A 144,179-nucleotide genomic window follows, 5' to 3' on the forward strand; every position below is an offset into this window, starting at 1 on the left:
CAGTCAAGGGCGTAGCTGCCGTTAGACACTTTAGGCACGTACCTATACACATATTTTTTTCACAAATATTTTTTTATATACAAAAAATAAAAACAACATTATCTGTAGATACATGTGAACTCGGTAAAACTCTTTATTTATCAAATGACATTTGTACACTAGTCTATCATCCTTAGTGAATTGAGTATTGGATAGAATGTCATTATATTCCACCTTATATAAACTAAAAACTTGATCTTTGGTTCAGATCATTTCATTTCTATCAACAAATACTTGAATTAGCCTCATCATGCTCAAAACCCTGCCTTTTTTATATACATGATTTATTTTTTATTAATTGTTGTTGACTTTCAACTAGCTTTCCAGTTGGTCCTTATCCGACCTACAATAAAATCCTTGTCGAAGTTAGGCGTTCCTTTGGTTGTGCGTAATGTATAATTACGCAGTCACGTCTGGTCAGAATGGGAACGTTAAATCCGATGCCTCTTAGTGTAGAGAGAATGCCACGCTCTCCACACGTTCAGCAACTTGCAACAACTCTTTGAGGGGTTCGTAGGTGGTCTACTGAAAGGCAAAATCTATGTTCCTATCCAAGAAAACCACATTTTCTATGCATTGCATTTCTAAAATTCCAGACCTTCATCCTCGACGATCAGGACCTAGCTACCTGTAGTATTTATTGTAAATTTGTTTTTGTCCTGAACAATCATGAACTATTTGCCATTTTGAGCAATCAATCAATCAATCAATCAATCAATCAATCAATCAATCAATCAATCAATCAATCAATCAATCAACTAACTTTCAGCAACTTCGAGTACTCTCAAATCTACCCTAGACCTGCTGGGTGCATTCAGCGGCCCCAGATCCCCCTGCCGTAATTTTTACCCACTGTTTATTGGACATGTAGTTACGCTTCTCACAGTCTTGGCGCCCAGAGTACCACCCACCTTTGGCGAGTCACTGACAAACTTTGTGTATCATTCCTAAATTTGTGACACCAGTAAGCCATTTATCGGTTCCCTGATAACTTGCCAATGGTAATACAAGTGTGGTATACCGATAGGAGGGCTCTATCAAGGGGACTTCTTATAGAAAACAAATATAAGCGATGAAAATAAAAAAATGATAAGCGGGATACGGGAATCTGACAAAACAATAAGCGGGATCCGGGATTAGACCCCCCCCCCCCCAATGAGACCCCCCATAAACGCTTACATAGTATAGCTTATTTCCAATGGGGTCCCTTGTTTGAAAATATATAAAAATAATATTTCAAATTATATGTTAAGATTTGACTTTCACCAAAAAAAAAAAAAGAAAGATCAATTGTTTCTTACAAAACATATAAAAAATCTCCAGTTTCTATATTTCTTGCTATTATTTTTTAATTGTTCTTTAACTGCAGTCTTAAAAGCAGATATATTTGATATATTTTTTATGTTGGCTGGTAGATTGTTCCAGTCTTGTATAGCATTATAAACAAAGCTGTTTTTGTTACAGGTTTTAACATTTGGTACAAAATAATTATTATGTGCAGCACTTCTGGTATTATGATTATTCAAGTCAAAATGTTCACAAAAATACTCTGGAGCATGTCCATGATATATATTGAATACATGGTTTAATCTAAGTTGACTAACTCTATCTTTTACACATAGCGAATTAACTTTATCTAAAATATCACATGCAATTCTAGTCCTTGGACCCAGACCTATGATGAACCCATCACCTTATTCTGTACAACTTGCAATTGTTTTGTCATCCCTTTGCCCAGACTACTATACCACGAAGAGAAAATATAATCGAAATGGCATTGTATCAGAGCAGATGTGAGAGTCATCCTTTGATCTAGTATCCAAACATTTGGCATTTCTATATACAAATCTTAATCTTGCATTAACTTTTCTTATGACATTGGAAACTATTTGTTCACAATTTAAAAAATTATCAATGTGAACTCCTAAACATTTGACACAATTTGTCGATTTGATAAGGTGATCATTACATTTGACCTGAAAATTAATATTTTGTCTAATCTTTTTTGGAGGTCCAAAAAGCATACATTCAGTTTTTCCTAGATGTAAAGACAGTTTAAAGTTGTATGGTGATCAATTCGGTATCAGTCTAAAGAGATTTCGTTAGGACTTATTTCGAAGAGTTTGTTTATAAATTTTGTAATTCTTGTATTTCTCTTTGAAGAAATAAATATTTTAATCAAACTGAAGGAAACAAAAACACTTTCCAAAAAGCTTGTCTAACTTTAGCATCTAATGATCTATTAAACTTCAGCTTTGCCCTGTATAAACAGTGAGCTACGAAGGGCCATATACCGTAAACACATTCTTTATACACAATATACCAAGCAACGAAATTTAAAAACACGGGAGAAATCCAGAAAACAGAAAAAATTGGTTACAAAGCTTAAAAAGAAATCTATGAAAACTTATTTTTTTATAACGTTGCTCTGGTGGATCCAAAAATGATAATTTCTGGTAAAACCTTTTTCCTTGAAAAGTGCTATTCTGGAGAACAAAAGTTTTACTAGAAAATATTCTAATCAGTGTTGACTCTAAACAGGTACCACAACATTTTAACTTTTTTGTTCTCTACTGCTGTCAATAAAATCGGGAATGCTGTGATAAATATAGATTCCACCACTGCAATAAGTGTGTTACGATATTTCTCCACTCGAGACAGTTACATTTTAATATTTAAAGCGCGAGGCTTGCCGAGCTTTTTAAATACTTAAAATGTAACTGTTGAGAGTGGAGAAATATCGTAATACACGAGTTATAGTGATGGAATCTGTTTCTCTAATGATTTTTATCCTTCCTTTTCAAAGATTTGCTGAAAGTTGTATTCTTTATATGTGACGTCATCAGGCATGGTCGCCTTATTTCATGACGTCACAATAGGAAGTTCAGAAGAAACCAAGAAAATTTAACGTCATAATTAAATTTCGACCAATCATTTGCCGAGAACAGTTATTTTACTAGTGAGGAGAACATTTTTTTCACAATCGGTTGGGAAATGTGAAAATAGGGAAAAAATTAGAGAAATGACACTTCTAATAAACGTATTTACACTTTTGGTATTTAGCTATATTTTGCCTCCGAATGACCTTAGATCTACTCCGAATCACCTTTTGACGTCAGGCAACAATCACTTTTTAATTGTGACGACAAATGTTTTGAATTATGATGTCAAAGTTTACGGGAACCTGTGTGATTTTACGTAATGGCGGACAAATTTGCATACAAGTGTAAATACGTCTATCACCCCGCTAGCATTGTGGAAATAAAAAATCACAGTGATGAGAACATCCACTCTAATTTTCAGAAAATAACACCAGACAAATTTGAGTAAATTCTCAATAAAATCAATACAAAATAGGCTACTGGTGGTGATGGTATACCGACGAAAGTTGTCAAATGTAGTAAAGCTGTTGTTTCATCTCAACTGACATCATATATCAATAGATACAGGTGATTTCCAGACAGATTGAAAGAGCCTCAAGTTCCACCACTGCACAAGAAAAACAGTCAATTAGACAAATCAAGTTACAGACCAGTCAGTGTCCTGCCTGTCCTTCGAAAATTTTGGAGAAAGGTTTTAAGCTACAACTTGGTGATTACTTTGAAATTTCTTTAAATCCATATCTTTGTGCTTTCCGTCGTGACCATGGATGTGAAACCACACTACTAAGACAGGCTTAAGATTGGCGTTCTACACTTGATAACAACCTTTACTATTGCTACTGTTTTGCTGGACCTTTCGAAGGCTTTTGACTGACTTCCACAGGAAATTTTGCTTGACAAATAGTCGGCATATGGCGTTTCGGCTCATTCAGTTTCTCTTCTAAAATTGTACTTATCATATAGAAAGCAACAGATTAAATTAAACTCCGTTTTTAGTAGCAACTGTCACATTTCCGGAAGAAAATGGTGGGTTTGACCAGGGTTTATAGCTAGCTGTAATTATGTTCCTGAATTTATTGTAAATCAGATTTTGATATATTTTTTGATTTGGAATTGGGGATTCTAGTAACAAAACATGAAAAATAACATTGGATAAACTGTATGCGTCCAAAGCGCTTTTCTGGAATTACCTTCATCATGAACCCTTTAAAACATGTTTGAAGTGGGAAAAAAAGAGAAGAAAGCTAAGGATGTTCAAGTAACGAAAAAGTGATACCCACGTATCAAAAAGGATCATCACGTAATTTATATAAAAAATCTGCATTTATTAACATCGTTCACATCGTTTTGTTTGATACCAGAGTGGCATTCGTTCGGAATGTCTTAAAATAGTTATATATACGATTCTTTTGTAGAACTTGATCGTCTTTACAATCACCGAGGACACTTGTTATTTTGTAGCAGAACTATTTAATCACACCCTTAGAGCATCTTACCAATAATAAGAAATTAAAAAGAGAAAATTGGGATCAGCAGTACTTAAACGAATGAATTACGAAATCAGAAAAAAAACAGGTTGGGTTCAAACTCATTTGTATTGAAGGGGTTTCCATCAATGGAACAACAACATTCAACCGCCGTCAATCGAAATTTCCCTTCTAAATTTAGCACTTTTTACAATTGTGTCAAAGGTGGCAATTGAAAAGGTTGGATTAAACGACTGCAGACAGCGTACCCTGGGTCTAAACACAGTGGGTCTAAATGACAATATAATGGGACAGGGGAACATATCTAAAACTTCTTCTATTGATATCATGAATATTGTTGATAAAAGACAACGTAATAATAGATCTCATGGCAAATGTATCAGTCGAAATCAACGAATTAAACATCGTATAAATTATAGACTTTATGATCTATCTATATTTAAAAACAATGGTAGGCATCAATGTTAACTGGGTCAAATATGTATTAGTAAATTATTTGATATTTTCAAGGAGTGTGACATGATCTCGTTCTTCAACCCACTCTATGAACATTCGCGTATAATTACAGCCTTTTGCCACCGTGGTCTGTTCCCGCGTATCGATATCCCTGAAGATCATAAACGGCATTTTCCGAAAATTAAATATAATTATTAACAGATGTATTGATTTCATCAACTTATCGAGTATATTTAATGACTCTACCATTCAAAACTTTATACCTCCCTATTTCGATAACAAAGACTTGAGACTGTGAATTGTCGAATTTTAGATATGATCCCTAGGGCCAGCTATTACGGGGGACCTCAATATCGTTCAAGACCGAGAGGTTAAATACTTTTTGAAAAAAAGATCATAATATAATCCTCCATTTAAAATATATTGGAAACAGTGTCGTCAGGTCACAAAAGACGCTCTTTCATCGTATTGTAAAAAATGGTGTAAACGGGAAAAATCTGATAACAAATGTTTTTATCCTTATTTAAATAAATGTATGAATGTTGTGGATATTCGAATATCACATTTTGAAAATAATTTAGAAATCAATAAAAGAGTACATAATACGCCTATTTCTAGAATAAGAAACAAACATCAAGTACTCACAAAGCGGTTTGTTTTTGTACCGGCCGACTAAGCAGCCAATAATGTGGTGGTGGTATGCCGTAAATACTATACAAACGTTTCTAAGAATGACATTTTAAATTCTTCTACATTCAAGTCCGTGCGCTCCACAGAGAGTCATATAGTAAACAATCATAACAACATCACAGCTTAATGCATCTTCTGAACATTTGAAGGTCCCTACTATGTAATGGTTACCTAAACTACACATAATAAAGTAAAATATCGTTTCATTTCGGCCTCTAGTAAGTATTCTACAACTTATCTTTCAGTGCTTTTAACTAGTTCCTTAACTTTAGTAATAAAGCATATGAAAATAGTGGATTTAACTATTTTTGGAATATCAATCTTTTTTTGGATGTTTAAGATAAATTAAGTGCTTTTGATGGTCCTTTTGATGGTCCTTTCGTCTTCTATAATGAGAAAGGTAAATATGGTAGCCGTACTCCTAACAACAAAATTATTATATTTAAATTTACCTGTGTACGTTGTTTTATTTAAAGCCATTTTGTCCCAGGTAAGAGTTGTCTTTTTGACACTCTTCTTAAATCTTTTTTATAACTACCTGTAACGTCTATGTTATATAGGCACCTACGTTTTAATATTGTATTTATATTGTGTCATAGATCAAACTTATTCGTTCAGTGTATGTTTACTTGTTTTTGTTTAAATGTCTTTTTGATCGAGTTAAGCCATTTCAATTGATATTTTATAGTGTGTCTTTTTATGTTGTAATGTTACTCTACTGTCTCAGGGTAGGGTGAAGGTTGGCGCCTGTTAAAACTTTTAAACCCGCTGCATTTTTACACACTTGTCCTAAGTCAGGAGCCTGTTGTTCGTGCAGTGGCTGTCGTTTGTTGGTGTGGTTCATAGGTGTTTCTCGTTTCTCGTTTTTTATATAGATTAGAGCAGTTGGTTTTCCTGTTTAAATTGTTTTACACTAGTCATTTTAATTTAAATTTGGGGCCCTTTATAGCTTGCTGTTCGGTGTGAGCCAAGGCTCCGTGTTGAAGGCCGTACTTTGACCTATAATTGTTAACTTTTTATACATTGTGACTTGGATGGAGAGTTGTTTCATTTGCACTCATACCACATCTTCTTATTTATATAGATATACTTACTGGAGGTGTGATGAGATGATTGAAGCTGTTCATTTTCTCCTTGATAATATTTATGTACGTTTCGGCAATACAGTTTATCGACAGGTTGTAGGTATTCGTATGGGCACCAATTGCACCCCTTTAATAGCAGACTTGTTTTTGTACTGTTATGAATCCAAGTTTATGACCAAACTGTGTAAAGAGCCGTCTAAATCGTATTTAATTGACAAAGTCAACAACACTTACCGTTATCTTGATGATGTTTTTTCGTTAAAAAATCAAGAATTTTCTAAATATACTGCCAAAATTTTCCCAAAGGAACTTACTTTAAATAAACCAAATATAAACTGTAATAACTGTCCTTTCCTATATTTAGATTTTTCAGTTTAACACGGGGAACTATACACTAAAATTTACGACAAAAGGGACAATTTTTCGTTCCCTATTGTTAATTTTCCCTTTTTGGACGGTGATGTTCCTTTCGCACCATCTTACGGTGTTTATTAATCACAACTCGATCGCTATGCCCGTGTCGGTTGTGACGTTTTGAGTATATTTCAATGAACATAATCTATGTATTACTGGTAAATTATTAAGTCAGGAATTTCGTTACCACAAATTACTAAAAACCTTTAATAAATTGTTCCATTGATGTAAAGGTTTGGTTTGGAAGTTTGGTTGTACCTGTAGTAAACTTTTTTCAAACGGGATAGCACATCCTTATTTTTACGGAGATGTTGTTTACCGAGCCCGGAAATTTAGATACGATCCGGGTAAACTGATGGATCCTTTAAATAAACTTATTCTAAAAGGTTACCAATTCAACACTTTAATTAGATCTTTGAATATTGTTTTTATTGGTATTAACATTGATTTTGTTATCAGTAAATTAAAATCAAACAAAATATTATTTTCATATACATATACACATTAATGGCTCTACAATTTGTCGATACCTGTATCTTGGCATTGCAAAAGGTCATGTTTTTTTTTTCTGACTGTCAATGACGTCTTTACACTAAATCCATTAGTGTACTGATTGATATTTTAGTCTTAGATGCATGATTTTTTTATTAGTTGTTATTGGCTTTGAACTTGCTGTCAGTAACTACGAGTACTCTCAGATCTGTACTTAATGTCTTTTTGTTGTGGTGTGTGGGAACCCTGCCACGCAGTGGCGGATCCCCCCCAAAAAAAGGGGTGTGTGGGGGGGGGGGCGGTCCGTTGGATCCCCCCTTTTTTTTTACGATCAATGCTTTTGAATGGGGACATATGGTAGGAACCCCCTTTTAAAAATGGCTGGATCCGCCCTGCTGCCACGTCCACTCTGTGTTTATGTTATATTTGTATTTCTGCTTTGCATCCATCTGATGAGTTAATCCCTTTTCAACTGATTTTTATAGTTTGTTCTTATGTTGTACTGTTACACCACTATCCCAGGTTAGGGCGGGGGGGGGGGGGGGGGGGGGTTAGCGCCTTCAAACTAATTTATCCCGGCCACATTCTGTATGTCCCTGTCCCTAGTAAGGAGCATGTAAATCAGTGGTTGTCGTCTGTTGCTGTATTTGTTTTTCGTTCATTATTTTGTACATAAATCAGGCCGTTAGTTTTCTCGTTTGAATTGTTTTACATTTGTCAGTTCGGGGCCTTTTATAGCTGACTATGCGGTATGGGTTTAACTCATGGGTGAAGGCCGTATGGTGACCTATAGTTGTTATAATTTCTGTGTCATTTGGTCTCTTGTGGAGAGTTGTTTCTTTGGCAATCATACCACACCTTCTTATTTATATATTTGTGTGTCCACTTTGGCATTGCTGTATCATCATAGTCCATTTGTTTTCCAATTGTATAACATGCAGTATTTTTGATATTTGTGTAGGACTCTGAACCGCGATGGTCCACGCTGAAGTGCGTTGGTTAACACGCTGAAGTGCGATGTTGACATTGTGACGCAAACTTGTTGTTAGCTACGCTGAAGTTCGTTGGTGGGTACGCTGAAGTGCGATGGTCTGAAGTTAGAACACCATTTAATGTGGCGGTGTAGTGGTTAGCGTGCTAGCCTCGAGCTCGCATTCCGGACGATCGAGTTTTATTTTTGGTCAGGTCAAACCAAAGACTTTAATTTTTAATTTGCTAATTATTCGCTTAACACACAGCAGTATGGAGTCTGAAAATAGACTGGATGGCTCAGATTAGGTATAATGAATTCTAGTTGGAGGACATGTCTTTATATTGAGTGTTCAAGTGCGATAAAAAAAATGGGTTCAGCACGGCGGTCTATAGTACTAACACAACAGGATCTATCTAATTTAATCAAATATACTAGTAACTTGTTCAAGTCATGTCATAGCTAAGAAATTGCTCACAACACTCATTCATTTTTCTGATACCAAGAAATAAAAAAAACACTAAGTACATTTATGCTTGACTTATAGTGAGACGTGGCGCGTGTTCTGCCAAAAGCTTGAGAATTTGCTGCTTCTGCTCTGAGCCGCAGAAGTACACCAAGTAGATATTTTAATTCATGCACAAGACCTTAATGTCAAACCGTGTCAAAAGCGTCCGATAACAACACGGATAATCATTTTTTTCATGTAAAAAAAATGAGTGGTCTCTGACTATTTTTGATGATATTTAGCATATACTAGTATACACATTGACAAGTATATACGCTTTACGGCTTTCATAGAAAGGGTACAGGATATTTGGCGTATTCATTATAGCTATAAATTTAGCACTGGATTATCCGTATGTTCGAAAACCCATTTAAGCGAAAACTATTGGAGTTGAGTTATACTCACCATATTAATACCTCAGGACAATATTTTGTATCACTTTTAAAATTGTTTCAATTAAGTTAGGTTTTAATATAATAGAGCAAAGTATGCCCATTTTAGTATAGCTTTTAAACGAATATGTCATATTATTATTGTGTTGTTGTTTGTCTGTTTGTCTTTTTCTTTTTTACCCATGACGTTGTCAGTTTATTTTCGACTTATGAGTTTGAATGTTCCTTTGGTATCTTTCGCCTCTTTTTCACCTTAATTGATTCGTGTATAAACGAAGTCACCGCTTCGTTCTTATTTAGTTGGGATAAATAGGAAAACAGTCTACTCTTTTTCATCACAACATTAACTCTCAATCTCAAATCGACTACATTTCATCAACCCAAAGTGGACTTTAAGATCAATATAAAATACATGAAATGGATCCGGTCAACACATCCAGCCACACTTGTGTCAGTGCAAATATAAAAATCAATCTTAATAAGCAATCTGCCATCTCAAATAAAAAAAAGAGACCATTCGGGATTATTTTGGCCTAACCCGTTGCAGAAGATTTATACTGTAAGCACAACAAAATTAGACTAAGAGTGTGTGTTTTCTTACAAAGCAGGATTCATCTCACGAATAAAAAAAGAAAATTATAATAGTGTTTGCGGTATACATTTTGTAGTTCCAAACACTGGTTAGCCCATCTGCAGACCAAGATCATCTGTTAGCCGCCGCATTTTTGCGCCTGTCCCAAGTCAGGAGCCTCTTGCCTTTGTTAGTCTTGTATTATTTTTAATTTTAGTTTCTTGTGCACAATTTGGAGTTTAGTGTGGCGTTCATTATCACTGAACTAGTATATATATTTGTTTAGGGGCCAGCTGAAGGACGCCTCCGGGTGCGGGAATTTCTCGCTGCATTGAAGACCTGTTGGTGACCTTCTGCTGTTGTCTGTTCTGTGGTCGGGTTGTTGTCTCTTTGACACATTCCCCATTTCCATTCTCAATTTTATTGTTCCCTTTAATTTGCTGAAAACTGTTCGGGACTGGAATCGTTCGTTTCTTTCTGTTTCCTTTCCTTTGTACTCATGAAACCTTCATCTGCAAAATCCTGCGAATCCATTTTGCGTTGTATTTGAAAACGTCACAATATCCAAACGTCATGCCAAACCATCTCACTTCAGCGAAAGAACTATCGCACTTCGGCGTAGACCATCGCACTTCAGCGTGACCATCGCACTTCAGCGTCCCAATCGCACCTCCGAGTCCTACATATGAAAAATCAAAAATACTTTTCAAGCTCGTGTTAAGCAGCATTAAGTTGCTGACAGAACGTAAATCTGCAGATCGGTCTTTTCTGAACTAGCTTGACTGCCAATTATTGATTAAGTTTGGGTTTTCATTGCTTTGATTTACGACAGGTTCTGTTTGGAATACAGTTTTTAAAGTACGTGGATATCCGTGATTCTGAAACGTTTTTACTTTTAATTCCAGTTCTTATACCATTATTGTCAAGTTATAAAAAAAAAATATAAAAGTTGAAGTGCCCGAAAAACATAAAACATACAGCCATATATAAAAAACACAGATCTAGGGCCGTAAAGAAAAAGAAGATGTACGCGTGCGTGCTTTTCGTGAATGATTTCGAATTTCCAAAGTTACGAAAAGCATAATTTCTGTTTCTAAAGGATTGAAAAACATTGATCATTGACTGTTTCGAACATGGACTTAAGACATTCAACTCATGACCAATAAGTTTGTGAATTTTATCAATCAGACTTGATGTTCCACCTGCACAGAGCCTTGTCAACTTTTTATGATTATTAGCAAAACAATTTATTTACTGAAATATTAAACAATCGCCAGAAGAGAGATAGGACTGACCCATGCAGAACACTATTCGGCATAGGATGATAAAAATCTTTGACAAAAACGGTTTGTTGTCTTTCCATTCTCAATTTTATTTTATATAAGTAGGATTCACAACATTGATGTACATTATCTTTATTTCCATGATATTTTAATTCATGCACAAGACCTTAATGTCAAACCGTGTCAAAAGCGTCCGATAACAACACGGATAGCCATTTTATTCTGTATGTACAAAAAAATGAGTGGTCTCTGACTATTTTTGATGATATTTAGCATATACTAGTATACACATTGACAAGTATATACGCTTTACGGCTTTCATAGAAAGGGTACAGGATATTTTACGTATTCATTATAGCTATAAATTTAGCACTGGATTATCCGTATGTTCGAAAACCTATTTAAGCGAAAATTATTGGAGTTGAGTTATACTCACCATATTAATACCTCAGGACAATATTTTGTATCACTTTTAAAATTGTTTCAATTAAGTTAGGTTTTAATATAATAGAGCAAAGTATGCCCATTTTTAGTATTGCTTTTAAACGAATATGTCATATTATTATTGTGTTGTTGTTTGTCTGTTTGTCTTTTTCTTTTTTACCCATGACGTTGTCAGTTTATTTTCGACTTATGAGTTTGAATGTTCCTTTGGTATCTTTCGCCTCTTTTTCACCTTAATTAATTCGTGTATAAACGAAGTCACCGCTTCGTTCTTATTTAGTTGGGATAAATAGGAAAACAGTCTACTCTTTTTCATCACAACATTAACTCTCAATCTCAAATCGACTACATTTCATCAACCCAAAGTGGCCAATCTGAAACCTCAACAACCTCCATAATTAAAGGACCTGACTGTGATATATTTGACTCGAAAAACTAAGTGAAACGTTTTGCACCAGTATCTATTTGTACCAAAAGATAACAATTATGAAAATACATTTCTGGAATTAGGTACTGTCAGAACTAAAGCCATTGATCCATTGATCTTACATGATAACCTGCACACTGAATTAAAACCACTATCAGAAATTGAAATTTTTGACGCAATAGGAAAACTAAACACATCCAAAGCTATAAGGATGAATTTAGCATCTCCTCAGAACATCTCAAAACTGCTAGAAACATTCTTACACCAATTTTCACCTCCATCTTTTATCAATTCATAGATAAAATACAAATACACCTTTTTTTATAAACCGGAATTACCAACCAGTATTAAAAAAATTGAAAGACACAACCTTAGTAGAAAGTTACAGAGGAATAACAGTGACACCAACAATCACAAAACTGTTTGAATATGTAGTATTACCACGTACGCCTCACCAAAATTGTCATTCAGGCAGGAAGTTTACATTAACAACGTATTGAAAATCCGCATAGGAATGAAAATTGGCAATATATACACTGGCACACCCACATGAGCAGATGATATATCACTACTGGCTGATGATGCAGAAGAACTACAAATTATGCTAAACACTGTTCTACGAAATGCAAAATAGGACAGAGTCACAATTCATCCAACAAAAACAAATGCTGTCATCCTAACCAAAGGCAAAACTGTTAGGAAAAACCTACAGTGGAATCTCGGCACTACTTGTATAACACCAACCAACCAAACTAAACATTTAGGAATAACAAGAGTTGAAGTTAAATAAAATGTAATAAATGGGGAGGACAAACTGTCCCTAGCTCGCAAAACAATCTACTCATTAATTAACAGTGGACTTCATAGATCAAAGGGTTTAAATCCGATATCCTCTTACCAAATATATCGAAGCTATGTAATACTTAAACTTCTTTTTGGACATGAAATACTACCAATAATTAAACAAATATATATTGACCTTCTTAGAAAGTTCCACAAAAACTGCCTACGAAAATTCCAATCACTGTCTAAAAGAACAGTGTTCTGTGCCGTGTATCTACTAATAGGTGCACTACCCATAGAAGCAGAGCTACACAAACGTCAACTGAGCTTTCTGTATAATCTCCTTAACAACGAAAATGAAAGCATACAACAACTCAATCGACGCCAGATCTCCATCAACATCTACAATAGTTATCAAAGGTACCAGGCTTATAATTTGATTCGCCAGACGCTCAGATCAAAATAGTTAGAAAGCCAAACAAGTATAAAGTTGAAGAGCGTTGAGGACCCAATATTCCAAATAAGCTGTGCCAAATACGGCTAAGGTAATCTATGCCTGGGATAAGAAAATCCTTAGTATTTCGAATAATTCATATTTTTGCAAACTGTTAATTTATAAAAATGACCATATAATTGATATTCATGTCAACACCGAAGTGCTGACTACTGAGCTAGTGATACCCTCGGGGACGAAACGTCCACCAGCAGTGGCATCGACCCAGTGGTGTAAATGGTTATCAAAGGTACCAGGCTTATAATTTGATACGCCAGATACGCGTTTCGTCTACATAAGACTCATCAGTGACGCTCAGATCAAAATAGTTAGAAAGCCAAACAAGTATAAAGTTGAAGAGCGTTGAGGGCCTAATATCTACAACCCAGGAAGTTTCTACCACATAGTATTCAAAACTTTAGATCTATATGACCTACCAAATCTAGAATTTTTACTTAATAATCAACTGAACAAATAACAGCGGAAGATAGCAAACTTAAGTAATAATAAGGAAACTGCCACATGCCCATTATGTGGTCTAGAAGAAACGGATACCATACACATGCTCACAAGCTGCATACTGTTACATGATGTCAGAAAAACACATCCCTAAAGATTGAAAGATATCATTATTGGACCAAGACAATGGAATGAAATATTTGTAGACAAACAGTCAATAACACAACTGATACATGTGATAGTTGATCCAAGCTTTTACAGTCAGATATTAAAATCCTTGCCAAATGTAACACATAGACCAAAATCAACAAGTGAAATGTGCTCTGAAATACATAACAAAAGATAAAGATTAAAAACGGAACTGAATATTACTAATCGGATCTGGATAAAAGAGATGAATCTTGCTAGCTTTGAACATTAGATATTTGTAAGACACTGTGCTACTCTATAACAATTTTAGCCTACCTGTAGTATAACCCAAGGAAATGGATATATATACGATAGTGTTGTGTATATATTTGATGGCACTTTGTCTTGTACATGGGGGTTGGAACGTTTGAACATTTTACATTTTAAACTATCCGAATTATATAATAACTGAAACCTTTTAATACAAGTAAATTGTGTTTACTTGGTGTTCTTGATTTGAAGGACATATGAATACGAATACGAATACGAAGAATACGAAGAAGAAGAAGAAGAAGAAGAAGAAGAATTATAATTTTGTACTCAGACTTGCTCATCATTGACGCTCGAATAAAAGCAGTTTAAAGGTCAAATCAAGTACGAAGTTGAAGAGCAGTCAGGACCAAAAATTTTGAAAGATTTACCAAATACAGGTAAGATAATATTTTTCTGGGGTAGAAACAGTTAGCATTTCGAACAATTCAAAGTTTTGTAAACAGTTCAGTATAACCGTGACCATATCAATGACATTTCATGTCAATAAAGAAGTGTTGACTGCTGGACTAGTGATGCTATCCGGAAGAAAATCTCCATCAGCAGCATGATGCCTATACTTTCATTTTTGTTAAATCAGTCATTTACTTTTCATTTCTATAAGCCGATGTATTTGTGTTCACGCTTATGCCAAACACATTATATACACACGTATAGATAACATATTCTGGAAACACAAAAAGTAATATGATTAATAAATTTAAATCATTGAGGGGTTAAACATAAAAAAAAACACTAAAAACTATTTAGATAACAATATATAATAAGTGAATGAGACAAAGAGAATTTTCTTTATTCTACCCCTTTAATAAAACAATTAAAATCTATGTTTAGATACTAGGAATAAATATAAGTTTAGTCAAACAAATATACACCCAGTACATACATGTGTATACAAGGTAACATAATGCAATAAGCAAATGATAAATACAAAAGCATATTAGGCAAAATTAATGGCAGTATTATCGCCTATGGAGGAAAGACACTATCCTTGTCCTTCTAATTATAGTACAAGGTAACACAATGTGATACATACAAAATTGAAACAGCCGTAATGATTAAATTGTACACATTTGTATCAGATTCATTTTCAAACGTTAGTCTCGCCAAGCAGGTTAAGTTTGATTTTCTCCAGTAAATTCATGTCTGTAATATCTTTCTTCTTGCACACAGCCTCATAGTCTTGACCAACTGGTTTCCATTGTGATGTTGGTTTCAAGGCATTTGCTATTTTCTGAAACAAATAAGAAAACACTGGTGATATTCAATTACAAGTAAAATGTACAAGTATGTCTCTCTTTTATTAGTTACACAGTGTGCAATTGTCCTAATTTATGAATTTTATTGACCCGATAAATTCCGTATTAGGACAACTGCGCACTGTGTAACGAGTTAATCCTGATTTTTTTTATCACACCACTTATTTTTCTATTAAGTCAATGGTATAAGGGAGATAATTCGAATTGACTTATATTTTTTATTTATTAAGTCAATGGTATAAGGGAGATAATTCGAATTGACTTAATTTTTTTTTATTCAGTCAATAGTATAAGGGAGATAACTCGAATTGACTTAATAAAAAAATGCACTGAAATTTATTAGGTCAATATCAAATTGCGAGAAATTACTCTAAATCAGGATAAATGTCTTTACGAGGAAAGTCCTTGAATTTATATTTCACTTATCTTTATATAAATACCCCTAGTGTATTAACAAACATAAAACAAATGTCTTATTACTTGAGAATGTTTTTGTAGAAGGAATGGGGTATGATATGCCCAAGGTGTAAGGCATGAAATGAGTTATCAATGAAAATACCCAATCCAGTACTGAAATCAGTCAATTCGGTAGAAGTCTATTTCTACTTAATGGCACTGAAAGATTTGATTAAAAAATGTTATAAATTTGTCGAACGATCATTTCTACTAAAATGATTTTATCAACTATCACCTACTGCTGAACCGATGAGATCGAGAAGACAAAACATTAAACGTTACAGCTAAACATCAATAGTTAAAACAATATGAATACTGATTTGTTTACCTTTGTTGCTCTTAGAGCAAAAACATCAATTCTTTTTATGGCCAACGTGGCTGAATGAATTTTATTTCATAGCTTATAAGTACATATATTTTTACTACAACCAAAGTGAAATTGGTCAAAGAGAATGATACCAATTATGTTCAAGCTGATAAAACGTAGGAAACATATCATTTTCCTATAAGCACATATAACTAAGACTAATACCTAAAGGAGTTTACATTATTCACAATGTCTGTACGTACAGTATTTTTATGAATGATATAAACAGAAACAGAAAACAAATCTTCAAGGACAAATATGACGTATATCATTAATTTGTTCTATTAGAAGGCGCTATAGTAAAAGGAAGACTTACTGTGTTTTAGATTTTTACATTTTTAAGTAGGGATAAATCAAAATATGACTTAATACCCCCAACCTCACAAAAAAGAATATTATAATAAATGAATATATAATTTAACCAATACATATAAGGAAAATCTAAAAATCGATGCGTTTTCAATTTGAAGTAAGTGTGTATTTTTTTTTTAAAGTAGAACAGTAATTGTTTCATTTACTAGCACTTGGTCGATACTGCTGTCGATGAGCTGTTAGTTCCTGAGCCTATCATAAAATCGGTAGTCAGTGCTTCGGTGCTTCGGTACTGACATGCTTTATAAAATATTCTTATTCAAAATCCTAGTTCATCAATTAAGAAATAATTACGAGACTAAGGTTCCAACGCATTCATACAAAGTTGACCTGAAATTAATCTGGCTATTCTGTTTAGGTCCTTTTCGGTCATATAGCTCCTAATGGTACAGCGTATTTGCGCATCTATTTCTTTCAAATGGCTAGATTTAAGCGATCGTGATAAAGGTAATTCCAGAAAAGCGCTTAGGACGAAAACGTGTACGAATGTTTATTGCATTTAATTAGTAATATTCAATATGCATAACATGTTTGTACATTACCTTATAAATTGAGTCTCCCTCAGCCTTAATGATGGCAACCAATGCAAAAATGAAAATAGGTACTATAGGCAGGATAGACAGCATCGTTCCAATGGTGGCAGCCGCTGTGGGGTACTTGTAGCTGCCGTATGTAGGTGGCTGGTATCCAATTAGTGTGGACATAATCAGTACCTGTCAACACATCATATATCATAAAGTGTATTAATCCCATTCAATGCATTGTATAGAAACTTGTCTAATTGTTAGAGAGTTTATATTGTCATCTGAGTATCTCTTTTTATGTTGTAATTTGCTGTCCAATTGACGGTTTATTCGTGGTTTATTCATATAATCTTTCTTTTATATTGAATTTCTTATTTTTTTTGTGGTGTGGGTTTCATTATGCAGCAATCTACTTTGGGTATGGTTAGTTTCGGTACCGCTTATTCTGTTAAGATGTTTGAGTTGAATGGTCTAGCAAGTTTGGTTTAAAACTTTCGGTGTCCCACAAAACTGATGAAGGTTATATATAATAACTTCAATGTTACATGACCTATCATACTTACAAACATTATTAGAGGTGTAACGAACATAATACAGACTCTAAAAAATATCGGAACTCCTCTTCCTAACATTAGATTGACATCTTTAGAAAATCTTTCCATACCTGTAATGTTGTTTATAATGATCATGTCATCAACACTTACTAAGTCTATTAAAGGGTATGTCTTACAGTAATGACATCTACTGTTAAAATCAAAATCTCATATCAAAATCACTTTAAAGGCCTAGCCCACAATAGCTTATTAGAATAGATGCCGTCAATCTTTCACAGTCTCTGGTTGATTAGCACTATAATAATGAGTCAATTCCACTGCTGTTGGGGGTTTCCTCCTCGAATTTGTCACCAGCCCAGTATTCAACACTTCTGGTGTGTCGACATGCATTTTCATTGATATAATAATAATTACAAATTTGCTGTTTACAAAACTAAGAATATTTCGAAATATTAAGGAATTGTTACACTAGGAATAGATTACCTTAGCTGTAATTTCAAAAGCTCTCAGAATTTTGGGTCCTGAATGCTCTTCAATTTCGTACTTTATTCGGCCTTTTTTACTTTTTCGATTCGAGCGTCACTGATGAGACTTTTGGGCGAGAAAAGTCAGCGGCTCGTCTGCCGTACAACATTTTGCTCCTGGTATCTATGATGAGTTTATTTAGAAATCTAGATTTAACCAAAGTAGGAAAACAAATACGCAATAAGCAGATTTGATAAGGTGTTCTTATGACTATCGATTTGAATTCAGAAACTGCTGTTGTCGTCCATTGTAATGATGTAACTAAGTTAAGCGGTTTATTGACTGGTTTTATCGGTCGATATTCCATATATTCTACAGTTAGAGACATCAAACACTCATTAACTAGTTAAATAGATATAAAAAGATGTGGTATGAGTGCCAATGAGACAACTCTCCATCCAAGTCAAAATTTATAAAAGTAAACCATTATAGGTCAAAGCCTATTCCATGTCGGGAGAACTGTTCATGCATTATATATTACATAGAAATTTGATGTAAATAGCAATTATTGGTATTGTCTAATGAACTAATTCCCAACTGTTCAAGCTATTTACAGATTGACAAATTGTATTGACAATACTTTCCAATTAAAGACAATACCTGGACCTTTGGTGTCTTCTTAATGGTTCTCATACTTTTATTTTGTTCTTGAATTTCTATCTCAAAACCTATACTCTTCATCTTTTTCCTACGCATAGTTCTTAATTGCATTTCCCTTAAGTAATTAATTGAACTTAACAAAGTTAACTCTTCTTTAACGTTCAAATGTAGTTCAGGACCAGTTATCTGTAACTGAAAAACTTACATGATAAAAATAATATATCTTTCAGTCATGAAAAGAACACATAGCAATCAACAGAATATACACTATTATTGCAATAGTCACGGACAATTGACTATATAAACTTACCATAAATCCAGCCTATCATAATACATTCAAGAAAACCCATTATAGGAAGTGACAGGGCAGCAACATACCAGTCAACTAATTGAAACATGTATATGCCACCCTGTAAAGATATTAAAAATATTTATTATACTTCATGTTAAAATGCCAGATTTTGATTGATTAATACGAGGGTGATACTTTAATCTATCCTATTGCTAAATATTCTATTGCCCTTCACGGAAAGGATTGATCAATAGTGCTCTTTTATTAAGTACGGGTGATTTTTATGTACAAGAGTTCATAGTTTATTACTTTGAATTTGAAATTTAATAGACAGTAATAACAGAAATGCAGTATAATAAATGAAATAACACATAGATGAGAGGGGGATAGAGCAGATTGTTACCCCTCGAAAAAACATTGTCGACCTTAGCTGTTACCTTTACAAACACCGAGAAATGTAACTCTTCAATGTTTGGCATCTCGTCTGTAAGGACTTTACTGATAACATAATTACAAATACATCGAGAAGGACATTTATGCACATAAATTGAAACGACCTGTTTAAAAACTATAAATACATTTAACTTGGATAATCGTTTTGTAAAATAAAAACATAAATTTTTATACTTAACAAACAAAACTTTAAAATCGTGATATTTACATAAACACGTTATTTTCATAACGAAAGTTTCCCTTACATTGAACAGTTTGACGTGGATCGTGGAACACTTGGAATTAGGTGTCTGGAACGAGCTTTAGATTTTGCAGGTATATGATGTTTCCAACGTTTTGTTATAATACTCAGACAAAATTAACATTTTTTTTAAATAATAGTGTTACCAACTTCTAATCTAATGATCTCGATAACAAATTAAAATAAGACAATATTGATTTTCATGTAAATTTCAAATAACAGTTTTTTTTAGTTGTTTATAGTTCCGTTATATTGACAAAATTGGGTGAGCCAACAGACATAATAGGTCAGTGTGACAATAATTAGAACCAACCAGCCATATTGACAAAGACTCCGATAAAAAAAGTTTTTGACGTTGATAGTGCAGACCGTATATAGTATATACTTTACCGATAAAGTACAAATTAAGAAAAACAAAAACGGGTTAACAAAATGGAAACAACACTGTGAAAACGCGAATCGCACATTTAGACCCACCTTAACCCGGTACGCGCAAAGTAAAAAAAAAATGATAGCGGGATACATAAATACCGAGTTACGTCAAAAGCAATACGACCAAAAGAAATAAAATAGCATGAAGACAAAAAGGAAGACTGTAATATAAATAAAAAGATATAAATATAACTATATATTTATTTTTTTATTTTAAATATGTGGTTTCAATATTAGCATTTTTATTGTTAAAAAGTCAATTATGTAGTACATTTTTATAAATAAAACGTCAATTATGTAGTATATTTTTATGGTTCTTTTTCATATTCAATGTTGAAGGCATCAAACGCAACTAGGACTAGGTAGAAGTATATATTAGAAAATGGAGGATTTCGGAAAATCAGCGACAGTCTTTGAGCAAATGTTGCTTATTATTATTGGAACTATAGATTATATGATGATAACAAAGTTATACAGATTGATTTTACCGAACATGCAGAGTAATACAGTAATCCTTGGATTCAATAAGACAAGCTGTGACTCTCCCCTGTACTGGGGAATCAGATTAAGTATGGTCGCTTTTTCCGACTGGAAGTAAAACCCTTGCCAATGTAGGGGGTCCGTTTGGTTTTGCGGGATGTATATTTACGCAGCCATGTTCGAATACTTTAAATCCGAAGCCTTGTTTAGAAAAAGCGACACGCTCTATGCACATTAAGAACCATTGCAGCAACTCTTTGAGGGGTCCACAAGTTGCCAGTTGCAAGGCTAGATTTCAGTCCCTATATAATGTACCGCCATTTTTCAGTGGAAGTTAACATTCTCGCCGTTCATCCCTATCGACTCCTATTACAGGACCTACCTATAGTATTTACTGATCTCTATTGTTAATTTGTTCCCGTCCTGAATTTGCATGAAACATTTGCCACTGGACGTTAAGCAAACAACTATCAATAAATCAAACCGAATATCTGTATTTTTCAAAAAATATATTAGATGGCATATCATTTACTTGTGTACAAAAGATTAAACCTAGAACAAAGCTTCCAAAGCACCAAGCAACAGTGAAGAGCTCACTTCTACGTCGTAATCTATGGAAACTATCTGTAAAAACTCCTATCACGGCTTCTACTGTTACAAACTAAAGCAAAATTAAATTCATTTCAATATATGTTAATTCTTCTGGCGACCCGTTTTGGGTCATAACGTTTGTAAACATTTGCTTCTGAGAAGTTTAGATCGAATGTTTCTCTGAGTTTGTATCGAGAAAAACCTGTACCAATACTACAATCCCTTCTTTCGTATCAAAATAGCGAGAGAAAAAAGGACAATCTCCATTAGATAGTTGATATACTGTAAATATTTAGCTCTATAAAGCATTGATCGATCATACCTGATTTGAAATACCAAAAAACATGTTACAATACTACAAAATGAAAACAACACTTTATAAATTTCATACGACCGACGCGCTTTCATCAGGAATGCTCAAAGTCGAATACTTAAAAGCCAAATTAAGGACGGAAACAGTTCAAGAGCTATATGAAAACCTCTTTTTTCTTGTCGTAGATAAGTGCAATATACGTACGATTCTCTGCTAATTTTGACCTGTTTTATGTTCTTATGTTCTTATGTTATAGTTTTTGCTCATCATCGTTTGAAACTTTGATTTCGGATGTTTGATATTAAACATTACTGATGAGAGTAATCTCCACAAAAAGGAATACGTACATCAATTGTATGCACATGTAGGCGTGTTCTCATTTCGCATTGGATTCTAATTTCAAATGTTTATATTTGAGCGTTCCTGTTTTAGGGAAATCAAGTAACGCGCTTCTGATTCACAAAAAAAAACAACACTAATGAGAGTAATCTCCACAAAAAGGAATACGTATACCAAACGTATGCAAATGTAGGCGTGTTCTCATTTTGCATTGGATTCTAATTTCAAATGTTTATATTTGAGCGTTCCTGATTTAGGGAAATCAAGTAACGCGCTTCTGATTCACAAAAAAAAAAACAACACTAATGAGAGTAATCTCCACAAACAGGAATACGTATACCAAACGTATGCAAATGTAGGTGTGTTCTCATTTTGCATTGGATTCTAATTTCAAAGGTTTATATTTGAGCGTTTCTGATTTAGGGAAATCCAGTAACGCGCTTCTGATTCACAAAATATACTTTGTCTTTTTATCTATAGCGTGTTCTGCTGTCAAATAGGTTGTATTGTTTGTAATAGAAAATCAAAACGTTTGGTTTCTTTACTGGGTACATATATTTTATCTTATGTTTTTATTTAATTGATAAAAAAGACATGCTCATCAACATTGCTCATCCTACACTTTATGTTATGAAACGAATGTAATTCTTTCATTGGCTTATAAAAGAAAGGACAATACATGGCGGAACGATGGTGCTATCAGACAAAAACTCAAATGTAAAGATTGTGTACTCACATGGCTATCAAGACCAACACATAGAATCATAACAAAAAATATACAGGACCAAAAATTTTCCCCAGGAAGTTTTGATAAAGCCTCGGGGTACACTATGAATGCTAGTCCTGGGCCTGAAATAAAACACATTAAAAAAGTGTAAAGTACAATGTTTGTTTTTTTTTATTTGTTTGATATTAATATTAATACGAACAACAAATGTGTAATATCATTGAAGTCCAAGGCTGTATCATAAACAGACAATTCACTTATGATAAACAATATTTGTATTAAAAAAAAACAATTGAGTAATAGCCTTGGGTCGATACCACTGACGGTGGACTGTTATTACCATAAGGTATAATCACCTCAGTACTATTGTTAAATATTATTACAATCAAACATAATGGAATATGGAACATCGAAATACTTCTTGGATTTTTTCATAAAAAAAGAATAGCCAAATTCATCTAAGGTCAACATTTTCTGAGCAAGTTTTAGTTTCTAAGAAATTGATTAGTTTTTCAACAGGGAATTTTAGAAATGTATGTTATAAATCATGTCAGTACTGAACCATTGACTACTAAAAGCTGGGATATTAAATTTAATCGTTTTACCTGATAACATTATTGTCAAACTTATTGAAGCTCGCTTGTGTAATAAGTATTCCACTGCCTGGTCCTAGCGAGTAACACACCGGTAGCGCGGCTTCAATCCAGATCTGAAGTATTCAAATTAAAAAAAATAATCAGTCAAATGTAAACTAAATAAATACTTTAGTATTAGTACATAATAAATGTAAAACAACAAATGCATTACTTTTGTTTTTTTTTTTTAACTTACACCAATATTTCTTAAATTTCTTAAATTAATATAAAAGATCTTGGTGTATCCTTCATCAATAAAATAAACTTAGTACCCTTTCCTTACAATTTTATTGTATTGATTGGGTCTTTTGTAAAAAAAACGGGAATTATGAAGACATTGAAGACAAAATGTGTTCTTATTTCATTTCTCCTTAAATACTGAACAGGAAGTTTTATCTAGCACTTATTGTATAGTTTTATTGTTGATATTCACCCCATATGTACCAAGTGTTAAATTAGTTTTATTGATATTAAAGAAATTTCTTGGTATTCCTAAACGGAAGATTTTATACACACAGAAGAAGAAGTATACTTAACAACAAAATTATTTTCATTTACCTGTGTATAATATGACGCAGGTTTTTTCAAGAGTGATGATTTTCTAAAAATTGTTTAACATTTCACAATGGTATCATACTTTAACTTTGTTTAAACCTGTTTATTTACTTTTGACCTTAATTATTTATCCCTTATAATTTTTATTAACTATGTATATGCATTCAGGTATCACAGATCTAATTTATTCGTTCATTGTGTGTTAATTTACGTTCTTTGATTGAGTTAAGACTTCCAATTGATATTTTATAGTGTGTCTTTCTATGTTGTGTTGTTATACTATTGTTTCAGAAAAGGGAGAAGGTTTGGTACCATTAAAACGTTGAATCCCGCTGCAAATGTTTGCATCTGTCCTAAGTCAGGAATCTGATGTACAGTAGTTTTCGTCTGTTTATGTTGTTCATACGTGTTTCTCGTTTCTCGTTTTTATATAGATTAGACCGTTGGTTTTCCCGTTTAAATGGTTTTACACTAGTACTTTTTGGGGCCCTTTATAGCATGCTGTTCGGTGTGAGCCAATGCTCCGTGTTGAAGGCCGTACCTTGACCTACAATGGTTTACTTTTATTAATTGTTACTTGGATGGAGAGTTGTCTCATTGGCACTCATACCACATCTTCCTATATCTATCTACTCCTTTTATTTACAAATTCGTTATTTCTGCAATTGAATTGGTATATGTGTACACACTTTAATCTCTCAAGGAGCAATACACATGTATACCCGCGGTATATATCAGATGGAACAGATTACACATGTATTCTTGCAAGTATATTTCTAATGAAATATAATACATGCGTATATGATTACAAGTATGGCTCTCGTAACATAATACACCCGTATACCTGTAATAGAACCCTCAGGTATGCTTGCAAAAATCTCTGACGGAACCGAATACAAATGTATACATGCTATAATATCTCTAATGGAGCATACACATATTTTCTCTACGAGTAAAATGATAAATGTCTATATCTAAACATACCTGAGCATTCAACAACTTGCTAAAGTCTGGTCGTAGATACTGAATAACACCATTTATTGAACCGTCTAAAGTCAATCCTCTGATCAGTATAATTGTCAGTAATATATAGGGCAGTGTAGCTGTAACGTATACAACCTGTCAGAAATGAAACCAACAAGTTATAAATTTCATGCGTCCGAAGTGCTGTTCTGGATTTACCTTCATCAGGAACGCTCATAGCCGAATATTTAAAAGCTAAGGATGTATAAGAACCGAAACAGTTGAACAGCTATCATCAAAAGGAATTACTAATTGAAATGTTACGTTTTTTTAGTCCTTGCAACTGGATGGTAAATCCTATCTAGTCTTGACAATATGAATAAAGAATCTTATATCAGTATCTAGTAAAAGTTTATCGGTTATCTGGTACCCTTATAATCGCTAATGGACTCGTTATGCAATATTGTGACATATCTTGTTTATATAGCGGCATGAACCGTTTCTTGAATCTTGAATGTGAACTCTTTGGAAGCTCTTTACTCTCAAAGTCATTTAATCTCTGTTGACAATCGACCAGGTGCTGTATTCATTGAACTCACATCATTCACTATCAGAATTTCACGCATACATTTTACACATTCAAATTTCCACATATATGACACTCGTTCAAATTAATGCTGACGTTCTTTTTTTTTTTATTTTCATTGCAAATGACTTAAACATTTCACATTTACATTTACATTGTTTAGCCCCAGGCATAGATTGCCATACCAATATTTGTCGCAGCTGTTTTGAATTTTTGGGTTTTTGTATCTGATTTGGCTTTCCAATTGTTGTGATTCGCGCGCAACTGATGATTCTGATGTAGATGAAGCGCGCTTCTGATGTGCCAGATTATAGGTCTGGTATATTTAATGAGTTTTTTAAATTTTAGGATTTGAGGTATGATGAAACTGGTACCAACCTTTCCAACAGATTTGACTCCCTTGAATATGCAAAGGCCGATCAGTACCTACCCACCAAATGAACATAGTATCATTCGCCAGTTTAGGTGTCCAATCTCATGAATACCAGACGACATCTGTAGCACATTATTCCTGAAATATCATTCATAATACTTATTTTAAATTACAAAATTTGAAACTACAGATAATTCAAGATGACCACCAAAATTAAAATGGTTTTACACAGGATTTCATGGATACTAATTGAAACATCGTCTTATTTTATACATTTGTAACCAGTGTAGATACAATTTCTCTTAGCATTGTCTATGATGAGTTTATTCTCTTATAAGCCTTACTTATAAAATCAGTCATTCGTCCCAGACTAACAAAACAAAATTTTATATGCATAGCAAATTCCATAGAATAAAGAAATTTCTAATCTAATCGGAAGTATATAACCAAGTTGACAAAAAAACAGGTGATCGTTTATAATTTACAAACTGTTACTTCCCTACAATTCTGCAATTATGAAACATATCTAAACTTAAGATCTTTTAAAAAATGACCTTAACAATTGCTCTTATCTTTTAAATTTTGCGTTCATAGTGTTATTTACTGGCGTATAGCGCCATTTCATATTAGAGCAAACATGACATTTACCCCCACCCGCTCGGAATAAAGATAACTTTAAGACTGTGTCAATACAAACCACATGGATAAACAAATCTTACTGCCAAAATTCCTCTTGAGCTGTTATCCAAGACACATTTTGGTAGGTCAATGTCAGTGATGAATTGATGTTGAGGCGATGAGTTGCATTGTCTGTTTCATTTGTATCAATGTAGGAAAATGTGTTCGGGTTTCCTTGACGGCCAATGAAACTACTATCTAATGCACAGTTCGGACTATTCCATTCATTATTGCATGTTGTCCAAGGTAAAGGACTGATAAATGAGTTTCCGATATAGTACAACCCCCATCCTAGAATTAGCGTATAATACACATTCCACATCAAAGTTGGTACCATGAATCCAAATCCAAGACCTGATGAAACATGTGGTAGTCATTGTATTTTACGATTTTTACTTTAATATGAAATGCCTTATAGATATAGTTAAGCAATTATATTATCCGTACAAAGAATAACATGTCTTGTCATGTCATGTTTTGAAACATGAAACAGGAAAGTGAGCGATCGATATTGAAAACGATGGGATAAATAATTACTGTTATTCGAAATGTGTACCCGTATATTAAGCTATTATTTACATGTATGAAAATACTTATCTAAATCAAATACTGTATTATAACTCATCAAAGATACCAGGCTTATAATTTTGTATGCTAGAAAAGTGTTTTGTCTACTAGACGCATCAGTAAGGATCGAATCAAAACAGTTAAAATGCCAAATAAAGTACGAAGTTGAAGAGCATTGTGGGCTATGAATACATAAAGTAATGCCACTTTGTTAAACCTTTTATTTGAACAAAACAAACATTTATATTCATACATATATATATATATATATATATATATATGTGTGTATGTGTGTGTGTGTGTATAATGTAGAAACCCTGAAACATTGGCCAGTTTATCATGCATACATACAAATTATTAAACATACTTGGACAAATAGTACATTTACATGCAAACTTGAAACCTAGTAAACTAATCCTCATACATGCATACGGATTTTCAAATATTGTACAAATTTACGGTACAATCATACCAACCTTTAAACATTGGACAAATGTCCCATACATGCAGAAGTCCTTTACCACTGAATTGTCCCATTGCTGTCTCAACAAAAAATAGTGGTATACCACAAAATATGAGGAAAAACAAAAATGGAATCAGAAAGGCTCCTGAAATATAATACATTATACATATAACTGAAGGTACAAACGTCAATTGTAATTGTAAACCTTTGTTATGAAGTATTAATACAAATAGATTTATTTTATCAATTAAGTGACACACTGACTCAATACAACTGATTCTACTCAAGATCTTACCTCCTTCCTTTCTCATATAGATGTAAAGGACACACAAAAGGTTACCTTTTCCTAAGGATAACCAATAAATAACAAACAATACCAAAGATCGTAACTCTTTCTGTTCTCATCAACTCCAGAGGTTACATAATCCCCAGGGTAACCTATAATTAACAAACAGCACTCATTGTGTCAAACTTCCGTTTCTTATAAACTTTCTTTATCCAACCATGACACCGATTGCCAATAAGTGCTCCAGATTTTACCTCCATACCTACATTTTCCATATAGATGTTTTGTCAGATTTTTTTCTTTTCTGACCGGGTAACATATAATCGACAAACTGTGCTCTTATTTTGTTTTCAAGTTCTTACCTCCTCCATTTCTCATACAGATGTAAGGAAAAAGCCCAAAGTTACTTAATCCTTCCATTGAATAAGAGTACTCTAGATCTTATTCCTTCTCCATTTCTAATACAGATGTTAGAAAAACGCCAGAGGTTTCCTAATCCTACCATGTACAAACAGTTCTCTAGATCTTACTTCTCCATTTCTCATACAGATGTAAGGAAAACGCCAGAGGTTCCCTAATCCTATCATGGACAAACAGTACTCTAGATCTTACCTCCTCCATTTCTCATGCAGATGTAAGGAAAACGCCAGAGGTTTCCTAATCCTACCAAGTAACCAATAATCGACAAACAATACTCAAGTTTATTGTTCCATTTTCCCCTTTCAGAAGTTCTTTGCGTGCTGTCTTTGCTTTCATTTTTCATTTTCACTAAATGATAAAAAACAAGAATGTGTCCATAGTACACGGATGCTCCACTCGCACTATCATTTTCTATGTTCAGTGGACCCTAAAAATGGGGTAAAAACTCTAATTTGGCATTAAAATTTGAAAGACCATATCATAGGGAACATGTGTACTAAGTTTCAAGTTGAATGGACTTCATCTTAATCAGAAACTACCTTGACCAAAAACTTTAACATGAAGCGGGACAGACGGACGGACGGACGAACGGATGAACAGACGCACAGACCGAAAAACATAATGCCCCTATGTGGGGCATAAAAATAAGAAAGTTATTGAAATACAAAAAAAAATACTTCTTAACATTTTCAATCATTCAGAATCAAAAATGTTTTCAAATAATTAACTATTTTCCTTTTTGACATAATATACAGAAGACATTTTAGATGCATTCATCCCTGGATTTCATATCTGTTCTTTCGAGGCACCTACTGATTGAATTGTCCTGAAAAAGTCACACAATCTGAAAACCCGTATGACATTGGAACTTTCTTTTAAGATTTTAACATAATGTATCAAATTGTTATTGTTTTCCTTTAGAAAAAAACTGGACTTAACAAAGTCTGAAATGAATGTGACACATCTGATAACATTTAAACTCACAACTCCTCCATTACAGATCATTGTATTTCTTTTTTTCGTTAGTTTAAAATTGTGGGTTCTGCTTCCAGATCATTTTAGTTTGAAATTGTGGGTTCTGCTTACAGATCTTTTTAGTATGAATTTGGAGGTTCTGCTCAGTTTTGTTCTAGTATTGAGTTGTGGGTTTTGCACATAGTTTGTTTCAGGTGTAAATTTGTGGGTTTTGCTCAGTATTATGTTCTAGTATGAATTTCTAGGTTTTGGTCAGTTTTTCTAGTATATGTTTGTGGGTCGTGCTCACATGTTTGTTCTTGTTTTAATTTGTTGACTCTGCTTTTTTAGTATTAATATGTGGGTTCGGTTCCCTACTTTGTCTTAAATGAATTTGTGTTTTCTGCTCACAGTTTTTATAGTAAACATTTGTGGGTTCTGCACACAGGTTTGTTCTAGTATTAATTTTTGGGTTCGGTTCACAGTTTTTTAGTATGAATTTGTGGGTTCGGTTCACAGTTTTTAGTATGAATTTGTGGGTTCTGCTCACATATGATTTTAGTATGAATTTGTTGGTTTTGCTCACAGATCCTTTAAGTATGAATTTATAGGTTCTTGCTCAGTTTTCTTCCAGTACGAATTTGGGAGTTCTGTTTACAGTTTTCCTAGTACTTGGGTTCTGCTTACAGTTTTTGTAGTTTGATTTTATGGATTCTGTATACAGAATTTTATGTATGAATTTGTGGTTTCTGCTCACATTTTTGTTATAGTTAAAGTAATTCGATTGTTCTGCTCTATTTTGTCAAGTATGTATTTGTGGCTTCTGATTCTTCACTAGAATAAATTTGTGGGTTCTGCTGAGTTTTGTCATAGTTTGAATTTGTGGGTTTTACTCACAGATTTTGCTAGTATACATATGTGGGTTCGGCTAAAAGTTAGGTTATAATATGAATGCCTTGGTTCGGCTAAGTTTTTTTTTTCTAGAATGAATTTGTGAGTTCAGCTAGTTTTGTTCTAGTATGAAATTGTGCGTTCTGCTTATAAGTTTTTCTCTAAAATGAATATGGGGGTTATGCTCACAATTATGTTCTTATATGAATTTATTGGTTTTGCTCAGTTATGTTCTAGAAAAATTTTGTGAATTTTTTATAGTACCAAATTGTAGTTCTGCTCACAGTTTTTGTAGTATGAACTAATGGGTTCTGATCAAAGTTTTTGGTAGTATGAACTAATGGGTTCTGGTCACATTTTTTTGTAGTATGAACTAATGGGTTCTGGTCACAGTTTTTTGTAGTATGAACTAATGGGTTCTGCTTACAGTTTTTGTAGTATGAACTAATGGGTTCTGGTCACAGTTTTTTGTAGTATGAACTAATGGGTCTGCTCACAGTTTTTTTGTAGGGTGAACTAATTGGTTCTGCTTACAGTTTTTGAAGTATGAACTAATGGGTTCTGCTCGAAGTTTTCTAAATTGATTTCATACGTTACTAAACAACTTATATTTACGTTAACTGAATAAAAAAGTTTTTTTTTTTATTTTTTTTTATGACGTTCTTCAGTTACAAAGACCACTACGGGATTATTTCCAGCTGACATGTTCAAATGCAAACAAAATCAAGACTCGTTAGGTTTCTTCCTTATCATGAGACTAACTTTCAAACTCAAATGGTTGATATGTTTATAAAAAACATCTTTATTGATATCTTGATTGTAAACCTATCTGGTAAACTTATCTTCACTAAGCGTAAGTTCATTCATCACTTTTAATTAGAACCTGACGATAGCAATAAAACGAACATAATTTATAGCTGAATATACGGTATGGGTTCTGCTTATCGTTGAAGGCCGGTGACCTACATACATTTATCTCATGACATGCATGCTCCATTTACTACTTTTTATTTAATAATTCATATTTGATAGGATCTTTAAAAATTAATTTCGTCGAATATATTTTATACTTTATTTAACATCTTATTTTGATTCATATATACGGCGGTTGCATTCCACTGACAGGTATTTTCCGATACGCATAAAAGATCTTGAAGGATGATAGTTGCTCCTTTGAAATGTTGAAATGCAGTACTTGTATTTGGCTTTTTTTCTAAATAAACATTTAACAAGCTTTGAACGGTTCTAATAGTAGACGATGTCATAAAATGACGGAAATGGACTAAAAAGAAGTACAAGGACCTCAGATCAAAACACCCTAGGTCTTAATTATATATGGTTAATGAGTTATATCACCATATGCATAATTTTAATTATAAGAGGGAGAAAACTCCAATTTATTTAATAGTTACAAATGCATATTCCTTATATCAAATGCATAAGGGGAAATAACTCTCATATGGAGTCTCCGGATGGCTTCGGTCAAAATCATTCTTCAAATCCTGAGGATATAACGAGCAACTTTTTACGGTTGCGACGGAGATGCACACACATAAAAAACAGTGTTTGGGGAGATAACTCTTAAAATAAAAAGTGTTCGGTTAAACAGGGTCAGTCTTAAAAGCGCAATAACTGTTCGATATCATATAAAAAATATCTAAGCGACATACTGCGAAACAAAAATTTATCGCAAGAACCAAATTTGGCGGAAAGAAAAAAAAAGAATAATAATCAGAACAAATACAATAGGTCTTTCCACAGAAAAGGGGAAAGACCTGATAATACAATTGGCTACGAGACAAATTTCACCAGGGACCAAAGAACTAGGATGAAAGCAACTATATGTCACCACACGGTCTTTAAACAACCGGCAAAACCCATACTGTGTAATGAAGGTTCTAGCATGACCAAATGTTAAAAAAAATCAAGAAACAAAACCAGCAGCCTTATGGATGCGAAATACAATAAACGAGAAATAATTGTGGCACACATCAACCAACGACAACCATGTGTGCCTGTTGTTTGTTTTTTTTATTCAGAGAGAGAATAAAAACTTCAATGTTTGAATAAAATCACAAGAGTACTTATAACATTTTTGAAACTGCGACATCTATATGTATTTATATATGTATATTAGTGATATTTATGAATCACCTCGTCGCTATATCCGTATGTATTATTTTTTTTATATGATACACACTTATCAGTCTTCTTCGACATTGAAAAGGCCTATGACACTACTTGGAAGTATGGTATTTTAAAAGATCTTTTGATATGGGGTTGAAAGGCAAATTTCATTTCAAATTTTCTCTTTAACAAGCAATTTAATGTTAGAGTTAACTCAACCATGTCTGATCTTTATGATCAGAAGATGGGTGTTCCTCAGGGGAGTATTTTGTCTGTTACATTGTTCAGTTTAAAAAATAAAAGTCTTGTTGAAGTTTTAAAAAGCAATATGGACGGTTCTTTGTACGTTGATGATTTCTAAATCTGTTACAGAGGCCAAAATATGAGTAATATAGAACGTCGATTACAATTATGTCTTGGTAGAATTGAAAAATGGGCCTCTGAAAATGGTTTTAAATTTTCTGCTTCAAACACCGTCGGGATGCATTTCTGCAACAAACGGAAATTGCATCTTCATCCTGAACTTTACTTATACGGAAACCAGACTAAAATGGTTGATGACACCAAATTTCTTGGTTTAATTTTTGATAGAAAGTTAACCTATCTTCCCCATATCAAAATGTTAAAATTAAAGTGTCTAAAACCTTTAGAGATTTTAACAGTTTTGGCTAGCACTGACTGTGGTGCTGAACGCAACATTTTATTAAATTCATATAGATCACTCGTTCGGTCTAAACTAGATTATGGGTCAATAGTGTATGGCTCCGCTAGGAATTCATACACAGAAATTCTAGATGCTGTGCATAACCAAGGTCTTCGTCTGTGTCTTGGTGCCTTTAAAACTTCGCCGGTTGATAGTTCATATGTAGAAGACGACGAGCCTTTGCTCTCTCAAAGACGTTTGAAGCTTGGTCCTCAGTATGCTGTCAAGCTAAAGGCATTTCAAGACAACCCTGCCTACAACTGTGTTTTCAATCTTATTTATGACGATATTTTTGAAAAGCATGAAAATAAGATTCCTCCATTAGGAATTCGTTTAAAACCACATTTAAATACTTTTGATTTGAAAGCTGTTGCTCCAGCTCAAACTTGTAAATGCCCCCCTTGGAAACTTCCAAAACCAAAAATGACATTTGATCTCCGTAAAAACAAACAGGCTGAAACAAATCCTCTTTTAATTCAGCAACATAATGCTGAAATAAAATCCAACAGATCTGATTTTTCAACAGTTTATACTGATGGATCGAAGGATGGAGACAGCGTGTCGTCTGCTGCTGTCTTTGGTGACAGAGCTGCAACTCTCTGATTACCTTCTGCTGCATCCACCTTTACTGAAGAAGCTAAGGCGATAATTCTGGCCTTACAGTTTATTGCTTCTTCTGACAAATCAAAGTTTATTATATGTTCTGATTCGCTATTATTTCTTCAAGCAATACAAAATACCAACATGAAAAACCGTTAATTCTAAAAAATTGGAAAATTCTCAATAAAGAAATTATATTTCTATGGGTGCCAAGGCATACCGGCATTAACGGAAGCACAGTTGTAGATCAAAGCAAAGAATACCATGAACGACCCAATATCTAAATGGGAAATACCACATACTGATTTTAAATCTAATATAAGAGGTTATGTTTTAAACGAACGACAATAAATTGCATGAAATTAAACCAACTTTATGCAAACCTTTAAACAAATTTATAAGCAGGAAAGATCAGTGTGTTATTTCTAGATGCCGTATTGGTCATGCTAGAATAACACACGAGTATCTTTTAAAAAATGAAATTCAACCATATTTTAATTGAATATATAGACTTTTCCGATATCCGAAAAAAAAACAACATTTTAATGTAAAATATATGTATGATTTATTTAATAATACTCCTGTTGAATCTAAATGTTTCATTTTTAAAAGAAGATGGAATATATTCCAAAATTTGAATTTGTTGTATCAGTTTGAAATGATTTTAAGTTTATATTATGTTATCTTATTGATGAAATTTAATTGTAAACAAGTAATTTCGCTTTAAACTATAGCTTTAGTAAATTGAAAGTCTTTTTGTCTGATTTAAGAAAAAAACGTTTGGTTATAATATCTAAATTAGCTCTCGCCGCGATATAGCTGATGCGGCGTAAAGCAATCACCAATGATGCATAATTCATAACATTTGAAACCGATTCCTATACGCATCACTCGTGTTCCTATTTAGTTTGCACAACGTCTATCACAAGATTTTAATGCATTTAGGATAAATATTATGTAATCTAATGGAATTTAAGTCCTGTACTTAAATTCAGTTATCACGGTGCGCTGTACCATTAGGATGGTTTGGTTGTAAGTGACCTCAAGAAAACTCTAATTTCATTGGTGGTTGGTGAACCATACAATCTGACGTCACGATCCTTTTTGGATTCGGATCCAACAGGAGAGGCTGTATATATCATCAGATGAAATTTTAATTCAAAAGAAATTGTCAATTTTCGATATTGTCAGGGAGTTTTTTGTACTGTTTTACCTTTTGAATGGATATATTATAGTTTTACTTACATCAGTGAGGCGTCGTGCAATAAAAAAGAAAAAAGTGATGCTAATTTTCCAAAAACAAGGATACATGCATGTAGTAGAATCAGCTTTTTATCATTTATTGTCAATTACAGTTATATTACATTGACAAATACAAGTATTAAATACTATATATAGATAACATACAATACAATAGATGTGACACATACATATTACAATCAATTACTTTGAAATAGAAAAAAAAAATATCAACCATGTGGTCGACATGTGCTTCTGTATGTCAGTAACGTACAAATTTACATGTATCCTTGTTTTGCAAAATTAACATCACTTTTTTGCTACTTTTTACTACTTTTATGTTGAAAAGAGCCTCAAATCTAAAAGCAATTGTCGCCAATTAAAGAAAATTAACAAAAAATAAACTTTGAAAGAGAAAAAAAAAATGATTTCAACCATGTGGTCGCCATGTGCTTCTGTGTACATGTAGTAGAGTCAGGTTTTTATCATTTATGTAATAGTAAAAGTTCAATGATAAGTTAATATTGATATTAAAAGACCTCCGAACAAAAAGGGATGTTCAGATCCCCGAGCCCGAAGGTCGAGGGAATTTGAACAGCCCTTTTTGTGAGAAGGTCTTTTAATGTCAATATTAACTTAATCATTGAACTTTTACTGACTGACAAACCGTCAAAAACATAAGAAAGGTATACAAAAAGCACTCGCAGAAACCTAATTCCCCTGAATTGGACGAGTCTAAATATGTTCACCTTAAATGATAGTTAAACAGTACTCAGACTGATATATACAATTAACAGTTACCAAATTGCAACGGAAACGGACCGATTAAATGGCAGTACATCATTCAATTATTCATTTATTATATTTTGTTTAGCATTAAAATAACACCAAATGATAGTTTTACAAAATTAGGGGGTAAATTTATATTTTTGAATCCAACTTTTCAAAATAACGATTTCTTATTTAATAAATGAGGCATTCAAAACCCTATATATACCTCATTTATAACTGACGAATGAATATTCTGCACAACAACATCTTGTTATATATATATTTGATGTTTTTAATCTGTTGAGATGAAGTAATCATGAAACAGACCAGCCCTAAGAAAACAGTAAGTAAATTCTTCCATCAGTTAGCTTTTTAAACAGCTTGTTTCAGAACTTTTAATCGAACAGACTTCGATGCCTAACGTCCTTCACAATATTCATCCGGTAAATGTTCATTCCTTTTTGATTCTGTAATTTTCCTACACTACGTTACATGCGAATGCAAACTAATTAGTGTTGTCTGTTCAGTCCAATTAATTGATAGATCTTGCTTTATTTTGTTTTACATATAAACTATGCATGCAAACTTCAATAAATAAAATCGTATTAAAAAGCATAAATGTGACATCTATAGCATCAACTAGGTTTCACTGACCCGATCAAAACGTGTTTAGGTGACATATATTCGTAGGTTCGATGTATTATATGAAAACAAACTCTTTTATTTTAGTTGTCCGTTATTCCCATTTTATGTCCAACTGAAGCAAAACATCTGAAAAAACTTTTACCTTTCTTAGTTTTATCCTTCCTTGACAAAACATCATGTTATAAATCGTATTAAAACAGTAGATAAGAACCATAGTAAAAAAATATTTAAAACTTTTTTATAAGCAGTCAGTTATGTAATAAATTTAAGGAGAAAAAAAAAACACAAAAAAAACATAAAAATTTAAATGAAAATAGAACATTATAGCAATTTACAAGATCTTGTCTTTGAGTGCTAAGTACATGGAACAGTTTATGAAGTTGAATGATTGTTGTTAAATCTACACTAAAGTCAATCATCAATGTTTATGTGTAGTTTACAATATCATTTCACGCATTTAATTTAGGTAAGATACTTTTAGTTTGCTTTAGTAGCCGTGAGAAGTCTGTGAAACTGTATTGTTTATTGTACTTTAGGTTTTGGTATATTATGTACTACCGCTCTACTGGTTGGTCTCATGTGAAGGTGTTCCCCTCGAGAGCGGGAGGTTGTTTGTTCGAATCCCGACCGGGCCAAACAAAGACGTTAAATTAGTATTGGCTATTTCAACGCTTAACACATGACATCATAGAGTAGGAGCACAGACAGGTCGGCTCAGAGTCGGAAATGTGTCCGGGTCGGGTGACTTTTCTTCCTGCGAACTAATATCTTGGGAACTTACGTGTAAAAACACCGACTCAGCGTGTCAGTCTAGTAAAAAGCGGGGTTTAAACTCGTATTGTATTATATTATATTACATGTTATCGTCCTGAATATTCTTTTTATTTGCCGCTGGTCGTCATCCATTATCATTTATTTTACCGTTTTATTATACAGTGAAGTGTTTTTCTTCTACTGATTTATTTTACAACTTCTTAAATTTTCACCGATCAAAATTAAAATAGGGCAGGTGAAATTTTTCAACCAGAGACTAGTGATTGTTGGGATATCTTTGACGGTAAATAGTATTTAATCAAATATGACTTTTAACTATGATTAAGTCATTAGGCGGTTTTCACTGATTATTTTTCTGTATACGGATGTTTCTATAAAAAAAGAAAGACTGAAAGTTGACTATAAATGTTTTGATATGTCTGTGTATTTGTGTTGCTCTCGCATTAATGTACAGTATATCTTGATCACCTTTTATTCAAAATCAAATGATTCACTTGGGTATAGAAATACTGACATCTCGAGACCTCTCCCGTCCCACAGTATACCCTTGCTAAATGGGTGCGTTCGTTTGGCTTATCGGATATATAAATACGCAGTTTTGTCCCATCGAAATAGGAATGTATATCCGATTCCTGGTGTAGTGAGAATTTCACGCTATCTATACGTTAAAAAAACATTAGGGGGAAAAACGATGCACGAGTTGAATGATCGAAATGTGTAATCAACAAGAAAGGTCAGCTAAATCTTTTCAAATAAGTCGCATGACTGATTTTAACACATTTTTTGCGACTTTTGGTAGGGCAATTGTAGATGAAAAAAAAATATATATCGAAACCGATTAGCAAAACAATATCTAAAACATAAATAAATGAAACGCCCAAAATAAGTTGAATTCTTCAATAAATTGTTGTCAACATTTTTTTTAATCCTTTTTTGCTTTTATGGCAACTATTATACCAGTCTGAGATATAAATAAACTTGAAACAGCAAATGTTGACACGTAGACGAGACAGTCGTCATTGTTCGCTTCAATATATGAGTTATTGGCACTCAATGAAGATCGTTTTTCTGTTCTTATCACCTCTCCTATTAGTTTTGCTAAAGGATACAATGTAACCCCTGATGTGTACCACGACAACGTTTTTGTAATGTTTAAAAAAAAGATTAAATGCAAAGAGAAAAATGATGGAAAAAAGATTTACTCTTAAAAATTCATACTTAAATAAAAATGAAATATAAAAATTGGAAAACTGTTTGAGACGATTATTTATTGGTTTATTGATTGTTAGTTGCTTAACGTCCAGTGGCAAATATTTCATGAATGTTCAGGACGAAAACAAGTTAACAATAAATACAATAGGTAGGTTTTGTAATAATAGAGGCCATCTTGGATGATGGTCGGGGAAATTTGGACTGCCACTGGACAAGGAGGATATATTGGATAGGGACAGAAATTTTGCCTTGCAACATGCCATTTACGGACCCCTCAAAGAGTTGTTGCAAGGGTTCTTAACGTGCAAAGAGCGTGGCACTTTCTGTACACGAGGCATCAGATTTAACGTCCCCAATCTGACCGGACGTAGCTGCAAACTTGATACATCCCGCACAGCCAAACGGACGCCCCACTTTGGCAAGCGTTTTACTGCCGGTCGGAAAAAAGACCAAGTGACCAAATTTCTATTCCCCAGTCACCCTTGGGTGACGATTATTTACCGAAACCAAATGATTATACGTCACTAAATGAAGTTGATTAATTAATTGATCCTTTTATGTCCAATGGCAAATATGTCATGCATATTTACGACGAGATGCAAAGTGGATCAACCGGAGGCAAATGATGCTAGCGCAAATGATTACAATTTTAAAGTGGCACTTTTTACAATAAGGCAGAGCGTTCGCTATAAGTAAAACGTATGCCGTAATAGAATATAGTTGAATCATGATCGAAGTCGTAAGCTAAGCTATTAGCCCTTCTTCCCTCTTTTTTCTCCACGGTAGACGAATGCCAAAAAACAAAACGTCATGAATTTACAAACAATAACGGCCACTATAAGTAAATGAGATATGGACTTTTTAAATAAATTCCTATTGCAGCCAACATCTCTTGGTTCGGGACAGGTTAGTATTTCCACCGATTGATTACTGAATAAAGATATTAAAGCAACCAAAAGCACTTTGAATCAAAAATTTTCTGAAATTGTAAATTATGATATTTTGCTGGTTGTTATTTCCCCGATCCTATTTCGGACCCCCTGATTTTAAGAGGGCGTATCTAATTAGTTATGCCCGATTACTTTTTAGTAAATTGAACCTCAACTTAAAACCTACACCGGGTATTTAAGTTCGAGGTACAATAAGTAGACAATAGAAATCCTTCGTGAAATGAGATCGTCCCATGTATCTTAGATAATTATTTTGCGTTGAATAACAATGAAAAATGCACGAGCAGGTTTGTAATGTCAATTACAGTTATATTACATTGACATATACATTGATTATCTTAATAAATATATTTTACTTTTTACATATCTAGAATTGCTTGACTTACATTTAGTCCTAACTACACATTAATTTTTGGCCAACTAAATTAGACTCAACTCAAATATGCATTTTGCCGTGCAGACAGACTGGAGCCAGCATTTAATCAAATTTTTAATCCAACACAACAATACAATAATCTCATATACATATGCAAACATCATATAACACAGAAATAGTATCTATACTAAGTAATTTACACGTACGCAATTTGGTGAACAAAAAAATATACTTCCGGCAACAATAGTAATAAATATCTATTAACTTCCAAGAACATTCCAAATGTTAAATATCATATTATGAATACCCGTCATAAACGGACACTCGCCGCCCTGGAAAAACCAAATAGTTTGGAAACCTGCGTCACGGAGCAATGCAAGAACCGTTTCTGGGTAATGATGCCGTACTTCATCATGATTATGATAATATAAAAAGACAAATTTGTATACAAAACAGGAAGTTTTAACTGTACGATGTCTACGGCTAGAATGACCACCTAGACAATTTTTTCACGAACCCGCGAAAACAAATTAGCATAACAAAACATTAGTTCACGTCACCTAACAAATCATTCATCATTGACCCATACAAAATATGATAGAAACTTTAAGACAGTATTTTTCCGCTATACTGCGAAACGCTGAAAAATATATGTCCTAACTACACACTAATTTTTGGCCAACTAAATTAGACTCAACTCAAATATGCATTTTGCCGCGCAGACAGACTAGAAAAACAAAGAACGGGCGTGAGAAATGCAATATGAATACAATGCAAGATACTAATCAAATCATTAATCATAATAAAAAATAAAATTCAAATCCTAGGCATTCACAAGCCAAGTTTTTTCGTAACCTGAAGCCGATGATCAAGTGAATCAGCCACGTAACCATCTTTAGCAGTGTCGCTTTTCCACCGACCGTGTCGTTTCCAACAACGTTCGTTTACATCTGAATTGGCGGCTGCAGTAGCCCCACCTGCTCTCAAAGAATGCCAACCAATGTTTAAATCTGGACAAATACTTTTTAATCTAGAAACTATACATTCTCTAGCCCTGGTATAGCTTAACCGTTTATATTTATATATTAATGAACAAACTTGTTTTGATCTGAAAATTGGTCTAAATAAAAAATTATCTGATTCAGAATTAATCATAGCTAATTGAAAATACTTTTTCAATAATAAATATGGACAGGCAATTGACTCTCCTTTACAAATGACAATTTCATCACCTAATCTATATTGATCAGTTTTACTCTTAAATATTTTGATTGAAAAATTATCGTCTTTGAAAACTACATCCTTACAACGAAAAGAGCTTACTTCGTCATAACGAAGAAAACCAGCAAAACATAAAATTATCATAGTTAAATCTCGTATAACAAGTAAATCATTACAATCTGTGTACTTAGAACATAAATTTATCAAAACATCTACGGTAATGTGATCTTTTTTCACTTTCGGTCTGTGTGGTTGTCGTTTTGCAGCTTCCATTATGCGCCCACTTGATCCCGTAAACGGCAGATTGCACTACACTTTTAGACGAGCCTTTATCCAGTAAATGAGTTAAGTATAACGCAACGTGAATTGGAGAAGCGGGAATAGATTTTCCTCCTTCTTTAGATATAAACTGTTCCCAACGTTTAAAAGAATAAAAATATTTACTATTGGTGTTGCTGCTATGTGAATGTAACAAAAATTCTTCCATTTTTCCGGCAAGTTGAGTGAATATTTCTAAATTGCTCCACACTGTGAAATCTCTTTCTGAATGGTACATTTTAACCCGATTCCTAAAAAACAAATAAAACAATAAATATTTAAAATCTAATTTTAAGTGCCAACAAAGTGAAATTTGTATCTGTCTTTCCGAATAATCCGTTCCTCCCTCTTCCTCTCATAACTACACTCGATGACAACAATATGCTGTCTCTTACAAAACTCGCAAATTTTTGCGATCCTTCAATACCAACGTTTAAAATTGGCCAAAAAGGAGCTGACCTCCACTAAGGAACAATTAGTGTACCGATAGATTTTTCTTGTTTCATTTTTTGAATACATTTGAAAACAAGTGACGGTGGTGGTACAATCCAATTCATTTCGCTTTTCCAATCTTGATCAAAAGCATTAATACTTGAAGTATTAGGGCACCAGTGCTTAGAGTTGTTTACAGCTTCTAACTCTCTCCATGTGGAGCTTTTCAAACTTTCTACAGAGTTCCAACTACCCATAACTTCAGTGTCACTGATACTTACAGCATACCCTCCGAAACCTATACCGGAGGCATCACTGTAAACAATGCAAGAGTACTGTTCCACTATACTCAAATCTCTGCCATTCAGTATGGCTACGTTTTCCTTCCAGAAAACGATTTCATCTAATGCTATGCTATTCAAAAACACAGGAGCGTTCCAACTTGCTCTATACAATAAGCAATCGTACATACTCCTTGTACGCAACCGTACTACAGGGCCCATTGCCCCTTGCATAGAAATAATCTGTCCAATAATGGACGCCAAAAACCTGGCTGTTACTTTTATTTCACATTTTCCCAACCTGTGAGTAATCACATTCAACGTATCTTTCAACTTATTCAATCTAGTTTCTGAAACATAAACCTTACCATTTTTCATGTCCCACACCAAACCTAGCCCAGTAACTGACTGACTTGGTTCCCAATTACACTTTTCTTCGGCTATTAAAAAACCAGCCGATCTTAAAGCATAACGCACAGTTAAGCTACAGAAATTAGCCTTACTAATTTCACTTGCCCCACCTATGCCATCATCAAGATACATTATAATCTGTAATCCTTGATCTTTTAAATATTTTACAATGCATCTAACAACCTTAGTAAATATGTATCCTGCTGTACTTATACCAAAAGGCAATACGTTAAAAACGTTGTTTTTGGTTACTTTTTCATGTTCATGAAACCTACTGAAACCTAAGTACGTTTTGTGATCTACGAATATTTCAATATGATGATATGCTGAGCGAAGATCGTATGTAAATAGATAGTCCCCCTTTTCGAACATATGACTAGCTTCAACGGCATCTTCATATTTGAACCTAAATTTGTGTAAGTGGGGGTTAATATGCCTACAGTCAAGAACTAGTCTGAGTTTTCCTTTATTCCTCGCAACTGTGAGAGGATTGACTACTTTAGGTAACTCGGGTACTTGAGATTTACAACCCCGACTAATTAACTTAGTGATCTCGGATTCAACAAACTCTGACTTATCAAGTGCTGACTTATTGTTCCTTAAAATACAGCTTTCAGGTTCTGTATAAAACGGAATTTTGTAACCATCTCTAATAATACTTAGAATATAGTCGTTTGCATTTATACTTTGCCAATAAGTGTAAGCGTTGCGTAACCTATCTACAGGCGAATCGTTAGAGTTCACCTTTGTAACTTTACTTTTAAATGTGTTATCAAGCTTGACGAATTGTGAATGCGTCTCATTTGAAATTGTGCTTTTGTCAAAACTATCAAAGTTGTCTACAGTTTTATCAAAACTATTTACATGTTTACTTATCTTGTCATTCTTGTTTCTTTGCATTGCTGCACAAAAAGCACCAGTTTGATGGTCTACCCTCCAGTGTTCGGAAATACCACATTCATAACATTTCCCTGGGCGTTGAACTGGAACATTATTTCTAGGTGCGTTGGAATTAAATCTCGACGATTGAGAGGTACTGTAAGGGGTTGATCTATGCTGTTTACTTTGTTTCTCGTTCTTAATTTTCCGTGCAGCTTTGTTTTCGGCTCTGATGATTCGTTTTTCGTCTTCAGAGTCGTCGGCCAGACTATGAGTTTCATATTCTGTCACTGTTTTCCAGCCATTTTTGGATTGGTCTGCCAATTTAACTAATTTTAGTCTATGACGTAAAATATCCAAACCTTCACTTATACTTTGTGCTGCCTTTTGGTTCTGTTCGGTTTGCTCCGGGTCTTCCTTCAGAAAACATCTAGCTTTCTTCATCTTGTTGGCAACTTTGGAGTTTACTTTAAATTGTTCTTCATTCCCCTTTCTCTTGAAAACGTAATTGTCCGAATTCATCTCTTCAATCTTGGCAAGTTGTGTTTCTGATAATTGTCGTTGATTTTCGTTCGTCGACTTTTGGAAAGCGTCAAAACTGCTTTTAATAATCCTGTCCATATGTTGAACGATATCATTCTGTGCGGTTGACACAGCTTCTTGCACACGTTGTTTTATCAAGGAATCTAGCTGTACCGGCTCCGACATTTTAACTGTACGATGTCTACGGCTAGAATGACCACCTAGACAATTTTTTCACGAACCCGCGAAAAACAAATTAGCATAACAAAACGTTAGGTCACCTGACCTATCAAATCATACATCATTGACCCATACAAAATATGATAGAAACTTTAAGACAGTATTTTTCCGCTATACTGCGAAACGCTGAAAAATATATTTATCTTCTATTCGTGATAGATTAAGTGTTTAAACTTCGATCACTGTATATGTAACGGTCTACCTGTAGAGTTCACCTAATTACGACACACTTGGTTTGTTATTATATTTTCTAGTCGTATTTATAAACCTCGGTTTCTGATTGGTTGATAGGGACACACACCCCAATTATATTTTGAGTTAGAATGGGTTTCAAAATGGAGAATTTGACGTTTGAAAATATTATTTGATTTTGAACTTGAAATGCCTTTAGTTTGTCTTCAGTTAAATACTGTTAGTAACTGTGATTGTGCAACTAAAGGATTGTTCGATTATGATAGTTCATTTTGGAAAAGATCAAGTAATTTAGATGGTAAGTCATATTTTTCATTATTTGAGTTGGTGAGAATGGTGTTTGTTGTGAATATGGAATTTATTTGCCAACTAGTAAGTATACCCTATCCTGATATAAATAAGGGTTTGAATGAGAGTGATATGAATCTGTGCATACATCATTTATGAATCTGCAGTATAAAAGTGTAAAAGAAGATTTTAGTTTAATATTTGAAATGACCTTGACCTTTTGTCATGGTTGATGATTATAACTATTTTTAGATTTGATAATACGTATCAGTACAGTGTTAATTCTAGACTTGCAAATGTAACCTTAATTGTTATTAGATTGTTATTAAAGTGTATTAAATACTAGAATAGAAATATAATTATTGTAATTGTATTTACATCTCAATTGAGTATATTTATTGTATTATATTGTGACAGTTGTGGTTTTGCCATCGATATAGTTTTAGTATCAAATATGAATTTAACTAAGTTTCTAGGCTCAAAGTTAACCAATTTTTTTCAGAATTCTTACCTGTGTTTATTTTTATCTCCTTTCGTTAATTATAAGGGTTTTAGGTCCATATTGGTTCAAAGTCTTTTAAGTTTTCATTCATGTTATTCTCAGCTGATTTTACCGTCAAACCGAAAGTTGGATTTAGCTCGTGCAGAAGCGCGAACTTTTAGTAACTTAATTTTCTTGGTCTATTGATAACTATTTCAGTCAATTAGAGCATGCTATGTAAAAATTATTCGTAGTCTTTCTGGTAGATAGTTATTGTTATATCCTAAAAGCTTGGTATTTTACGAAGTAAAACATGTGAACTGTAAAGGGTTCATTTAAGTTTAAAAGGTCATACGTTTTCTACTATATAAGTCCGTATATTTCTTATATTCGTTGGTACATGTCTGAAGGGGACAGGTATGTTATCCGAGGGAATTGTGTTCAATTCTAGTTTTTGAAACCGTTTTCTTAGTTAAGTACCAGAGAGGATTGTTTCAATCCATTATATTGGTATTCAAACTTGCGCAATTTTGTAGTTTATAGCCTCCTTTTTGTTAGATAAATTTAATTAGGACATTTTTATAGATACTCCCGGTAGGTCAACTGTCACACGACTCCTGGTTTCAAGTTAGATAAATAAAATAAATAAGTACAATTTGTTTGATATTAGATGCTGATTAAATTTTGTACTTTGTTATAATAAAAGTTGTACTTTAAAATCTTTGTTTTCAAAGCCTATACAAGCATCTGAGAGATACGAACCAGGACGGGTACTCCACTACACGGTCCAGGACTAGTCCCTACCGAACCCCACGGTGTACTGGGACCTGCTCCTGTTACAATATCATTATTGTTTGCAGAACCCATTGTTTGTGCAGAACTGAGTCTATGATAGATGGTTGATTACAACATTTCTATACATCTAGTGTGTCACACTATCATAGACTCAGTTTTGCACAAACAATGGGTTCTGCAAACAATAATGATATAATACAATAAATATACTCAATTGGGATGTAAATACAATTTTTTTTTTATTTCAAAGTGTAATTGTTGCTAATTTTAAACTCCTTTTTATCCCCCCCCCCCCCCTAAATGTATTTGCCAATCACGGCGCCCAGAATGAGCAGAAAAAATTACGATTAATTGTTAAACATCATATACAAGTAGATTTAATATGTAAAACAATTTATGACATGGTGAGTTTTGATTTAATATCTAATCATCGCGGAAACACGCCGACAATTAACATAACATGCATAGTTTCTGTGCATTATTCCACATTTACAATACACCAATCTCCGTTTATTTTTTTCTTATGAAAGAGTTTCACCGCTTTACATGAGGCCAATCGGTACTTGATGTGACGCAGTAATATAAGCATTGTGACATAGGAAGTTTACGGAAAAAGCACGAATTCGAATGTCGTCGAAATACATGTATCACAGGCAATTTTAAAGATGGATCATCAAATATGGGTGTCATTCATTAATAATGGAGTACAGAGTTGTATGCAATGCACACAACCTTCCCAGCAGGCACAACAACGTTGATTCAACATTGAATAAACGTCAGATTTCAACGTTGAATCAATGTTGAAAAGTAGTGTTGGATTGAAAATTGATATGACGTTGAAAACATAACGTTGATTCAACGTCAGCTTTCAACGTTGAAAATTGGTTGAATTTTGGTCTAAATTTGGTCAGTGTATGTTGAAAAAAAGTCGATTGCTGGTTGAATTGTGGTTAGTGTATGTTGAAATCAGGTCGAATGTTGGTTGAACTGTAGTAAGTGTACGTTGAAATCAGGTCGAGTGCTGGTTGAACTGTGGTCAGTGTATGTTGAAATCAGGTCGAAAGCTGGTTGAACTGTGGTTAGTGTATGCTGAAAACATGTCGAATGTTGGTTGAATTGTGGTCAATGTATGATGAAATCAGGTCGAAAGCTGGTTGAACTGTGGTCAGTGTATGTTGAAAATAGGTAGGATTTGGGTCCAGGTAGACTGTTTTAGGGTTAATTTAAGTTGAAACTAGAAATGTGGTCAATGTGGTCAATGTTGAGAATAGGATGTTGAACATTGGTTAAATTGAGGTTTGATAACAGCTGAAATCATTACCCCTTATTATATCCATCAATACCATTTTATGTGTAATAAAACTATCGCAAAACTATATGTACTAAGTGGGAGTAGTCATGCGTCGGTGGTTGGTGTACATGTAGTCTGTTGCAGAATTCAATACTTATGTCATTGAAATTTCTGAATATTTCCCTTTTAAATTTCTCTACATTTCATGATCAAGTGGAAAATAAGTCATTCTCTTTGTTTCGGTAATACTGGTAAGGAGACCACTCATTTCTGAATCTGATGTTTATTATTCAAGACTTGACAAGAAGAACAGGCACAACTTATTAACCTTACCAGGCATAGATAATCGGAAACTTTATTGTAATGTCAGTTGGCATACATTTTTGTAACCTTATATTTCTTTATAGACAGGATCTTGTTGTGCTTATAACTATTCTGTTAATACACAAAACATGTTTGTGACATAAAACAGTAATTATATAACAAGTTGCTCACATATGCATCTTACAATTTTAAACAAACACAAACTGAACAATTAATTTTATTTAAAAGTTTAGTCCTTCTGCTAGACACATTCCCAGATATAACAGGGGCATATTTTAGGTATCTTGCACAGTAGTTCCATATTGTGGTCTCTGTTGCACACTAGTCACTTGTAACTACAGCATCTGCAACAGAAAAAAACATATTGTGCTATCTTTATCATAACTTCGTAAATATCATTATGCAGCTCTAATAAAGAATACTACTGTTATATGTGAACAAACTAGATATCATTGAGATTGGAGCCATCTCTGTGGGCCCCACTGTGAATAATGTGCATTACATTTTTTTTATCTTTATCATAGGACATGGTGTTGTCAACTGAAACCAAAGTTTTTGACCTTGAACTTTGGCCTAGGAAGTTGTACATAAATTATGACACACCATCTGGTGTTGGTTTATATACATGTCAAGTATAAACTTTGAAATCATAACGGTTCTCAAGATATAGAGCGGACACGATCTTTACCATAGGACATGGGGTTGTCAACTGAAACCAAAGTTTTTGACCTTGACCTTTGACATAGGAAGCTGCACATACATTATGACACCCACTCTGTTGTTTGTTGATATACATGTCAAGTATAAACTTTGAAATCATAACGGTTCTCTAGATATAGAGAGGACACAATGTGTTACGGACGGACAGACGGACAGACAGACTGGTCACTATAGGGCGTCCGCCATTTGGCGGGGCCCTAATAATCTCTGTGCAATGCTATTGTTATTTCTTTGAATATCTATTAAGAGCGACCATGTGTTTTTTTTAACTTGAGTTCAGACATGAGAAAATAAAAATATTTCTAAAAAAAAATAACAAAGATTTTAGAGACAAAGTGACAAAATCCCACACAATTTGTAATATGGAAAAAACAATGATATATATTATTTCAATACTCACCTCTTATCATTTCAAACTAGCTTGAATCACCGAAGGCATGTTTATTCTTTATACCCGGTAATATGTAATTTCCGACACGGGTTTATTTGTAAGACATCTACAAAAAAAAAAAAAAATTAAGTGCAGCATTTCTAAATTGTCAACTCCCTCTTTAACTTGAAGATAAAAAGTTTCATATGTGTGAAACGCTTACAAAAATTTGACTTCCAAAACCTTTCATAAATTGTTTGAAAAACTTATGGTTCAATTATTTTTATTGTAGCATGACGTTAAATTTGTCCTCCATAATCCAACGAGATTCTGGAATCAGTAGCGGATCCAGAAATTTTCATAAGGGGGTCCACTGACTGCTTAAGGGGGCCGCTCCAGTCATGTTTCATTGATTCCTTATATAATCAACCATTCTTCCCTCAAAAGGGGTGCCCGGCACCGTCCCCAGCTCTGCCTCTGAGAATCAAGGGCTTTAATTATAACTAATTTTAATCCTAAATTATAGTTTGACGACCTCACAATAAGCTAATGGGGTTTCAGTTTTATTTATCTTGACCGTCACTTATCTTGAGAAACATTAATGCACCACAGGCAACAAGATCTTGACAGTCACTTATCTTGAGAATCAATAATGCATCACAAGCACCGAGATCTTGACAGTCACTCATCTTGAGAAACAATAATGCACCACAAGCACCGAGATCTTGACAGTCACTCATCTTGAGAAACAATAATGGATCACAAGCACCGAGATCTTGACAGTCACTCATCTTGAGAAACAAAAATGCACCACAAGCACCGAGATCTTGACAGTCACTCATCTTGAGATACAAAAATGCACCACAAGCACCAAGATCTTGACAGTCACTCATCTTACGAAACAATAATGCACCACAAGCACCGAGATCTTGACAGTCACTCCTCTTAAGATACAAGAATGTCCCTATATATACTTTTTTTTAGTGTTTCGGCAGATATATAAAGCTTTGGATGGTCATCTTAAGGTAGATGGGGTGTCTAAATTATAATCCATAGAATTTTTTAATAATTTGCCAAAATGTAGTTTATATCAAGCTTTTTAAAAAAAAATGATAAAAAGAATGGGTCACGGGGCTTATTTTCACGCTACGGGTTGTTCAAAATTAACAGATTTTGTATGGATTATGCATGGAAAACCCAATTTTCTGCCATAAAACGAAAACTACACCATAGAATTTTGAGATAAAATATGAGAAGATAGCTTTAATAGTATGCTTTCAGATAAGAAAAAGAAAAAATGGGGTCACCAGACCCGTTGTCTTGCTACATAATAAAATAGGTAAATTCCTAACACATTCTATTGTAAAAGTACCTTTATCTGAATTATCTGCCCTTACATTTGAGTTGCCTCCCCTTATGTGGCAAAGTTGGAAAAAATTGAATCAAACAAAAGTTTTCTGTTTTTTGTAAAATACAACCATAAATATGATAAAACATGTCATTTTCTATATTGAAATGAAAATTCTTACTCATGAATTACCTACTACTCTCAAAATTTGCACATTCTATTAAAGATCTAGACCGATTGTTTTCAGGTATTACAAAATCCAAGATGGAGGAAGACACCTTATCTACCTTAAGATGCTTTACTTTAATATAATTCACAATAAATATTATTCCCGTATAATTAACTATATTAATATATATGTCTTTTTACATCTAAATTCTTCATCAATAGATACTTTCGGCATGGTTGCTAAACGCAAGAAGTAGTTCAACTTTGAACCTGTGTTTACATTTTTCTTCAAACTTCAATAAATTCCAGTCTTTTGTGTTACGTCTTATTTAAGTTTACGTTAACATGCATATGGATTAAGGGCATACGATACAGTTACAGGGGAAGTAATGACGTTGCTAACGTAAATTGTTATTTTCACGACGTCAAACTGCGACTTATCGGGAAAAGATGCAGTTTTCGACTGTTTGTTATCATTCAAACTGATTTATCTTGAAAACGAGTTCATTGACCCCTCTTTTTTAAAATGACATTTGGTTTGATGTTGTATGAAGATTATGTGTACCAATTTTCATGAAAAAGTCAATAATGCAATTTCTTTAAATTTGATAAATATACAGCAAAAAATGACGGTTTTTTTCTACATTCATGAACATTTGATAAATATGAGTTATTAGTAAAAATAAAATGCACAAATTTATAGGACATTTATATAAAACAGAATTTACAAATAATTTTACAAAAAACAGCTTGTGTTTATCTTTTAAAACAAAAAAGTTATGAATTTCTGTCGAAAGGAAAAATACGTCCACAAATCCGAATTTTGAGCAAATATCTGAAATTTCGATCTCAATTTACTCAAAAAGTAGCACATAAAGGTATATTTTTTATTACATATTTGATTAAATCAGGTAAAAAATAGCCTATATGCAAATTTTCATTAACATTTCATTATGGGATCAAAACTGTATCGTATGCCCTTAAGTTTACATATTGAAACAAAAGGAATATTTTCTATTTCCTTGATTTTTTTGCGCTGTAATAGTTCAATACGGTCAACTGAAAGAACATCTATTTCGACGTTATCATATAAACCACTTTGAAATTAGTTAGATCATTGTGTATTAATTTGTTATGTTCACACATGTTTCTTATCTGCTGTACTGCTTCATTAATAAATCCTCGGAATACATGCTGTGAGTGACATCTATTAATTCTGAACCAGAGAAAAGAATTTGTTTGTTTTAAATGTGTTGCAAGGTCAAGAATGCCATGTGTTGTAAATCTTTGACTTTTAATTATATCAACATATAAAACATGTAAAAGAACATATGTGAATTTCAATAATTGATTATCATTATTTGCCAGACGAATAAATTCTTCAATTTCATCCGATGTTCCATGATATATTTTGACTCCACCCTCCCAATATCTGCAATTAAAGAATTCTTTGCCATACGCTTTTGTTTTTAATTACCTAATCATTGTTCATAAACACACTTCCCCTTTTTCAAGTCTTTACATAATAAGTTGCCTCACTCAATAAATGTACAAATATATCTTAAGGTCAACATTGATGTTCCCAGAGACCTAAACAATATGTGTGCATCTTATCTGCTGGAATATGACAACTACGTGTATAATTATAAATTATTTCTGATCTGCTTAAATCACTATACTCATATAATTACAGCTACACTATTGTATACATTAAATTATCATATAACTATTATCAAATCAAACAATAAATGAAAATTATACTTACTTTGCACTGCTGAGAGCAACTGTTAACTTTATGTGGTAATCACAGCTACACTATTGTATACATTAAATTATCATATAACTATTATCAAATCAAACAATAAATGAAAATTATACTTACTTTGCACTGCTGAGAGCAACTGTTAACTTTATGTGGTAATCAAATTGGCGCAAATAAATTCGAAATGTCGGCCTCATACGCATGCGCCAATCAGAAAAAGATATCCGTTTCGAGTAATTATAATATTTTATTGCAATTTAAAGATTAATTTATATATGCAACAGTAATAATTTAATTTATTCAAAAACATCAGTAAACCAATATAAATAAAAAGTGATTATTTTAGCTGAAAGGACTATACAAAGTTGGTTCAATCTCATCTTGAATGATACTTTGGTCGACACTTAAAGTCATCAACCTTAACTAAACCTTTTATCAACGTTATATTTTCAACCAATTAAAGCATTGAAAGCATCAACTCAAATTTAATGTTGATTCAACGTTGAAAGTTCAACGTTGATATTTCTAACCACAGATCAACGTTGATTCAACAACGTGATTTAAACGTTGATAGGATTGACGTTGATACAACGTTGATTTTACGTTGATCAACGCTACAACCAAATTTCAACATATTTTCAACGTTGGTTCAACGTTGTGTGCCTGCTGGGTTATTATTATTATTTTTATTTTTATTAATAATCATCCAGTCACTTCCTTTTTAATTTATTTTATAGCCGTTTTGTAATTTTATTTATTTATTATTATTTTTTTTTAAATTCAAGTAAGAATATTTGAAAATGTGTTGATAGTTAGGCAAATGATATATATATTGTAAATTTATAGACGAGCTGTATTGTTTACTAACAATCAAATTTTGCATCAGCAATTTGCTTCATATTATCATTACACATGTATGATATTTGCCACTGGACATTAAGCAAGCAATAATCAATCATACTATGTATATCTTTATTATCTGTATTTGGCAATCGGCAATGACTGTCAGCAGGATTTCAGTCATCCGCTGTTCGACCTGCTAGTCGTATGCGTTTTGTTAAAATATCCGTTTTTACTTTTTTGGTCTTTTGGAAAATGTTGTTTGTGTTGTATTTAGACCCCTCTACCAAGAAATATGTTTTGCATGCACACGAATAAAAATTGCGGTTTTTATCCAACGCAATCATAGGTTTGAACGTTGTTTTCAATTTAGACTTGTTTATTATCTTTATATATATCGAAAAGCTAGTCCTCGGTTCTTGTACATATTGTAGTTCTTGAGTGTTCAGAAATTATATAAAATTTTATTCTTTACATTGTGATCTTAAATTCTGGTTATCTTTTAGGAGCCATGTCTGCGCAGCTCAGGCGGTCGGCCAGGAAGAGGGAAAATATGCCAATAGTGGCTGCAGCTTCAGCAAGAAAAAAGGTTAACCAGAGATTACCCGCTACTACGTCAGTACCTGCACCACAGTTTCCTACAGTTGACACAGCAATTATACCAGCTACCAGTTCTGCTGGGATATACCCAATGTTGTATTCACAGACAGGAGCTGACTTATATACAAATACGTTTCCAGTCACTTCAATGAGCACAGCTGATACTTTTTTATACTCTAAAGCACCAATCCAAAGAGTGTTTAAAATAGTAACCAGTCAATATGTTTCACAACATTCATTAGGTAATGGTACCTCAAACTTTACAATGCCATTTAGTACACTTGATCACCCTATTCAGATACTAGTAACCAGCATGCACACTGCTATAACTTTTTATGTTTCTCGAAGTATTATAGAAAAAGTTGTGAAAAGTAAATTTATGGATTTAGGCATATTGTTGACAAACAATACTCAGCAGGCTACACAACAGCTTGTTTTTATAGGGGGTGAATTTATTGTACAAGCTGAAAATATACAAAACAAAATTGGGTCTATTGACCAATGGACATCTGCATTTATCGTTTTCTTTAGTGTATATTGTACTGCGCATTTAAATAGATTAAAAGAATTACTTAAATACATGTCGGTTGTACGTTTGGGTGCAAAGAGAAACCCTAATAGTTTAAGTTGGAAGTTGTACGATGAGCAGTTTAGGTTAGGCAAAGCGCTGGATCCAGCAAGTTCATGGGCTATATATATGGCTGATAGTTGTGGCACACATAATTTGGTAGTAGTTTCTTCCGGTTATATGGCATTTTCTTCTAATAGAAATCTGAATAGCAGGTTGAAGTGCTATGCTTTCAATTATAATGGCAAATGTATCAATTCTTTTTGTCAATATAGTCATGCATAAATACAGTGTCATGGTGGTCATTTAAACCAATATAGTAATTTGCCTCCACAAATAAGACCAAATTTTAGGGTCGGGCAACCATATGTGAACTCGAGGTTTTCAAAACCAGGATAAATGTCTTCTCAAAATTTTGTATTCAGGCAACAGCAACATACAAGACCTAGAGCTCTTGGCACATCTATGGGAACTAGGGCATACCCCAATACGAATTAAAAGGTTGAAAGAGTTACTGCAAAATTATCCCAACAGGAAGGCAGCTGAAGAATTGTATAGAGGATTTTCTCTTGGCTTTCGTTTACAATATACAGGACCTAGAGAACCTCTCAAAAAATTTGCTTTCTGCAAAGCACTTTAAATAGGAAACTTTGAACAAATAAAAAACAGAAATAGAGTTGGGTAGGATTGTAGGCCCTTTTTCAAAATTGCCAATTTCGAATTTACGTATTTCACCAATTGGTCTAGTTCCAAAATCAAATTAGGGATGGTGGTTGATAACTCATTTATCTCACCCAGATCATAATAGTGTAAATTCTTATATTGATCCCGCACTTTGCAAAGTTAGTTCTTCCACCTTAGACAGTATACTTGATAAGATTTATTAATTGGGTAGTAAAGTTTTCCTTGCCAAATTGGACGTGAAATCGGCTTTCCGTTTACTAATTGTAAATCCTGCTGATTTTGATTTAATGGGCATTAAATTTAACGGTTATTACTTTGTCAGCTATGGGTTGTTCGCTTTAGTATAAACTCTTCAATACCTTTGCAACTTTTCTTCGGCGGGTTGTTGAAACGAAGTCAGGTTTAAATTCAATTGATCATTATTTAGATGACTTTATTTTTATGGGGACTGAAAACACAAATGATTGTTTAGTGTTGATGGATACATTTGCGAATGTTTATAATGAGTTAGGTGTTCCCATTGCAGAAAATAAAACAATGGGTCCAACTACCGTTTTACCCTTTTTAAGGTTTATTATTGACACCAAACTCATGACGATTTTGATTCCACCAGAAAAGTTAGAAAAGCTGAAATTGCTACTTGAACCATTATTGTTTAGGAAAAAAATGTACACTTAAAGAGTTGAAATCTGTGAAAGGGTTACTGTCATTTTGTTTAAAAGCCATTTCATCATCTCGTGCTTTCATTCATAGATTTTATGATTTGATGGGGTATGCAAGGAAGCCGTTTCATAAAATAAGATCGAATACAGAGGTCAAGTCAGATATAGCTTTGTGGTTGCAGATCCTTGAAAATTTTAACAGCCAGTGTTTCTTTCCAGACAAGATTTGGATATCTAATGAAATTATGCAACTATTCACCGATAGCTCTGGCAACCCTAATTTGGGCTGTGGGGCATTTTTCCAGGGGCCATGGGTACAATTTAGTTAGTTTGAAACATGGAAAGAATTATAAATTATGAGGAATCTGTCATGTTTGGAGTTGGTTCCAGTGGTGCTTGCCATGTATTTATGGGCAGAAAATCTACAAAAACAAAAAGATCCATTTTAATATTGACAATATTGCATTGGTTAGTATTGTTAACAAAAGGTTGTCAAAAGATGAACAAATAAGGAAACTGAATCGTCCATTTGTGTTACTGACAATGATGAATAATGTACAGTTTAAAGCTGTGCATATTGAAGGGTCGAAAAATACGGTAGCTGATACCATCTCTCGATTTCAGATGTTACGCTTCAGAGCTCTGAATCCAACAGCCAGAAGTACCCCAGCAGGGATATCAGAAGATTTCTTGACATTAATTTCAAACATTTAATTGGGTCCCTTATAGAAAGTCCAGTTGCCCCAAGTACCTTTACGACCTATCAGTGAGGTGTATTGGCCTTTAATGAGTTCAGACAATTGTTTGGATTATAAATGTATGGCCCATACCATTGTATGAATTATGCAATTTTATGGCATATTCATTTTAAGCAAATTACCCTCATTCCTCTATTAAGTGTTATTTAGCAGGGATAAGTTTTTTCAGTAGAATGAATGATTTTGAAGATTTTACTAAAAAACATTTATTATTAAAAAAAAAGTTGGAGGGAATTAAACGGTCAAGGCAAAAAATTAACAATGCAACATTGCCCATTATCAAAGAATTGTTACTATAAATAGTTGAAATCTTGCCCTTTTTTTGTTACTCTAATTATAATTAAGTTTAGCTGTTCAAGGCTGCCTTAGCATTAGCCTAACACGGTCTTTTGAGAATAGGGGAATTAGCAGTAAGTAATGGCAAGTCGGCTCATATTATCTCTATACCTGATGTGTCATGGTCATCTTGCGGAGTCTTGAAAATTCGCGTACCTTTTTCAAAAACAGACCAGTTGGGTACATGTGCCTTAATTACATTGCAATCACAACCAAATTTAGAGGCCTGCCCATGCAAGTTGATACAGTCTTTTCTCTTGGATAGACCTCCTTCACCAGGAGCACTTTTTATGTCACTTCAATGGCGCAGCAGTAACTCGTTATCAATTCATAACAGTATTGAAAAAATCATCGGAAAGACTTGGGGTAAATTACAAACACTATAGTTCTGATTCATTTCGCATTGATTATGCTACTAGCTTGTCACTTGGAGGTGTGCCAGATGCCATAATCATGCAACTAGGGCGTTGGAAATCCAATGCTTACAAAACTTGCATCAGATCATAAAGCTTTTTATATTGTTTACAGTTTTAGTTTTAAATCGTATATAATATTTGTTAAATGTAAAAAAAATAAATTGTATAGGTAAACCTGCAAAGATATGGATTATGGGGTCTTCATTAGTGAAGAATGCCTTTATTGGGACTAACCTGTGTCTCGACAGATTGAATGCAGAAATTTGGTGGCAAGGAAAATCTGGCATGGTTACAAGTCAGCTTAGAAGACACCTTAGAATAATGTTAAGATATGAATAATCCCCAAAATGTCTAGTCATACATGCAGGTGCTAATAATTTAGGAAATATAAAAACTAAGGATTTAAGAAAGAATTTGATACAAGTTATGACCTTGATTTCAAAGGACTTACCTGAACAACAAATAGTGTAGTCACAAATGTTGCCTCGTTTAAAATGGAGATATTCTAGTGATATTAAGGCAATGGAAAAATTAAGATACAAGGTAAATAATGCAGTCGTGAATTATATATTAGAATCAAGTGGTTATTATATACGCTACCCAGACATTTCCAGAACTGAAAACATGTTTAAGTCGGGTGGGGTGTATTTGTCAGTTAGAGGAAATAATATTTTTTCAAATACAATTCAAGATGGTATTGATTTTTTCATGCTTAAAACCATTGGTCATGTATTTTCCTCTACTGAAATATAAGTATGAAATATGTTTTTGTCTCTTTAATATAAAAACAATATTGTAAACAAAGACAAAACTTATATGATTCATCTAGTTATGTAAATGTATATAACAGTATTTTACTTGTTTTTTAGTTAGCAACTGTACTTATAGTTAACTTGAAGTTTGCTTTAATTATTAGTGAATGTATTTGGCTCACAGCTTGGCAGCGAACCTCCACTTTATGGCGGTTGACAGTGAAACATATGTTCCGGTTCACTGTCAATCTGGCAGAATTTGCTGCATCAGAAAACATTTTGTTTTATGAATAGGATCATTTACTACAGATGTACAATGTAAGGGTTTCGATCCATCAATTGTGTTCCCAATGTGATTTTCAAATTGTTTTAATCGTATCTTCAGGTACCATTATGTGTGGTAGTAATTTATATAGATAATTCAGCTGATCTGTAATATTCCATCTTCATGCCTTATATATCATGTACTGTGTTACGACGCTAGATAAAAACTTATAAGGAAAGGTAACACCCGGCCACCGAAAGCTTGATTTTTGTCGAGCCTAGGTGGTCGAGTGGTCTAGCGCGTCAGGCATAATCCAAGGCGATTTGGTGCCACGATATCTCTGAAGCATGAGTTCGAATTCCGGCCAGGGAAGAACAAAAAATTTGCTTCTGCAAATTTACTGATCTAACATTGTTGGGCTTTTATTTAGACGAATTATGTATACAGAATGTGTTTTCAGCCTTGTATCACCATCACTGGTGATCAGATGGATAAGATCTGTCGTAGAGTTGTCACTGGTTCAGACGTACTTATAATATAATTATTTCTGTGACTACATCCTACATTAATTTGTAAGATCCTCTACGATAGATAATTCAGCTGATCTGTAATATTCCATCTTCATGCCTTATATATTATGTACTGTGATACGACGCTAGATGAAAACTGACGAGGAAAGGTAACACCCGGCCACCGAAAGCTTTATTTTTGTCGAGCCTAGGTGGTCGAGTGGTCTAGAGCGTCGGGCATAGTGCAAAGCGATTTGGTGCCACGATATCTCAGTAGCATGAGTTCGAATCCCGGCCAGGGAAGAACAAAAAATTTGCTTCCGCAAATTTACAGATCTAACATTGTTGGGCTGTTTTTTAAACAAATTATGTATACAGAATGTGTTTTCAGCATTGTGTCACTAACACTGGTGATCCGATGGATAAAATCTGTCGTAGAGTTGTCACTGGTTTTGAAGTAATTATATATATATATATATATCTATCTTTTGGAAAATGTTGTTTGTGTTGTATTTAGACCCCTCTAACAAGAAATTTGTTTTGTAGCACACGTATAAAAATTGCTGCTTTTATTCAACGCAATCATAGGCTTGAACGTTGTTTTCAATTTAGACTTGTTTATACTTTTTCGTGTACCGCAAACAAAGGTGCAAAGATTTTTTGTACACCATATCCGGATTTCGACAATTAATGTCTCTCCAGTGATGTTAGGAATCGAAACGGTTATTGGAAGGCCACATAATTTACCTCAATTTAGGATAGACTCTTGAATTTTGAAGAGTCAAAATAGGCTGAACGGATCATATAAACCCGAAGGCAAATATAATACAAGTCCAAACGAAAAAATTTAAACAAGTCTAAATTAAAAACAACGTTCAAACCTATGGTTGCGTTGGATAAAAACTGCAATTTATTTACTTGTGCATGCAAAACAAATTTCTTGGAAGAGTGGTCTAAATACAACACAAACAACATTTTCCAAAAGACCAAAAAACTGAAAAAGTATATTTTAACAAAACGCATTTGACTAGCAGGTCAAACAACGGATGTTCCTAAACCCTGCTCACTGCCATGGAGATTGCCAAATAAACAGATCACCAGACGTAAAAATGGATCTTAATTTATTAATTAAATACCAAGCAGAAAACAATTAACTTGCGGAAAAGATGGTATACCGCAAACATGAGGTGCAAAAATTTGTACACCATATCCAGATGTCGACAATAAATGTCTCTTCGGTGATGTTAGGAATCGAAACGGTATTTGGGAGGCCATATAATTTACCTCAATTTGGGATTGACTCTTGAATTTTGAAGAGTCAAAATAGGCTGAATGGATCATATAAACCCGAAGGCAAATATAATACAGCCCAAACGAAAAAATATAAACAAGTCTAAATTGAAAACAACGTTCAAACCTATGATTGCGTTGGATAAAAACCAAATTTTTATACGTGTGCATGCAAAACAAATTTCTTGGTGGTCTAAATACAGCACAAACAACATTTTTCAAAAGACCAAAAAAGTGAAAAAGTATATTTTAACAAAACGCATTTGACTAGCAGGTCGAACAACGGATGTTTTTAAACCCTGCTGACTGCCATGGCGGTTGCCAAATAAACAGATCATTAGATGTAAAAATGGATCTTAATTAATTAATTAAATACCAAACAGAAAACAATAAACTTGCGGAAAAGATGGTATACCGCAAACATGAGGTGCAAAACTTCGACACCATATCCGGATTTCGACAATAAATGTCTCTTCAGTGATGTTAGGAATCGAAACGGTATTTGGAAGGCCATATAATTTACCTCAATTTGGGATTGACTCTTGAATTGTGAAGATATATATATATATATATGACAGTACGGTTGTCATTATCAGCGATCTGCGGGTAACCTCATTTTTCAGTTAGCACCATTTACGGTGTTATGTTTAATTATATATCACTGACAGTTCGGTTGCCAGCAATCTACGGTAACAATATATATTGAATCAGTATATACAATATGTATAAATTTCGAGAATAATTATATTAAAGGCTCTGGCCAAATACTCCCAATTTGTTGTTTGGTCTTAATAAGCATCTGGGATAAAGTGCACAATTGTCAGATATAAATTTTATTGCACACGTGTATCATCTTTATTTTAGTAGTTTGTGGTTAGTATCATTAACAAAATTCCAAACTAGAGAGAATATTTACCTTAAAGTATAATGTATACCGATATAGTTTTTTTACATCAATAAAAGAGATAAAAAGTAGTTAAGAGTTATTCCAAATATATGCGGAATTTTATGTTTACATCGTAACGGCTCTGCAACTGAATATTGAGGCTATCTCCATTTGTTTCGCATCTCTACTGATCTATATATTATTATTATGTTTTTTATTCATTGAAGTCAATTCTTATCAGATACTAATTGCAGTAATAAGAATGCTATATGTTCCATTAGTAAAACAAAATATTCAACTCTAGAATGCAAAACATTATAATTAGAAAAGATGAATGGCGATTTTACCTAACTTTTATGTTACAGATTTAGGGGATATCAGTACCATCTAATGTTTGGTTGGAAGATAATAAGTGTCTTTTTTATAAAAAAAATATATTTAAATCATTTATGAAGAATAGAGATATCCGATCCATTTGTGGTCTGAAAGTTAGTGTAACTGTAACTTGTCAATAATCTGTTACAAAATATTAGAATCGATGGACTGATTACCGGCGCCATGCGAATCTACATTAGAATCGGTGGACTGATTACCCGCGCCATGCGAATCTACAATAGAATCGGTGGACTGATTACCCGCGCCATGCGAATCTACATTAGAATCGGTAGACTGATTACCCGCGCCATGCGAATCTATATTCAGTCAATCTGTCGCATTCGGGAACAAGAAACAATCGCGGCAAAAGAAGACGTAGGTACTCTTTGTGAATTGGTAAAGGTTGAGAGGTCAATGATAGTTGTCAAAGTCCATAGAGTTGCATGTTTTAGTTCGTTTCTTGACAATGAGTGGTTATTTTCTATCAAACCCCATACATTAAGATATCATCTCAATCATAGGTAAAGAAAAGAAAAACAATTATAGTACTGAACCTATATCTTGTTTCTGTTTAAACATGTTTAATACTAACGGTTCTTCTAACCAAAAGCATAGATGGCCTTAACCAGATTAAACCTTTTTTGGTAACATTTGGATTTCATTGCTGTTCAACTATCTTAGTTTATTTGGCTTTCCAACTGTTGAGGTATATGAAGACAAATATGGGTTGTGCGTCTAAATCATAAGCCAGGTATCTTTAAAGAATTTTGTCATGTGGGTAGGAAATATTGAATCAGCTAATAAAATTGAGTTTGTTTGATATTAATCTAAGTTGAATGAGTTTTTGTAAGCTCAATATACTAGCTAGCTAATGACTTTTTGGGATCGCCAATTGTGGTTTGGAATCTGAATCTGATTTGAACAGAAGAAAACGTTTCTTCTTGGCTTTATTACGAAGTATGCTTTACTACCGTAGTAAAGTTTTAGATTTTAATGAACATGTTCTAAATATAACTGGTATTTTTCAGTCAGGGATTTCGCTACAACAAATAATTTAAAATCTTAACAATTTGTTTTCAGAGACATGTTTGAACTTTTGTCTCTGCCTCCAGAAACCTTATTACAAGCGGGATATCCATCTTACTTTTATGGTCATGATGTTTATAGAGGCCGTAAATATGGATACGATCCGTGTAAACTAATTGATCTTTAGAATAAACTAATTATCAAAGGTTATTAATTTAATACTGCGGTAAGATCTTTGAATATTGTCGTTTTCCAAACTATCATTGATTTTGTTTTTAATGAATTGAAACATAACTAGATATGTATTGCTGTAGATAAAGGGACACTTAGGCCGTGTTCACATTGAGCTAAACTCGGTGTGGTGTAATTGTACGCAACACTTAAACTAAACTCTATTACGTTCAGATTAATAAAAATCAAAGTTTACAAGTAGTTTAAAACAGGTTTTGACTAGTCGATAGTCAATGTATGACTTTTGCGTGTTAAGTATACATACCTTGACCTATAATGGTTTACTTTTATAAATTGTAACTTGGATGGAGAGTTGTCTCATTGGCACTCATACCACATCTTCCTATATCTATAAAACTAGATATTATGTCATTGCTTTTATTATGAATATTAATGGATGTTACATATATTGAATACAAAATGTGAATTAAATTATTAACTAGTTACTCATATGACAAAAAACTCAAAAGTTGCTCAGTTTAAAACATGGTTAAATTTGATAACCTTAGTGAACCGTTTGATTTTCAGCGGGAGGGGGAATTTTTGCTGATATTCATTTAACACGTGTAGATAACTTGTCTGTTTTTTTAGCGCGAGAATTATTTTCACTTTTGTATACAACTATTTTTTGTAATTTTTGTACACAGCTATTTCTTTCAATTTTCTGTACACAACTATTTCTTGCAAATTCCTGCATTTTGTAGGACAAAATATTCATTTTCATCATGTCTTGGACAGGCTTATTTTTTACAGTTAGTACTAGTCCAGACTATTCATTTCCAAAATTACCTAATGGGTGACTAAGGAATAGAAATATGGTCACTTAGGTCTTCTTCCGATCGGGCGTTAATTAATCCTTGTCAAAGTGGGGCATCCGTTTGACTGTGCAGGATGTACAAAATTAATACTCAGCCACGTCCGGTCATAATGGGGACATTAAATCCAATGCATCGTGTAGAAAGAGTGCCACGCTCTCTACACGTTAGGAACCGTTTCAACAACTCTTTGAGAGGTCCATGGGTGACATGTTGCTGGGCAAAATTGTTTTCTCGTTTGAAATGTTTCACATTTCTCATGCCCGGACCTTGTATAGCTTACTATATGATATGGGATTAGCTCATTGTTGACGGCCGTACGATAACCTCCAGTGCGGAATGTAGTGGTTTAGTTCCATGATCTTTTGTCTTTGGTGAAGGTTTGTCTCATTGGCAATCATACAACATCTTTTTATAATCTAAATATATTTGCGAAATGAAGAGATATCATCCATGACCCTTTTTATGAAGGAGAAATGGGAAACATTTCGACTGTCAGTGGATAATTAGGGCATCTCGGAAATGGGTCATAAATTATACCTCGTAACAAGCATCTTACATACACCTCACGAAGTTGTTGCAAGGTTTCCCTGTTGTGAAGAGATTGTTGCACTCTCTCCAAACGAGGCATCAATCCCCATTCCGATCGTACGTGGTTGCATATTCAGACAGAATGCTCAGCCACACGAACGCTAAACAACTTAATCAATGGTTTTACTGCCCGACTGGAGTGGTACGATGCCAAACAACTTAGGCAATGGTTCTACTGCCCGACTGGAGAGGTACGATGGATGACCATATATCTATATCGAAGTCAAACATTGGGGTGAATCTGAATAGAAACTTATTACTAGCTGAATTATTACAAGCTTCGTTGCAACATTCTGCAACCTTATTACGCAGTGAGATGAACAAATTAGTATATCATAACGTGTGATAGTGAATCAAATAAATTTAATATCCGAATGAGTAAGTGAAAGATTTTACTCACTGCCCTTTATTAGGGTGACCAATTGTAGTGTGGAATCTGAATATGGCTACAAAGTGAGTTATATCAATCTGACACTTTATAACATACTTAGTTGGTATTTTCAACACATTCCATTAGATCATTGCATTACTGCAACGAATTCTTCTTGATATGACTTTTTGCTATTTATGGAAAAAAAAATCGTTATGGATATTGAAATATAATTACAAAAAAAAAATAAAAAAATACAATTGCCGCACCAAACATAAACGCTGAATTAATTAAAGAAAAACCTGTCTTGATATTAGCCATTTAAATTTCTCTGTGTAACAGACAACGTTTAACGTTAATAAAAGTTTAATTTTTAAATATTTTTCAGATTGATTCCAGAACTCAAGCGGATTAACATGTTTTGAGTTTCAAACTTTGGTTAACAAGCATGGTTTTACACTAGTAACATTTGGGACCCTTTATAGCTTGCTGTTCGGTGTGAGCCAAGGCTCCGTGTTGAAGACCGTACTTTGACCTATAATGGTTTACTTTTATAAATTTTGACTTGGATGGAGAGTTGTCTCATTGGCACTCATACCACATCTTCTTATATCTATAGACATGGATAAGCATATATATTAAATGTGAATTAACACACAATATTATAAAATATAAAAAAAAAACTTGCCTTCTAATAACTGAAACAGGACGGTAGGATGGTATGAAAATATTAATGGTTTATGTTTATAAACTGTTCATGCGTGTAGCGTCAAAAATTCGTAACAGATCACTAGTCAACTTAATGTATGAAAGTTTATAGAGTATAAAATATAAATGGGAGAATATTACGCTGAAACGGGTTTTGTAATGTAATTTGTCATATTGGCTCTATTGATCATTTAGTAAAAGGCACAAGGTTTGTCCCACCGACTTCCATTGGTGATATAAATATCCAATTATTAAGGTGAAGTATGCAATTTATAAATATGTATACTTTTAGTTATCTTGGTGTAATCAGGGGTGTACAGAATTTTACACCGTTGGTGAAAATTCATACACCCTGAGGCGCAGCCGAATGGGTGTATGAATTTTCAACAACGGTGTAAAATTCCGTACACCCCTGATTACACCAAGATAACGAATTTAATTCTTATGAACAAATCCTTACTCATGTTTAAACCAGGATGTAAAATTGAAAAATGGTAATGAAAATTTCCAGTGTAACATTTTTTCAAAGTCGATGTTGCTGCGCATTGTCAAATACTTTTTTCTTTATTTTTTTTTTTTTTACATTATATTTTTTTCTTTTCTTTTTTTGACATTTTTTTTCTTCTTTATTATTTATTTTGTCAAAACATTTTTTTTTTAAATTTTTTGGCAAAATTTTATTTATCCCGGGGTGAACAAGGGTGGGGTGTTATTTACACCGGGGTAAATAACCAATCAGATTGCAGTATTTTTGCTGCATTAGAAATAATAGCTGATACGGCAACCTGAAGAGTAGAAGCCTAGAAGCCGTTTAAGGTATTTATTTTTTTTTTTAAAGTTTACTTTCATAATCTATAAAACACCCTGAGCAATTTGGAAAGGGCTACTAGCTGTGCTAGCTAATCTCATACATGAATTTTACAATAATAATGATTTTAAAATTCAAAATTTTGTCACTTACAGTTTTAAGTTTTATTTTTTTTTCAGAATTTCTGTTAATATTTTTGGTAAACTTATCCTTTTTTCTGTAGGATATTTTCTAGGCAGTACTGTACTGTTCAACTAAGAAACATAGGCTTGAGCTAACATGTTTTTTTACTCTGAGGAAACTATGGTGACTCTTGGTCCCACTTTTTAGAATATAAAATATAAATGATCAGTATTATTTATTATTTTAATTTCAGAAAGATTATTTAAAGTGTATAAAGTATGTTTTATTGCATTAAACATTGTTAGAAGTACTGATGTAGCAGAGTGATTCTTTATGCTTTATAAATTATGTAATTTGTACTTTAGAAATCATTGATTTATAATAAAAATCTAATTATCAAATTCTATTTGGAGTCTTAGTTTAATTATTTCACTCGTGCAAAGAATTTTTATTATAAAGGATCCTTTATGATTTGATTTAGTATATATTTACGTATTGAGTAATGTTAGTCATACATAGTCGTGGGGGGTTGAAATTGAACTCTTGTTTTGATTGGTTCTTAGTTATTGGCGGTTAAGTTGAGTTTTTCCTTTGTGCTCCTTGGGTAGAGTTTACCTGGACACTGATCAGAGAAAGACGTCCATTTATTTGTCTAGATTGTATTATACAGATTATTAGATATTACTAGATTCAGCTTTATAGTTTTCTAGACACGACTACTTTACTGACAATGTAAGTTGCACATTCTTCTTTATTAACATTTTGACACGAATTAATAAATTTGGTTAACTTTCCTATTTTCGAGTAAATACTCTTCAGATTGCATGTTTATAACACCGGAAAGAAAGATTTGAATGAGCTTATCTTAGTAAAGAAGCTAGGTCATATTTTCATAGAGTAATGTAATATTTGCCGCTGTTCATAGCGTAATATTTTATTGTTTAGAGATGTCGTAATACCAGTATTTTATGAATACTTCATGTAGAAAAATGGCGGCATGCATGATAAATTAGAGTATATTGTGAAAAGAATATTCGAGTTACATATTTGTGTAATGCTTTTTTTATATGGACGAATTGAATACAATTTTCATGTGTTTAGTATTTTACATAATTATTAAGAGTCCGTCCTTATTATTGTATTTTGGTTTTCAGGACTCTGATGTAGATTACTCGTTATACTTTGTGCCTAGTTCCTCATTTACTAGAGAACTCGCTCCACAAGTGGTTAGCGCATAAGTTGTTGTTTTTGTACTATTTTATAATATAGAAATAATAGTAAGTCATGGATTACTTCCTTTGACGATTTGCTCGTTTTCAGCAAATCAGTTGTAGTGAATTTATATGTCGCTATTTAGGCATTCAAGCATATTCTTTTTCTTAATTGTTTAACATTTTAACTAAGTGTTCAGTCAGATCAGTCGGGTCAAGATAAACAAGACAGATTCTTCTAGCGTTCAAATAAGACTTGATTAGATCACGTTCAGATAAAATAAGACCAAAGGTAAAAAATCTGTTTGGTTGCTGTAAGATCGTGTTCAGTCGTGTTAAGATTTTAAATATTTTAAAATAAAACGAGCTACACTTTATCTGTGTTTATCAGGGGTTACTCCCCCTTTATGAATAAAATCGGCATAGCTTGGAGGATATTCTTTTGTGGTCTTTTAATGTAATACTGTATATCTATTTCATTAAATAACGTATGCAAACGTACAATTCATTTTTTCCCGATAGAATTTTTAACATTTAATTGGTTATATAAGAAAAGATTAATTGTTGTAACCGGGAAATGTGTTAGTCATTAAAACTTTGCAGTCGTGCTTTCTGACATAAAGTAGTCCTGTATTTATTCATTCCGCCCGTAAAGATATAAAATGATAAGTACTATATCCCAAAGATGTTCTGAAATTTTCTTAAACATTTTTTGTTTCTAATTTAAAATAATAGTTCTGATCCATATAAAATTTGTCAAGAAAATATATTCTAAGTATCTAATTTACTTTATATTTTTAAATATTATACAGATGACAGTTGCTTGGTTAAAGTTATTTACATTTCAATAAACGGATTATCTAAGCAGTCAACCGAAACGAGTTGTCATAAACTATCTAAATAATTACCCATGAAACGTTTATGATGTTTTATCCATGGACGTAAAATGAATAAAGTTCCATGTTTTATCTTATATTTACCGGGTAAAATTATTACACTGACAAATAAAACATTATTTTTTCAAGAAATGCAACAAGAATAAAGAATATTTTAAGAATGTAGTTGACAGTTTATATTTACCATTAGGTACCTATAAAGACCGATTTCGATACCTCTCTTGATTTTTTTTTTATCATCAAGTTTTTTTAAGCAAGAACTAATACAAGAATAAATCATATTATAGAAAAATATCAAACAACATAAGTTAAGAAACGATTGATAAAATCTTGTGTACGGTTTATATTTCTGTTTCGTATCAGATTTTTTTTAAAACATCAGCGTTACTTCTCATTTAAAAAACAGTGAGGTGCTTACTTGCTTTTTCGGAATTGACCAAAAAGCTATAAAATAACGTAGCGAAATGACCGTATTTATAGATTAGACCTTTGATTTTCCATTTTGAATTATTTTACACTAGTTATTTTGGGGACCTTTATAGCTTGCTGTTCGGTGTGAGCCAAAGCTCCATGTTGAGGCCGTAATTTTAATCTGTAATTATTTTATACCTTGTGACTTGGATGGAGATGATTATTTGGTACACATACCACATCTTCTTATTCATATTAACCGGGATCTGTTTATAATATTTTCATTTCGATAAAAAGAAATATGCAATTCAGTAAATCAAATCGATTTGTACCATATTGTTACATTCAAAAGTCTTTAACTGAAGTAAATAATTGATAGAAATACATTATTTGTATTCCATCGCTCCTAAAATAATGTCCAGTGTCAAATATTACACATCGATGATCAATTAGATGTTCAACTGATTCAACAGAAAATTAAACTTAGTACTAGGATCAAATGCAATTCATTACGTTACAATTGTATCCAATATTAATATTGCTAATAACATTCAGTCGAGGAAAAGACACATGTGACATTGATATGCATGGGTTTGTTCTAGCCTGATACGGCGAGCGCGTGTCGACCAAAATAAAGTCATGTTAACAAGAGAACAATTGTTGTGAATCAGAGCCAAATTGACCTTTGTTCCAACTTTACTCAGAAATAATGCGTGCTTATGGACAAAAGGTCACAGACGAAAGGTCACAATTCAGTTTCTGAGACTATTTTTTTCAAAGAAAATACTTATTTTAAAAAAAATATTTTGTATGTATCTTGAACTATTGTATATATAAACCAACTCTGTAAACAAATGTATTAAATGAACAAATAATTGTTTAGTAGACAAACTATCAAAGTGGCTTGGTACCTAAACAGCTTCATGGTGCTAAGAAATATCATATCATTTGCATAAATAAAATTTAATAAATCTTCATTCACCAAGGCTAATGAACAATTTCATAAACTGTAAAAAGAACATATGTAATAAAAAGTAATTTTTTAAGATATTTCTCTTACATACTTAAACAATTGTCACTTCCTGTCCTGTGACTTTTTGTCCTGTGACTTTTCAGTGTCCGCTTACTGTTAAGAATAGGACCTCCCTTACCCAGGGCCTCCTTTACTAATGGAGAGAAAGCTGTCGGGACTACCAATCCTAAGTGTTAGAGAGAATAAAAAGTACATTAGTCATTCTCAATTTTATATGTTTTGCGTAAAACAAAACGGTTTCAAATGTTGAATTTAAGGAATGCTCGGATTTAAAAAATTAAAATCTTTTTCGTTTGCTTTGTGTTGAAATCATCCTGAATATTATGTAATATTGTACGCTGAACATTCAACGATCATGGCCAAGCATGCAATCTGTAGAAACACACGGTTTTAAATCATGTACATTGGTAATCAAGAATCGTGTGTCGTGCTCGACCTATAATCCTTTGTTAAATAGTCGAAATTGACTATTAATATATAGTTTTTTTTTGCACCTACGTAACTCTATATGTGCGTGTTTTTGCCACTTTGCTTAGAAAAATTATCATATATCTTAATTCTCTTTCAATAACATTTCCTTATTCAATTTGCTACTCGTCTACCAAAAAAAAAATAGATATTGTTTCATTTTTACCATTTTGGTTAAGTTCTTGGTAGATGTATGTCTTTTATGATCTCTCAGGTAAATATCAAAAATGAGTCCAGAGTTTTGACGGTTGTGAAGTAAGGATAAGTTACTTTATGGAACACTTATTTCCTTGGATGGTAGTACAAACTTGTATTTTATCCTTTAAAGTTAGTCTGCCTGTTTAATAATTTACAGTTTTAAGGAGAATTCTTCGTCTTTTGCAAATAGATAAAGAATAAAATGAAAATTTGCTTTTGATTGCATTCAGGCAGAGAGAAATATGTTTTGTTATATTTCAGACGATTTTAAGTACGGATATTAAACTATAATTCTTAATCTCTTCCAATTTACAAATATAATTTGGTATTGTTTTTTCTGCAAATGGTAGATGAAACTTGTATGTTCTAACTTTTTCAGAGGTCTGTGAAATCTTGAAAATATGACGTTCCCGAAAATCACAAGTCGCTAATAAATATAGAATGCTTGTAAAATTCAGATACTTACAGTGCGCTCATATTTAATACTTTTCTGTTAAAAAAAGGTGTAAAACTAAGAAGGCAAAACGGGAAAAGGGAAGGGTTGTTACACGAACACGTTCTTCGCAATTTAATTCTAAACGAATAGTGATTATCTTACTTTTTGTTCAAATATCGAATCTGAGACTACTATAACACTATGTGTTATAGTAGTCTCAGATCGAATACACAATCAAATCTCTAACTTATCCACGCTTGCAATAACCTTTTTTATTGACAGGTTTCTGCTGGCATTTGATTGGACAGCAGTTTAATGTAGGCGTGACAATCTATCACATTTATCCAATCAGCTGTCTTGTTAAACAAACCTGTGCACGATGACCCACTGTCCACATAGTTTAGTTGTTTTATTTTTATATTGAATTGATCATCAAAAGGACGTTGTTGCTATTGTTGGCCAGGGACTTTCTATACTAATGAAAAAGTCCATGTGTGTGCTTGTCAGATAGAAATAGACAACGCTTATATTTAAGAATAAAAAAGTGATGAAAAAGAAATATTACTATGCATTGGACGGATATTTAGACTAATTCACTAGCTGTGTTATACAGACGAAGAAATAACGCCACGTTTAGCCAGGATAAAAAAAAGATGATTTTAATTATGCTAAAAATGATATATTATCCAATCAAAGGGGAAGCGTACGATATGTCGGCCCCTGAATCACTGACCGAGGAAATTACGACATAATTAAACAATAAACTTTGTAAAAAAAATAATAGAAAAGCGTCTTTTTTATCCCTTATATTTTATGATATTTTGTGGACAATATAAATTTTAAGTCAGTGTTTCAAAGTCATATCAGATAAAAAAAATAATTGTAATTTCTGCCACAAAAAACGTATTTTAAAATCACGAAATAATTGAAATCGAATTTGGATTAGTTTTGTGCTCAATGGAATTTATTAAGACTTTAAAATATATCTATTCCTTTATAGTCACTATTTTGAGATCGAATTTAATGAGGTTCATATATAAGTATGTGCCAAAACAGAAAAAAATTCGTAAGGGTTCCGGTGTCTCGCCTACTTTTTCTGTTAATCGCAGGCTCAACAAGAATGAGGAAGTAAATCAATAAAAATATTCCTCTTGATACAATCTTTTGATTGTATGAACTTCTGTCCAAGTTTGGTAAAAATCCAGGATAGTTTATGAATCTAATAAATGTTTAAAAACTTTAACTGCAGACTGAATTTAATGTTAACTGGAAGAAAACAAAATTCCCTTCTAGATACAAGCATTTGATCATAAACAAGCTTCTGTCCAAGTTTGGTACAAATCCAAAATAGTATAAGAAAGTTATTAAAATTTTAAAAACTTTAACCACAGACTGAATATGTTGTTTCCTGGCAGAAAATCTAAGTCCATTTAAAAGTAAAACACGGAGAAAATGGATTAATTTTTTTTACAAAATTTCCTTCTAGATACTAGCTTTTGATATAAACAAGCTTCTGTCCATGTTTGGTACAAATCCAAAATAGTATAAGAAAGTTATTAAAATTTTAAAAACTTTAACCACAGAGTGAATGTGTTGTTTCATGGCAAAAAATCTAAGTTCATTTAAAAGTAAAATAAGGAAAAAAATGGATTTATTTTTTTTACAAAATTTACTTCTAGATACTAGTCTATCTTATGATCATTAACAAGCTTAATTCTGTCCAAGTTTGGTTCAAACCCAGGATAGTTTAAGAAAGTTATTAAAATTTTAAAACTTTAACCACAGAGTGAATGTAAATATCCCGGCAAAAATACGGAAAAAATGGAATTTTATTTTTACAAAATTTCCTTCTGGATACTATCTTATGATCCTAAACAAGCATCTGTCCAAGTTTGGTAGAAATCCAGGATAGTTAAAGAAAGTTATTAAAATTTCAAAAACTTTAACCACAGAGTGAATATTTGTGGACGCCGCCGACGACGACGACGACGCCGACAGAATGCAGGATCGCTATGTCTCGCTTTTCCGACTAAAGTCGAAGGCTCGACAAAAATACAGTTGCAAATCAACGGGTACGTCTAAACACTGCCCAGGACCTCCTGGGTGCACTCAGGACATACAAAGTGCACCCAGGACTCTTTTAAAGTCATCGTACATGCACACAGGAAAAATGATTATAATCTTTTCACGTTGTTTAATTTAGTGGAAACTTTTGGAAGATTTTGAAAACGAACTTAAATAGATATTCAATATTTTTATAAAATAATGAGGGCAAGTGTCACTGATTTCACAACTACTCAGCCGTGAATAATCCAATCATGGAAGTAATATTGAACTTTTTAAATATTACTTCCATGATCCAATCGACAAAATTGATTGAATTATCCTTATTGCTTATGAATATATATATATTAAGATTCAATACTTTATTAATCTATCTTATGAATATCCTGTTATTAAAAGTGTTTTTATAAAATATAATAATGCGAAATTTTAAAGTTTTTTTCGGAATTGATTTATGTAATTAAATACTTTGTGTATTGACTTTAACGATAATGGAGAAAAAACTCAAAAGTCCTATTTAATTTATTTTTATACAGTTTATGTGCAATGCAGAGGAGGGACGACACTCTGCACACGGCACGCAGATTTGCCTTATATTATCAATCGGTCGCGGTGATAATGTGTCATTTATTACAAGCAGTCCGTGGCTTGAACATCACCTGGACATCCGAAATTTGTGGACTGAGATTATAAATATAATCAGTTATATACAGTTGTAATGGTTATACAATATACATCCATGTAATCAGGAATTTCGATGGCAAAAATGAAATAATAAATGTGTTTTTTTTTGTAGACGAGTAGCAAATTGAAGTAGGAAATTTTGTTGAAAGAAAATTAAAATATATTCACATCTTTCTGAGTAAAGTGTCAAAAATGCAACAGTATAATTGTATTAATAGTAACTGATGACTATTTTATAGATTAAAGGATTATAAGTCGAACACGACACTCGCACAATGTACATAATTTAAAACTGGTTTTTTTTTTTTTCTATAGATTGCATTCCGAAGTGCACATGCTTGGCTAAGATAGTTGAATGTTCAGCGAACAATATTACATGATATGCAAATGATATCAATCGAAAGCAACAGAGGAAGATTTAAGTTTTGAAATCAGAGCATTCCTTAAATTAAACATTTGAACCAGATTTTTTTAAGCACCAGCATGCATATTTTGATTATATAAATATAAAATTGAGAATGACTGATGTACTTATTATTCTATCTAACAATTAGCATTGGTAGTCTTGGCAGTTTTCTCTCCCTGAGTGCGGGAGGTCCTTTTTAACGGACAGCGGAAAGAAAGTCACAGGACAGAAAGTTACAAATTTGATAGGACAAAAAGTCACATATAATTTGTTGACAATTGATTGATTATATAAGAGACAAATCTTGAAATAATTACTTTTTATTACATATTTTCTTTTTACAGTTTGGGAAATTGTTCATTAGCCTTGATATATGAAGATTTATTAAATTTTAATCAATAGAAGGATATGTTATATTTTTCTATAATATAGTTTATTCTTTTTTTTTAGTTCTTGTTAAAAAAGACTTGATGCTTAAAAAGGTCAGAGAAGTATCAAAATCGGGTTTTATAGGTACCTATACTAAATATAAACTGTTACCTAGATTTTTGAAATATGCTTGCATTCTTGTTGCATTTATTTTGAAATAATGTTGTATAATTTGTAAATGTAATAATTTTATCCGGTGTATCCTTATATATGATAAAACATGGCAACATATTTCACATAACTTCCATGGATAAAACAGTCACAGCGTTGCACGGGTATTTATAATTATTAAGATAGTGTTTGACAGTCCGTTTTGGTTGAATGCTCAGATAATCCGTATATTAAAATGTAAATAACTTTCACCAAACATCTGTCATCTGTCAAAAATTAGAAAAATATAAAGTAAATAAGATACTCAGAATATATTTTCCTTGACTAATTTTATATGGGTAAGAACAATTATTTTAAATCACAGACGAAAATGTGTTTAAGAACATTTTTGATATTTATTACTTATCATTATATCTTTACAGACGGAACGAATAAATACTAAATTACTTAATGCAAGAAAGCACGACTGCAAAGTTTTTATGACTTGCACACTTTTCCGGTTACACCAATTATTCTTTTCTTATATAACCAATTAAATGTTTACGTGAAATAACATCGGAAAAAAATGAATTCCAACTTTGCAAACGTTATTTAATTAATAGACATACAACATAACATTAAAAGACCACAAAAGAATACCCTCCATTCTTTTCCGATTTTATTCACGAAAGGGAAACAACCCCTAATAAACACAGAGAAAGTGTCGCCCGTTTTGCATCCGAATATTTAAAATCTTAACACGACTGAACACGATCTTACAAAGTCTAAACAGCATTTTTACCTTTAGTCTGATTTGATCTGAACATGGTCTGATCAAGTCTTAATCGGATGCAAGAACAATTTGTCTTGTTTATCTTGACATGACTGAAGGGACTTAACACGGTATATCGTGACAGCGTCTGAAAGTCTGAAAAAGTCTTGACGTTTTTCTCTAGCAGTAAATCCAGTCGATTAAGACTTGATCAGACCAAAATGACCGTTTCAGACTTAAATATTGCTACTAGTGATTTGTTTTAGACAAGTCATTGGTCGTATATACTGCATTGTTTTCCATTTGCACGACATTTGCCATAGATTTTAAATCAACAAAAATCCGCCATAGATTTGGAAATTACAAAATTTGCCATAGATTTGGGTTGTAAAAAATCTGCCATAGATTTGGGATGGCATGACGTCATAATTAGAAAATTTAAAAAACTTGCCATAGATTAGGAGTGTAAATTTTTTGCCATAGATTTGGGATGGCATGACGTCATATTTACCATAGATTAGGAATCCGCCATAGATTTGGAACCAACCATAGATTTGAGTCCTACATATATATGTTATTCACCATACATAAAAAGCTGGCTCAACCTATGAAGTCAACATATCGGTCGTTTACCACAAGACGATATTTTTGTTGAAAGATGAACTTAAAGAACGACGTGACGCTGCTTTAAATCATTACAGTTCTGAAAAAACCTTATTATTTGCTTCGATTCTCCACTGAACACAGGGGCCTCGGTGGCCGAGTGGTCTAAGTAGTTACTACTGTAATCAATAGCCAGTCAACACTGAGGTTGTTAGTTCGAACCCCGCTCGTGCGGGGGCACCCGACTCTAATCTTAATTGACTAGGATTGTCAGTTTTCCTATCGAAGGTCGGTGATTTTCTCCGAACACTCCGGCTTCCTCCACCAATAAAAACTGGCCGCCACGAAATAGCCCAAAAGCGGTGCTTAAAAGTGGCGTTAAAACACCAAAAATCAAAAAATCAAATCCACTGAACACATAATATCTCAAAGATAGTCAGTGGTTCAGAATAATGTGTATGGGTTAGGTATTTAATAGTGGGTAGTTTCCATTAGCATGGTCAGATGCACTACTGGTCCCAATTTTCAAATCTGCTGAAGTTAACGATGCAGGAATCTATCGTGATATAAGCATTGTCAGCAATCTAGGTAAACCTTTCACCACATTTCTTAATAAAAAATGATTAATTTGGGCAATTTTCAATGATATTTTATCTGATGCACAGTTTGATTTTCGGAATGCTTATAGAAAAAAGTTAAATCACAAAAATACTAAACTCCGCGGAAAATTCAAAACGGAAAGTCCCTAATCAAATGGCAAAATCAAAAGCACAAACACATCAAACGAATGTTTGAGTACAGAGTAAAATAACAAAAATACCGAACTCCAAGGAAAATTCAAAACGGAAAGTCCCTGATCAAATGGCAAAACCTCAAACACATCAAACGAATGGAAAACAGCTGTCATATTCCTCACTTGGTTAAGGCATTTCCTTATGTAGAAAATGGAGGATTAAACCTGGTTGCATAGCTAGCTAAACCTCTCACTTGTATGAATTTGGATAATTTTTTTACTGGATAATTCCAGTCGTACAAATTACTGGAAAATAATGAAGATGTTAATATCCAGTGTGATGGTTGCTTATAGTTGGACTTGCACCTCTTAGACTTGTGTGGTGTGGCGCTGGCATTAAATCTGTTGAAGGCCTGGCGATCTTGCTGAAATCTTTTACAAACTTTCTATAGTAATCAACAAAGCCGAGAAACTGTCTAACCTCTTCTGGTGATGTTGGTTTTGGCCAATTCTTTACTTTCTCTAACTTGGCTGGATCAGGCTCAATACCATTCTTGGAGACAATGTGGCCAATATATTTCACTTTCTCTTGGAAGAAGGCGCATTTCTTGGGTGACAACTTCAGTCCACTGTCTCGTTATCTCTGTAGGACTTTCTCGAGACGTTCTAGGTGTTCCTCATAGCTGTCAAAAAACATGATGAGGTCGTCCAGGTATATGAAACCGATGTTGAGATGAAGGTCGCCTAGGATATCTTCCATAAGTCTCTGGTATGTTGCTGGGCTGTTGACAAGTCCAAATGGAAGGCGATTGAACTCATAAAATCCTAGTGGTCCTACTGTGAAGGCTGTTCTCTGTTTGTGTGATTCTTCAAGCTCCACTTGATGATATCCTGACTTCATATCAAGTACGGTATAAAAGCTGTTTCCACCAAGTGCATCTAAGATCTCTTCGCTCCTTGGAAGAGCATATGAATCACGAAAAGTCTGGTTATTTAATTGTCTATAGTCAATGCACATTCTTAGCTTCCCATCTTTCTTTCTACACAGGACTATATTTGATGACCATGGAGAATGTGATCGACGGATGATACCAGATGCCAGAAGGTGGGTGCGAACTTCTTCGAACATTGCAGGTTGGATGCGTCGATGTCGCTGTTTAAATGGCCTTTCATCCTTCACCTCTATCAGTGTGACCAATATCGATGTCTGAAGTACTGAAGACATCTCTAAACTGACGAAGTTCTAGTTGTTCATCGTCTACTAGATCTGTTGGTAGACTCACATCATACAGTACATCGTGGTTGTTGGTATCAGATGTTTCAATGTCAGCAACTGGAACTGGCTGTACTTCACACAAGATGGCGTTTGGTGAAACAGTGATAGTTCTAGTAGTAACGTTGCTGATGTGTACTGGTACTAGTCGATTATCTTTGTAGTTGTAGGAGACTAATGATGGAGCAATGTCTAAATCGGTTGGAATGGCAACTCTTTCTGTGGGTTTTAGCAAACAACAAACAGGATTGTATGGTATCTCATGGTCCATGTAACCTTGAAGTACTATATCTTTGTTGGGATGAATATGTACTGTCGTGCCTTCTGCATATTTGATGATTGCCAGTCTTTTACATCTCTTCTGCAATTCCTTCTCTCGTAATGATGAGCAGCGGAAAGTGATGTACCATGGTGTAAACAAGTCTGCATCTTGGAGAAATCTGGTTCCAAAACGGTTTTTAACATCATCTATAGCTGCTATGAGGACGTTCGTTCCAAGGAGCAGTGGTATAGTGTTGTTGTAAGTGCTGTCTGGTACTACTAGATGTAAGCATGGTTGAGATCTATCTGATGATGTACCTGGCAACTTTAAGTCTGCTGTAATGTATCCAAGAAACGGCATACTCTGACCATCAGCACACTCAATGTTCAGAATTCTGTTTAATGTCTCTATGGGTTGTTCAGCAAAATACTCTCTGTAGAAGGCTTCGCTGACTGTGCTGACTGTTGAACCAGTATCCAGTAAGGCTGATACTTTCATACCATTGATCTTGACAGTTACTTCGTTGGTGCTGCCTAGGAGACCTGTTGTATCTTTGCGTGGTTGCTGCTGGTAAGCAAAGGCTCTGTCTTCCATGTTGCTCTGCTGATAGCTGTATGCTCGTCTAGAATGGTCTAGTCTGACGCAGCATGCGAAGGATAGATGACCGGCTTGACCACATCGGCAACATATTATAGGTTCTCTAGGTTGAAATGTTGTAGTCGGGGCAGGTGGATATGCAGGTTGTACTGGTTGGTAATAGTCGTTGTCCCAGTAGGGTCTTTGTCTGCGGTTCCTGCGTCGTCGACGTCGTCTACGTGATGAACCATACTGTTGCTGGGTATCGAGTTGGTACTCAGTGGGCTCCATAGTGGAAATAATACACGATAAAAGTTCCGATATAATACAATGTAAACGCTGTATAGGCAAAAAAAAAAAACAATTTTCAAAAAAAAAAAAATTAATGACTAATAGTCATTCATTATATTTAAGTCCAAAGAAAATATTTAAAAAAAATGAAGAATCAAGTTTAAATTATCTCCCCTTCTGTATCAATTGTGAAAATAACTGCGTACGTTATACAAAGTCAAGTGATATCAATCAATCCATAAATTCAAATACCTGAACTGCAGTCAAGAAGAATGAGTAACAAGCGACTAATGCAACAAGTGAAGACCGACTTAAACCACAGTAAATATCAGGTACACAATCAAAGAACTAAGGGCAATAACTCCAACTAAGTCAAGTATACCTCCTTAACAAAGTCCAAGAATCAACTAAACTTCCGATATGGAATGTCTTGTCAAGTACAGTCTGATTTTATGTGCTAAAGCTAAGTGCTAATGTAAGTAATGTTAGACTGTGTGTATAACCTCAAAACTATACTAAACGACACTCTCTATAATCAAGCTAGGTTAAACAAAAATATGTTTTCAAAAATATATGTACAACTACATGTATTTATAATGCCTATGTCTATATTAAAGTATAGGTCTTATACCACCATACTGTAAAGATTTTAATCAAAATCAATCTATAAACAAAATATATATAAAAAATCAATACTCAATAATCAATACACCACACTAAACAATCAAATTCAGTACTATTAACTAACTCTAGTTAATACTCATTGTCAGATAAACCTTATGTAAACAAACTATCAAACAATAAAAAAACTCTACATACTCAAGTATACCACTGGCAGAAAAAAATACCAGTTTCTAAAAATCTTTTTACCACATTTAAGATTTACTAAGTCTATTTCAGTTATACTCAGTTACAAATATGTATAATCAAGTCTAAAGTACCCAATAATATATGATACCTCTACGATCTATATGAATACTAATATCAGAACATTATGTGTTTATGTGTCACATCATAATGTATAAGCTGATAAGTAATATATACTATAACTGTATACGGTAGTGTTGCTTTCTGTGTTTACTTGAATCTGTATAAGTCACATATGGTTTTAATAGCAGTGCAAACGAACTATCACAAAAGCCTAACTGTCACTGTGTATATGCAAGTGTGTATGAAAAATAAAAAAATTAAATGACAAAAGTCAAAACGTCAAGTGCTATGACCAAGTACTGATGCACCAAAAAAAATTAAAGTTTGAGTAAATGTATACTAAGTGTAAGTTTTGATGCACCACTACCAGTTCTCACTAAACGTGGTGTTTCAATCCATCATAGAATAAGTCAGTGACACTATAACACAATACCCTAGATGTAAATGAAAAACAAAATTCTAAGAGTCTTTTTCAATCAGGTATGTGTAAAAATGTGTGAAAAAAAATTAAGTGTTGAAAGCAAACATTGCTGTATACAAGCTACAATATATATAAAGTAAAATTGCCTACATTATAAATAAGAATATTTTCCAACACAAATAATCAATTCACAAACACAATGTACAATAATTTAATTTTGGATGTAACGCGTCTTCTGATTGGCTGACGTTGTTTTGTTTATCAGCTCATAGACATAATTTTGTCATGTGACCGTGACGTCATCAACGTTTTTTCATGGTTTACTCCGGTTTAAAATGGAATTTAGAATTAAATTATAAGAAATGACTGTAATATTTTTTCTGTCTATTCGAAATAACATAAAAAATGTGGTGCACACTTTAAAAAAACCAGCTACGCGGGTTATTTAGTGTGCACCACATTTTTGATGTTATTGCTTCATAGACAGAAAAAATATTACAGTCATTCCTTAAATAATCAAAAGCAAATGTCAAGTTTTCAAATAGTGAAATAAGTTACAATAAAGTAATATCCGGTACCACAAATCTTTTAAGTCGGTAATACGGTATAAAATGTATGTAAACAAATACACGTGGACATCCACATGGCTAACGGAAGTAAACATCAGCATGTGCACGTGGCCTGCAACATATGTGTGACATCACTATTGGTAAACATCAACATCTTCGTAATGGAGATAAATGACAACGTAAGAGTGTGTATAAACACTAGTGAAATAAACATGTTATAGCTGACTATGCAGTATGGGCATTGCTCTTTGTTGAAGGCGGAACGGTGACCTATAGTTGTTAATTTCTGTGTTTGGTCTCTTGTGGTGATTTGTCTCATAGCAACCATACATGTCATACCACAACTTCTTTTGTATATTGTATAAATTATAAACCACATCATGACAGTAACCAAATTTATAAATGATCAATTTAAAAAGCTTAATAAAGACTTCATGATCTTGAAATGATGTGTCCCGTAAACATAAGCATTTTCTACTCTGTGCATGGTCATGTTTAACCGACACATTAACCAAATAGTAAGTCATTAAACAACAAGAAAGCAGGTTCTGTTTGTAAAAAAAATAAACACTTTGACTCTTCACATGCTATTTATTTTCTCCTGATCACATCTTTTTAATTTGATGACGATTTAAATCAAATTTGTATCCTGTAATTTGATCTGTCACTTTATACACTTTTCCAGCAGTAGACGCTGAAATTGAGTCTATGACCCCTTTCCTGAAATATCCTGTACTGAAAACTGCGGTGCCTTTGTTCATCGCAGGATTCGGTCTGTATATCACATTTTGTCCCTCTTCCGGATAGTAGGTAATGTCTTCCCTCAAACCATCGGAAAACTGCTCTAGTGGAAAAGCTGAAATTGTTTCCCGGTGAATTTGTTTATAAAAATCGGTGAGTCCAGTGTTAAATACCGGTAACTGTTTTTGATTTACATTCTACAAAAAAAAATAGTCTATAAGTATAAACAAAAAGTATATGTTGGCTGAGTGAAATCAAATCTAAATCATCTAGATAGATATACGAAGATGTGGTATGAGTGCCAATGAGGCAACTCTCCATCCAAGTCACAATTTGTAAAATTAAAATTTAATTTTCATGACAACTGTGTATATTCTGGTACAATAACGTTTGGTGGGTCATATATATCCTATGCATCCAGGAAATCTTGTCTTTTTATTGAATATAATTTTTCAAAAGCGACACATGAAGCACTCAAAAAAGCATTAGAAACAGGTTAACTTCAATCGTCTTGTAATCAATACGTATAATGTAATTTCTGAGTTTGATCATTCAACATTATGTTTCAGATTACGATTAATGTCAAATATTGACTTGAATTATAGAAATTAAATAAGACAATTTATCACACCGCCGGTAAATTATAACGTTGTGATTGCTTTAACGCCGTCACGTGGTGACCCCCTATGGATCCGTATGGGGTTAGTAAATTTCATAGGGGGTTCATGACGTCACGTCTACTGTAAATAGTGACGTCATCTATTAATGTTGTTGTGTTTTATTGTTTATTTCTCTACAAAACACAGCGGAAAAAAGTCTCGCGGGCGATAAATTCGTTATACGGTTAACTACTGACCCCTACGGACCATAGAGGGTGAATACAATCATAGGAGATTCGGCCTTCGGCCTCACCCCCTATGGATTTTACTAACCCTCTATGGATCCGTAGGGGGTCAGTAGCGAACCATATAACTTATAGTGACATCGTTAGTTACGCTACGAGGCGCGTTGAACTAGATATCTTAATATCTATGTCAAATTAGCAGTCAATATTCAAAGCTTAACGTCGGTTCAAACTTGACACCATGGCATCTAATGATAATAAGATTATGTTGCATTCCTTAAATATATACACATTAATGTGTGGCTTCATGACAACTGTTTATTTATTTATGTTCCAGACCATATGAGTATTTAGACCGTACGCGTATGGTCATGACCATATGGGTATACTCATATGGTCCGACTATACGGGTATGGTCATATCATGTGAATATATACTCGTTTGCCATGATTATTAACGGGCCGGACCATATGAGTATTTAGACCAAATAGGTATTTTTCGGATATATTCAAACTTCCTTAACTGACACAGCTCGTTCTCTGAATTAAAATCGTATTTTATGTTAATGCATATAATGATGTTTTTTCCTGCATAATTCATACAAAATGTGTCATTTTTTCACAACCTGTAGCTTGAGAAAAAGCTCGGTGACCTATCAATTTTATTATATTTTTTAACATATCACAATATATACTACGTTTTGGCAAAGTATGAACAAATTCTTAATTTATACTCCCATACCACCTTAATTTATGACACCTTGAAGGGTTATGCCTTACGGCATTACTGTTCAACGTTCATCGTATTAATTACCCGGACCATACGCGTATGGTACAAATACTCATATGGTTCATATATATTCTGTGCCCAAGGTAAAGGTTTTGATGTGGACACTACATGAGGGTCTTGATGGGGTTTACAGAATAGAGAATAATGACAAGAATAATAATGAATAGAGAAAAATTAGCAAATAATATAAAAAATAGAGAATAATGGGGTGCAAAAGTATAAAGAATAGAGAATAATGGGGAGCAAAAGTATAAAGAATAGAGAATAATGGGGTGCAAAAGTATAAAGAATAGAGAATAATGGGGTGCAAAAGTATAAAAGAATAACTGTGGAAAACAAAAGAGTATGGTAATACGATAGTGATTACAGAAATGAATGATGAACAGAACAAAGAAATCACCAAATCACATGAAAATTTAATAGTATAATCATTTTCATAAGAACTTTGAAGATTAAGAAAATCTCAAAAAATCTAAAGAATACAGAAATGCAAGACCATTCTACATGCACGATTATTTGGTATAGATAGTGACGAAGTTAAGCAAGTGTTGATGCCGCTGTTTCAATCACTCATTATCGAAAAAAGACAGTAATTCCTACAAGTAAGATAGTCAATTGATAGTTTTTTTCATATAAAATTACAGTTATCTTTTATTACAATTACAGATAGAAGTGGCAGGTGGGTTTGTGTCAGCTTGTCAGTATTATGAAACTGGGTTACTGTACTTAATATATTCAATTCAACTGGTTTTATTACTGGTTTTGATTATTATTGATTGTTTTGGTTCTTCTAATTGTTCATTGTATCATTGTAATCGTTGTAATAATTGTATATAAATTTAATGCAATTATTCAGCATTATAACATACTATTCAATTCTATTCTATTCTATTCGGATTATAATGTGTATGGAATTATTACAGTCTGGTGACATTCTATGATCCTATTATGTTGTGAAACACTCTCACAGTGGCATAATTTATCTGACGCGTCAAATCACTTATTTCTAACTTGGTCAAGCTTTTTTATAAAGCTGATACTTCTTGAAATTGACTCACCTGAGGGAGAAGTTATTAATTTCGACCAACTATTTTGAATCTTTACCTTTACTTGGATATCATAATATATTCTTCATTGCACAATAAATTCTTTGCAATTTTTTGAATAAATATTTATAGATAAATTGTAAAAACAAATATATAAAAAGTTAAAGAAGTTGAAATCGTTTATGCTAAACGCAGGTAAATCGGAAGTCTTCATTTGTAAACAAACTGCTCCATTCAGGTGTACAAAAATGGCGTTGATAAACAGATTTTTGAGTTGGAAGCTTCGAACAGCATGTTTTCTGTATTATATACTTATGTGGCACTATTGGGGAGAAGATATGAAAGTTGGTTAACACGAAAAACGATGATAATATGTCATTGTGTTTGAACTGAATACCGGAAATGAAAACAACAAATTATGCATTGTTACGATTGTAAACAATAATTTCATGTTTAGCTAGAGTTTTAAAGACTGAATTTGAATTGTAATTTAAAACTGTTTTAGTAGGAAATTAGTAAAAAGTCGGAAGAGAGCTGAGGCTCAAAAATCTTTATCTTTGAATTTTTGAAATAAAGTGGAGCAGGTAAATTATTTGTAGTGGTCTGAAATCTTCTTGGCCTACTTACATTCATCAACCTAGGGTCGCCTAGAGTTATAGAATTAGTGCTGTGAGCCCAAACTTCCCAAATCGAAGTGTTAACTCTACTTGGATGACTCTCAAAATTGAAGCTTACTTAAGATATATATCATTACATGTACATGTAGACTCTGGGACTAATACATTTATATGTCTGGCTGGCCACATTATTACTGGTGACCTAAACAATGGATTAAACGCGTGAAAGAAGATGTAGATACTCTTTCTGGATGAATTAAGGCTGTGAGGTCGTTGATACAAATCAGAATTAAAAAACTGAATGGGTCTATGAACACAAATGCTACAATCTTAAAAGACCCAAATGTTGCATACACCTGTCCTACCTCCAAAGAAATATGTTGCTGTCCCTGCAGATAAAGCCCCAAACAACATCGTTTTTGTGTGTAAATCACATAACATAAACTGCTTGATAAATGAAGTAGGCAGGCCTGTACAATAACCTTTTTTTCAACTTGCCCAATAGGACAAGTACATATATACCAAAACTTACTTGTCCGAATGGAATTGTAACTTGTCCAAAAAAAAACACCTTTATATTAACTTTTTTTGCATTTTAGGTTGATTCAATGAACAAAATGAATTAAAACAATAGAACAGAATTTGATTTATATCTCTTGATATCCTTTTCAAAAATATGAGACGGGAATAACTGAACCTAGTCGTGTCTAGTTACAGGACTTAGGTTCTAGCTTTCATAAATGCCAAAGTCTCATCAGACTCTGCACATCAGGCACAGTCTGGTAGGCCTGTCAGTCTACACTCATTAAGTTTGTATCCTGGTCTTTTATGTTGATAAAATATTGATTATTATGATTAATGCCTTACTACAATCAGCTTTGTTTTTAATATATTAAAATGTTTATTCAAACACAATCAAATATTGTTTTGTCTAAATACGATCAAATATGATTTTATGAATTTTATGGTCAATAATTTCTTCATTTTTCTTTTAAAAATATTTTTGCTAAATAAAATTTATCATATATTTATCATAAAGCAACATAATAACGTAGGAAAACGAGGTACTGGTTTGTCTTGGTCCCGAAATGTCTCCAACGGTTCCGAACTGTCTATTAAACATGGAGCCGATTCGTTTCCGTGACGGTGCCGAACTGTTTGTGTTACCTTATCTACAAAACCCACAGCTGATTCCGATCAGTAAGACTGGTTTCCGAGAATAGTATGCGTTTTATCTGTTATAAAGTATCTGACACAGAACCAGTTTTAAATTATCGATCGCAAGTAAACATGTCAAATTAATATTTTTTTTTATCTTCTTTTCTTGTTTTTTGTTTATTAGATAATTACTTTAATCATCAAAGTTGGATTTCATTTATTTTCTTACTTGTCCCGTCTTGTCCGACCTTTTTTCCTCTGGTGCCGGACAATCGGACTAGCGTTATTGTCGAGCCCTGTGTAGGTATTGACAATTCACTTGGAAACTCAACATATACCCCCACGACACTTACCAAGGAGTAAATCCTGGATAATCATAGGTCTGTTCTATGTTCCTTTGGAATTTCAACCAAAGATGAAGAGCTGGATCTTCCTTTACTGTATTGGATACCTAAACTTCATAAGTGTCCTTACAAGCAACATTATATTGCTGGGTCTTCCAAGTGCTCCACGAAACCTCTTTCTAAATTATTAACATCAATTTTATCAGCAATCGAAGCCGGGCTTCAAAGTTATTGGGAAACTACAAATGTACCTATTCTAGAGGTGGCGTGAATCAGATGTGGATACTAAAAAATTCCAAAGATCTTTTAGAGTACATACAATCTTAGACTCTTTCATCTTGCAATAGTATTAAAATATTCGACTTTTCTACACTTTACACAAGTATTCCCCATTCCAAACTAAAAGAAAAATTGAGAGTTGGTCATGCTTTGTTTCATAAAAAAGAATGGCTTACATGTACGTAGATACAAGATTATTGTCTTAGGGAGGGATAAATCATACTTTGTAAAAAATTCTCTGAAACAGACATTATCAAGATGCTTGATTTCTTGATTGACAACATATTTGTTACATTTGGAGGATGTGTTTTTCAACAAACAATCAGCATTCCCATGGGAACCAACTGTGCTCCTCTTCTTGCTGACTTGTTCCTTTATTCACATGAGGCTGACTTCATACAGGAACTTCTTAGGAAGAAAGAAGAGAAGTTAGCAATATCCTCAATTTATTCCTTTAACTTTACTTTCCGCTATATGATGATGTTCTCTCACTACATAATTCAAAATTTGGTGACTATGTTGAACGCATCTATCCCATCAAACTTGAGATGAAGGATACAACAGATACAGTTAATATAAAAATAAGAAGATGTGGTATGATTGCCAATGAGACAACTCTCCACAAGAGACCAAATGACACAGAAATTAGCAACTATAGGTTACCATACGGCCTTCAACAATGAGCAAAGCCCATACCGCATAGTCAGCTATAAAAGGCCCCGAAATGACAAATGTAAAACAATTCATACGAGAAAACTAACAGCCTTATTTATGTACAAAATAATGAACGAACAAGTCTGCCTCATATCTTGACTTACATCTAGAAATTGACAATGAGGGTCGGTTGAAAACAAAACTTTACGACAAAAGGGATGATTTCAGCTTCCCAATTGTGAACTTTCCATTTCTATGTATCAACATTCCAGCAGCGCCTGCATACGATGTATATTATATACTTCGTATTATATCTATCTTTCAGTTGATATGATATTCCAAGACTTGTGTTTCCTATCATGATTTCCTAAATAGAGGGTTGCTGCTCACGAGGAAGCTATTAAACCAAGAGTTCCAAGTGGTAAAGTTGAAATCATCCCTTCGTAAATTTTACGGATGCCATCACGAGGGGGTTGACCGTTATGGAATATCTGTATCACAGATGACGACGGATATGTTCCAATTGTCGTAACTAAAATCTCGTCCCCTTCCCCCGAATGTGACCAACCGAATCAGACATCACCCGGTTTGTACTTACATGAGTAACACGACGGATGCCACATATGGAGCAGAACTTACTTACCCCCAGTTTTTGGTAGTGTTCGTGTTGCTCAGTCTTTGGTTTTCTATGTTGTTTTGTGTACTGTTGTTTGTCTGTTTGTCTTTTTCTTATCTAGCCAGGGCGTTGTCAGTTTATTTTCGACATCAGTTTGAATGTCCCTTTGGTATCCTTTGATTCTCTTTTATCTGTAAGTCCCAGTGGAGATATTCTAGCGGTTGTTACTTTTCTTTTTATTTACGTCCGCAATCTGCAATTTTACGTTAAAATTTGGAACACTATTAAATTGAAGAACTATCATTATTAATATTCAGTTCTAACCAGGCCAGTATATTCATTTTCAAAATCCTCCTACCGTCGTCCCCCCAGTAAATGAAATGAATTTTCGTTATTAATTCACTTTTTACTCATAGTAACTCAGAGTACCAAAATATTTTTGAATCAGCCATGCTGGATCTAAGTGATCACTCCCGATTGTGAGATGGTGAAGAATTCTAAGTTGAAGACATATCATGAAACTAATTATGTGTTTTTATGACTTGCAGAATGTTTATACACCATTTTCATCATCAACTGCCTATATAGCTACTTTTGACATGTTATTTGCCCTTGAATTAAGAAAAGATTGGTCAAACAGCTACTTTATTTTAGATATACACTTGCATATAGTTCCTTTGTAAATCAAAATTTATATGAAATTGCCATTGATTAATTAATGTGAAAAAGTGATGTTTCAAATTTTAATTAGCAATTTATAAAAAATATGAACATATTTTATCAATATCTTATGTTCGTGTAAGTTATTGAATTAAATTTGGTAAAAGATGTGTATTCATATCAGAGTTGATTCTCACACTTTTTTGAAATTCTATTACTCTAATTCATTCCTTAGGCAAGTAAGAGTACTGATACAATACCAGTATGATTATCAACTGTCATGATTTTCAAACAATTACACTCAAAGGTGTAAGTATTAATTGGAAACAACCCCAGTCTTAATTCACCACAATTAATATCTCATGACCTGTTACATAATTAAATAGACACAATTTATTACACAACTTACTGAATACACAAATTCTTGACCTCAATAGTATACCTACAAATGTACTATTTATTTTGATCTACACTACATAAAATTATTCTGTTAATTTTGTGTGAAAGCTGAATGATTAATCAGATGTTGTTTTTTTTTCAAAGAAAATACAAAAAATGAAAAAAAGATTATAAAAAGTGCAAGCAGATTTTATTTCACTTGTAAAATCAGTGTCATAACCATCTGACATAGGTCAATAATCAAGTTATAATTATCAGTAATTTGGTTGAAACAATAAACAAAATCGCATAACTCTTACCTGAGCATTTTCTGCAATAAAATATTTGTACATGTATATTGGAATACAGGAAATGTATAAAGAATGAACACCAATTTAGATAAAAAATAGTTATTTCTTTTTTAATTTTTGTTGTTGTTGAGAAAGTGCATTTCTTTCTGGAAATTATTAAGCCAAATATTCTTATTGGCATATAACAAAATATACTACTTGTTTGACGATTTCCCTTTCCACTCTTGTCAAAATCATCCCTTACGAAAAGAGAAACTTTGCTGCAACCTTGCGTTAAGGTTGCACCAAACTTGCGGCAATCTTTTTGGTTCGCCAGACGACCTGAAATTTGTTCATCAGTGTACAAGTTTGCCGCAAACTCTTAACTTTCTTAAAATTGAAAGAACTTTGTAAACAAACTTTAAAGCAGTCTTAAAGTTTGCTGGAACTTCGCCGCTAACTTTATAGCATACTGAGCATGCTCCCTGCACTAAAATCAGATTTCCTGCTTCTTTAAATTTGTAATAGGAGGAAAGTGTTAATGATGGTGTTTTCATGTAAAAAGTAAATGGATGTTATATATGATAGATGTCTGAGTTATATATGATTCAATTAGTTCCTGGAACAGGCCATGCATCATTGATCATCTCTTTGTAAGTCATTTTAGACCTTTTTTTGCATGTTATTTTGTTATTATTGGTACAAAATGTATGCCAAAGAACCCCCATTTTGAAAATAACAATTTCGTTACTCTCGTACTGCTCTTAGAGAAATATCATTACAGTTGTAAACTTAAACTTTGTGGATAATGATGTTTTGCAGGAATGGTCTTTTTATGTTGAAATAATTTGTAATTCTTTATTGTTAAATCACATTTGATTAATGTTTTAGATATAATATTATGCTTAATACAGTATAAATGTATAATGCCTTAATCCCAGTTTCTTTATAATTGGCCTTATAAAAACAGATCTGTTCTTGATTTTTTGCATACATATGAATTTGTTAAGAAATCAATCAGCTCATTCTGAATTCTGCACTGAGTAAATTAATAGATATACATGTACCTAAAGGAACCATCTAATTGTTTTTATACATGTGTGATATATTTACCACCAGAATTTTCTTCCCGTTCAATTAATGCACATAATTTCTTTGATGTCTTAATGGAACAAATTTACACAATACCAAATGGAAAATTATTTTATCTATGTGGTGATTTTAATAGCCGAATTGGTGATATGGATGATTTCATTACTGGAATAGATAATCTTACTCAACGTAGTGTAATAGATAACACAGTCAACAGTAACGGGGAAATCTTTAACGATTTTCTAAAAAATGCTATCCTATGTCTACTTGATGGCCGGAATTATATTCATAACGATTTTACAAGCATATCAACCAAAGGTTCGTCAGTTGTGGATTATTGTGCAGTGCCATATGAAAATCTAAGTCGATATAAAAATTTTGAAGTCATAAGAGCAAGTGTTTTATGCAATAAAAGTGAAATCCCAGGTATACTCAACCCACAACACATACCTGATCATTCCATGTTATGCTGGGAATTAGAGGCTAATTTTTCCTCAAATAGTGAAATTAAAACAAATAAATGTAGTGTCAATAGTAAAAAACAAAATCAGAAAAAGTCAGTGTCATATAATGTGAAAAATATTATAGGATTAAACGCCTTTTTAAAGGAATTTATTGGTGTATAAACTCGACCAAGTCACTCACAAACAAATAAAAGTCCGAAGGACTTTTATGATATGTTTGTGAGTGACTTTGTCCAGTTTATACACCAATAAATTCCTTTAAAAAGGCGTTTAATCCTTATAATTCTTTAAAATTGGAGATAGGGAATATATTTTTTCACATTCGTAACCTCTATCTCACGTAAGTTGTATATTTGTGTCATTGAATAGGCCTGGCGCATGAATATATTTGTTGGTTAACGCAAAAATATGTATTGCTATCTGATAAAAAATAAGCTACAAAAACTCTTTTTATCATTCAAACGAATGTTTTTGTGTATATTTTTTTAATTTCACGATTAACGTACAGTGAAAATAAATGTTGTTAACGTCGGTGTTATTATCGCCGCCATCTTGTTTACATTGGTTACGAAAAGTAGTTTGGTCAACGTCGTCTATCGAAAAATAAACAACGTCAAGATCAACTACCGGAAGTCCTCTCGACCAATCATATTAACGTTTTCCCTAATATGCAATTCATATAAGAATTATTCCAAATAATTGGATGTCTGATCAAGTTTCAATAAATAGTATAAATGAATTTATACACAATATAGAATGTTCAAATGGTTTACAAAAAGATGTTGATGATTTATATAACAATTTTGTTGACATTATGCATAATGAAATGAACAATAAACTTGAATCAAGGGTAAGAGTCTTGAATGGTACCAACAATAAAAGACGGCGATTTAAAAAACCCTGGTGGAATAACAAACTGACTGAAAGTGGAACAATGTATGTGAAGCTGAAAAAAACTTTTTAAATACATGTAGTCCACATACATGTAATACTACAAAAAAGAGATGCGCAGAATTTTTATCGAAAAACGCAAAAACTTTGATAAATCCGTCCAACAATCAAAAGACAATACTGGCACAGAGGCTAGGAAGAACTTGCTAAATTGAGTGACACTGACTCTAAGCAATTTTGGCAAAAAATTGGCAACATTGACATTGGCAATGAGAGGCAATCGAACATACCTAACAAAGTAGTACAAGATGATGGCTCAATAACAAAGAAATTTCAATCAATGAGGTGTTTAAAGTCGTAATGAAGGCAAAGAATTGTATTAGCCCTTGTATTGACCTTATTCATGCAGAATTATGTAAAAATAACATTGTTATATGTGTATTACACAAACTTTTTAATTTATGTTTTAAGAAGGGCATTGTCCCTTATATGTGGAATAAAGGAATTATAACCCCAATACCAAAATGCTCAACCTCAGATCCAAGAGACCCATTATCTTACAGAGGTATAACTTTGGCTCCATTTGCATATAAAATGTATTGTAATATTTTAAATGATAGATTAATTTATTGGTTAGATGAAAGGGAGGTAGTCAAAGATGAGCAAAATGGTTTTGTAAAAGGGAAAAGTACAATTGATCATGTTAGTACAATAACTTCAATTATTGAGACAAGAAAAAAATGTAAACTATCTACCTATGTGGCCTTTATAGATTTTAAAAAAGCATATGACTCAATAAATAGAGTACTGTTTTTTAAACAAATTAGAAAATTTGGGAATTAGTTCAAAATTCATGTATGCCCTTAAAGGGCTTTATTCAAATGTAACATGTAGTGTACGCCTTAACGATAATATGACTTAATGGTTTAATGTAGATACTGGTTTGAAGCAAAGTTGTGTATTATCGTCTGTTATGTTTAATATTTATATTAAAACTCTAATTGATGATATAAATGCTCTAGATATTGGTATAAATATTGATGATGAAAAAATAGCAATTTTATTGTAGGCTGATGATATGGTATTAATGGCGGAAAATAAAAAAGATTTACAGAAAATGTTAGATATTCTTAACAATTGGTGTATTACTAATGGACTTCATGTCAATATTGATAAGTCCAAAATTATGCATTGTAGAAATCCATCTGTACCTAGAACTGAATGTAATTTTACAATAGGTACAAAGGTAATGGAATGTGTTAGTAACTATCAATATCTGGGAATGTTATTAACAGAATTTTTAGATTATCAATTAATGGCTAAGGCAGTAGCCAAATCAGCCAGTAGAGCATTGGGTTTATTAATTGTAAAAAGTAAAACATATGGTGGCTTCCAACACGATATATTTTCTAAATTATACAACACTATGGTCTGCGAATCTTTATTCAGTCAATCTGTCGCATGGCGCGGGTAATCACTCCACCGATTCTAATGTAGATCCGCATGGCGTGGGTAATCAGTCTACCGATTCTAATGTAGATTCGCATGGCGCGGGTAATCCGTCTACTGATTCTAACGTAGATTCGCATGGCGCGGGTTATCAGTCCACCGATTCTAATGTAGATTCGCATGGCGCGGGTAATCAGCCCACCGATTCTAAAGTAGATTCGCATGGCGCGGGTAATCAGTCCATCGATTCTAATGTAGATTCGCATGACGCGGGTAATCAGTCCATTGATTCTAATATTTTGTAACATATTATTGACAAGTTACAGTTACACTAACTTTCAAACCACAAATGGATATCTCTATTCTTCATAAATGATTTAAATATATTTTTTTTTATAAAAATGACACTTATTATCTTTCAACCAAACATTGGTTGACACTGATATCCCCTTAATCTGTAACATAAAAGTTAGGTAAAATCGCCATTCATCTTTTCTAATTATAATGTTTTGCATTCTAGAGTTGAATATTTTGTTTTACTAATGGAACATATAGCATTCTTACTACTTTCTTATTACTGCAATTAGTATCTGATAAGAATTGACTTAAAAAAAAATAATAATAATATATAGATAAGTAGAGATGCGAAACAAATGGAGATAGCCTCAATATTCAGTTGCAGAGCTGTTACGTTGTAAAAATAAAATTCCGCATATATTTGGAATAACTCTTAACTACTTGTTATCTCTTTTATTGATGTAAAAAAAACTATATCGGTATACATTATACTTTAAGGTAAATATTCTCTCTACTTTGGAATTATGTTAATGATACTAACCACAAACTACTAAAATAAAGATGATACACGTGTGCAATAAAATTTATATCTGACAATTGTGCACTTTATCCCAGATGCTTATTAAGACCAAACAACAAATTGGGAGTATTTGGCCAGAGCCTTTCATAAAATTATTCTCGAAATTTATACTTATTGTATATACTGATTCAATATATATTGTTACCGTAGATTGCTGGCAACCGAACTGTCAGTGATATATAATTAAACATAACACCATAAATGGTGCTAACTGAAAAATGAGGTTACCCGCAGATCGCTGATTATGACAACCGTACTGTCATATATATATACAAATTCAAGAGTCTATCCTAAATTGAGGTAAATTATGTGGCCTTCCAATAACCGTTTCGATTCCTAACATCACTGAAGAGACATTAATTGTCGAAATCCGGATATGGTGTACAAAAAATCTTTGCACCTTTGTTAGCGGTATACCATCTTTGCCGCAAGTTTATTGTTTTCTCTTTAAAATATATAGTTAAGATCCATTTTTTACACCTTGTGATCCGTTTATTTGGCAATCGCCAATGGCAGGATTTAAGAACATTTGTTGTTCGATCTGTTAGTCAAATGCGTTTTGTTAAAATATACTTTTTCACTTTTTTGGTCTTTTGGAAAATGTTGTTTGTGTTGTATTTAGACCCCTCTAACAAGAAATTTGTTTTGCATGCACACGTATAAAAATTGCGGTTTTAAACCAACGCAATCATAGGTTTGAATATTGTTTTCTATTTAGACTTGTTTATATTTTTTAGTTTGGGCTTGTATTATATTTTCCTTCGGGTTTATATGATCCGTTTATCCTATTTTGACTCCTCAAAATTCAAGAGTCTATCCTAAATTGAGGTAAATTATATGGCCTTCCAAAAACCGTTTCGATTCCTAACATCACTGAAGAGACATTAATTGTCGAAAATAATTATTTCCGTTTTATCTGGGTTAAAGGACATTAACCTTTTTTTTTAAAGGACATTAACCATCTTAGTATTTGAGCAAATAATTATTTCCGTTTTATCTGGGTTAAAGGACATTAACCATTTTTTTCCCAAACATTGAGTGTGTGCGGTGGAATATCTCAGCGACGTATCATCAGCAAAAAGTTTAGTCAGTGAAATCAAATTTTCGCCAATATCATTTATAATACAGCAAAAAATAAAAAGGGACAGAGAACAGAGCCTTGGGGTACCCCGCAGAAACAATAGACAATGATGAAGACGAAACTTCTTTTTTTTCCTTAAAAAAGATAATTTTTAGTCCATGCAAATAAACTTCATTTTATTCCATAAGAGTTCATTTTATGTATAAGTCCATTATGCCACACTTTATCAAATGCTTTTGAAAAATCACAGTATACGAAGCAACTGAATTCTTTTTTTTCAAGAGAATATAATATAGTGTTATAAAGTTCAATAAGATGAGGTACAGGTGAATGTTAAGCTAAAAATCCTGATTGATATATATATAAATAAGTTTGTTCCTATATGTAGATGGTTATAAATATGTTTGTAGACTACCCTCTCCATTACTTTTCCTACACAGCTAATTAGGGATATCGGTCGATAATTAGATGGTAGGGATGCATCAGCTTTCGTAAATATGGCAATTACATGGGCTATTTTCCTTGAAGAAGGGTATTTACCTTGGGACCGGGATTTATTAAATATAATTTTAAGGGGTTTTGCTATTTTTTGGGGGGATATTCTAAGCATCCTGTGACTGATTCTGTCTGGCCCGGATACTTTTTTTAGGATCAAGAGTAAGAAGTATATCGACTATTTCACTCTCTGTTATTTGAATATCACTAATTATTCCTTCCTTTCTATTCTCAAATGGGGCCGCTCAAAATTTTTTCTTCCAGTTTTGATGACGCGAAGTATTTATTTATTTGTCCACATTTGTCAATATCGTCATATACAATATGGTAAAAATTTGGCTCATTGTTTATACTTTGTATTGGTGGAATTGCGTTATTCCCCTTATTAGATTTTATTAACATCTTCATTATTTTCCAGTAATTTTTAGGACTGGAATTATCCAGTAAAAACGTTTTCCAAATTCATACAAGTGACAGGTTTAGCTAGCTATTAAACCAGGTTTAATCCTCCATTTTCTACATATGGAAATGCCTGTACCAAGTGAGGAATATAACAGTTGTTTTCCATTCGTTTGATGTGTTTGAGCTTTTGATTTTGCAATTTGATAAGGGACTTTCCGTTTTGAATTTTCCTTGGAGTTTAGTATTTTTGTTACTTTACTCTGTACTTTAACCATTCCGAAAATCAAACTGTGCATCAGATAAAATATCATTGAAAGTTGCCCAATTTAATCCTTTTTTATTAAGCAATGTGGTGAAAGATTTACCTATATTGATGACAATGCTTATATGTTTCCTGCATCTTTAACTGCAGCAGATTTGAAAATTGGGACCAGGAGTGTATCTGACCATGCTGATGGAAACTACCAACTGTATATATAACTTTATTTCCTCTATGATAGAGATTTGGTGTACATGAAATATATAAATAAAAAAATTAAAAACAAAGAATTTAAGTTACTGTTTCAAGTTAATGAAGAGAAAACATGAGCACTGTCAATAATGGAGATAACGGACACATATTCTATCGATTGTGGAAACCTCTGCAGATGTTTTCCACATGACGTTACAAATCTTAGAGAAAAAAGTTAATTCGTCATTTCCTAATTCATATGACGTATTGCATGAGAGAATTGTCGTTGTGAATTCATGTGCCGAAAGACTGTCCATAAAAACACTGAACAGAATGGGATTAACGTTAATTATGTCCTGCCGTAGATCATCTCTTTTGTCTTGTATAAAATCACATGATACCAGTAAATGTTCAACAATATTCAAGAAAAACTTGCCACATTTGTCACAAAGTAAATGTTCATCTTCATAACGTACTACAGAACATAAGTCAATAACATACTTGGAAGAGGCATGAAGTTCAGGAAACTGTTTAGCAATTGTCCATGCTTTATGCGGTTTGATTGCAGAATGAATATGTCTAAACATATAAAAGTCATTACCGCATGAAATTTGGTATAACCACCATGTTTCGTCGGTTGCTTTTATTTTTCGGTTTACAATAACTGACCAAAGTTTTTTTTTGATGGAAAAGAAACAGTATTTGCAAAATTCACAATATAATCTGTAATATAAACTGTTAGGAAAAACCTACAGTGGAATATCGGCACTACTACTTGTATAACACCAACCAACCAAACTAAACATTTAGGATTATTAAGAGCTGAAATTAAATAAAATGAAATAAATGTGGAGGATAGACTGTCCATAGCTCATAGTACACTCTACTCATTAATGAACAGTTAACTCATGGATCAAATAGTTTAAATCCCATAACCTCTTACCAAATATATCGGAGCTATGTAATACCTTACCTTCTTTTTGGACTTGAAATACGACCATTAGTTAAACAAATATATATTGACCGCCTTAGGAAGTTCCACATAAACTGCCTACAAAATTTCCAATCACTGTCTCAAAGAACAGCGCTCTGTGCCGAGTATCTACTAATAGGTGTACTACCCATAGAAGCATAGTTACACAAACGTCAACTGAGCTTTCTGTATAGTATCCTAAACAACGAAAATGAAAGTATACAGCAACTTAACCAACGCCAGATCTCCATCTCCATCAACAACCCAGGAAGTTTCTACCATATAGTATCCAAAACCTTGGAACTATATGACCTACCAAATCTAGAATTTTTACTGAATAATCAACATAACAAGTTACAGTGGAAACATCAAAATAAAACAGCAATTAATAACTACTGGTCAAATATTTATAAAGATCCATCAACTAATAAATCAACAGGAAAATACCTCTGTTTGGAACACGTCGAAATTGGAAAACCACATCTAGTTTGGCAATCTATTGGGTTATCAGTAACTGAAGTGAAAAGATTTACAAGTCATTGTAGTATAGCAACGGGAGCCTACATACTGCAAACCAACATAGCAAAATTCAGTAACAATAAAAGGAAAACAAAACCTCCACCAGCAGCAGGATGCCTATATTTTAATTTTTTTTAAAGCAGTGAATTACTTTTAATTTCTATAAGCCGGTGTATTTGTGTTCACGCTTTTGTCAAACACATTACATTCACACGTATAGATACCATATTCTGGAAACACTGCAAGTAATATGATGAATAGATTGAAATCGTTTAGGGGTTAAACATAAAAGAAAACACTAAAAACAATTTAGATGACAATATATATTAAGCGAATGAGACAACTAGAATTTCCTTTATTCTACACCTTTAATAAAACAAGTTAAATCTATGTTCTGACGATAGGAATAAATATAAGTTTAGTCAAAATATACATCCAATACATACATGTGTATACAAAGTAACATAATATAATAAACAATTGATAAATAAAAAAAAGCAGATTAGGCAAATAGCAGTATTGTCGCCTATGGAGGAATCATACTACTATTGTCCTTATAAATATATTACAAGGTAACACAATGTGATACATACGAAATTGAAACAGCTGTAATGATTAAATTGCACACCTTTATATCAGATTCATTATTAACAACATGTTTCAATAGACGTGTTAGGAAAGTCAATACGATTTTGACGCTGATGTTAAATACCAATACCAATACAGGCTATAGTGGGGACTATCTCAAAAAGCACAGATAATCATTCATTATAGTTACCTGTATGGGTTTGTTGGATAATGCTGAGATGATTTTTAAACAATAAAATAGTAACAATTTATTCCGCAATACACGGACGAGGATCCAGCAAAACAACACGAACATTATTCTTGCATTGTGACATAGTAGGGATCGATTAAGTTTAAGAGCGTTGTTCCCCCATTTCGTACTATTTTGTTGAACGACTACAAGGAAAATCTACAAAGTGATCAAATAAATGAATAGAAAAAACACAGGAATCAAATCACATTCTGATCCGATTTTTTACTCTACATCAATCTTTGTTCAAAACGTTCGTTTATTTGAAATTTATTTAAAAAAATAATTGTCATGTCGGGGCATTTCTTAGCTTTTATATGCGGGAATGGTTTTGCTCCGTGTTGGTGGTCTGTCATACGGTGATCTATAGTTGCAAACATTTACGAAATTTGGTCTCTGGTAGATAGTAGTCTATTTTGGCAATCATACCGCATCTCCTTATTTTATATCATTTTCTAGAATAGAGAAATGTGTTACACAGTAGCGTAAAATTCTAAAAATAAACCAACCTAGAAATTTGTGTACTTGACAATTAAAAAAAAGACCGAAATAAAAGTGTTTTCAATTTGATTATCTTTATACTTTTATTTTATCTAGAAAGGTCGCTGACAATTTTATATAATGTTAAATGAATTAATTCTTATTCACATAAAAAATTTTGCCCTGACATTTTCCTTCTATCAACTTTTATCAGTTAGTTTTTCGGAAAAGAGAGGTTATCGAAAAGAGAGGTTATCGAATTAAGTATTAAAAGATTACAACGTTTGGACATTATCAAGCATGTTTAATTTACGTTTCGGTGAAGGGTCGGAAGTTTTTTTTTTCTTGTTACCACGGCTTCCTCCACCAACAAAACAGAACACCACGATTAAATTGAGATATTGTTGAAAGTGGCGTTAAACTTTCATATGGAGAAGTTAATGTTAGTATATTTGGGTCAGGAGGTTTTTTGAAAACGGAATATTTATTTTCACCTCTTTCAAAACAAAGTCTGCTAAATTATATGTCGGTCATTTTTCTTTCGATTTGCTTCATTTTGTTTTGCCTTAGATTCACTATACACTCCGCTTTCTAAATTGGACGGTATATAGTGATGGGTGAATTGGTCCATCCGTCCGTTCTTTCGTCCCTCTGTCCATTCATTGCATTCATACCCAGAAAGTATTAGACAATACGAATCACATATAGCTCATGAAAAGTGGTTTTCTTGAACATTAAAACGATGCGCAGCAAGACAACCTTCTACTGTAGCCCCCTGCTTCTTAAAGTTTTATATAGAAATAGCACTGTATCCACTTGTGTCCACTTTTTCTTTTCTTTTTTATATATAGATATAACGATGAGTTCAGATTAGCACTGATTTGTTTAAGCCACACATATATACGCGTCCCTGTATCCCTGGACACAAAATGCATGCTAACTATATTTGCGACGGAAATAGGACATATCTATTGTGGAGAGACAAAATGAGTTATTTAACTATTAAACATATTCTAATCATATCGCTTAATATATATATTTGGACTTGTGGCCGTAAAATTCGTCATTCCCATTCTTGACTCTTACATATATTTTTGTTAAGTTTTGTTTTGCACTCTTAAATCAAACAAATACAAATTAATGTATGAATGTATGAAGATCTACGTAAGGACAATGCACGTCTTAAAATTTGGAGTCGATATTAACTGTTCGCTTTATATTGTATCAAACACACCACAAACGTAAACTATTATACTACGCCGGGATACTTTTCAGTGCAATTGCATTTTGAGAAAGTCCACACTTAAATCTTGTATCGGTATTGGTATTTAACATCAGCGCAGTATTTAAACCCCTTTCCTAACACGTCTAATAACATCTGTTCAAACGTTAGTCTCGCCAAGCAGGTTAAGTTTGATTTTCTCCAGTAAATTCTTGTCTGTAATATCTTTCTTCTTATAGACAGCCTCATAGTCTTGACCAACTGGTTTCCATTGTGATGTTGGTTTCAAGGCATTTGCTACTTTCTGAAACAAACAAAAAAACACTAGTGATATCCAATTGCAAGTAAAATGTACAAGTATGTCTGTCTTTATTTATTTACAAGGAAAGTCCTTGAATTTATATTTAACTTATCTTTATAAAAATACCCATAGTTTATCAACACACATAAAACGAATATCTTATTACTTGCGAATGTTTTTGTAGAAGGAAAGGGGTATGATATAGCCAAGGTGTAAGGCATCAAATGAGTTATCAATGAAAATACCCAATCCAGTACTGAAATTTGTCAATCCGGTATAAGTTTATTTCTACCTAATGGCACAAATATAAAAGATTTGATTAAAAAATGTTATAAATTTGTCGAACGATCATTTCTACTAAAATGATTTTATCAACTATCACCTACTGCTGAACCGATGAGATCCAGAAGACAAAACATTAAACGTTACAGCTAAACATCAATAGTTAAAACAATATGAATACTGATTTGTTTACCTTTGTTGCTCTTAGAGCAAAAACATCAATTCTTTTTATGGCCAACGTGGCTGAAAGAATTTTATTTCATAGCTTATAAGTACATATATTTTTACTACAACCAAAGTGAAACTGGTCAAAGAGAATGATACCAATTATGTTCAAGCTGATAAAACGTAGGAAACAAATCATTTTCCTATAAGCACATATAACTAAGACTAATACCTAAATGAGTTTACATTATTCACAATGTATGTACGTACAGTATTTTAATGAATGATATAAACAGAAACAGAAAACAAATCTTCAAGGAAAAATATGACGTATATCATTAATTTGTTCTATTAAATATGATTTAATACCCCCAACCTCACAAAAAGGAATATTATAATAAATGAATACATAATTTAACCAATACATGTAAAATATGATTTAATACCCCCAAACTCACAAAAAGGAATATTATAATAAATGAATACATAATCTAACCAATACATGTAAAATATGATTTAATACCCTCAAACTCACAAAAAGGAATATTATAATAAATGAATACATAATTTAACCAATACATGTAAAATATGATTTAATACCCCTAAACTCACAAAATGGAATATTATAATAAATGAATACATAATTTAACCAATACATGTAAAATATGATTTAATACCCCCAAACTCACAAAAAGGAATATTATAATAAATGAATACATAATTTAACCAATACATGTAAAATATGATTTAATACCCCCAAACTCACAAAAAGGAATATTATAATAAATGAATACATAATTTAACCAATACATGTAAAATATGATTTAATACCCCCAAACTCACAAAAAGGAATATTATAATAAATGAATACATAATTTTACCAATACATGTAAAATATGATTTAATACCCCCAAACTCACAAAAAGGAATATTATAATAAATGAATACATAATTTAACCAATACATGTAAAATATGATTTAATACCCCCAAACTCACAAAAAGGAATATTATAATAAATGAATACATAATTTAACCAATACATGTAAGCAAAATCTAAAAATCGATGCGTTTTCAATTTGAAGTAAGTGTGTATTTTTTTTTTAAAGTAGAACAGTAATTGTTTCATTTACTAGCACTTGGTCAATACCGCTGTCGATGAGCTGTTAGTTCCCGAGGCTATCATCAAATCGGTAGTCAGTTCTTCGGTACTGACATGCTTTATAAAATATTCTTATTCAAAATCCCAGTTCATCAATTAAGAAATAATTACGAGACTAAGGTTCCAACGCCTTCATACAAAGTTGACCTGAAATTAATCTGTTTATGTCCTTTTGGGTCATATAGCTCCTAATGGTAAGGCGTATTTGCGCATCCATTTCTTTCAAATGGCTAGATTTAAGCGATCGTGATGAAGGTAAATCAAGAAAAGCACTTAGGATGAACGAAATGTACGAATGCTTTTAGCATTTAATTAGTAATATTCAATATTCATAACATGTTTGTACATTACCTTATAAATTGAGTCTCCCTCAGCCTTAATGATGGCAACCAATGCAAAAATGAAAATAGGTACTATAGGCAGGATAGACAGCATCGTTCCAATGGAGACAGCCGCTGTGGGATACTTGTAACTGCCATATGTAGGTGGCTGGTATCCAATTAGTGTTGAAATAATTAGTACCTGTCAAAACATCATACATCATAATGTGTATTAATCCAATTCAATGCATTGTATAGAAACTTGTCTAATTGTTAGAGTTTATATTGTCTTCTGAATATCTCTTTTTTTGTCATTTGCTGTCCAATTGACGGTTTATTCATATAATCTTTTTTTCATATCGAATTTCTTTTTTTTTTGTGGTGGGGGTTTCATCATGCAGCGATCTACTTTGGGTCCGGTTAGTTTCGGTACCGCTTCTTCTGTTAAGATGCATGTTTGAGTTGAATGGTCTAGCAAGTTTGGTTTATTAGGTTTAAAAAACTTTCGGTGTCCGACAAAACTGATGAAGGTGATATTTGATAACTTCAATGTTACATGACCTATCATACTTACAAACATTATTAGAGGTGTTACGAACATAATACAGACTCTAAAAAATATCGGAACTCCTCTTCCTAACATTTGATTGACATCTTTAGAAAATCTTTCCATACCTGTAATGTTGTTTATAATGATCATGTCATCAACACTTACTAAGTCTATTAAAGGGAATGTCTTACAGTAATGACATCCACTGTTAAAATCAAAATCTCATATCAAAATCATAAATAAAGGCCTAGGTCACAATAACTTATTAGAATAGATGCCGTCAATCTTTCACAGTCTCTGGTTGATTAGCACTATAATAATGAGTCAATCCCACTGCTGATGGAGGTTTCCTCCTCGAAGTTGTCACCAGCCCAGTATTCAACATTTCTGGTGTGTTGACATGAATTATCATTGATATGGTAATAATTATAATTTTTTAAAATTTTTTTACTGTTTACAAAACTAAGAATATTTCGAAATATTAAGGAATTGTTACACTAGGAATAGATTACCTTAGCTGAATTTTCAAAAGCTCTCAGAATTTTGGGTCCTGAATGCTCTTCAATTTCGTACTTTATTCTGCTTTGTTAACTTTTTCTATTCGAGCGTCACTGATGAGTCTTTTGGGCACGAAAAATCAGCGGCGCGTCTGCCGTACAAAATTTTGCTACTGGTATCTATAATGAGTTTATTCTGAAATCTAGATTTAACCAAAGTTGGAAAATAAATACGCAATGAACGGATTTGATAAGGGGTTCTTATGACTATCGATTTGCATTCAGAAACTGGTGTTGTCGTCCATTGTAATGATGTAACTGAGTTAAGCGGTTTATTGACTGGTTTTATCGACCGACATTCCATATATTCTACAGTCTGAGACCTCAAACCCTCATTAACTTTTTAAAGCCTATTCAGTGTCGGGAGAACTGCTCATTCATTATATATTACATAGAAATTTGGTGTAAATAGCAGATATTGGCATTGTCTAATGAATTAATTCCCAACTGTTCCTGCTATTTACAGCTTGACAAATTGCATTGACAATATCTGGAACTTTTGGTGCCTTCTTAATGGTTATCATACTTTTATTTTGTTCTTGAATTTGTATCTCAAAACCTATACTCTATATCTTTTTCATTCGCATAGTACTTAATTGTATTGCCCCTAAGTAATTAATTGAACTAAACAAAGTCAACTCTTGTTACAAGTTTAAATTGAAGTTTAGGACCAGTTACATGTTACTTGAAAACTTACAGGATAAAAATAATATATCTTTTACTGAAGTTTCATGAAAAGAACACATAGCAATCGACAGAATATACATTATTGTTGCAATAGTCACGGACAATAGACTATAAAAACTTACCATAAATCCAGCCTAATATGATACATTCAAGAAAACCCATTATAGCAAGTGACAGGGCATTAACATACCAGTCAACTAATTGAAATATGTATATTCCACCCTGTAAAGATATTAAAAATATTTATTATACTTCATGTTAAAATGTCAGATTCTGATTGGTTAATACGAGGGTGATAATTTATTCTATCCCATGGCTAAATACTCTATTGCCCTTCACGGAAACGCTTGATCAATTGTGCTCTTTTGTTAAGTACGGGTAATTTTTTATGTACAAGACGTCATAGTTTATTAAATTGAATTTGAAATTTAATAGACAGTAATAACAGAAATGTAGTATAATAAATGAAATAACACATAGCTGAGAGGGGATAGAGCAGATTGTTACCCCTCGAAAAATATTGTCCACCTTGGCTGTTACCTTTGAAAACACCGAGAAATGTAACTCTTCAATGTTTGGCATCTCGTCTGTAAGGACTTTACTGATAACATAATTACAAATATATCGAGAAGGACATTTATGCACATAAATTGAAACGATCTGTTTAAAAACTATAAATACATTAACTCGGATAATCATTTTGTAAAAAAAAAAATATTTTGGGTTAAATTTTTATCCTCAACAGACAAAACTTTAAAATCGTGATATTCACATAAATACGTTATTTTCATAACGAACGTTTCCCTTACATTGAACAGTTTGACATGGATCGTGGAACACTTGGAACTAGCTGTATGGAATAAATATTAGTATAACCAACTTCTAATCAAATGCTCTCGATAAAAAATAAAAATAAGACAATATTGATTTTCATTTACATTTCAAATAACATTTTTTTTTAGTTGTTTACAGTTCCGTTATATTGACGAAATTGGGTGAGCCAACATACATATTAAGTCAGTGTAACAATAATTACCAACCAGCCAAAACTGTGTAAACAAACATCACAAACACACAACACAACTGACAAAAAAAATCAAACAAACATACAACTAAATTTAACATAGACGCCAACAAAAAAGGGTGTAAATTTGACAAAGACGTCAACAAAAAAGTTCTTAAAGATGATTGAATATTGACAAAGACTCCGATAAAAAAATGTTTTTGACGTTGATAGTGCAGACCGTATATAGTATTCACTTTACCGATAAAGTACAAATTAAGTAAAACATAAACGGATTAACAAAATTGAAACAACACTTTGAGAAACGCGAATCGCACCTTTAGACCCACCATAACCCGGAACGCACAAAGTAAAAAGAAAATGATTGCGGGATACATAAATACCGAGTCATGTCGAAAGTAATACGACCAAAAGAAATAAAACATAAACGGGTTATTGTAAAACGTCAATTATGTAGTACATTTTTATGGTTCTTTTTTCCTATTCAAAGGTGAAGGCTTCAAACGCAAGTTAGACTAGGTAGAAGTATATATTAAAAAATTAAGGATTTCCGAAAATTAGCGACAGTCTTTGAGCAAATGTTGCTTAAAATTATTGGAACTATAGATAATATGATGATAACAAAGTTACTAAGATTGATTTTTACCGAACATGCAGAACAATAGAGTAAGCCTTGTATTCAATAAGGCAAGCTGTGACTCTCCCTGTACTGGGAAATCAGATTAAGTATGGTCGCTTTTTCCTACCGACAGTAAAACCCTTGCCAATGTGGGCGTCCGTTTGGTTTTGCGGGATGTATATTTACGCAGCCATGTTCGGTCAGAATGAAGACTTTAAATCCGAAGCCTTGTTTAGAAAGAGCGACACGCTCTCTGCACGTTAAGAACCAATGGAGCAACTCTTTGAGGGGTCCGCAAGTTGGCAGTTGTAAGGCTAGATTTCTGTCCCTATATAATATACCGCCATTTTCCAGTGGAATTTAACATTCCCGCCGTTTATCCCTATCGACTCCTATTACAGGACCTACCTATAGTATTTACTGATCTCTATTGTTAATTTGTTCTCGTCCTGAATTTGTATGAAACATTTGCCACTAGATGTTAAGCAAACAACTATCAATAAATCAAACTAAATATCTGTATTTTTTCCAAATATAACTTCGATGGCATATTATTTACCTGTGTACAAAAGATTAAACCTAGAACAAAACTTCCAAAGCACCAAGCCACGGTGAATAAATCACTTCTACGTCGTAATCTTTGGAAGCTATCTGTAAAAACTCCTATCACGGCTTCTACTGTTACAAACTAAAGCAAAATACAATTCATTTCAATATATGTTAATTCTTCTGGAGACCCGTTTTGGGTCTTAACGTTTGTAAACATTTACTTCCCAAAAGTTTAGATCGAATGTTTCTCTGAGTTGGAATCGAGAAATACCTGTACCAATACTACAATCCCTTCTTTCGTATCAAAATAGCGGAAAAAAAAGATAATCACAATTATTGTTAGATAGTTGATATACTGTAAATATTAAGCTCTATAAACCATTGATCGATCACACCTGATTTGAAATACCAAAATACATGTTACAATACTAAAAAATGAAAACAACACTTTATAAATTTCATACGTTCGAAGCGCTTTCATCAGGAAAGCTCAAAGTCGAATACTTGAAAGCCAAATTAAGGATGTATAAGAACGGAATAGTTCAAGAGCTATTTGAAAACCTCTTTTTTCTTGTCGTAGATAAGTGCAATATACGTACAATTGTCTGCTAATTTTGACTGTTTTATGTTCTTATGTGATAGTTTTTGCTCTTCATTGTTTGAAACTTTGATTTCGGATGTTTGATATTAAACATCACTAATGAGAGTAATCTCCACAAAAAGGAATACGCACACCAAACTTATGCAAATGTAGGCGTGTTGTCATTTTGCATTGCATTCTAATTTTTCAAATGTTTATATTTGAGTGATTTAGGGAAATCAAGTAACGATTCACAAAATATACTTTGTCTTTTTATCTATAGCGTGTTCTGCTGTCAAATAGGTTGTATTGTTTGTTATAGAAAATCAAAATGTTTGGTTTCATTACTGGGTACATATATTTTATCATATGTTTTTATTTAATTGATAAAAAAGACATGCTCCTGAACATTGCTCATCCTACAATTTATGTTATGAAACGAATGTAATTCTTTCATTGGCCTATAAAAGAAAGGAAAATACATGCATGGGGGAACGATGGTGCTATCAGACAAAAACTCAAATATAAAGATTATGTACTCACATGGCTATCAAGACCAACACATAGAATCATAACAAAAAATATACAGGACCAAACATTTTCCCCAGGAAGTTTTGATAAAGCCTCGGGATACACAATGAATGCTAGTCCTGGGCCTGAAATAAAACACATTAAAAAAGTGTAAAATACAATGCATTTTTTTTTCTTTGTTTGATATTAATTTTGCATATATTTGAACATCTTTGATATGTTATTTTACCGTCTTTACTGCTAACAAGGCTACTGTAATCTATGCGTTGGATAGAAAAACCTTATTTTTTTTAGTAATTCAACATTTTATAAACAGTAAATTTACAAAATATTAACGTATCAATGATATTTCATGTCAACTGTCAACACAAAGGGCTGACTACTATACTTGTGGTACTCTTGGGGACAAAACAACCACCAGCAATAGTTCCGACCCAATTACTAGTTTGTTTTGATAATTGGAAACACAAACACAACCCAAGATAACCAGGTTCCATCTTTACGTGCTAAATGTATGAAGAAATAAATATGTTCGGTATAATATGATGATAATAGGATACTAATCCAAACTACAAATATGACAAAATAACATATAGAGAGAGGTCACCATAATTACGATCTTCAACGATAGACAAATGTCAATACCATATGCCGAGCGTTAAATCTTACCTAGTCTATATAATATGAGAAAAAAAAACTTGATAGAGTACAAACGATCTGAGTTTAACACAAGTCATATTCAAAAAGGACCATGATGACCACATATCTGTCAGTTTACAGTAGTCTTACAACACGTGCTGATAACTTTTGTTAATTGGTTCATCTTAGCTATGGTTTACATTGTCCTAACAATACACTCATCAATACGACAAGCGCATTGATGACTATAAAACAAACAAAATCGTGAGGGTTCCGCGGAACCCAGTGTCTCGCCTACTTTTGCTGTTGTCTATGTTTTCAGTGTAATAGGGATATGCACATAATAGATTTACAGTTAATGAAATAAAACGTTTGAAATGTATGAAAAAAGTTATGCAATTAAATCTATAGATTAATAAAAGATTGATTGATTGTTGGTTGCTTAACGTCCAGTGGCAAATATTTCATGCATATTCAGGACGAGATTAATAAAAGAGTTGAAACATAAATTTCTTGAATGAACAAATGATGAAGAAGATATTTTTTACATTGCTTGATGATTTATCCCTTAATTCAATCTAATAAATGTTTTAAAAACTTTAACTGCAGACTGTATGTTATGTTAACTGGCAGAAAAACTAAGTCCATTTATAAGTAATGTACCGAAAAACAGGAAATAGATTTTTACAAAATTTCCTTCTAGATACTACCTTTTGATCATAAACCAACTTCTGTCCTGTTAAGTACAAATCCAGGATAGTTTAAGAAAGTTATTAAAATTTTAAAAACTTTCACCACAGAGTGAATGTAATGTTAACTGGCAGAAAAACTAAGTCCATTTATAAGTAAAATGCGGATAAACCGGATTTTGTTTTACAAAATTGACTCTGGATACTATCTTATGATCATAAACAAGCTGATGTCCAAGTTTGGTAGAAATGCAGGATAGTTTAAGAAAGTTATTAAAATTTTAAAAACTTTAACCCCAGAGTGAATATTTGTGGACTCCGCCGACGAAGACGACGACGGAATGTAGGATCGCTATGTCTCGCTTTTCCGACAAAAGTTGCAGACTCAACAACAACTGGTTCAAAAATAAAAAGGCTGTTTATAAAACAAAATGCTGGTTATAAAACAAACAATTTTAATCGCATGGCTAATTTCTTTATATGTAGTTTATTTTATACTTTTCTTCTATTGTCAAAACAAACTTACCTCCTTTCACAATGTTCTCCAATGGAATTGACAACTGTCCTGCCATATAACCAAGAACTGTAAAAATAACTAGTCCTGAAAAAATACTGGTGAATTCACTGATACAGGAGAACATTATGGAATCCCTGTAATAAAATAATTCTGGAATATAAACTTGTCAATTAATACAAACAACAAGTGTGTAATATTATTGAAGTCCAAGGTTATAGCATAAACAGACAATTCACTTTTGGAGGACAATTGATAAACAATATTTGTAATAAAAATAAACCAATTGAGTAATAGCAGTGGGTCGATACCACTGATGGTTGACTGTTATTACCCAGGTATAATCACCTCACTACTATTGTTATTTATTATTACAATCAAACATAATGGAATACGGAACATCGAAATACTTCTAAGATTTTTTCATCAAAAAGAATAGCCAAAATCATCTAAGGTCAACTTTTCCAGAGCGAGTTTTAGTTTCTAAGAAATTTATTAGTTTTTCAACAGGGAATTTTAGAAATGTATGTTATAAATCATGTCAGTAATAAATCACTGACTACTAAAAGCTGGGATATTAAATTTTATCGTTATACCTGATACAATTATTGTCAAACTTATTGAAGCTCGCTTGTGTAATAAGTATTCCACTGCCTGGTCCTAACGAGTAGCACACCTGTACCGCGGCTTCAATCCAAATCTGAAGTATTCAAATTAAAAAAAAAATCAGTCAAATGCAAACTAAAAAAAAAATACCTTAGAGTGTAAGTACATAATAAATGTAAAGTAACACATGCTTCACTTTTGTTTTCTTGTGAACTTGCAAAAACATTTCTTAAATTTCTTAAATTAATATAAAAGGGCGCCTCTTGGTGTATCCTTCATCAATATAATAAACATAGTTCCCTTTCCTTACAATTTCACTGTATTGATTGGGTCTCTTGTCATAAAAACGGGAATTGAATTGTAACGACATTGAAGACAAAACTGTGTTCTACTCCTTTTATTTACAAATTCGTTATTTTCGCAATTGAATTGGTATATGTGTACACACTGTACATCTCTCAAGGAGCAATACACATGTATACCTGCGTGTATATATCAAATGGAACAGATTACACATGTATTCTTGCAAGTATATCTCTAATGAAATATAATACACGATCATATGATTTCAAGTATGACTCTCGTAACAGAATGTACCCGTATACCTGTAACAGAATCCTCAGGTATGCTTGCAAAAAATCTCTGACGGAACCGAATACAAATGTATACATGCTATAATATCTCTAATGGAGCATACACATATACTCTCGCGAGTAAAAGTATAAATGTCTATATTTAAACATACCTGAGCATTCAACAACTTGCTAAAGTCTGGTTGTAGATACTGAATAACACCATTTATTGAACCGTCTAAAGTCAATCCTCTGATCAGTATAATTGTCAGTAATATATAGGGCAGTGTAGCTGTAACATATACAACCTGTAAGAAATGAAACCAATCCGTTATAAATTTCATGCGTTCGAAGTGCTGTTCTGGATTTACCTTCATCAGGAACGCTCATATCCGAATATTGAAAGCTAAGGATGTATAAGAACTGAAACAGTTGAATAGCTATCATCAAAAGGAATTACTAATTGAAATGTTACGTTTTTTTCAATTCTTGCAATTGGATGGTAAATCTTATCTAGTCTTGACTATATGAATAAAGATTCTTATATCAGTATCCAGTAAAAACTTATCGGTTATCTGGTACCCTTATAATCACTAATGGACTCGTTATGCAATATTGTGACATATCTTGTTTATATAGCGGCATGAACCGTTTCTTGAATCTTTAATGTGAACTCTTCGGAAGGTCTTTACTCTCAAAGTCATTTTATATCTGTTGACATTCGACCACATGCTGTATTCATGAAAATCATATCATTCACTATCAGAATTTCACACATATATTTTACACATTCAAATTTGGACATATATGACACGCGTTCAAATTAATGCTCTCGTTCTGTTTTTTTTTTTTCAATTTTCATTGCAAATGACTTAAACATTTCACATTTACATTTTTAAGCCCCAGGCATAGATTGCCATAGTCATATTTGTCGCAGCTCTTTTGAATATTTGGGTTTTTGTATCTGATTTGGCTTTTCAACTGTTGTGATTCGAGTGTCACTGATGAATCTGATGTAGAATAAGCGCGCGTCTGATGTGCCAAATTATAAGCCTGGTATATTTAATGAGTTTTTACAAATTTCAATTTACACATTTATGACATAATGTTCAAGTGATCTCTTTCTTGATCTGTTTTTACTGCAAATTACTAAAGAAACGTTTTTTTTTAAATGACTTCTTTTGTTTAGTTTGGGTTATCCATTTTTTTTGTAACAAAAAGAATTTGATATATGATGAAACTGGTACCAACCTTTCCAACAGATTTGACTCCCTTGAATATGCAAAGGCCTATCAGTACCCACCCACCAAATAAACACAGTATCATTCGCCAGTTTAGGTGTCCAATTTCATGAATACCAGACGACATCTGTAGCACATTGTTCCTGAAATGTCATTCATAATACTTATTTTAAATTACAAAATTTGAACCCACAGATAATCCAAGATGACCACCACTATTAAAATGGTTTTACACAGGACTTCATGGATACTAATTGAAACGTCGTCTTCTTTTATCTTTTAGCATTGTCTATGATGAGTTTATTCTCTTATAAACGCAACTCATAAAATCAGTCATTCGTCCCAGCGGACTAACAAAACAAAATTTTATATGCATAGCAAATTCCATAGAAATTTCTAATCTAATCGGAAGTATATAACCAAATAGGTTGACAAAAAACAGATGCTCGTTTATAATTTACAAACTGTTACTTCCCTACAATTCTGCAATTATGAAACATATCTAAAGATAATATCTTTTACAAAATGACCTAAAAAATTGCTCTTATCTTTAAAATGTTGCGGTCATAGTGTTATTCAAGTAAACATGACACTTACCCCTACCCGCTCGGAATAAAGATAAAACTTTAAGACTCTGTCAATACAAACCACAGGAATAAACAAATCTTACTGCCAAAATTCCTCTTGAGCTGTTATCCAAGACACATTTTGGTTGGTCAATAACAGTGATGAAGTGATGTTGAGGCGATGAGTTATATTGTCTGTTGCATTTGTATCAAGGTAGGAAAATGTGTTCGGGTTTCCTTGACGGCCAATGAAACTACTGTCTAATGCACAGTTCGGACTATTCCATTCATTATTGCATGTTGTCCAAGGTAAAGGACTGATAAATGAGTTTCCGATATAGTACAAAGCCCATCCTAGAATTGTCGTATAATACACATTCCACATCAAAGTTGGTACCATGAATCCAAATCCAAGACCTGACAAAACATAAGGTCGGCATTGTATTTTACCATTTTTCCTCAATAGACATAGTTAGGTAATTATAGTATCCGTACAACAACTACCATGTCTTGCCAGTTTTGAAATATAAAACATAAAACAGGAAAGTGACTATTTAGTTTCGCGATCGATTTGGAAAACGATGGGATAAATCTATAACTGTTATTCAAATTGCATATTCATATAGTATGCAATTATATACATGTATGAACATATTTATTTGAATCAAATACTGTATTATATTTCATCAACGTTACCAGGCATTTAATTTTGAACGCCAGAAAAGCGTTCCGTCTACAATAGACACATCGGTGATGCTCGAATCAAAACAATTAAATGGCAATGTAAAATACAAAGTTGAAGAGCATTGAGGGATATAAGATTATAAAGGAATACCATTTTGTCAAATCTTTTTACATTGAACAAAACAAACATTTGTACGTCAATGTATAATGCAGAAACCCTGAAACATTGGCTAGTTTACCATGCATACATGCAAATAATAGAAAATGGACAAATAGTACATTTACATACAAACTTCAACCCTATTGAAATAATCCTAATACATGCATACGAATTTTCAAATATTGTACAAATTTACGGTACAATCATACCAACCTTTAAACATTGGACAAATGTCCCATACATGCAGAAGTCCTTTACCACTGAATTGTCCCATTGCTGTCTCCACAAAAAATAGTGGTATACCACAAAATATGAGGAAAAACAAAAATGGAATCAGAAAGGCTCCTGAAATATAATTAAAACGCAATTACTTAAAGTACAAAAGTCAATTGCAATTGTTAACCTTCCTGTTCTCATCAACCCCAGAGGTTACATAGTCCCCAGGGTAACCTATAATTAACAAACAGCACTCAAAATCGTAAATCTTCCATGTCTCATAAACTCCAAAGGTTACATAATCCCAAGGGTAACCAATAATTAACAAACAGCACTCAAGATCGTAATTATTCCATTTCTCATAAACTACAGATGTTACATAATCCCAAGGGTAACCTATAATTAACAAACAACATTCATTGTTTCAAACCTCCGTTTCTTATAAACTTTCTTAATCAAACCATGACACCAATAATTGCCAATAAGTACTTAAGATTTTACCTCCAGACTGTTTTCCAAATAGATGTATCGGCAGATTTTTATCTTTTCCGACCGGGTAACAAATAATCGAAAAACTGTACTCTTATTTTGTTGTCAAGTTCTTACCTCCTCCATTTGTCATACATATGTAAGGAATACGCTAAACATTACTTAATCCTTCCTTTGAAAAAGAGTACTCTAGATCCTATTTCTTCTCCATTTCTCATACAGATGTAAGGAAAACGCTAGAGGTTTCCTAATCCTACCATGGACATGCAGTTTTCTATATCTTATTCCTTCTCCATTTCTCATACAGATGTAAGGAAAACGCAAGAGGTTTCCTAATTCTTCCATGGACATACAGTTCTCTATACCTTACCTACTGTATTTCTCATATAGATGTAAGGAAAACTTGAGAGGTTTCCTAATCCTACCATGGACACACAGTTCTCTAGATCTTACTTCTCCATTTTTCATACAGATGTAAGGAAAACGTCAGAGGTTTCCTAATCCTATAATGGACAAATAGTACTCTAGATCTTACCTCCTCCATTTCTCATACAGATGTAAGGAAAACGCCAGAGGTTTCCTAATCCTACTAAGTAACCAATAATCGACAAACAATACTCAATTTTATTGTTCCATTTTTCCCTTTCAGAAGTTCTTCGCGTGCTGTCTTCGCTTTCATTTTTCATTTTCACTAAATTATAAAAAAAAAAAAAAAAAAAAATAAGAAAGTTATTGTAATACAAAAATACTTCTTAACATTTTCATCATTCATAATCAAAAATGTTTTCAAATAATCAACTATTTTCCTTTTTTACATTATATAGAGAAGACATCTTAAATGCATTCATCCCTGGATTTCATATCTGTTCTTTCGAGGCACCTACTGACTGGATTGTCCTAAAATAGTCACACAATCTGAAAACCAGAATGACATTTGAACTTTCTTTTGAGATTTTTACATAATGTATCTAATTGTTTTTAAGGGTTTTCCTTAGAAAAAACTGGACTTAACAAAGTCTGAAATAAATATGACACATCTGATAACATTTAAACCCACAACTCTTCCATAACATATCATTGTATTTCATTTTTTCCTTAGTTTGAATTTGTGGGTTCTGCTTACAGATCATTTTAGTTTGAATTTATGGGTTCTGCTTACAGATCATTTTAGTTTGAATTTGTTGGTTCTGCTTACATACAAAAATGTATCTTCTTAGTATGAATTTGTGGTTTCTGCTCAGTTTTGTTCTAGTATTGATTTGTGGTTTTGCACATAGTTTGTTTCAAGTGTAAATATGTGTGTTCTACTCACAATTATGTTCTGGTATGAATTTCTAGGTTTTGCTCAGTTTTTCTACTATATGTTTGTGGGTTCTGCTCACAGGTTTGTTCTTCATTGAATTTGTTGACTCTGCTTTTTTAGTATTAATATGTGGGTTCGGATCACTGTTTTTCTAATATGAATTTATGGGTTCTGTTCACAGTTTTTCTAGTAAACATTGGTGGGTTCTGCTCAAAGGTTTGTTCCTGTATTAATTTTCGGGTTCGGTTTACAGTTTTTAAATATAAATTTGTGGGTTCTGACTGATTTATGGATTCTGTTTACATATTTTGAGGTATGAATTTGTGGGTTCTGCTCATAATGTTTCAATATGAATTTTTGGGTTCTGCTTATAATTTTTAATATGAATTTGTGGATTCTGCTCACATTTTTTGGTATAGTTAAAGTAATTCTTTGGCTCTGCTTTTTTTTTGTCGAGTATGTATTTTTGGGTTCTGATTCTTCCCTAAAATTAATTTGTGGGTTCTGATTACAGATCTTTTTAGTATGAATTTGTGGGTTTGGCTCAGTTTTGTTCTAGTATTGATTTGTTGGTTTTGCACATAGTTTGTTTCAAGTGAATATGTGGGTTCAGCTTACGATTATGTTCTAGTATGAATTTCTAGGTTTTGCTCAGTTTTTCTAGTATATCTTTGTGGGTTCTGCTTACAGGTTTGTTCTTGTTTAAATTTGTGCTTTTTAGTATGCATATGTGGGTTCGGGTCACTGTTTTTTTTAAATGAATTTGTAGGTTCAGCTCAAAGTTATTTTAGTAAACATTTTTGGGTTCTGCTCACAGGTTTGTTTTTGTATTAATTTATGGGTTCAGTTTACAGTTTTTTTAATATGAATTTTTTGGTTCTGCTCACATATGATTTTAGTATGAATTTATTAGTTTTGCTCATAGATCTTTTTGGTATGAATGTATGGGTTCTGCTCAGTTTTCTTCCAGTACGAATTTGTGTGTTCTGTTCAGAGTTTCCTTGTACTTGTGTTCTGCTTATAGTTTTTGTAATTTGATTTTATGGGTTCTGTTTACAGATTTTTAATATGAATTTGTGGGGTCTGCTCACATTTTTGTTATAATTGAAGTAATTCGTTGGCTCTGCTCTGTTTTTGTCTAGTATTTATTTGTGGGTTTTGAATCTTAACCTAGATTGAATTTGGGGGGTCTGATTTGTTTTGTTCTAGTATAAATTTGTGGGTTTTACTCACAGATTTTGGTAGTATAAATATATGGGTTCTGCTCACAGTTATGTTCTAGTATGAATATGTTGGTTATGCTAAGTTTTTTTTTTCTAGAATGAACTTGTGGGTTCTGTTAGTTTTGTTCTAGTATGAAATTGTGCGTTCTGCTTACAGTTTTTTTATAAACTGAATAAGTGGGCTATGCTCTCAATTATGTTCTAATATGAATTTATGGGTTTTTCTCAGTTATGTTCTGTAAAAATTGGTGGTTTTTTTCTAGTTCGAAATGGTAGTTCTGCTCACAGCTTTTGTAGTATGAACTAATTGGTTCTGCTCACAGCTTTTGTAGTATGAACTAATGGTTCTGCTCACAGCTTTTGTAGTATGAACTAATGGTTCTGCTCACAGTTTTTTGTAGTATGAACTAATTGGTTCTGTTCACAGTTTTTGTAGCATGAACTAATGGGTTCTGTTCACAGTTTTTGTAGTATGAACTAATGGGTTCTGCTCACAGGTTTTTGTAGTATGAACTAATTGGTTCTGTTCACAGTTTTTTTGTAGTATGAAATAATGGATTCTGCTCGAAGTTTACTAAATTAATTTCATACGTTACTAAACACCATATATTTACGTTTACTGAATAAAAAATAAATTTAATTTTTTTAAATTTTTTATATGACGTACTTCAGTTGACATGTTCAAATGCAACAAAATTAAGACTCGTTTGGTTTCTTCTTTATCATGAAACTAAATTTCAAACTATTTTATTTGTAATATGTTTATCAAAAAGTCTTTTTTCCTTTGTCTCATTGACATGCACACCCCATTTACTACTTTCTATTTAATAATTCATTTAAAAATGAATTTTCGTCTATTATATTTGATACTACATTAAACATTTTATTTGGATTCATATATACGGCGGTTGCATTCCACTGAAAGGTATTTTCAGATACGCATAAAAGATCTTGAAGGATGATAGTTGCTCCTTTGAAAAAGTGAAATGCAGTATTTGGCTTTTTTTCAAATAAACATTTAACAACTTTTGAACGTTTCTAAAAAATGTTTATAAATGTAGGAAGAATAATACAATTGGCTATGAGACAACGTTCACCAGAGACCAAAGGACTAGGATGAAAGCAACTATAGGTCACCACGCGGCCATCAACAACCAACGAAACCCTTACTGTGTAATGAAGGCTCTAGCATGACCAAATGTGAAAAATTCAAGAAACAAAACCAGCGGTCTTATGTATGCTAAAAACAATAAACGAGAAACAAATGTGGCTCACAACTAACGGCAACCATGTGTGCCTGGTTTTTTTTTTTTTTATTCAAAGAGAGAATAAAAACTTTAATGCTTGAATAAAATCACAAGAGTCGTCGCTATGTATCATTTTTTCTTTATATGATACATAATTCCTAACATTTAAACCGATTTCTATGCGCATCACTTGTGTTCCTATTTAGTTTGATCAACGTCTATCACATGATGTAAATGCATTTAGGATAATATTATGTATTTTAAAGTGCACAATTGTCTGATATAAATTTTATTGCACACGTGTATCATCTTTATTAGAGAAGTTTTTGGTTAGTATCATTAACATAATTCAAAAGTAGAGAGAATATTTACCTTAAAGTATAATGTAAACGGATATAGTTTTTTAACGTCAATAAAAGAGATAAAAAGTAGTTAAGAGTTATTTCAAATGTATGCGGAATTTTATGTTTACATCGTAACAGCTCTGCAACTGAATATTGAGGCTATCTTCATTTGTTTCGCTTCTCTACTTATCTATATATTATTATTATGTTTTTTATTCATTTAAGTCAATTCTTATCAGATACTTATTACAGTAATAAGAATTCTATATGCTCCATTAGTAAAACAAAATATTCAACTCTAGAAGGCAAAACATTATACTTAGAACAGATGAATGGCGATTTTACCGAACTTTTAAATTACAGATTAAGGGGATACCAAAGATAAAAAATAAATTTAAATCATTTATGAAGAATAGAGGTATCCATTTGTGGTCTGAAAGTTAGTGTAACTGTAACGTTCCAATAATCTGTTACAAAAATATTAGAATCGATGGACTGATTACCCGGGCCATGCAAATCTACATAAGAATCGGTGAACTGATTACCTGCGCTAAGCAAATCTACATTAGAATCGATGGACTGATTACCCGCGCCATGCGAATCTTCATTAGAATCGATGGACTGATTACCCGCGCCATGCGATTCTACATTAGAATCGGTGGACTGATTACCCGCGCCATGCGAATCTATATTCAGTCAATCTGTCGCATTCGGGAACAAGAAACAATTGCGCCAAAAGAAGACGTAGGCTCTCTTTGTGAATGGATGAAGGCTGAGAGATCAATGATAGTTGACAAAGTCCTTAGAGTTGCATGGTTTAGTTGGTTTCTTGACAATGAGTTGTTATTTTCGATCAACCCCCATACACTAAGATATCATCTCAATCATAGGTAAAGGAAAGAAAAACAATTATAGTACTGAACCTAATATATCTGGTGTCTGTCTAAATGCAAACGTTTCTTCTAACCAAACGCATTGATGGCTATAACCAGATTAAACCTTTTTTTGGTAACTTTTAGATTTCATTGCTGTTCAACTATCTTACTTTATTTGGCTTTCCAACTGTTGATGTATATGAAGACACATATGCGTTGGGCGTTCTGAATCATAAGCCAGGTATCTTTGAAGAATTTTGTCATGTGGGTAGGAAATATTGATTCAGCTAATAAAATAAAGTTTATTTGATATTAATCTAAGTTGAATGTGTTTTTGTAATATATGTTTTCAGAATATACTAGCTAGCTAATGTCTTTTTGGGATCGCCAATTGTGGTTTGGAATCTGAATATGTTTGAACAGAAGAAAACGTTTCACCGTAGTAACGTTTTAGATTTCAATGAACATATTCTAAATATAACTGGTAAATTATTCAGTCAGGGATTTCGCTGTAACAAATTATTTAAAATCTTAAAGGGACATTAGCTGTCAAATTCATGTTCACCGATTTGACTCAAATTCTCATATTTGATTTATAACATACCAAAACGTATATCCAGATTATAAAAAGTATAAAATAAACAATTTACAATGCATGTGTTTTTTTTAGTCTAGACGCCATCTAATTAACTATCGAGGTGACCTCCGAAGACTGCCGACGGTCATATAACCCGATATAAACATAAATATAGATATAAATAGATAGCGAACTCCTGCAATTGGATTTTTCTAGGTCTGTTTGATTTCTTATTATAGATTAAAATACATGTTAATCATCGTACAATAATGAGTTTTTGTGGATCGAATCAGTCAATCAAATGGTTTACCTTTGTTTCACTTTCACTGTTGACATTCTTTTCCTTTTGAAAACTGAACACGCCTAATTCATGCGTAACCCATCTCTAGCTAAGGGGTTAAATTGAAGTTCTTATGAATACGGATTCAATGAGGTCGAATTATTCACTTGCGAGTGAATAATTCATCATCGATGTTTTTTAGCTTGACAAAATTGAACCAAACTGGCTGCTAAAAGCGAATTATTATTTCTCTTTTTATCTCTTAAATTAATGGTTGAACAAAAAAAATCATATTTTAATTTTTTTTTATATCTCGTAGCTAATGTCCCTTTAACAATTTATTTCAGAGACATGTTTGGAATTTTGTCTCTGCCTCCAGAAACCTTATTACAAGCGGGATATCACATCTTACTTTTACGGTGATGATGTTTATAGAGACCGTAAATATAGATACGATCCGTGTAAACTAATCGATCTTTGGAATAAACTTATTATCAAAGGTTATCAATTTAATACTGTAGTAAGATCTTTGAATATTGTCGTTTTCGGAACTCACATTGATTTTGTTTTTAATGAATTGAAACATAAATAAATATGTATTGCTGTAGATGAAGGCATTCTTAGGCCATGTTCACATTGAGCTAAACTCGGTGTGGTGTAAGTGTATGCAACACTTAAACTAAACTCTATTACATTCAGATTAATAAAAAAAATGTTTACATGTAGTTTAAAACAGGTTTTGACTAGTCGATAGTCAATTAAGCCTTGTGTGGATTAAATGTACATGAAACTAGATATTATATCATAGATCTTATTTTGAATATTTAATGAAGTTACATTTATTGAATACAAATTATGAATAAAATTATTTACTAGCTACTTATATGACAAAAAATCAAAAATTGCTCAGTTTAAAACTTTGTTATATTTAATAGCATTAGTGGACCATTTGATTTTCAGAGGGAGGGGGATTTTTTGCTGATATTTATTCAACACCGGTTGATAGTACGGCTGATTTGTTTTAGCGCGACAATTATTTTCACTTTTTTGTATACAACTATGTTTTGCAATTTTTGTACACAACTATTTCTTGCAATTTTCTGTACACAACTATTTCTTGCAAAGTCCTGCATTTTGTAGGACAGAATATTCATTTTCATCATGTCTTTGACAGAGTTATTTTTGACAGTTAGTACTAGTCTAGACTATTCATTTCCAAAATCCCCTAATGGGTGACCATGGAATAGAAATATGGTCACTTAGGTCTTCTTCCTATCGGCCGTTAAATCGTTGCCAAAGTGGGGCGTCCGTTTGACTGTGCGGGATGTACAAATACTCAGCCACGTCAGGTCAGAATGGGGACATTAAATCCGATGCATCGTGTAGAAAGAATACCAAGATCTCTGTACGTTAAGAACCTATTCAGCAACTCTTTGAGGAGTCCATGGGTGATATGTTGTTAGGCAAAATTGTTTACTCGTTTGAAATGTTTCACATTTGTCATGACCGGGCATTGTATAGCTTACTTTATGGTTAGGGATTTGCCCATTGTTGACGGCCGTACGATAACCTCCAGTGCGGAATGTAGTGGTTTAATTCCATGAAGGTTTGTCTCATTGGCAATCATACAACATCTTCTTATTTTTGCAGGATGAAAATATTGTATCAGTTTATAATAAAATTACATTTAAATCATTATAAACTAACTATATTTGCAATTGGAGAGATATCATCCATGACCCTTTTTATAAAGGGGAAATGGGGAAACATTTCGACTGTCAGTGGATAATAAGGGCATCTCGGAAATGGGTCAGAAATTGTTCCTTGCTACAAGCATCTTACATACCCCTCACGAAGTTGTTGCAAGGTTTCACTGACGTGAAGAGATTGTGGCACTCTCTCCAAACGAGGAATCAAATTAAATGTCCCCATTCCGATCGCACGTGGTTGCGTATTTAAACAGAATGCTCAGCCACACGAACGCCAAACAACTTAAGCAATGGTTTTACTGCCCGACTGGAGAGGTGCGATGAGTGACCATATCTCTATATCGAAGTCAAACATTGGAGTGAATCTGATTTGAATAATAGAAATTTATTACTAGTTAAATTATTAAAAACTTCGTTGCAACATTGTGCAACCTTATTACGCAGTGAGATGAACAAATTAGTATATCATAACGAGTGATAGTGAGTCACATAAAATTTAATACCTGAATGATAAAGTGAAAGATTTTACTCACTGCCCTTTATTATGGTGACCAATTGTAGTATGAAATCTGAATATGGTTACAAAGTGAGTTATAACAATCTGACACTTTATAACATACTTAGTTGGTATTTTCAACGCATTCCGTTATAACATTTCATTACTAATATTCTAGTGTGAAAACAAAAGAAAAAAAGGTAATTTTCTATAGCTTTATATTCAAATGAAACAGCACATAATGAACAAATTTAGTTAAACAAAAACTATAGCAAAATGCAACATAGCTACAAAACAGGCTGCTGCAACGAATTCTTTTTGATACAACTTTTTGATATTTATGGAGAAAACAAAAAATCGTTATGGATATTGAAATACAATTACCCCAGCATGATATTGGCTAAACCAAACATACACGCTGAATCAATTAAAGAAAACCTGTCTTGATATTAACTTTTTTAGTTTCTCTGGGTAACAGACAACGTTAATAAAAGTTTAATTTTTAAATATTTTTCAGATTGATTCCAGAACTCAAGCGGATTAACATGATTTGAGTTTCAAACTTTGGTTAACAAGCATGGACATGGTCAAGCATGTATATTAAATGTGAATAAACACAATATTATAAAATATAAAAAACAACTTGCCTTCCAATAACTGAAACAGGACGGTAGAATGGTATGAAAAATTAAAGGTTTATGTTTATAAACTTATCATGCGTGTAGCGTCAAAAGGTCGTACCAGATCACTAGTCAACTTCATGAACGAAAATTTATGGAGTATAAAATGCAGATGGGAGAATATTACGCTGCGGGTTTTGTTATGTAATTTGTCATATTGGCTCAAAAAGCATTTTTTTTAACTAAAAAATGGTTTTGGTAGTATCCTGCCAAACATTGATACAAATCTTCATATTTTTATCACACAATTAAGTTTTTTTTTACTATATGGTTCCGAAATTTGGGGTACTTGTAATCTTAAATCACAAAATATTAATTCTCATAAACTAGAGGAAAAGTAGAAGAAATTTATGCTTGAAACTGTATGCCTGAAATTGTATAAGTATATACTTAGAGTTCATAGTAAATCAACTAATATAGCAGTTTGTTAGGAACTAGGTCGTACTCCACTACATATTGATATTATTTGTTCAGTTACAATTATTTTAAATGTTCAAACATTAATATATAAGTGTCATTGTTACAGTTAGCATTCATATTCACTAGAATGGTATACAAACATGGTTCTATTGTTTTATTGAAAAACAACTGAATATAGATATCAATAATCTCAATGTTGATGAGATTAAAGATGTTTTGATTAAAAGATATATGCAATTTTGGAAAGATAATCTTTTTTACAGAATGCTAAAGTGAAAAAGGGTAAATTATGAACTTATTTCAAATTTAAGGATATTTAAAAAAAAAGAGACTTCTCTAAATGTCGTAAAGAACATTGAAACTAAAAAGCACCTCTCACAAATGAGAAATAGTGCTCATAAATTAGCTATTGAGCAGGGTCGTTATAGAATGATTGACAAAGATAAAGGAATTTATTATTTTTTTCCTTTAAATTCAATGGAAGATAACATTCATTTTCTATTGAAATGTCCAGCATTCGAACAACAACGATGAGTTATGTTAAATTCTACTTTATAATAGGTAATAATTTTAAATATCCAAATACAGAAAACTGATTTATTTGGCTTCTTTCATGAGAACATAAAGAATCATACAACACTGCACCTGTAATTCATTACAAATGTCTTACAATAAGAAAACAACTGCTATAAAAAAACATTGAAAACATCAGGTTATAAATTGCATGCATCCGTAGCGCTTTTTTGGATTTACCTTCATCAGGAATGGTCAAAGCCGAATATTTGAAAGCCAAGGATGTATAAGAACCGAAATAGTTGAAAAGCTATATTACCAAAAAGGACCTAAAAAATAGCCAAATCCATCTAAAGTCAACTTTGCCTGAGGGTGTTGAAACCTAAATTTCTAATAATTTCAAAATTTATTAACTGACAATTTTAGAAAGGTTTGTTATAAATCATGTCAGTACCGAAGTACTGACTACTGGGTTGGTGATACCCTCGGGGATTGATAGTCCACCAGCAGAGGTATCGACCAGTGCTGTAAAAAATGAAAACAACACGTTATAAATGTCATGCGTCCGTCGCGCTTTTCTGGATTTACCTTCACCAGGAACTCTCAAAGCCGAATATTTATAGCTAAATCCATAATATAATAAGAAATGTCATTATTGTTTCTATTTGTTATCATTTGTAAATAAACTCATCATAGATACCAGGATTGAAATTTTGTATTTGCGCCAGACGCGCGTTTCGTCTACAAAAGACTCATCAGTGACGCTCGAATGAACAAAAGTTAAAAAGGGCAAACAAAGCACGAAGTTGATATGCCCTTTATGGGCCGATAATAGTTGAAATAAAGTATTCATATTCGTGTATTCTTTGATATGGATCTATTTAGTATGAATATTAAAAAGCTTTTTAAAGTTCTATCACCAACTACCCGTATTTATTAGTGCACGGTCTTTCATGTGCTTTGTTAGCTTGGAGCTTACTTGTACATGCATCTAATTTAAAATGGGGCCGTTTAGTACTCAAAAATGTGTTAAATACGGCAAGGGTTTGTATAGTCAGATCTTACTATACAAATAATTGAATGCTGCTATATATGCACTTCCCCCTCCGAATTCAGAGGTGTCTAATGGGAATGTCGTCTTAATAGACTATTTTGATATTACCGACTTTTGACTCCGGATTATACAATTTTTCGACAGATTACCTTTTCTGTGGTAGGACATCCTGGTACCAAGTCAAGTAAGAGCAAGGTAAAGAAGTAAAATAAACTTTTCAATCGGTATAATTTTGGGGGGAAATTAACTGCTTTACATTTTCTTTACATGACAAAATCATCGGAAAACATTAACTTTTCCTTAAATTACACTGACTATTTGTTTGATTTTACTTATTTTGGTTGCTCTCACTTGATCGAGTACCAGGATGTCTTACCACAGAACAGGAAACCTGTCGAAAAATTATATAATTCGGAGTCAAAAGTCGGTAATATGAAAATAGTCTATTGTAATGTCCTTTTTCATTTTGATTGTATATTCAGTAATACCATTAACACTATATATATATATGGTTTGCGGTTCTCGGTTTAGGAGATATCTCTCAATCATTTATCAATACACCAACCTGGCAGATAACGTTCAGGAGATATCTCTCAATCATTTATCGATACACCAACCTGACAGATAACGTTCAAGGGATATATCTCAATCATTTATCGATACACCAACCTGACAGATAACGTTCAAGGGATATATCTCAATCAGTTATCGATACACCTACCTGACAGATAACGTTCAAGGGTTATCTCTCAATCATTTATCGATACACCAACCTGACCGATAACGTTCAAGGAATATATCTCAATCATTTATCGATACACCAACCTGCCAGATAACGTTCAAGGAATATATCTCAATCATTTATCGATACACCAACCTGACAGATATGTTCAAGGGATATCTCTCAATCATTTATCGATACACCAACCTGGCCGATAACGTTCAAGGGATATATCTCAATCAGATATCGATACACCAACCTGACAGATAACGTTCAGGAGATATCTCTCAATCATTTATCGATACACCAACCTGACCGATAACGTTCAAGGGATATATCTCAATCATTTATCGATACACCAACTTGACAGATAACGTTCAAGGGATATATCTCAATCAGTTATCGATACACCAACCTGACAGATAACGTTCAAGGGATATATCTCAATCATTTATCGATACACCAACCTGACCGATAACGTTCAAGGGATATATCTCAATGATGTATCGATACAACAACCTGACAGATAACGTTCAAGGGACATATCTCAATCAGTTATCGATACACCAACCTGACAGATAACGTTCAAGGGATATATCTCAATCATTTATCGATACACCAACCTGACCGATAAAGTTTAAGGGATATATCTCCATTATTTATCGATACACCAACCTGACAGATAACTTTCAAGGGATATATCTCAATCAGTTATCGATACACCAACCTGACAGATAAGATTCAGGAGATATCTCTCAATAATTTATCGATACACCAATTTGACAGATAACGTTCAAGGGATATATCTCAATCAGTTATCGATACACCAACCTGACCGATAAGGTTCAGGAGATATCTCTCAATCATTTATCGATACACCAACCTGACAGATAAAGTTCAAGGGATATCTCTCAATCATTTATTGATATACACCAACCTAACAGATAAGATTCAGAGTATATCTCTCAATCATTTATCGATACACCAACCTAACAGATAAGATTCAGGGGATATCTCTCTATCATTTATCGATAAACCAACCAGACAGATAAGATTCATGGGATATCTCTCAATCATTTATCGACACCAATCTGACAGATAAGATTCAGGAGATATCTCTCAATCATTTATCGATACACCTACCTGACAGATAAGGTTCAAGAAATATCTCTCAATCATTTATCGATACACCAACCTGACTGATATAGACATAAGTTTCATGACCGTATTTGAAATCTTACATCTTTCAATATTTCACAGAAAAGAAATTTTTCGGTATAATTCATAAATTTAAACCGTAATTTGTAAAGGCATGTGCTATTTTGATTTGAGTTTCGTGGCAAAGTAATTTAAATCGTACAAATTAGTATCAACATAACGTCCAGTAAAGACAAACGGATCCTTGTAATGCATTGGAGAAAACGTACAGGAATACATTTCCGTAAAGTGAAAATGAAAAAACAAAATTTGCTACCAACATTTATTCAGCCTACACTTTGAAGAAGAGTCTAATAAAAAAAAAATAACTCCATTAAAGCTTGATCTAACAAAAGTTGTCTACTTAAAGGTATATATAAAATATTGAGAATGGAAACAGGGAATGTGTCAAAGAGACAACAACCCGACCAAAGGGCAGAAACAGCCCAAGGCCACCAATGGATCTGAAATACAGCGAGAAAATCCCACACCAGGAGGCGGGCTTCAGCTGAACTCTCTACATACAATAGCCACTGATTATATCACAATAGATATAGGAAGATGTGGTATGAGTGCCAATGAGACAACTCTCCATCCAAGTTACAATTTATAAAAGTAAACCATTATAGGTCAAGGTACGGCCTTCAACACGGAGCATTGGCTCACACCGAACAGCAAGCTATAAAGGGCCCCAAAAAATTACTAGTGTAAAACCATTCAAACGGAAAAACCAACGGTCTAATATATATAAAAACGAGAAACGAGAAACACGTATGAACTACATAAACAGACGACAACTACTGTAATCAGATTCCTGACTTAGGACAGGTGCAAACATTTGCAGCGGGATTAAACGTTTTAATGGTACCAAACCTTCTCCCTTTTCTGAAACAACAGTATAACATCACAACATAGAAAAACACACTATAAAATATCAATTGGAAGTCTTAACTCAATCAAAAAACGTAAATTAACACACAATGAACGAATAAATTTGACCTGTGACACCTGAATGCAAATACACAGTTAATAAAAAATTACAAGGGATAAATAATTAAAGTCAAAAGTAAATAAACAGGTTTAAACAAAGTTAGAGTATGTTATCACTGTGAAATTTCAAACAATTTATAGAAAATCATCACGTTTGAAGAAACCTGCGTCATATTATACACAGGTAAATGAAAATAATTTTGTTATGTATACTTCTTCTTCTGTGTGTATAAAATCTTCCGTTTAGGAATACTAAAAAATTTCTTTAATATCAATAAAACTAATCTAACACTTGGTACATATGGGGTGAATATCAACAATAAAAATATACAATTAGTGCTAGATAAAACTTCCTGTACAGGTCCAAGAATAGCATCTAAGGAAAAATGAAATAATTTTAATGTTCATAGTACGAAGAAGTGAACATTTGTAGTAATTACATACCAAATAATCAAAACTGGTATATATATAGACAAGATCCATGTTAACATTAGATAACAAAAAAGCATTACAAATAGTATCAACAGGTCAAATTAAAAAGAAAGTACGATTTGAGAGTACTCGCAGTTACTGACAGCTAGTTCAAAGCCAAAACAATTAATAATAAAAAAATCATGCATCAGAGACTAAAATCAACTAAAATACATCCCAGGGATTTAGTATTTTAACGTCATGAACAGTCAAAGAAGACGTGACTTGTGCAATGCCAAACATAAATGTATCGACAGGTAGTAGGATAGTTAAGAGTGACTTCTTTATAGAAAAAAATGAACAAGACTACATAACAGTTTTTGTTACATATCTTACCCAATTCATACATTTTGAACAATTTAACATAAGTTCTTTTTTACAAGACCTTAAAATTGTCAAAGAATAAAATGTTTAATGAAAATTTAAGTATTCTAAATAGACCATCACATTTGATTTGGTTCATTTGGTTGATGTCCAGTGAGTCTGAAATTGTCAATATGTCAGTGTCAAGATTTATTAGTAATTGGTTTGAAATAAGAGAAAGTTTGCATTCCAGAAACTAAATATACATGGTGTAGTGATGTAGTTTATGTTTTATGTATTAGAGAGGGTAAATATTCTATTTTATTTGGTATGGAGTATAGTAATGTATTCATTTCTTTTCAATGTAATATATCTTAAAAATTACTGTATAACTAATACTATATATATATATATATATATATATATATATATATATATATAGTATAACTAATGCTATATATATATAGTATAACTAATACTATATATATATATATATATATATATATATATATATATATATATATAGTAATGTATTCATTTCTTTTCAATGTAATATATCTTAAAAATTACTGTATAACTAATACTATATATATATATATATATATATATATATATATATATATATATAGTATAACTAATGCTATATATATATAGTATAACTAATACTATATATATATATATATATATATAGTATTAGTTATACAGTAATTTTTAAGATATATTACATTGAAAAGAAATGAATACATTACTATACTCCATACCAAATAAAATAGAATATTAACCTTCTCTGATACATAAAAAATAAACTACATCACTACTACATGTATATTTAGTTTCTGGAATGCAAACTTTCTCTCATTTCAAACCAATTACTAATAAATCTTGACACTGACATATTAACATTTTCAGACTCACTGGACATCAACCAAATGAACCAAATCAAATGTGATGGTCTATTTAGAATACTTAAATTTTCATTAAACATTTTATTCTTTGACAATTTTAAGGTTTTGTAATAAAGAACTTATGTTAAATTGTTCAAAATGTATGAATTGGGTAAGATATGTAACAAAAATTGTTATGTAGTCTTGTTCATTTTTTTCTATAAAGAAGTCACTCTTAACTATCCTACTACCTGTCGATACATTTATTTTTGGCATTGCACAAGTCATGTCTTCTTTGACTGTTCATGACGTTAAAATACTAAATCCCTGGGATGTATTTTAGTTGATTTTAGTCTCTGATGCATGATTTTTTATTATTATTGTTTTGGCTTTGAACTAGCTGTCAGTAACTGCGAATACTCTCAAATCGTACTTTCTTTTTAATTTGACCTGTTGATACTATTTGTAATGCTTTTTTGTTATCTAATGTTAATATGGATCTTGTCTATATACCAGTTTTGATTATTTGGTATTTAATTACTTCAAATTTTCACTTCTTCGTACTATGAACATCAAAATTAATTCATGTTTCCTTAGATGCTATTCTTGGACCTGTACAGGAAGTTTTATCTAGCACTAATTTTATATTTGTATTGTTGATATTCACCCCATATGTACCAAGTGTTAGATTAGTTTTATTGATATTAATGAAATTTTTTAGTATTCCTAAACGGAAGATTTTATACACACAGAAGAAGAAGTATACATAACAACAAAATTATTTTCATTTACCTGTGTATAATATGACGCAGGTTTCTTCAAACGTGATGCTTTTCTATAAATTGTTTGAAATTTCACAATGATAACATACTCTAACTTTGTTTAAACCTGTTTATTTACTTTTGACTTTAATTATTTATCCCTTGTAATTTTTTATTAACTGTGTATTTGCATTCAGGTGTCACAGGTCAAATTTATTCGTTCATTGTGTGTTAATTTACGTTTTTTGATTGAGTTAAGCCTTCCGATTGATATTTTATAGTGTGTTTTTCTATGTTGAGATGTTATACTGTTGTTTCAGAAAAGGGAGAAGGTTTGGTACCATTAAAACGTTTAATCCCGCTGCAAATGTTTGCACCTGTCCTAAGTCAGGAATCTGATTACAGTAGTTGTCGTCTGTTTATGTAGTTCATACGTGTTTCTCGTTTCTCGTTTTATATAGATTAGACCGTTGGTTTTTCCGTTTGAATGGTTTTACACTAGTAATTTTTTGGGGCCCTTTATAGCTTGCTGTTCGGTGTGAGCCAATGCTCCGTGTTGAAGGCCGTACCTTGACCTATAATGGTTTACTTTTATAAATTGTAACTTGGATGGAGAGTTGTCTCATTGGCACTCATACCACATCTTCCTATATCTATTGTGATATAATCAGTGGCTATTGTATGTAGAGAGTTCAGCTGAAGCCCGCCTCCTGGTGTGGGATTTTCTCGCTGTATTTCAGATCCATTGGTGGCCTTGGGCTGTTTCTGCCCTTTGGTCGGGTTGTTGTCTCTTTGACACATTCCCTGTTTCCATTCTCAATATTTTATATATACCTTTAAGTAGACAACTTTTGTTAGATCAAGCTTTAATGGAGTTATTTTTTTTTTATTAGACTCTTCTTCAAAGTGTAGGCTGAATAAATGTTGGTAGCAAATTTTGTTTTTTTCATTTTCACTTTACGGAAATGTATTCCTGTACGTTTTCTCCAATGCATTACAAGGATCCGTTTGTCTTTACTGGACGTTATGTTGATACTAATTTGTACGATTTAAATTACTTTGCCACGAAACTCAAATCAAAATAGCACATGCCTTTACAAATTTCGGTTTAAATTTATGAATTATACCGATAAATTTCTTTTCTGTGAAATATTGAAAGATGTAAGATTTCAAATACGGTCATGAAACTTATGTCGATATCAGTCAGGTTGGTGTATCGATAAATGATTGAGAGATATCCCTTGAACCTTATCTGTCAGGTTGGTGTATATATAAATGATTGAGAGATATCCCCTAGACCTTATCTGTCAGGTAGGTGTATCGATAAATGATTGAGAGATATCTCCTGAATCTTATCTGTCAGTTTGGTGTCGATAAATGATTGAGAGATATCCCATGAATCTTATCTGTAAGGTTGGTTTATCGATAAATGATAGAGAGATATCCCCTGAATCTTATCTGTTAGGTTGGTGTATCGATAAATGATTGAGAGATATCCCTTGAACTTTATCTGTCAGGTTGGTGTATCGATAAATGATTGAGAGATATCTCCTGAACCCTATCGGTCAGGTTGGTGTATCGATAACTGATTGAGATATATCTCCTGAATCTTATCTGTCAGGTTGGTGTATCGATAACTAATTGAGATATATCCCTTGAACGTTATCTGTCAGGTTGGTGTATCGATAAATAATTGAAATATATCCCTTGAACGTTATCGGTCAGGTTGGTGTATCGATTAATGATTGAGATATATCCCTTGAACGTTATCTGTCAGGTTGGTGTATCGATAACTGATTGAGATATGTCCTTTGAACGTTATCTGTCAGGTTGTTGTATCGATAAATGATTGAGATATATCCCTTGAACGTTATCGGTCAGGTTGGTGTATCGATAAATGATTGAGATATATCCCTTGAACGTTATCTGTCAGGTTGGTGTATTGATAACTGATTGAGATATATCCCTTGAACGTTATCTGTCAGGTTGGTGTATCGATAAATGATTGAGATATATCCCTTGAACGTTATCGGTCAGGTTGGTGTATCGATAATTGATTGATAGATATCTCCTGAACGTTATCTGTCAGGTTGGTGTATTGATAACTGACTGAGAGATATCCCTTGAACGTTATTGGTCAGGTTGGTGTATCGATAAATGATTGAGAGATATCCCTTGAACGTTATCTGTCAGGTTGGTGTATCGATAAATGATTGAGATATATTCCTTGAACGTTATCTGTCAGGTTGGTGTATCGATAAATGTTTGAGATATATTCCTTGAACGTTATCGGTCAGGTTGGTGTATCGATAAATGATTGAGAGATAACCCTTGAACGTTATCTGTCAGGTTGGTGTATCGATAACTGATTGAGATATATCCCTTGAACGTTATCTGTCAGGTTGGTGTATCGATAAATGATTGAGAGATATCTCCTGAACGTTATCTGTCAGGTTGGTGTATCGATAAATGATTGAGAGATATCTCCTAAACCGAGAACCGCAAACCATATATATATATAGTGTTAATGGTATCACTGAATATACAATCAGAATGAAAAAGGACATTACAATAGACTATTTTCATATTACCGACTTTTGACTCCGAATTATATAATTTTTCGACAGGTTACCTTTTCTGTGGAAAGACATCCTGGTACTCGGTCAAGTGAGAGCAACCAAAATAAGTAAAATCAAACATGATTATAATCAGTGTAATTTAAGGAAAAGTTTAATGTTTTCCGATGATTTTGTCATGTAAAGAAAATGTAAAGCAGTTAATTTCCCCCCAAAATTATACCGATTGAAAAGTTTATTTTACTTCTTTACCTTGCTCTTACTTGACTTGGTACCAGGATGTCCTACCACAGAAAAGGTAATCTGTCGAAAAATTGTATAATCCGGAGTCAAAAGTCGGTAATATCAAAATAGTCTATTAAGACGACATTCCCATTAGACACCTCTGAATTCGGAGGGGGAAGTGCATATATAGCAGCATTCAATTATTTATATAGTAAGATCTGACTATACAAATCCTTGCCGTATTTAACACATTTTTGAGTACTAAACGGCCCCATTTTAAATTAGATGCATGTACAAGTAAGCTCCAAGCTAAAAATGTACATCAAAGACCGTGCGCTAATTAATACGGGTAGTTGGTGATAGAACTTTAAAAAGCTTTTTAATATTCATACTAAATAGATCCATATCAAAGAATACACGAATATGAATACTTTATTTCAACTATTATCGGCCCATAAAGGCATATCAACTTCGTGCTTTGTTTGCCCTTTTTAACTTTTGTTTATTCGAGCGTCACTGATGAGTCTTTTGTAGACGAAACGCGCGTCTGGCGCAAATACAAAATTTCAATCCTGGTATCTATGATGAGTTTATTTACAAATGATAACAAATAGAAACAATAATGACATTTCTTATTATATTATGGATTTAGCTATAAATATTCGGCTTTGAGCGTTCCTGGTGAAGGTAAATCCAGAAAAGCGCTTCGGACGCATGACATTTATAACGTGTTGTTTTCATTTTTTACAACACTAGTCGATACCTCTGCTGGTGGACTATCAATCCCCGAGGGTATCACCAACCCATTAGTCAGTACTTCGGTACTGACATGATTTATAACAAACCTTTCTAAAATTGTCAGTTAATAAATTTTGAAATTATTAGAAATTTAGGTTTCAACACCCTCAGGCAAAGTTGACTTTAGATGGATTTGGCTATTTTTAGGTCCTTTTTGGTAATATAGCTCTTCAACTATTTCGGTTCTTATACATCCTTGGCTTTCAAATATTCGGCTTTGACCGTTCCTGATGAAGGTAAATCCAGAAAAGCGCTACGGATGCATGCAATTTATAACCTGATGTTTTCAATGTTTTCTATAGCAGTTATTTTCTTATTATAAGACATTTGTAATGAATTACAGGTGCAGTGTTGTATGATTCTTTATGTTCTCATGAAAGAAGCCAAATAAATATGTTTTCTGTATTTGGATATTTTAAATTATTACCTATTATAAAGCAGAATTTAACATAACTCATCGTTGTTGTTTGAATGCTGGACATTTCAATAGAAAATGAATGTTATCTTCCATTGAATTTAAAGGAAAAAAATAATAAATTCCTTTATCTTTGTCAATCATTCTATAACGACCCTGCTCAATAGCTAATTTATGAGCGCTATTTCTCATTTGTGAGAGGTGCTTTTTAGTTTCAATGTTCTTTACGACATTTAGAGAAGTCTCTTTTTTTAAATATCCTTAAATTTGAAATAAGTTCGTAATTTACCTTTTTTCACTATAGCATTCTGTAAAAGATTATCTTTCCAAAATTGCATATATCTTTTAATCAAAACATCTTTAATCTCATCAACATTGAGATTATTGATATCTATATTCAGTTGTTTTTCAATAAAACAATAGAACCATGTTTGTATACCATTCTAGTGAATATGAATGCTAACTGTAACAATGACACTTATATATTAATGTTTGAACATTTAAAATAATTGTAACTGAACAAATAATATCAATATGTAGTGGAGTACGACCTAGTTCCTAACAAACTGCTATATTAGTTGATTTACTATGAACTCTAAGTCTATACTTATACAATTTCAGGCATACAGTTTCAAGCATAAATTTCTTCTACTTTTCCTCTAGTTTATGAGAATTAATATTTTGTGATTTAAGATTACAAGTACCCCAAATTTCGGAACCATATAGTAAAAAAAAACTTAATTGTGTGATAAAAATATGAAGATTTGTATCAATGTTTGGCAGGATACTACCAAAACCATTTTTTAGTTAAAAAAAATGCTTTTTGAGCCAATATAACAAATTACATAACAAAACCCGCAGCGTAATATTCTCCCATCTGCATTTTATACTCTATAAATTTTCGTTCATGAAGTTGACTAGTGATCTGGTACGACTTTTTGACGCTACACGCATGATAAGTTTATAAACATAAACCTTTAATTTTTCATACCATTCTACCGTCCTGTTTCAGTTATTGGAAGGCAAGTTTTTTTTTATATTTTATAATATTGTGTTTATTCACATTTAATATACATGCTTGACCATGTCCATGCTTGTTAACCAAAGTTTGAAACTCAAATCATGTTAATCCGCTTGAGTTCTGGAATCAATCTGAAAAATATTTAAAAATTAAACTTTTATTAACGTTGTCTGTTACCCAGAGAAACTAAAAAAGTTAATATCAAGACAGGTTTTCTTTAATTGATTCAGCGTGTATGTTTGGTTTAGCCAATATCATGCTGCGGTAATTGTATTTCAATATCCATAACGATTTTTTGTTTTCTCCATAAATATCAAAAAGTTATATAAAAAAGAATTCGTTGCAGCAGCCTGTTTTGTAGCTATGTTGCATTTTGCTATAGTTTTTGTTTGACTAAATTTGTTCATTATGTGCTGTTTCATTTGAATATGAAGCTATAGAAAATTACCTTTTTTTCTTTTGTTTTCACACTAGAATATTAGTAATGAAATGTTATAACGGAATGCGTTGAAAATACCAACTAAGTATGTTATAAAGTGTCAGATTGTTATAACTCACTTTGTAACCATATTCAGATTTCATACTACAATTGGTCACCATAATAAAGGGCAGTGAGTAAAATCTTTCACTTTATCATTCGGGTATTACATTTTATGTGACTAACTATCACTCGTTATGATATACTAATTTGTTCATCTCACTGCGTAATAAGGTTGCAGAATGTTGCAACGAAGTTTTTAATAATTCAACTAGTAATAAATTTCTATTGTTCAAATCAGATTCACTCCAATGTTTGACTTCGATATAGAGATATGGTCACTCATCGCACCTCTCCAGTCGGGCAGTAAAACCATTGCTTAAGTTGTTTGGCGTTCGTGTGGCTGAGCATTCTGTTTAAATACGCAACCACGTACGATCGGAATGGGGACATTTAATCTGATGCCTCGTTTGGAGAGAGTGCCACAATCTCTTCACGTCAGTGAAACCTTGCAACAACTTCGTGAGGGGTATGTAAGATGCTTGTAGCAAGGAACAATTTCTGACCCATTTCCGAGATGCCCTTATTATCCACTGACAGTCGAAATGTTTCCCCATTTCCCCTTTATAAAAAGGGTCATGGATGATATCTCTCCAATTGCAAATATAGTTAGTTTATAATGATTTAAATGTAATTTTATTATAAACTGATACAATATTTTCATCCTGCAAAAATAAGAAGATGTTGTATGATTGCCAATGAGACAAACCTTCATGGAATTAAACCACTACATTCCGCACTGGAGGTTATCGTATGGCCGTCAACAATGGGCTAATCCCTAACCATAAAGTAAGCTATACAATGTCCGGTCATGACAAATGTGAAACATTTCAAACGAGTAAACAATTTTGCCTAACAACATGTCACCCATGGACTCCTCAAAGAGTTGCTGAATAGGTTCTTAACGTACAGAGATCTTGGCATTCTTTCTACACGATGCATCGGATTTAATGTCCCCATTCTGACCTGACGTGGCTGAGTATTTGTACATCCCGCACAGTCAAACGGACGCCCCACTTTGGCAAGGATTTAATGGCCGATCGGAAGAAGACCTAAGTGACCATATTTCTATTCCCTAGTCACCCATTAGGGGATTTTAGAAATGAATAGTCTAGACTAGTACTAACTGTAAAAAATAACCCTGTCAAAGACATGATGAAAATGAATATTCTGTCCTACAAAATGCAGGACTTTGCAAGAAATAGTTGTGTACAGAAAATTGCAAGAAATAGTTGTGTATAAAAATTGCAAAACATAGTTGTATACAAAAAAATGAAAATAATTGTCGCGCTAAAAAAAATCAGCCGTACTATCAACCGGTGTTGAATAAATATCAGCAAAAAATCCCCCTCCCTCTGAAAATCAAATGGTCCACTAAAGCTATTAAATATAACAAAGTTTTAAACTGAGCAATTTTTGATTTTTTGTCATATAAGTAGCTAGTAAATAATTTTATTCATAATTTGTATTCAATATATGTAACTTCATTAAATATTCAAAATAAAATCTATGATATAATATCTAGTTTCATGTACACTAAATCTACACAAGGCATACATTGACTATCGACTAGTCAAAACCTGTTTTAAACTACATGTAAACATTTTTTTTATTAATCTGAATGTAATAGAGTTTAGTTTAAGTGTTGCATACACTTACACCACACCGAGTTTAGCTCAATGTGAACATGGCCTAAGAATGCCTTCATCTACAGCAATACATATTTATTTATGTTTCAATTCATTAAAAACAAAATCAATGTGAGTTCCGAAAACGACAATATTCAAATCTTACTACAGTATTAAATTGATAACCTTTGATAATAAGTTTATTCCAAAGATCGATTAGTTTACACGGATCGTATCTATATTTACGGTCTCTATAAACATCATTACCGTAAAAGTAAGATGTGATATCCCGCTTGTAATAAGGTTTCTGGAGGCAGAGACAAAATTCCAAACATGTCTCTGAAATAAATTGTTAAAGGGACATTAGCTACGAGATATAAAAAAAAATAAAATATGATTTTTTTTGTTCAACCATTAATTTAAGAGATAAAAAGAGAAATAATAATTCGCTTTTAGCAGCCAGTTTGGTTCAATTTTGTCAAAATAAGCTAAAAAACATCGATGATGAATTATTCACTCGCAAGTGAATAATTCGACCTCATTGAATCCGTATTCATAAGAACTTCAATTTAACCCCTTAGCTAGAGATGGGTTACGCATAAATTAGGTGTGTTCAGTTTTCAAAAGGAAATGAATGTCAACAATGAAAGTGAAACAAAGGTAAACCATTTGATTGACTGATTCGATCCACAAAAACTCATTATTGTACGATGATTAACATGTATTTTAATCTATAATAAGAAATCAAACAGACCTAGAAAAATCCAATTGCAGGAGTTCGCTATCTATTTGTATCTATATTTATGTTTATATCGGGTTCTATGACCGTCGGCAGTCTTCGGAGGTCACCTCGATAGTTAATTAGTTTGCGTCTAGACTAAAAAAACACATGCATTGTAAATTGTTTATTTTAAACTTTTTATAATCTGGATATACGTTTTGGTATGTTATAAATCAAATATGAGAATTTGAGTCAAATCGGTGAACATGAATTTGACAGCTAATGTCCCTTTAAGATTTTAAATAATTTGTTACAGCGAAATCCCTGACTGAATAATTTACCAGTTATATTTAGAATATGTTCATTGAAATCTAAAACGTTACTACGGTGAAACGTTTTCTTCTGTTTAAACATATTCAGATTCGAAACCACAATTGGCGATCCCAAAAAGACATTAGCTAGCTAGTATATTCTGCTTACAAAAACACATTCAACTTAGATTAATATCAAATAAACTTTATTTTATTAGCTGAATCAATATTTCCTACCCACATGACAAAATTCTTCAAAGATACCTGGCTTATGATTCAGAACGCCCAACGCATATGTGTCTTCATATACATCAACAGTTGGAAAGCCAAATAAACTAAAATAGTTGAACAGCAATGAAATCTAAAAGTTACCAAAAAAAGGTTTAATCTGGTTATAGCCATCAATGGTTTGAAGAAACGTTTGCATTTAGACAGACACCAGATATATTAGGTTCAGTACTATAATTGTTTTTCTTTCCTTTACCTATGATTGAGATGATATCTTAGTGTATGGGAAAATAACAACTCATTGTCAAGAAACCAACTAAACCATGCAACTCTAAGGTCTTTGTCAACTATCATTGATCTCTCAGCCTTCATCCATTCACAAAGAGAGCCTACGTCTTCTTTTGGCGCAATTGTTTCTTGTTCCCGAATGCGACAGATTTACTGAATATAGATTCGCATGGCGCGGGTAATCAGTCCACCGATTCTAATGTAGAATCGCATGGCGAGGGTAATCAGTTCATCGATTCTAATGAAGATTCGCATGGCGCGGGTAATCAGTCCATCGATTCTAATGTAGATTTGCTTAGCGCGGGTAATCAGTTCACCGATTCTAATGTAGATTCGCATGGCCCGGGTAATCAGTCCATCGATTCTAATATTTTTGTAACAGATTATTGGAACGTTACAGTTACACTAACTTTCAGACCACAAATGGATACCTCTATTCTTCATAAATGATTTAAATTTATTTTTTATCTTTGGTATCCCCTTAATCTGTAACTTAAAAGTTCGGTAAAATCGCCATTCATCTGTTCTAAGTATAATGTTTTGCCTTCTAGAGTTGAATATTTTGTTTTACTAATGGAGCATATAGAATTCTTATTACTGCAATAAGTATCTGATAAGAATTGACTTAAATGAATAAAATATAATAATAATATATAGATAAGTAGAGAAGCGAAACAAATGGAGATAGCCTCAAAATTCAGTTGCAGAGCTGTTACGATGTAAACATAAAAATCCGCATACATTTAAAATAACTCTTAACTACTTTTTATCTCTTTTATTATCTATATCCGTTTACATTATACTTTAAGGTAAATAGTCTCTCTACTTTTGAATTATGTTAATGATACTAACCACAAACTACTCTAATAAAGATGATACACGTGTGCAATAAAATTTATATCAGACAATTGTGCACTTTAAATTACATAAAATTATCCTAAATGCATTTACATCATGTGATAGACGTTGATCAAACTAAATAGGAACACAAGTGATGCGCATAGAAATCGGTTTAAATGTTAGGAATTATGTATCATATAAAGAAAAAATAATACATAGCGACGACTCTTGTGATTTTATTCAAGCATTGACGTTTTTATTCTCCGCCGTATATATGAATCCAAATAAAATGTTTAATGTAGTATCAAATATAATAGACGAAAATCATTTTTAAATGAATTATTAAATAAAAAGTAGTAAATGGGGTATGCATGTCAATGAGACAAAGGAAAAAAGACTTTTTGATAAACATATTACAAATAAAATAGTTTTAAATTTAGTTTCATGATAAAGAAGAAACCAAACGAGTCTTAATTTTGTTGCATTTGAACATGTCAACTGAAGTACGTCATATAAAAAATTTAAAAAAATTAAATTTATTTTTTATTCAGTAAACGTAAATATATGGTGTTTAGTAACGTATGAAATTAATTTAGTACACTTTGAGCAGAATCCATTATTTCATACTACAAAAAAACTGTGAACAGAACCAATTAGTTCATACTACAAAAATCTGTGAGCAGAACCCATTAGTTCATACTACAAAAACTGTGAACAGAACCCATTAGTTCATGCTACAAAAACTGTGAACAGAACCAATTAGTTCATACTACAAAAAACTGTGAGCAGAACCATTAGTTCATACTACAAAAGCTGTGAGCAGAACCATTAGTTCATACTACAAAAGCTGTGAGCAGAACCAATTAGTTCATACTACAAAAGCTGTGAGCAGAACTACCATTTCGAACTAGAAAAAACCCACCAATTTTTACAGAACATAACTGAGAAAAACCCATAAATTCATAATAGAACATAATTGAGAGCATATCCCACTTATTCAGTTTATAAAAAAACTGTAAGCAGAACGCACAATTTCATACTAGAACAAAACTAGCAGAACCCACAAGTTCATTCTAGAAAACAAAAACTTAGCATAACCAACATATTCATACTAGAACATAACTGTGAGCACAACCCATATATTTATACTACCAAAATCTGTGAGTAAAACCCACAAATTAATACTTGAACAAAACAAATCAGACCCCCCAAATTCAATCTAGGTTAAGATTCAAAACCCACAAATAAATACTAGACAAAAAATAGAGCAGAGCCAACGAATTACTTTAATTATAACAAAAATGTGAGCAGACCCCACAAATTCATATTAAAAATCTGTAAACAGAACCCATAAAATCAAATTACAAAAACTGTAAGCAGAACACAAGTACAAGGAAACTGTGAACAGAACACACAAATTCGTACTGGAAGAAAACTGAGCAGAACCCATACATTCATACCAAAAAGATCTATGAGCAAAACTAATAAATTCATACTAAAATCATATGTGAGCAGAACCAAAAAATTCATATTAAAAAAACTGTAAACTGAACCCATAAATTAATACAGGAACAAACCTGTGAGCAGAACCCAAAAATGTTTACTAAAATAACTGTGAGCTGAACCTACAAATTCATTTAAAAAAAACAGTGACCTGAACCCACATATTAATACTAAAAAGCACAAATTTAAACAAGAACAAACCTGTAAGCAGAACCCACAAACATATACTAGAAAAACTGAGCAAAACTTAGAAATTCATACTAGAACATAATCGTAAGCTGAACCCACATATTCACTTGAAACAAACTATGTGCAAAACCAACAAATCAATACTAGAACAAAACTGAGCAAAACCCACAAATTCATACTAAAAAGATCTGTAATCAGAACCCACAAATTCATTTTAGGGAAGAATCAGAACCCACAAATACATACTTGACAAAAATAGAGCAGAGCCAAAGAATTACTTTAACTATACCAAAAAATGTGAGCAGAATCCACAAATTCATATTAAAAATTATAAGCAGAACCCAAAAATTCATATTGAAACATTATGAGCAGAACCCACAAATTCATACCTCAAAATATGTAAACAGAATCCATAAATCAGTCAGAACCCACAAATTTATATTTAAAAACTGTAAACCGAACCCAAAAATTAATACAGGAACAAACCTTTGAGCAAAACCCACCAATGTTTACTAGAAAAACTGTGAACAGAACCCATAAATTCATATTAGAAAAACAGTGATCCGAACCCACATATTAATACTAAAAAAGCAGAGTCCACAAATTAAATCAAGAACAAACCTGTGAGCAGAACCCACAAACATATAGTAGAAAAACTGAGCAAAACCTAGAAATTCATACCAGAACATAATTGTGAGTAGAACACACATATTCACACTTGAAACAAACTATATTCATATGATGAAGACATTATCTTTCAATCAGTTTAATTGAAGTCTGGAGCTGGCATGTCAGTTAACTGCTAGTAGTCTGTTGTTATTTATGTATTATTGTCATTTTGTTTATTTTCTTTGGTTACATCTTCTGACATCAGACTCGGACTTCTCTTGAACTGAATTTTAATGTGCGTATTGTTATGCGTTTACTTTTCTACATTGGCTAGAGGTATAAGGGGAGGGTTGAGATCTCATAAACATGTTTAACCCCGCCGCATTTTTGCGCCTGTCCCAAGTCAGGAGCCTCTAGCCTTTGTTAGTCTTGTATTATTTTTAATTTTAGTTTCTTGTGTACAATTTGGAGTTTAGTATGGCGTTCATTATCACTGAACTAGTATATATATTTGTTTAGGGGCCAGCTGAAGGACGCCTCCGAGTGCGGGAATTTCTCACCTGTTGGTGACCTTCTGCTGTTGTCTGTTCTATGGTCGGGTTGTTGTCTCTTTGACACATTCCCCATTTCCATTCTCAATTTTATGTGCAAAACCACAAATCAATACTAGAACAAAACTGAGCAGAAACCACAAATTCATACTAAGAAGATACATTTTTGTATGTAAGCAGAACCAACAAATTCAAACTAAAATGATCTGTAAGCAGAACCCATAAATTCAAACTAAAATGATCTGTAAGCAGAACCCACAAATTCAAACAAAGGAAAAAATGAAATACAATGATATGTAATGGAAGAGTTGTGGGTTTAAATGTTATCAGATGTGTCATATTTATTTCAGACTTTATTAAGTTCAGTTTTTTCTAAGGAAAACCCTTAAAAACAATTAGATACATTATGTAAAAATCTCAAAAGAAAGTTCCAATGTCATTCTGGTTTTCAGATTGTGTGACTATTTTAGGACAATCCAGTCAGTAGGTGCCTCGAAAGAACAGATATGAAATCCAGGGATGAATGCATTTAAAATGTCTTCTCTATATAATGTAAAAAAGGAAAATAGTTGATTATTTGAAAACATTTTTGATTATGAATGATTGAAAACGTTAAGAAGTATTTTCGTATTATAATAACTTTCTTATTTTTTTTTTTTTTTATAATTTAGTGAAAATGAAAAATGAAAGCAAAGACAGCACGCGAAGAACTTCTGAAAGGGAAAAATGGAACAATAAAATTGAGTATTGTTTGTCGATTATTGGTTACTTAGTAGGATTAGGAAACCTCTGGCGTTTTCCTTACATCTGTATGAGAAATGGAGGAGGTAAGATCTAGAGTACTATTTGTCCATGATAGGATTAGGAAACCTCTGGCATTTTCCTTACATCTGTATGAAAAATGGAGAAGTAAGATCTAGAGAACTGTGTGTCCATGGTAGGATTAGGAAACCTCTCAAGTTTTCCTTACATCTATATGAGAAATGGAGGAGGTAAGATCTAGAGTACTATTTGTCCATGATAGGATTAGGAAACCTCTGGCGTTTTCCTTACATCTGTATGAAAAATGGAGAAGTAAGATCTAGAGAACTGCATGTCCATGGTAGGATTAGGAAACCTCTAGCGTTTTCCTTACATCTGTATGAGAAATGGAGAAGAAATAGGATCTAGAGTACTCTTTTTCAATGGAAGGATTAAGTAATGTTTAGCGAATTCCTTACATATGTATGACAAATGGAGGAGGTATTAACTTGACAATAAAATAAGAGTACAGTTTTTCGATTATTTGTTACCCGGTCGGAAAAGAAAAAAATCTGCCGATACATCTATTTGGAAAAAAGTCTGGAGGTAAAATCTTAAGTACTTATTGGCAATTATTGGTGTCATGGTTTGATTAAGAAAGTTTATTAGAAACGGAGGTTTGAAACAATGAGTGTTGTTTGTTAATTATAGGTTACCCTGGGGATTATGTAACATCTGTAGTTTATGAGAAATGGAATAATTACGATCTTGAGTGCTGTTTGTTAATTATTGGTTACCCTTATGATTATGTAACCTTTGTAGTTTATGAGACATGGAAGATTTACGATTTTGAGTGCTGTTTGTTAATTATAGGTTACCCTCGGGACTATGTAACCTCTGGGGTTGATGAGAACAGGAAGGTTAACAATTGCAATTGACTTTTGTACTTTAAGTAATTGCGTTTTAATTATATTTCAGGAGCCTTTCTGATTCCATTTTTGTTTTTCCTCATATTTTGTGGTATACCACTATTTTTTGTGGAGACAGCAATGGGACAATTCAGTGGTAAAGGACTTCTGCATGTATGGGACATTTGTCCAATGTTTAAAGGTTGGTATGATTGTACCGTAAATTTGTACAATATTTGAAAATCCGTATGCATGTATGAGGATTATTTCAATAGGGTTGAAGTTTGTATGTAAATGTACTATTTGTCCATTTTCTATTATTTGCATGTATGCATGGTAAACTAGCCAATGTTTCAGGGTTTCAGCATTATACATTGACATACAAATGTTTGTTTTGTTCAGTGTAAAAAGGTTTGACAAAATGGTATTCCTTTATAATCTTATATCCCTCAATGCTCTTCAACTTTGTATTTTACATTGCCATTTAACTGTTTTGATTCGAGCGTCACCGATGTGTCTATTGTAGACGGAACGCTTTTCTGGTGTTCAAAATTAAATGCCTGGTAACGTTGATGAAATATAATACAGTATTTGATTCAAATAAATATGTTCATACATGTATATAATTGCATACTATATGAATATGCAATTTGAATAACAGTTATAGATTTA

General features: G+C 32.7%; 1 protein-coding gene and 1 long non-coding RNA gene across 6 annotated transcripts; both read right to left on the reverse strand.

The window, feature by feature from the left end:
- Positions 1 to 15,111: 15,111 nt before the first annotated feature.
- On the reverse strand, positions 15,112 to 114,056 carry LOC127726286 (sodium- and chloride-dependent glycine transporter 1-like). 4 transcript variants are annotated; one of them, XM_052233602.1, is made up of 13 exons: positions 113,905 to 114,056; positions 112,878 to 113,009; positions 111,925 to 112,237; positions 111,265 to 111,397; positions 110,187 to 110,321; positions 109,432 to 109,535; positions 108,848 to 108,972; positions 107,006 to 107,118; positions 105,893 to 106,021; positions 103,813 to 103,912; positions 17,876 to 17,976; positions 17,331 to 17,501; positions 15,112 to 15,568 (listed from the first exon to the last, which is right to left on the reverse strand). In XM_052233602.1, the coding sequence occupies exons 1-13, from the start codon at positions 114,053 to 114,055 to the stop codon at positions 15,425 to 15,427; spliced, it is 1,851 nt and encodes a 616-aa protein (XP_052089562.1). In that variant the 5' UTR covers position 114,056; the 3' UTR covers positions 15,112 to 15,424. The 4 variants fall into 4 exon arrangements, with proteins under 4 accessions (XP_052089562.1, XP_052089563.1, XP_052089561.1 ...); XM_052233603.1 differs by lacking the exon at positions 17,876 to 17,976 and adding an exon at positions 102,471 to 102,571; XM_052233601.1 differs by lacking the exons at positions 17,331 to 17,501; positions 17,876 to 17,976 and adding exons at positions 101,928 to 102,098; positions 102,471 to 102,571.
- LOC127726300 (uncharacterized) lies at positions 47,507 to 51,939 on the reverse strand. Of its 2 annotated transcripts, none has more exons than XR_007993484.1 (3): positions 51,791 to 51,939; positions 48,423 to 48,519; positions 47,507 to 47,646 (listed from the first exon to the last, which is right to left on the reverse strand). It is a non-coding gene; the product is annotated as an uncharacterized LOC127726300 (long non-coding RNA). The 2 variants fall into 2 exon arrangements; XR_007993485.1 differs by lacking the exon at positions 51,791 to 51,939 and adding an exon at positions 51,674 to 51,715.
- Positions 114,057 to 144,179: the final 30,123 nt, after the last annotated feature.

The sequence above is a fragment of the Mytilus californianus genome, unplaced genomic scaffold, assembly GCF_021869535.1.
Source record: "Mytilus californianus isolate M0D057914Y unplaced genomic scaffold, xbMytCali1.0.p SCAF_17, whole genome shotgun sequence".
Taxonomy (NCBI): Eukaryota; Metazoa; Mollusca; class Bivalvia; order Mytilida; family Mytilidae; genus Mytilus; species Mytilus californianus.

What these genes read in the sequence shown, in the direction of transcription:
- LOC127726286 (XM_052233602.1), bottom strand. Translation starts at nt 114,055, where the DNA reads ATGAAAAATGAAAGCGAAGACAGCACGCGAAGAACTTCTGAAAGGGAA. An exon ending in CTGTATGAGAAATGGAGGAG is followed by an intron (nt 113,010 to 113,904) that starts GTAAGATCTAGA and finishes ATTATATTTCAG; the next exon opens with GAGCCTTTCTGATTCCATTT. An exon ending in CATTTGTCCAATGTTTAAAG is followed by an intron (nt 112,238 to 112,877) that starts GTTGGTATGATT and finishes ATGTTTTGTCAG; the next exon opens with GTCTTGGATTTGGATTCATG.